Here is a 121,896-nt window from a genome sequence, read left to right as displayed (position 1 = left end):
TTTGTGTAGCTATAACCAGTGGGAGGTTGAAGGCCTAATAAGTAGTGGCTTGGAATCCAACCCTTGACCAAACCGGGGCTCGCAGTGCCTTTGCCACCCGCTGGGCTCTCGATCAGGGGATGGGGCCAGGAGAGCCGGCACCCGCCAGGCCGCACCCACTGCGGCCCCACGCAGCCTTAGCCTCGAGGAGCCTGCCAGGCGAGGCCTCTTCCGCCGCCACTAGGGCACGGCCCCCTCCTTGGCCTCCGCCGCCACACTTCCCTATCGGATGGCCTCCGGGGCCGGGGCCTCGCAGGTCCTCAGGAGAAGCTGAGCCAGCTAGCCGAAGCTCTGGTGAGGAAGGTTGGGCACCGTCTCTAAGCAACGCGCTGGGGCGGGGGGAGGGGGCACGCCCTGTACGTCACTGAGGTGCGACCGGGAGGCGGTTAGAGCCGCCGCCGCCGCCGCCGCCGCCTGCGGGTCTGAGAGGCTGGCTGAGGCGGCGCCGCTGCTGCCGGAAGCGCGATGCCTTGAACCTGGGGTGAGCTCCGTAGCGCTGGTCTGTCGCCGCTTCCCCTGCCCGCTGCTCCACAGCCCTCGGACAGGGAGGAGAAACGCCGGCCAGGCCTCGACTGCCGCGCCGGGCTTCCGTGGGGAGACAAGCCCCGACCCGCCGCCGCCGTTTCTAGGCCTCGGCTTAGGGTGTGGAGCTGGCTTGGGAGGCCCTTCCGTGGTCGCACTGTCTCTAAGCCAGTGGTTTCCAGTGACAGAGCGTGGAAGTGGCTTGTCCCGTTTTGCGGGGGGGAGTGGTTCTGGGGGATCAGGAGACAGCTTTTCCTCCTCGAGCGCGGATCCGCTTTTGAATGTTGCCGCCGGCGCAGTCAGTCGGCCAGCGGACGTAGCTGTTGGTTCCAAGTGCAGGTGCGCTTGAGGCGGGGCGGTGGCGGAAGGGTGGTGGGTGTGTTGAGTTAACGCGCGAGTGAGGCTAGAAACCTGTGCGCGCCCGCCGCCCGGGACACCCCAGTTAGAAACCCTTACCTGGGTGATGGCTCAGAAATGGCCAAGTCCGTCTACTTAACCCGTCCTCCCGTTCTAAATTAGCTTAGGCTGCTCCCCTTGCCAAAGGCCTGGCCTTGTCGAACCAGCCACCGTGAGACCCGGCAGAGACCAGAAGTTTTCTGGCTACTAATTGTAGTATTCATTCTTGGAAAGGAAACTTTCTGTGTCGCTTTTGAAATGATTTCTTTGTTATTTTTATCGTGTTACAGAATGTGAGTTTACTATTATTGTTCAAATTTATCCCCAGCCCCTTTAAAATTGCAGTGTACGTCCGTGTTCTGACCCTGTCCTATTTCACCGTGCCAGGTGATGCAGTTCTCATCTCTGGCGTATTTCTAAAGCGGCCGTGACACTTCCTATGGCTTACAACTCTTAGATCTTATGCATGAAGTGATTCTTTTCCACCTCCCCCCACCCCGCGCGCCCATTCTTCCTGCTATAATATGAGCTCCATCCGTTCTGAATTTCATCTGGAACGTGAGGTGCCCCGGACCAACGATCCTAAATTAGTCGCCTCTATATTGGAAAGCCCTCTAAGAAGTGATGCTTTCTGAATTCAGAACTCAAAAATAGTATGAATATTTCTCCTTTCCTCTGATGCTGCCTGGCTGCAGTTTCTAAATATTTCCCTCCAGGATATGGTTGTGTGTTTCCAAAATGTGTTCTTTGTCATTTGATAAAAGTGAGTTTTATATTTGGTGTGTGTTGTCTGATCCTTCCTAGTTCACATTTAAGCACTTGGCACACTTCCTTTCCCTTTCTCTTCCCCAAAAGGCAGAGACTGTCCAGAGAGAATTCTTACAAATCTAGTTAGTGCATTTTTCCAGATATGAAATGTATCTAGTAAACACCCTGGTGATATCAGAAACCCATGTTTTCAGTCTCCAAGTACTATCCTTTTGTAGTTTTTCTTTGCATAAAATTTTTGTCTGATTAAGGTCTTTGAGCCCAGAACAGGCATTCTAGACTCTATAGTGGCTCTGACTAGTCTGATAGTTTCAATATGGTCTGTAATAACTGCTGTTACTTTCTTGTCTTGCAGGACAGCTGATAATCTGTTTACAGATCTAGAGTTTGAGTAAACAATGAGTAATAAAATAGGGACCTAGTTTTTAGTACTTAGTTTTTTTACTGATGCTAAAACGGACTTAACAGTGAAAATAGTTGATGATTATTTCAACTATAAATATCTCTTCTGTAAGTAAAGAAGTTGATACAAAATTTCATGGAGGTCTCAGAGAAGTTTTCTAAATACTACAGTATTTGTGAGCTAGTCATCTTGTATTTCCAGGCTTTTCATCTTTGCTTTAATCCTTTTATGAATGGATATGGTTTAAATTTTCCTGAAGGTTTTTTTTTTCCAGTTACCCATGATGTGATTTTTATAGCTTTACAAAGCATATTTGAACTACAGCAATTCATTTTGTTAGAAAAAGCAGTGATCAAGTGTATGTTACCACCCACTAGGGAATGTGGCATTTTTGGAATCCTTGATATTCTTATGAGTTTCAAAATAACAATTATTCTTTATTTAGAAAATCCTTCAAATGTTTTTTTGAAAGCACATTGTTATCCTGCTTGAAAGGACTAAATTATAGGGGCACAATAGTATGAGAGCTGCCAGTTCTTTGAGAAGTCTTGACCAGAGATTTATCTTTTGCTGAATTCTATGCCAGTGGTTTGCAAATTAAGTTCCTGTTCAATACTGCTGTTTCATAATCTAGAGGGAAGTATTTTGCTCATACCAAATAATGAAAATTTCTCAATTTACATAAGCATTAATGATACATTTTTACAATTTTATATTTTTTCTTCCATGTATTTTTTTTAACTTCAGCTTCTCTGCAACTAGTAGATGACTGAACAAGTTAACAAAACTCAAAAGAATACTAAGTTAATAATAAAAAACCAGAAACTGTCAGCAATATTTACTGTATCCATTCATAAACATTTATTGTGTGCTTATGTATCTGCCAGAAGAGAGAACACAGCTACTACCCTCACGAAGCTCACAGAGGGGGATGGTCAAGTGACCTAACTGATGATATGTGCTGTGATAGAAGAATGTGCCGAGTCACCAAAGAGGAACATTGAAAAACCTGTGGCGGGTGACTAGAGGGTGGCCTCAGCAGATTGTTTCATGAACATGCATGCACCCTTGACTGTGGTTTTATTGCATCTAGATCACAGAGTCATATTTTTATGCCCATGATGGATGTTGACATTTATCATTTTATGGTATTCAAAATGAACTGTAAATCCCGGGCTCTCTCCACTGAACCAGGTTGAGAACCACTTTTCCATGCTCTTTCAGTAGTGTCTAGATAGTGTTCCCTTTTAATCTGAGGAGTTAATAATTAGGTTTCCCAGATACCTGATACCAAGTGGAATTACAAGATAACAAGTTAATATGCTGCCTCAAATTATAGATTTTATTCAAAGTTAGGACACCAGTTCAAAACAATGCAGAAACAAAAGGGACCATTTTCTTTTTTTCTGGGGGGGGTACTTTTCATTGAGGTATAATTGATGTACAATATTATATAAGTTTCAGGTGTACAACATAGTGAATTATAATTTTTAAAGGTTATACTCCATTTATAGTTACTATAAAATATTGGCTATATTCCCTTTGTTGTGCAATATATCCTCGTAGCTTACCTATTTTATACACAATAGTTTGTATATCTTAATCCCCTATCCCTATCTTTCCCCTCCCCTTTTCCCCCTCCCCACTGGTAACCACCAGTTTGTTCTCTGTTATATCTGTGAGTCTGTTTCTTTTTTGTTATATTCACTAGTTTATTTTTTTAGATTCCATATATTAGTGATGCATATGGTGTTTGTTTTTCTCTGTCTGACTTACTTCATTACTTCAATTTCAGGTGTACAGCAAAGTGAATCAGTTATACATATACATATATCCACTCTTTTTTAGATTATTTTCCCATATAGGCCATTACAGTGTACTGAGTAGTGTTCCCTGTGCTATACAGTAGGTCAATATTAGTTAACTATTTTATATATAGTAGTGTGTATATGTCAATCCCAATCTCCCAATTTATCCCTCTCCCCCTTTCCCCCTTGGTAACCATAAGTTTGTTTCCTACATCTGTGACTCTATTTCTATTTTGTAAATAAGTTCATTTGTACCATTTTTTTAGATTTCACATATAAGCAATATCATATGATATTTGTCTTTCTCTGACTTAATTCAGTCAGTATGACAAACTCTAGGTCCATCCATGTTGCTGCAAATGGCATTATATTTTGTTCTTTTTTATGGCTGAGCAATATTCCATTGTATATATATGTACCACATTTTGTTTATCCATTCATCCATTGATGGAGATTTAGGTTGCTTCCATGTCCTGGCTATTGTAAATAGCACTGCAATGGATATTGGGGTGCATGTATGTTTTCAGATTATGGTTTTCTCTGCATATATGCCCAGGAGTGGGATTGTTGGATCATATGGTAGCTCTATTTTTAGTTTTTTAAGGAACCTTCATTTTGTTCTCCATAGTGGCTATACCAATTTACATTCCCGCCAAGAGTGTAGGAGGGTTCCCTTTTCTCCACACCCTCTCCTGCATTTATTGTTGTAGATTTTTTGATGATGGCCATTCTGACCGGTGTGAGGTGGAGGTTTGATTTGCATTTCTCTAATAATTAGTGACGTTGAGCATCTTTTCTTGTGCTTGTTTGGCCATCTGTATGTCTTCTTTGGAGAAATGTCTGTTTAGGTCTGCACATTTTTTGATGGGGTTGTTTGTTTTTTTGAAATAGAGCTGCATGAACTGTTTGTATATTTTGGAGATTAATCCCTTGTCAGTTGCTTCCTTTGCAAATATTTTATCCCATTCTGTGGGTTGTCTTTTTGTGTTTATGGTTTCCTTTGCTGTGCAAAACCTTTTAAGTTTAATTAGGTCCCATTTGTTTATTTTTGTTTTTCTTTTCATTACTCTAGGAGGTGGATCAAAAAAGATCTTGCTGCAATTTACATCAAAGAGTGTTTTGCCTGTGTTTTCCTCTAAGAGTTTTATAGTGTCTGACCTTACATTTAGGTCTTTAATCCATTTTGAGTTTATTTTTGTGCATGGTGTTAGAGAATGTTCTAATTTCATTCTTTTACATGTAGCTGTCCAGTTTTCCCAGCACCATTTATTGAAGAGACTGTCTTTTCTCCATTATATATTCTTGTCTCCTTTGTCATAGATTAATTGACCATAGGTGCATGGGTTTATCTCTGGGTTTTCTATCCTGTTCCATTGATCTATATTTCTGTTTTTGCACCAATACCATACTGTGTTGATTACTGTAGCTTTGTAGTTTAGTCTGAAGTCAGGGAGCCTGATTCCTCCAACTCCGTTTTTCTTTCTCAAGATTGTTTTCAGTATTCGGGGTCTTTGTGTTTCCATACAAATTTAAAAATTGTTTTGTTCTAGTTTTGTGAAAAATGCCATTGATAATTTGATAGGAATTTCATTGACTCTATAGATTGCCTTTGGTAGTATAGTCATTTTGGCGATATTGATTCTTCCAATCCAAGAACATGGTATATCTTTCCATCTGTGTCATCTTCAGTTTCTTTCATCAGCATTTTATAGTTTTCAGAGTACAGGTCTTTTGCCTCCTTAGGTAGGTTTATTTCTACGTATTTTATTCTTTTTGATGCAGTGGTAAATGGAATTGTTCCCTTAATTTCTCTTTCTGATCTTCTGTTGTTAGTGTATAGGAATGCAAGAGATTTCTGTGTATTGATTTTTTATCCTGAAACTTTACCAAATTCATTGATGAGCTCTAGTAGTTTTCTAGTAGCATCTGTAGGATTTTCTATGTATAGTATCTTGTCATCTTCAGTGACAGTTTTACTTCTTCTTTTCCAGTTTGGATTCCTTTTATTTCTTTTTCTTCTCTGATTGCCATGGCTAGGACTTCCAAAACTACGTTGAATGAAAGTGGTGACAGTGGACATCCTTGTCTCGTTCCTGATCTTAGAGGGAATGCTTTAAGCCTTTCACCATTGAGAAAGATGTTAGCTGTGGGTTTGTCATATATGGCCTTTATTATGTTGAGGTAAGTTCCCTCTATGCCCACTTGTTGGAGAGTTTTTATCATAAATGGGTGTTGAATTTTGTCAAAAGTTTTTTCTGCATCTATTGAGATGATCATATGGGTTTTATTCTTCAGTTTGTTAGTGTGGTGTATCACACTGACTGATTTGTGGATATTGAAGAATCCTTGCATCCCTGGGATAAATCCCACTTGATCATGGTGTATTATACTTTTAATGTATTGTTGGATTCGAATTGCTAGTATTTTGTTGAGGATTTTTGTGTCTATGTTCATCAATAATATTGGCCTGTAATTTTCTTTTTTTGTGGCATCCTTGTCTGATTTTGGTATCAGGATGATTGTGGCCTCATAGAATGGGCTTGGGAGTGTTCCTGCCTCTGCAATTTTTAGGAGGAGTTTCAGAAGGATAGGTGTTAACTCTTCTCTAAATGTTTAATAGAATTTGCCTGTGAAGCCATCTGGTCCTGGACTTTTCTTTGTTGGAAGTTTTTAAATTACTGTTTCATTTTCAGTACTTGTGATTGGTTTGTTCATATTTTCTGTTTCTTTCTGGTTCAGTCTTAGAAGGTTGTACCTTTCTAAGAATTTGTCCATTTCTTCTAGGTTGTCCATTTTATTGGCATGTAGTTGTTTGTAATAGTCCCTTATGATCCTTTGTATTTCTGTTGTGTCAGTTGTAACTTCTATTTCATTTCTAATTTTATTGTTTTGAACCCTCTCCCTTTTTTTCTTGATGAGTCTGGCTAAAGGTTTATCAATTTTGTTTATCCTTTCAAAGAAGCAGCTTTTAGGCTCATTGATTTTTTTCTATTTTCTTCATCTATTTCATTTATTTCTGCTCTGATTTTTATGATTTCTTTCCGTCTACTAACTTTGGGTTTTGTTTGTTCTTCTTTCTCTGGTTGCTTTAGGTGTGAGGTTAGGTTGTTTATTTGAGATTTTTCTTGTTTACTGAGGTAAGATTATATTGCTATAAACGTCCCTCTTAGAACTGCTTTTGCTGTGTCCCATAGGTTTTGGATCTTTGTCTTTCATTGCAGTTGTCTCTAGGTATTTTTTTGATTTCCTCTTCGATTTCTTCAGTGATCCATTGGTTGTTTAGGAACATATTGTTTAGCCTCCATATATTTGTGTTTTTTACAGTTTTTTCCTGTAATTGCCTTCTAGTCTCATAACGTTGTGGTCAGAAAAGATGCTTGATATGATTTCAATTTTCTTAAATTTGCTGAGGCTTGATGTGTGGCCCAAGAGGTGATCTATCCTGGAGAATGTTTCATGGGCACTTGAGAAGAAACTGTATTCTGCTGCTTTCAGAGGGAATGTTCTATAAGTATAAATTAAGTCCATCTGATCTAATACGTCATTTAAGGCCTGTGTTTCCTTATTGATTTTCTGTCTGGATCACCTCTCCATCGATGAAAGTGGGTTGTTAAAGTCCCCCACTATTACTGTGTTACTGTCAGTTTCTCCTTTTATGGTTCTTAGCATTTGCCTTATATAGTGAGGTGCTCCTGTGCTGGGTGCATATATATTTACGATTGTTATATCTTCTTCTTGGATTGATCCCTTGATCATTATGTAATGTCCTTCTTTGTCTCTTGTAACAGTCTTTATTTTAAAGTCTATTTTGTCTGATATGAGTATTGCTACTCCAGCTTTCTTTTGATTTCCATTTGCATAGGATACCTTTTTCCATCCCCTCACTTTCAGTCTGTATGTGTCCCTAGATCTGAAGTGGGTCTCTCGTAGACAGCATACATACGGGTCTTGGTTTTGTATCCATGCAGCTAGTCTATGTCTTTTGGTTGGAGTATTTAATCCATTTACATTTAAGGTAATTATTGATATGTATGTTCTTAATGCCATTTTGTTAATTGTTTTGGATTTGTTTTTGTAGGTCTTTTTTCTTCCTTCTCTTTTGTTCTCTTGTCTTGTGATTTGGTAACTATCTTTAGTGTTGTGTCTGGATAGCTTTCTCTTTTTTGTGTATGTATATACTGTAGATTATTTGTTTGCAGTTCCCATGAGGTTTTGATACAGCAGTCTATATATATATGATTGTTTAAGTTTCTGGTCTCTTAATTTCTAATGCATTTCCAATATCCTGCATTTGTACTCTCCTCACAGTTGCTGGCTTTGATATCATATTTGTGTGTGGATGATTTCCTACCTTTACTTTATATTTGCCTTTACCAGTGAGCTTTCCCATTTGTAATTTTCTTGTTTCTAGTTGTGGCCATTTCTTTTCTGCCTAGAGAAGTTCCTTTAGGATTGTTGTAAAGCTGGTTTGGTGGTGCTGAATTCTTTTAGGTTTTGCTTGTCTGTAAAGCTTTTGATTTATCCGTCAAATCTGAATGAGGCGCTTGCTGGGTAGAGTATTCTTGGTTGTAGGTTTTTTCTTTTCATCATTTTAAATATATCATGCCACTCCCTTCTGGCCTCAGAGTTTCTGCTGAAATTCTGAGTTTCTGGGATTCCCTTGTATGTTATTTGTTGCTTTTCCCTTGTTGCTTTTAATATTTCTTCTTTGTCTTTAATTTTTGTCAGTTTGATTAATATAAGTCTTGGTGTGTTCCTCCTCGAGTTTATCCTATATGGGACTTTCTGCACTTCCTGGACTTGAGTGAGTGTTTCCCTTCTCATGTTAGGGAAGTTTCCGGCTATAATCTCTTCAAATATTTTCTCAGGCCCTTTCTGTCTCTCTTCTTCTTCTGGGACCCCTATAATGCAAATGTTGGTGCGTTTAATGTTGTCCCAGAGGTCTCTGAGACTGTCCTCATTTCTTTTCATTGTTTTTTCTTTATTCTGTTCTGCAGCAGTGATCTCCACCACTCTGTCTTCCAGCTTACTTATTTGTTCTTCTGCCTCATTTATTCTGCTGTTGATTCCTTCTAGTGTATTTTTCACTTCAGTTATTGTATTGTTCATCTTTGTTTGTTTGTTCTTTAAATCTTTAAATCTTTGTTAAACATTTCTTGTATCTTCTCGATCAGTGCCTCCATTCTTTTTCTCAGATCTTGGATCATCTTTACTATCATTACTCTAAATTATTTTTCAGGTAGATTGCCTATCTCCACTTCACTTAGTTATTCTTTTGGGTTTTCATCTTGTTCCTTCATCTGGAGCATATTTCTCTGTCGTCTCATTTTATGAAACTTTCTGTGTGGATGGTCTCCTTTCCACAGGCTGCAGGATCATAGCTCCTCTTGCTTCTGGTGTCTGGCCCCTGGTGTGTGAGGTTGGTCCTGAGACTTGTTCAGGCTTCCTGGTGGGAGGGACTGGTGCCTGCCCACTGGTGGGTGGAGCTGGGTTTTGTCCCTCTGGTGGGCAGGGCCGTGTCAAGGGGTGTGTTTAGGGGTGGCTGTGAGCTCAGTACAGCTTTAGGCAGCCTGTCTGCTGATGGGTGGCGCTGTGTTCCTGTCTTGCTGGTTGTTTAGCCTGAGGCGTCCAGCACTGGAGCCTGTAGGCTGTTGTGTAGGGCCAGGTCTTTGTGCCAAAATGGGGGCCTCCAGGAGAGCTCATGATGATCAGTATTCCCTGGGGCCTCTGCCACCAGTGACCTTGCCCCCACAGTGAGCCACAGACAACCCCTGCCTCCATAGGAGACCCTCCAAACCCACAGGTAGGTCTAGCCCAGGCTCCTATGAAGTCACTTCTTTGTGCTGGGTCCCAGTACACATGAAATCTTGTGTATGCCCTCAAGAGTGGAGTCTCTGTTTCCCTCAGTCCTGTGGAGCTCCTGCACTCAAGGCCCACTGGCTTTCTAAGCCAAATGCTCGGGGGGCTCCAATTCCAGCTCAGGCTGGGGAGCCTGACATGGGGCCCAGAACTCTCACTCTTGTGGGAGAATCTCTGTAATACAATTATTTTCCAGTTTGTGGGTCACCCATCCTACTGGTACGGATTTGATTATATTGCAAAAGCGCCCCTCCTACCATCTAGTTGTGGCTTTTCTTTGTCTTTGGATGTAAAATATCTTTTTTTGTAGGTTCCAGTCTTTCTTGTCCATGGTTGTTCAGCAGTTAGTTGTGATTTTGGTGTTTTCATGTGAGGAGGTGAGCTCTAGTCCTTTTACTCTGCCGTCTTGTCGGGAATCGAGAGGTTGCTTTTGGTTTGGATGCTTGCTGCCTCTTTCCTCAGTGTGTGTTGGCTGTTATTCCTTTGATATGAGTGTGTAGGTGCAGCAGGCCATGCGCACACCTGATACAGCAGGGACGGTAATTGGCTCCTCCTCCCGTGGATCCCAGTGGCAACCACAGCCCACACACTCCCTGGACAGCAGGGGCAGTGCTTGACACCTGCTCGCTGCCTGTGCACACTCCCCAGATGGTGGGGGCAGCGATTGCCGCCTGCTCACAGGTTTTCCAACAGTAGCGGTGGCCCACGCCCCCCTGGGACAGTGGGGGCAACACTTGGTGCCCATTCACAGGTCTTGCAGCGGTGGCCCTCGCACTCCCAGGACAGCAGGGGCAGCAACTGGATCCTGCTTGCAGGTCTCTTAGTGGTGGCGGCTACCTGTGCCCACCTCTGGAGCCCATAATGACAGTGGTGGTGGCCTGTGCCTGTCTCTGGAGCCCACAGTGGCAGTGGCAGCTCACACCTGCCCCCAGAGCTTGTGTAGGTGGTGTCCTGTTGCCTGAGACCATGCGTGCAGGGAAAGAAGCTCCTATAGCAGTCCCACCCCTCTCCTTGCAGGCCCCCCAGCAGTGGCGCCTTGCCTCTCTGGTTGGCCCAGGCTTCTTCTGAGCACACCCTCAGTTGCCACACTCTAGCCTCTTCAGGCTGTCTCCACACAGCCAACCCTGGTCCTCTCCCTGGGTCTGACCTCCGAAACCTGAGCTTCAGCACCCAGCCTCCGCCCACACCGGTGGACAAGCATCTCAGCCTGGGGAGTACAAGGTGATGGTACCAACATCTGTGCAGGTCACCCTCCATTTTGCCTTCTGCAATCCGGTTTCTGCACTCTGCTCAAGGCTTCAAGGCTCCCCTTCCATCCAGGCTGATCTCCCCGCCAGTGAGGGGACTTCCCAGGGTACGGGAACCTTACCTCCTTCACAGCTCCCTCCCTAGGGTGTAGGTCCCATCCCAATTCTTTTCTCTTTCTCTTTTCTTTTTTTCTTTTTCTTTTGTCCTTCCTGGTTACATGGAGGTTTTCTTGCCCTTTAGGAAGTCTGAGGTCTTCTGCCAGTGTTCGGTAGATGTTTTGTGCAAATCGTTCCACTTGTAGATGTGTTTTTGACGTATTTGTAGGAAGAGGTGAGCTCCATGTCTTACTCATCCGCCATCTTGATTCCTCTCCCTCATTGTAGTTTTGATTTGCGTTTCTCTAATAATTAGTGATGTTGAGCATTTTTTCATGTGCCTATTGGCCATTTGTATGCCTTCTTTGGGGAAGTGTCTATTTAGGTCTTCTGACCATTTTTTTATTGGGTTTTTTTTTTTATTATTATTGAGTTGTATGAGTTGTTTGTATATTTTGGAAATTAAGCCCTTGTCAGTTGCATCATTTGCAAATATTTTCTCCCAGTCCATAGGTTGTCTTTTTGTTTTGTTTATGGTTTCCTTTGCCTTGCAAAAGCTTATAATTTTGATTAGGTCCCATTTGTTTATTTTTGCTTTTATTTATATTGCCTTGGGAGACTGACCTAAGAAAACATTACTACAGTTTCTGTCAGAGAATGTTTTGCCTATGCTCTCTTCTAGGAGTTTTATGTTGTCATATCTTATATTTAAGTCTTTAAGCCATCTTGAGTTTTTTGTTTTCTTTTTAAATTTTATTTATTTATTTATTTATTTATTTATTTATGGCTGTGTTGGGTCTTCGTTTCTGTGCGAGGGCTTTCTCTAGTTGCGGCAAGTGGGGGCCACTCTTCATCGCGGTGTGCAGGCCTCTCACTATCGTGGCCTCTCTTGTTGCGGAGCACAGGCTCCAGACACACAGGCTCAGCAATTGTGGCTCACGGGCCTAGTCGCTCCACGGATGTGGGATCTTCCCAGACCAGGGCTCAAACCCGTGTCCCCTGCATTGGCAGGCAAATTCTCAACCACTGCACCACCAGGGAAGCCCCCTTGAGTTTATTTTTGTATATGGTGTGAAGGAGTGTTCTAACTTCATTGATTTACATGTGGCTGTCCTGCTTTCCCACCACCACTTGCTGAAGAGACTGTCTTTTCTCCGTTGTATGTTCTTGCCTCTTTTTTCAAAGGTTAATTTACTGTAGGTGTGTGGATTTATTTCTAGGCTCTCTATTCTGTTCCATTGATCCATATGTCTGTTTTTGTGCCAATACCACACTGTTTTGATTACTGTAGCTTTGTAGTATTGTCTGAGTCCGGGAGGGTTATGCCTCCATCTTTGTTCTTTCTCCTCAGAATTGCTTTGGCAATTCTGGGTCTTTTATGGTTCCATATAAATTTTAGGATTATTTGTTCTAGTTTTGTGAAAAATGTCATGGGTAATTTGATAGGGATTGCATTAAATCTGTAGATTGCTTTGGGTAGTATGGTCATTTTAACAATATTAATTCTTCCAATCCAAGAGCATAGAATATTTTAACATTTCTTTGAATCATCTTCAGTTTCCTTTATCAATGCTTTATAGTTCTCAGCATATAAGTTTTTCACCTCCTTGGTCGGGTTTATTCCTAAGTATTTTTTCGGGGTGGGGGGGGTGTGCAATTTTAAAAGGGATTTTTTTTTTACTTTCCCTTTCTGGTATTTCATTTTTAGTGTAAAGAAATGCAACAGATTTCTGTATGTTAATCTTGTATCCTGATACCTTGCTGAATTTATTTACCAGTACTAGTAGTTTTTGTGTGGAGTCGTTAGGGTTTTCTATATATATTATCATGTCATCTGCATATAACTACAATTTTACCTCTTAAAAGGGACCATTTTGTAACTCAATAAACAAACAACTAAATCTCTTTAATATCTGTTTGGTGGGCATATTGATTAAGTTATCATTAATATTTTACATGAAATCTTAAAACCATATATTTCAAAAGTTTAATTTTTTCTTTGTTAAGAATTGTAGGTATAATTTAAAGTTTTCAGTCTGGTTGATTAGAATATTTTATTGCATTTTTATTAAATCAGTACAGGAATGCTAGAGGGAATTTAAGTTTCACTTTGGGAGTGAAATATTAGGTTAGAGGTCACCTTCTCCACTTCTCATTCAAGCAAAAATTTTCTCTAAAACACTAATTAGATGAACTTCTTATTTTTGCTTAAACACCTCCACCTTTCCAATGAATGCAAGCTCACATGCTTTGCAAGACAGCCCTTAACCCTTCTGGATAATTATGGATGATAGGAAATTCTTATATTGACCTGAAATCAGCCTAATTTATACTGACCATTCTGGTCTCTGTAATTGTATAAAGTAAATATTACTTCCTCTTCCACATGAAAGCTCTTCAGGTGTTTGAACAAACCTATCATCATGCTGCATGTTGTTACGGAACTATGATTATCTAGAATAAATTGCTTTGCTTCCTCTTCTAGATCCATAACATCTTGTGTGCTTTCCCAAATATATTCAAATGATTAGTGCCCTTTAAAAGTGTCACTGCTTAGAGCTGATTAGAGAACTTTGGTGTGTTGGAACCATTATAGAGCACAGTGGAACTAGGCTCTTGCTCTGGACATCTGCTTCTAGCAAGAGTTTAGGATTATTTTAGCATCTTTCTTATCGCTATTTACTGTTTACTTATTTTGACTGGAACCCTCAGACCTTTTATATTTTATTTGCTTTTAAACATAACTTACCTATGTGCTTTATGTGCCTTTCAAAACATATTCAGGATTTAACTTTTAGTCATATTTGACATAATTTATTCGATTTCAGAAAATAAGTATCCATTTTCAGTCTTGATTCTGGTATTCTGTGGACATTATTTGTTCATTCCAGTTTCAGTCATCCACAGATTGGGCAGGCATGCAGTCTTGTCTTTGTGTCATAAACAAAAGTGGTAAACATCCCATCTCTTGGTGCTAATCTCCCTCTCCTTCTGCCTAGGCTTTAGTCACTCTGGCTTTTTTTTTTTTTTAACCTCAAAGTCACCATACTCCTTCCTATGTTAGGCACTTTCTATAACCTCTGCCTGGAATGTCCTCCCCTTGCCATGCCTCTATCCCTCTCTTCAGTGGCTAACTCTGACTGATAGCAAATCAAATGTTTGCCCAAGGACGTCTTCCCTGTCACAAGACTAGGTCAAGTCCCCCTTTTATAGGCTTTCAGTACCCTATACTTGTTTGGCTTAGCACTTATTATTTTGAAATTATGTATTTATTGGTGTGATTGTTGTCTCTTCCCCACTGAATCAGATGCTCCATGGTGGCAAGAACCCTGTTTCTTACACTCACTATTGTATCCCCAGAACACAGCACAGTGCCGGGCATATGGTGCTTGTTGAATTTAATTTTTTAAAAGGCCATGTAACGGTGGCTCCCTAACACCAGTGTACAGCCTTTGGCTCCTGATGATGTTTTCACACATCTGGATTAGAACAAGAAAAATAAGGACCATAGTGTTACTGTATGTAGTATACGTCAGTGTGAAATTACTGCCTTCTTGGGAAGGACTTTTTATTCTAGTATTATATCCTTCTGTTTCCTAGGTTATAAGTTATTCTTTAAATTCTTGTTACGCTTTAGGGATTTTTTCATTTATTTTTGGAAACTATCCTTACTTAGAATAGAAATAAATGTGCAACACCATGGTGCTTTGAGACTTTACTAGACTATGAAATCCAGAAATTACTAATGTTGAGTACTCTAGAGACCTCCTCTAAGCTAAAAGCTTTGTTTCTCTTTGAATACGATTGCTATGAATCCACTTGGCTATATTTAAAGTACATAATTTTGCCTTCAGAGATGGTTTTTTAGTGGCCTGGATCTTCCTCAACAACTTCCTTTCATTTATCTCTGTAATACATATTTATCATTGCCAAGTAGGCTCAGATTCAAAACAGTAATTGTTGAGTTTTTCTCTTTAGAACAGTTGTACTTTTCCTATATTTAATGTGACTAAAAGAATAAACCTCAAATATAACACATTAAATTTGAATACAAAGCAAAATTTGCATATTTATGGTTACTGAGAAATCTTATTGTAAATGATTTTATATTTTAAAGTTATATATTTTATATTTTAGAGTTATAACTTTTAATTTTTTTGATTAAATGATAAAGCAGGTTTCCTGACAAAATTTTTACTATAAATTGTTACTATTTCACCTGCTTTATATGATATGAGTGTTAATTCAGGTGAGGTAAAATGATAGTCTTTGACGTGTAAATAAAATGGAATTTCTTGGAGGGGGGGGATCAGATTCTTTTTAATTTTTTCTTTTTTAACTTTGGGTTTATTTATTTATTTATTTATTTATTTATTTATCTATTTATTTATTTATGGCTGTGTTGGGTCTTCGTTTCTGTGCAAGGGCTTTCTCTAGTTGCGGCAAGTGGGGGCCACTCTTCATCGCGGTGCGCAGGCCTCTCACTGTCGCGGCCTCTCTTGTTGCGGAGCACAGGCTGCAGACGCGCAGGCTCAGTAATTGTGGCTCACGGGCCTAGTCGCTCCGCGGCATGTGGGATCTTCCCAGGCCAGGGCTCGAACCCGTGTCCCCTGCATTGGCAGGCAGATTCTCAACCACTGCGCCACCAGGGAAGCCCCGATTCTTTTTAATTTTAATGCTTTTCTCTTTTTCTAACTTTATTTTTCTTTAAAAAACTCTAATATTAGCTTTGTGGCTTTGTTAATTTAACCTCTCTGTGCTTGTTTCCTTAACTATCTTGTTTCTTCATCTGTGAAATGGTTATCATGAGGATTTAAATGACTAAATTCATGAATACATATAAAGTACTTAGAAGATTGTGTTACACAGTAGAAGTGGTGAACGAATATTAGTTGATTTTACTATTATTAGTAGTGGTATTCGTATTGAAATGGGATTTCCTTATTCAGCTGTAGAATATATCAGGATAGATAAATACTAAAAATTTATCTTGTTTTCTATTTTAACCATATCTCAGTGCTTAATATTTTGATAAATCATTATTTACCAAAGGAGAAAAAACTGTCTAGAATAAACACATCCAACTCTTCTCTAGCCACAATACATAGAATTATATCCTTCAAGACTTTAGAGTGATTATTAAATAAATGTTTTGTGATTAAATTTTAAGTCAATTCAGTAACTTATTGATCTACATTGATAGTAGATTATTAAAGTAGTGATCCAGCCTTTTAACTAAAATATCACCTTCATATTTAGAAAACGAGTTACATAAATTCTAAATTAAAAATACCTAGAGGAGGGACTTCCCTGGTGGCGCAGTGGTTAAGAATCCGCCTGCCAGTGCAGGGGACATGGGTTCAAGCCCTCACCCGGGAAGATCCCACATGCCCTGGAGCACCTAAGCCCGTGTGCCACAGCTCTTGAACCTGCGCTCTAGAGCCCATGAGCCACAATTACTGAGCCTGTGTGCCACAACTACTGAAGCCCGCGTGCCTAGAGCCTGTGCTCCACAACAAGAGAAGCCACCGCAATGAGAAATCCATGCACTGCAATGAAGAGTAGCCCCCGCTCGCCACAACTAGAGAAAGCCCGCATGCAGCAACAAAGACCCAATGCAGCCAAAAATAATTAATTAATTAATTAATTAATTAATTAAAAAATAAATACCTAGAGGAGTTAAAAAGCAAAAGCACTTTTTTTTTCTAAGCAGAAAATGTAACATAGTTGAATTAGCTAAAAAGTCTGTTTAATTTACATGTATTTTACAATTAAAATTAAGTTGTACATTTATAAATAAAGTAATTCTGCAATAAGTTTTTTAGCTGATCTATTTATATCATGATTATACATCACAGTATATCATAGCGTTAAAGAATATAAGCACTAGAATCTAAAAAACATGAGTTCAAATTTCACTTCAACCATTTACCAACTGTTTTTTTTTCATATAAATTTATGATTTATTTTTGGCCGTGTTGGGTCTTCATTGCTGTGCATGGGCTTTCCTTCTAGTTGCGGTGAGCGGGGGCTACTCTTTGTTGCGGTGCACAGGCTTCTCACTGAGGTGGCTTCTCTTGTTGCGGAGCACGGGCTCTAGGTGCACGGACTTCAGTAGTTGTGGCACGCAGGTCTCAGTAGTTGTGGCTCGCAGGCTCTAGAGCACAGGCTCAGTAGTTGTGGCACACAGGCTTAGTTGCTCCACAGCACATGGGATCTTCCCAGACCAGGGCTCCCTGCATTGGCAAGTGGATTCTTAACCACTGTGCCACCAGGGAAGTGCTACCAACTGTTTAACTTTTTTTGGGGGGCTGCGTTGGGTCTTCGTTGCTGCGCGTGGGCTTTCTCTAGTTGTGGCGAGCAGAGGTTACTCTTTGTTGCAATGCGCGGGCTTCTCATCGCAGTGGCTTCTCTTGTTGCACAGTATGGGCTCTAGGCGTGCAGACTTCAGTAGTTGCAGCACATGGGCCCCTAGAGTGCGCAAGCTTCAGTAGTTGCGGTGCATGGGCCCAGTAGTTCTGGCGTGCAGGCTCAGTAGTTGTGGCGCACAGGCTTAGTTGCTCCTTGGCATGTGGGATCTTCCTGGACCAGGGATCGAACCCGTGTCCCCTGCATTGGCAGGCGGATTCTTAACCACTGCACCACCAGGGAAGTCCCCAGCTGTTTAACTTTAGATAAGTCACTCAACTCTATTTCCTTATCTGTCAACTAGGAATATAATAATGCCTACCTCTTAGGGTTATTGGAAGAAATAAATGAGATAATATATGAAAGCCCTTAGTTTGGAGCCTGACATGGTAAGCAGTCAGGAAATGTTCTTAGGAAAATTATATGAGGTAAACAAACTTCCTATTAAATACAGTCACTTAAATGCCTCTGTGTGTGTGTGTGTGTGTGTGTGTGTGTGTGTGTGTGTGTGTGTAATGGTTTTTAACTTGGCAAAATTATAGGAATTCACCCTCCCAATAAGATAAATGAATCCTGTATTCTCATTTACCTGTATGAGCTTTAAAAAATCGAACTGTAAATCTTCACTTTCAAATATAGTTTTTTAAATAAATTCCACCTTAGGCTCACGTTAAGTCTGTTGAGATCTCACTTAAAAGTATTCCTGTTTTTCTTTATTTTCTTGAAGGGATGAGTATGTTGCCATTTTTATATTACATGTAAAAGTAACTTCTATGTATATTTGACAGAAACGATGTGAAGCAACACTCTTTTTGGATTTCATAAGACATCATTTCATCATGGGACAGCAAATTTCGGATCAGACGCAGCTGGTTCTTAACAAGTTACCAGAAAAAGTAGCAAAACATGTCACATTGGTTCGAGAAAGTGGCTCCTTAACTTATGAAGAATTTCTTGGAAGAGTAGCAGAACTTAATGATGTGTAAGACTTGCTCTTTTTCATTTTATTTTCTCCCCCTGACATATGCCACAGTGTTGTGACTGTCTGAGAGATAAGCACACGTATTGGTTGGTAAGAGAATGTTTTCAGCAGCAGTTAGCAAATATTTATTGAGTACTATAAGACTTTCTATGTAGCTATCTAAAAATATGTCATAGGACTAAAAGAATAGAAGGAACTTAAAACTGAATTTTGAACACAGGCATATAAATTGACCCTTGTTTGAAAGCACTAAAAGAGGTGCATAACAGAAGAGAATATACCAGTTAGTCATCTAGAGAAAGGCGCCTAGGATAGTCAAAGGGGACTTCAGGTTTCTGAATATGAACCAGTTCATCTAGTTAATAAATAAATCTTCTGTGTTTGTTCATTGAACCATTATTTTGCCAGAGAAATATATATATGGTAATAATTCATTTGTCATCACTGAAGAATAAGATATTTTGTATATAAATATTTTCTAATTAGCTATCATGTTTACATCTTTACTTAACTCTTGAATAGATTTCTAAGACGGAGTATAAACTTCTCTGCCTACTTAGCACATCCAATGGAACAGCCTTCTCTTTGTGAATTATTCTTTATTAAATCAATTTTTATACTGATCTGTATAGAAGCTATTAAAATATACCGAGCTTTTTGTACCTGAATGACCCCAGATTGTTATACTTTTAAAATATTCCATTTTTGTTTCTGTGTTCTCCCTTAGTGACAGGAGAGCAGATGTCACTTCTTTCTATTAAGTCTTCCTCTAGCGGCACCCATATCCGACTCTCTTTGTATATATATCTTCTGTCTCCCTGGGGGTATAGTTATAACTTATTGGCATTGCCTTTTAAATGAGATCTTAAAGGTTCTTTCTTTAGTCTATTCAACTTAGCTAACGTTCACTGAACACATAGTATGTGCAAGGCACTCTGCTGACAGTCAAACATTTTAACTGAGGCCTAAAGTGATTACCCAAGTATCGATGGCAGATCCAGCTTTCGCCAAGTCTGAAGACCTTTCCACTATCCCATATTACCTCTCCTTAAACCCCCAAAAGGCCAAACAAAATCACCAAGCAGTTTGGAACCACTTAGTATATATAAATTTATATTATAGTCACTATTAATAGTTTAGGGTAAAATACATGAATGTACTCCTTAAGCTTTGCAATAACTACATTGGATAAGAGACATATTATACTTGGCCATTTAGAACACATTAGATAAAGAGAAGGAAATGCAGTCTTTTTATGGACATGGCTGGAGTGTCCTGTTATTAGCCAGTCATGAAGAATAAAGCGTTCTTAACTCTTAAAAGTTATTTTAGAAGATCATTTCTTTTAAGAACACTGGATTTCACTCATTAAAAACAGACCAAAAAAAAAAAAAAAAAAAAAGCCCTGTATGGATATATGGATGGATCCTGTGTAGATATATATATAAATGCATAGAAAATGAACTGGAAGGATATACACTGGGTCTCTGGGGAGCTGATGGAAAAGGGGAGCAGAGAAGGGAGATTTTACATTTTACTGTGTATATTTGTGTATTGTCTGATCTTTTATAATAAAAATGTAGTCATGGGTTTTTAAAACTCTAGCATTTTACTTTGTTCTTTTTTTTTTTTTTTTAAAGATCATCCAAATGGTAGCATTTGAGGCATTACTTCTGAGACCATATTCTTAAGGAATAAAATTGGATTGAGAATTTAATAGTATCATAAGAGTGGAATTTTTATGTTTATTGTGTCAATTTTTTTGAAGAGTAATCAATGACATTTGCCATCCCTTTAGAGTCTTAGAACTTATATACAAAAAACCCTAGTCTATTATATGAAATTTTGATTTTTGGCCTAAAGATACTGGATAAAATGTGTCCTATGAAAACATCCTCAAGCTAAGCTTACTGTGTAATATAGAGGTGATGGTAAAAGAGTATCTCCCTTTTATTTATTAGCACAGAATGTTTCTGACTGGATTTGCTTCTTAAAACCAATTCCCCTGGGTCAGAGTTGGGCATTTCACAAGTTCGGTGCTGTCTGAGAACTATAAAGTTAAACCTACGCAAAAGACACATGGCTTGATAGCTAGAAAAAAGAACTGGGAACTGGCAGTACTACTTTCACTGGCAGACTTCGTTACCTAGGGCTAGTTACTTAATTTTCAATGGCCTCAATTTATTTAGCTGTAAGTTTCTTAGTTCTGAGTGTGATATCCCCACTGGTGCTCAGAGAGAAATGTGAGTAATGATTAAAGGGAGCTGCAATACTTATGTCTTTGAACTGATTTAAATTGGCATTGACGCACAATATTGAGTTATCTTAAAAAGTGTTATATTTTTATGTTAGTATCCTGTTGCTTTCTGAATCAGAATTACTCTGCTAGGGGAGGACAGTAAAGTTACATAAGCGTCTCAAAATCATTTGCTTCATCCAGTTTCAAATTATCTGTAAAAATTGTCTTCAAAGAGGTATATAAGTGTTGTTGCTTAAGGAAGGACTCAACCAAGATCAAGATTTTTTCACACTTTATATACATCTGAGGTACTAGTCAAAATATGGATAAATGAAACCAGCTAAATTTTTTCTTTAAGTACCTGATTCCTTGCACATGTTTTTCCTAGCTGTCTTTGTTAGAAATTTAAAAATCATTGAGATATAGATATGAAAAAAATAGATTTATAAATATCATTCCACTATGCTTTCCACCTTGAAAATTAAATTGTCTGTTTATAGTCAAAGCATTCTCTATCACTATATTTTAAAAATCTAATTATTACAATCACCATTATTGTTATTTGTCTTTGTGTGTTTTCTTCACATTTCCTCCTCTGTCTTAAACTTTCTTGAATCTGGTTTCGTAGCTCCATTATTTTACATGACTTTTCATAAAATTAACGAATGTGTTTACCTCTCTTCAGAACTGCTAAAGTGGCTTCTGGCCAGGAAAAACATCTTCTCTTTGAGGTACAACCTGGGTCTGATTCCTCTGCCTTTTGGAAAGTGGTTGTACGAGTAGTCTGTACCAAGGTGAGAGTGATAGAGATTTCCAACTCTTGAGCTTAAACTATTTTGGTGGTTAGAACCACATTTAATAGTATAATATAATATAGTGGAAATAAATGTTTATAATTTGGTTGTGATTAACATTTATTTGTAAAACCATATAGAACAGTTTTGATACTATTTTTGCCTTCCAGGTTAACTGTTTGAATTTCGTTGGTTGTATAATTGCCATAGAGCAGAGGTTTATTTTTTAATTTAATTTATTTATTTTTGGCTGTGTTGGGTCTTCGTTGCTGCGTGCGGGCTTTCTCTAGTTGTGGCGAGCAGGGGCCACTCTTTGTTGCAGTGCAAGGGCTTCTAACTGCGGTGGCCTCTCCTGTTGTGGAGCACCGACTCTAGGCACTCGGGCTTCAGCAGTTGCAGCATGCGGGCTCAGTAGTTGTGGCACACAGGCTCAGTTGCTTCGCGGCATGTGGGATCTTCCTGGACCAGGTATTGAACCCGTGTCCCCTGCATTGGCAGGCGTATTCTTGACCATTGCGCCACCAGGGAAGTCCCAGCAGAGGTTTTTATAATCAAGGAAAGTGGTAGTAAACGCTCATCCTTATCTTGTACCTCTCTTTTTGGATTTTAACTGACTGTGGAATCCTAAAGTAACACCCTACTTAGCTCTAAGATGACTTCTTAAAAATTAAGTGTCTCTTAGTTCATCTTTAAATTTTAGATGATAGGGTATATCAGCTGTGCTAAAAAATATGATGGCAGCTGTCATAGAGTATTAGGAAGCCTCATCCACTAATGGGTGGATTAGAATATGTGGTTCTTAACCTTTTTGAGGCCATAGAACTTTTGGTGAAATTGAAGGCATGAATTGTATTAAGCTTCCTCCTATCCCAACCCCTGCTCTAAAACACAATAAAATCATCCATATGCATATAAACAATAAGTTGGGCATTCATGAATGCCTTTATTTCAACTCCTGATCAATCCATGAAGAACTCCTGGGTAAGGAGATTTTTTTCTTTTGTATCATGGACCCTGGATGTTACCCAAATAATATGCCACATTTCCCCAGTGGGTTGATTGCCACTACTATGCTATAAGTGGAGTAGGATTGATTGTGTTTAGTTGATCGAATTTGAAGGCCTAATTATTTAAGTAATAAAAGAACTTTAAAAAGGATTCGAGGAACAAAGACAGAGAGATCTTAATTCCAGACTTAGCTAAGTGCCTGAAGTTGAATGGCGCCTGTTAAAGTTTACAGTTGATTTAGAGAAAATATATAGTATAGTTTAATACCACTCAGCTGGCTCTAGCAACATTGAACATTTGCTTATTGATTTTTTTTAAGTCCAGATGTTAAAAAGCACTTAATAGCTGCCAGAGAACCATCATTCAAAAATTTTTTGCATTATTCATCACAGAGGTAGTTAATGTGATACTAGTGTGGTGTGGGTAGCAGTGTAACTTTATATAGTGTATAATATGTCACAAATCATAGTAACAGAATACACACTTGTATTCAGCTTGATCCAAGATCACATTTTGTTATTTATACTTAGATTACTGGGCTCAAAAACTGTATACCAGGGCTTCCCTGGTGGCGCAGTGGTTAAGAACCCACCTGCCAGTGCAGGGGACATGGGTTCGAGCCCTGGTCCAGGAAGATCCCACATGCCACGGAGCAACTAAGCCTGTGCACCACAACTACTGAGCCTGTGCTCTACAGCCCGTACACCACAACTGCTGAAGCCCGCACACCTAGAGCCTGTGCTCCACAACAAGAGAAGCCACAACAAAGAGAAGCGCACGCACCACAATGAAGAGTAGCCCCTGCTCACCGCAACTAGAGAAAGCCCGCATGCAGCAACGAAGACCCAACACAGTCAAAAATAAAAAACAAACAAATAAATAAATAAATTTATTTTTTTTAAAAACTGTATACCAAACACATATTTTCCAGTTTCTGTTTGGGGGTTTATATTGTATTTATATTAAGTTCATTAGCATTTTTTTACAGTGTTATAAATATGCATACTCCCGAAAGAACTTTGGGAATCTGCAACTTTTGAATTTGCAAAGGAATAAGGTAAAGAAGAAATGAAGAACTGTGCTTAAAACATGTAAAACCATTCAAATAGACTAAGTAAATCCCATACAGTACTCCCATCATCTTCGAGTTTACACTGCACATAATCTTTCAGGACTATTTGAAAGTCAGCTTCAGAGGACACATGGGTGAATTTATAAGAACTCTAGTGACAAAGGTCATTTCTGAAAACTGTGCATTCTTTCTCCTTTTCTTGCTCTCTCTTCCACAGTAACCATCCAGCTGATCTTTTCAGTTTTACCTCTACCAAGTTTCACTTGAGTTTATTTGTAACACAAAGTTCACACTCTCAAGGAGACTGTAACTAATGCTCAGGGCCCTCTTTCTTCTCATCTAGATTACTTTAGATTCTGTGATTGATCTCCACGCCTTCAGACTCTTCTCCTATTTCCAATTTATTTATTTATTATTATTTTTTAAATAGATCTTTATTGGAGTATAATTGCTTCACAACACTGTGTTAGTTGCTGTTGCACAACAAAGCGAATCAGCCATATGCATACACATGTCCCCATATCCCCTCCCTCTTGAGCCTCCCTCCCATCCTCCCTATCCCCCCTCTAGGTCATCGCAAAGCACCAAACCTATTTCCCTATGCTATGCTGCTGCTTCCCACCAGCCAACTATTTTACATCCGGTAGTGTATATGTCGATGCTACTCTCACTTCGCCCCAGCTTCCCCCTCCCACTCCAAGTCCTCAAGTCCATTTTCTATGTCTATCTCTTTATTCCTGCCCTGCAACTAGGTTCATCAGTACCACTTTTTTTTTTTAGATTCCATATATATGTGTTAGCATACGGCATTTGTTTTTCTCTTTCTGACTTACTTCACTCTGTATGATAGACTCTAGGTCCATCCACCTCACTACAAATAACTCAATTTCGTTTCTTTTTATGGCTGGGTAATACTCCATTGTATATATATGCCACATCTTCTTTATCCATTCATCTATCAATGGACATTTAGGTTGATTCCATGTCCTGGCTATTGTAAATAGAGCTGCAATGAACATTATGGTACATGTCTCTTTTTGAATTATGGTTTCCTCAGGGTACATGCTCAGTAGTGCTATTGCTGGGTCATATGGTAGTTCTATTTTTAGCTTTTTAAGGAACCTCCATACCATTTTCCATAGTGGTTGTATCAATTTACATTCCCACCAACAGTGCAGGAAGGTTCCCTTTTCACCACACCCTTTCCAGCATTTATTGTTTCTAGATTTTTTGATAATGGCCATTCTGACCGGTGTGAGGTGATACCTCATTGTAGTTTTGATTTGCATTTCTCTAATAATTAGTGATGTTGAGCATCTTTTCATGTGCCTCTTGGCTATCTGTATGTCTACCTTGGTGAAATGTCTATTTAGGTCTTCCACCCATTTTTTAACTGGATTGTTTGTTTTTTTGATATTGAGCTCCATGAGCTATTTGTATATTTTGGAGATTAATCCTTTGTCTGTTGTTTCATTGGCAAATATTTTCTCCCATTCTGAGGGTTGTCTTTTTGTCTTGTTTATGGTTTCCTTTGCTGTGCAAAAGCTTTAAAGTTAATTAAGTCCCATTTGTTTATTTTTGTTTTTATTTCCATTACTCTAGGAGGTGGGTCAAAAAAGATCTTGCTGTGGCTTATGTCAAAGAGTGTTTTTCCTATGTTTTCCTCTAAGAGATTTATAGTGTCTGGTCTTACATTTAAGGCTTTAATCCATTTGGAGTTTATTTTTGTGTATGGTGTTAGGTAGTGTTCTAATTTCATTCTTTCACGTGTAGCTGTCCAGTTTTCCCAGCACCACTTATTGAAGAGGCTGTCTTTTCTCCACTGTATGTTCTTGCTTCCTTGTTGTAAATTAGGTGCCCATATGTGTGTGGGTTTATCTCTGGGCATTCTATCTTGTACCATTGATCTATATTTCTGTTTTTGTGCCACTACCGTACTGTCTTGGTTACCGTAGCTTTGTGGTATAGTTTGAAATCGGGAAGCCTGATTCCTCCAACTCCGTTTTTCTTTCTCAAGATTGCTTTGGCTATTTGGGGTCTTTTGTGTTTCCATACGAATTGTAAAATTTTTTGTTCTAATTCTGTGAAGAATGCCATTGGTAGTTTGTTAGGGATTGCATTGAATCTGTAGATTGCTTTGGGTAGTATAGCCATTTTCACAATATTGATTCTTCCAATCCAAAACATGGTGTATTCCTCCATCTGTTTATGTCATCTTTGATGTCTTTCATCAGTGTTTTATAGTTTTCTAAGTACAAGTCTTTCACCTCCTTAGGCAGGTTTATTCCTAGGTATTTTATTTTTGTTGCAATGGTAAATGGGAGTGTCTCCTTAATTTCTCTGTCTGATTTTTCATTGTCAGTGTATAAGAATGCCAGAGATTTCTGTGCATTAATTTTGTATCCTGCAACCTTACCAAATTCATTGATTAATTCTAGTAGTTTTCTGGTGGCATCTTTAGGATTTTCTATGTATAGTATCATGTCATCTGCAAACAGTGACAGTTTTACTTCTTCTTTTCCAATTTGTATTCCTTTTATTTCTTTCTCTTCTCTGATTGCTGTGGCTAGGACTTCCAAAATTATGTTGAATAGTAGCAGTGAGAGTGGGCAACCTTGTCTTGTTCCTGATCTTCGAGGAAATGGTTTCAGTTTTTCACTGTTGGGAACGATGTTGGCTGTGGGTTTGTCATATATGGCCTTTATTATGTTGAGGTAAGTTCCCTCTATGCTCATTTTCTGGAGAGTTTTTATCATAAATGGGTGTTGAATTTTGTTGAAAGCTTTTCCTGCATCTATTGAGATTATCATATGGTTTTTGTTACTTAATTTGTTAATGTGGTGTATCACATTGATTGATTTGCATATATTGAAGAATCCTTGCATCCCTGGGATAAATCCCACTTTATCATGGCGTAGGATCCTTTTAATGTGTTGTTGGATTCTGTTTCCTAGTATTTTGTTGAGGATTTTTGCATCTATGTTCATCAGTGATATTGGCCTGTAGTTTTCTTTTTTTGTGACATCTTTGTCTAGTTTTGGTATTAGGGTGATTGTGGCCTCATAGAATGAGTTTGGGAGTGTTCCTCCCTCTGCTGTATTTTGGAAGAGTTTGAGAAGGATAGGTGTTAGCTCTTCTCTAAGTGTCTGATAGAATTCACCTGTGAATCCATCTGGTCCTGGGCTTTTGTTTATTGGAAGATTTTTAATCACAGTTTCAATTTCAGTGCTTGTGATTGGTCTGTTTATATTTTCTATTTCTTCCTGCTTCAGTCTTGGAAAATTGTACCTTTCCAAGAATTTGTCCATTTCTTCATGGTTGTCCATTTTATTGGCACATAGTTGTTTGTAGTAGTCTCTTATAATCCTTTGTATTTCCGCAGTGTCAGTTGTGATTTCTCCTTTTTCATTTCTAATTTTATTGATTTTCGTCCTCTCCCTTTTTTTCTTGATGAGTCTGGCTAAGGGTTTATCAATTTTGTTTATCTTCTCAAAGAACCAGCTTTTAGTTTTATTGATCTTTGCTATTGTTTTCTTCGTTTTTATTTCATTTATTTCTGCTTTGATCTTTATGATTTCTTTCCTTCTACTGACTTTGGGTTTTCTTTGTTCTTTTTTCTCTAGTTGTTTGAAGTGTAGGGTTAGATCGTTTATTTGAGATTTTTCTTGTTTCTTGAGGTGAGATTGAATTGCTATAAACTTAGCAATTTCTTAGACCTGCTTTTGCTGCATCCCATAGGTTTTGGGTCGTAGTGTTTTCATTGTCATTTGTTTCTATGTATTTTTTTATTTCTTCTTGGATTTCTTCAGTAATCTCTTGGTTATTTAGTATCTCACTGTTTAGCCTCCATGTATTTGTGTTTTTTACAGTTTTTTTTCCTGTAATTGATTTCCAGCCTCATAGTGTTGTGGTCAGAAAAGATGCTTGATATGATTTCAGTTTTCTTAAATTTTCTGAGGCTTGATTTGTGGCCCAAGATGTGATCTACCCTGGAGAATGTTCCATGTGCACTTGAGTAGAAAGTGTATTCTGCCACTTGCAGGTGGAATGTCCTATAAATATCAATTAAATCTATCTGGTCTATTGTGTCATTTAAAGCTTGTGTTTCCTTATTTATTTTCTGTTTAGATGATCTGTCCATTGGTGTAAGTGGGGTGTTAAAGTCCCCTACTGTTATTGTGTTACTGTCGATTTCCCCTTTTATGGTTGTTTTAGCATTTGCCTTATGTATTGAGGTACTCCTGTGTTGAGTGCATAAATATTTATAATTGTTATATATTTTCCTTGGATTGATCCCTTGATCATTATGTAGTGTCCTTATCTCTTGTAACAGTCTTTATTTTAAAGTCTCTTTTACCTGATACGAGTATTGCTACTCCAGCTTTCTTTTGATTTCCATTTGTATGGAATATCTTTTTCTATCCCTTCACTTTCAGTCTGTATGTATCCCTAGGTCTAAAGTGGGTCTCTTGTAGACAGCATATATATGGGTCTTGTTTTTGTATCCATTCAGCCAGTCTGTGTCTTTTGGTTGGGGCATTTAATCCATTTACATTAAAGATTATTATCAATACGCATGTTCCTATTACCATTTTCTTAATTGTTTTGGGTTTGTTTCTGTGAGTCTTTTTCTTCTCTTGTGTTTCCCTCCAGGAGAAGTTTCTTTAGCATTTGTTGTAAAGCTGGTTTGGTGATGCTGAATTCTCTTTAGCTCTTGCTTGTCTGAAAAAGCTTTTGATTTCTCCATCGAATCTGAATCAGATCCTTCTGGGTAGAGTAATCTTAGTTGTAGGTGTTTCTCTTTCATCACTTTAAGTATATCCTTCCACTCCCTTCTGGCCTGCTGAGTTTCTGCTGAAAAATCAGCTGATAACCTTATGGGGACTCCTTTGTATGTTATTTTTTGTTTTTCCCTCACTGCTCTTAATATTTTTTCTTTGAATTTAATTTTTGTTAGTTTGATTAATATGTGTCTTGGTGTGTTTTTCCTAGGGTTTATCCTGTATGGGACTCTTTGTGCTTCCTGGACTTGGATGACTATTTCCTTTCCCATGTTAGGGAAGTTTTCAACTATAATCTCTTCAAATATTTTCTCAGACCCTTTCTTTTTCTATTCTTCTTCCGGGACCCCTATAATTCGAATGTTGGTGCATTTAGTGTTGTCCCAGAGGTCTCTGAGATTGCCTTCAATTCTTTTCATTCTTTTTTCTTTATTTTGCTCCTTGGTAGTTATTTCCACCATTTTGTCTTCCAGCTCACTTATTCGTTCTTCTCCCTCAGTTATTCTGTTATTGATTCCTTCTAGTGTATTTTTCATTTCAGTTATTGTGTTGTTCATCTGTGTTTGTTTGTTCTTTAATTCTTCTAGATGTTTGTTAAACATTTCTTGTATTTTCTCAATCGTGCCTCCATTCTATATCTGAGATTCTGGATCATCTTTACTATCATTACTCTGAATTCTTTTTCAGGTAAATTACCTATTTCCTGTTCATTTATTTGGTCTTGTAGCTTTTTACCTTGCTCCTTCATCTGTGACATACTTTTTTTTTAACATCTTTATTGGAGTATAATTGCTTTACAATGGTGTGTTAGTTTCTGCTTTATAACAACGTGAATCAGCTATACATATACATATATAAAAATATGGAATGCTTTACGAATTTGCATGTCATCCTTGCGCAGGGGCCATGCTAATCTTCTCTGTATCATTCCAATTTTAGTATACGTGCTGCCGAAGTGAGCACTGTGACATATTTTTTTGCCATCTCTTTTTTTTTTTTTTTTTAATGGGATTGTGTTCCTGTCTTACTGGTTGTTTGGCCTGAGTCTTTCAACACAGGGGTTTGTAGGCTATTGGGTAGAGCTGGGTCTCGGTGCTGAGATGAGGAACTCCATGAGACCTTGCTCCGATGAATATTCCCTGGGGTCTGAGCTTCTCTGTTAGCCAGTGGTTCGGACTCGGAGTTCCCACCACAGGAGCTTCGGCCTGACCCCAGGCTCGTGAACCAAGATCCCACAAGCCACCTAGGGTGGCAAAATAAAAAAAGAACAATAACAAAGTAAAAAATAAAATTAGACTAGGAAACTAACAGATATGTTAGGAAGAATATAAAAATGAAAATATAGATGAATCAGCAACCAGAAGGTACATCAGTACCACAATAGTAAAAAAGAGGAGGAAGGAAAAGAAAAAAAAAGGGTGGGGGGAAGGCCTTGGCTGTGGAGGGTGGGGCCTAAGCATTGGTGAGGTTTGGTTGGTGGGCAGGGACAATGCTCAGGACCCACAGGGCTGGAAAAGGCCCTGTGGGCTGTGGGGGGGTGGAGCTTAGGCTCAAGGAACAGAAGGGGCCCAGGCGTGCCCCCCACCCCTGGTCTCAGAGGGCCGCAGACCTCACCTGGGAGCCCAGCAGGCTTCCTGGGCTCAAATGGGTGGGGCAAACGCCCTCCTCTCCTCTCCTCCGGTCTGGGAGGGCCCCTCCCACCTGCCTCTCCTGATCTCCTCGGCCTCCCTCCTATACCTCCAAGGACCCACGTGGCCTGGAGGGGATTTTGAGGGCAGGGCATTGGCCTGGGAACTCATCAGTCTCCCCAGGTCCGAATGGGCAGGGCAGTTGCCCTCCACTCCTCTCCCACTCTTCCCAGAGAGTCCCTCCTGCCTGCCTCTCCTGATCTCCCTGGCCTCAGGGGCACCGATCCTGTCTGGCCTCCACTTCTCCTCCCGCCTCAGTCCCCACTACATCCTACCAATTCACTCTGGGGTTCCTCCCGTCTCCTTGGGTGTCAGAGTCTCCCACCAGTGGCCGGCAGTCACCCTAGTTGTGGGGAGATGCTAACCCCACGTCTTCCCACACTGGCATCTTGACTCCACCTCAGTTCTAATTTATGATGCTGTGAGAATAACTTTTCTAAAGCACAGCTCTCATCAGATCACTTTTCTGTTTAAAATTCCTCAACAGTTCTTCCTTGGCTTCAAAATAGTCCCAACTCTTTAACCTGGCATTTGAGGCTCTCTACAATATGGCTCCAAGCTATCTTTTCTGTTTTACCACTATCCCCTTTTGCAATCTACAGTCTCACCAGGCTTAACTAATTTAAGGCTGTATAGCTGTTACTTTCCCATCTTGATGCCTCTGCTCATTGAGTTCCCTCATCTAGAATGTCCATTCCTCTGTCATTTAAATTGCCATCAGATACAAGTCACAAAAAAACCCTATTCCACCAGTTTAAACAAAAACAGTATTTATTTTCTCACTTATCAAGAAACCCTAATATAAAGTAGCTCCTGGATTGGTTAATTCAAAGACCTAGCAGATCCCTCTTTCAAACTCATTGGGTCAATATTAGCTCACATTCCCCTTCTTACACCTACACTGGCAGAGGGGATGTGATTACTGTGATTGGTTTAGATGAGACTAACCAGGATTGACTCCTGAGTCATTTCAGGGAGTGGTAGCCACCAAAACAAAATTAGGGCACTACTGGCATAGTAAAAAGTAGGAATAGCATTTGGATAATCAGCCAGTAGTTTCTGCCACATCTTTTATTTCTGCATGTCTAAATTTGAGGTCCCCTTAAAGGTCCACCTCAAATACCATCTCATCCATAAAGTTAACCTAAAGAAATTCTTTTGGCTCTTCTAAACTCCAAAAGCACTTTATTTATACTTCATGATTAAGTTTTACATTATGAATAAAATTATTTATTTAGGTTCTCAGTTTCCCTAGTAGATAGTAAGCTCCTGAGAGCAGGAACTCTGTCTAGATTCATCCTTGTATCTCTTATAGCCTGTAATGCTTAGTACCTGGTAAGAACTCAATATATGTTGAGTGAACAAAAATTTGTTGAAGAAATATTCTCATTTTAAATGACTGGGATAGGTTGAAGCTTTCCTTGTGTATTGATATAGTATAGTACCTAAACTACATTCTCCATCTTTGTTTTATAAATTACTCAGTTCACATCGAAGGGACCAGCAGAAATTGTAGAAAACTGTAGGAATATGAATGTAGCAGATTTCTGATCCCTTAGTTTTCTGTTGCTCTTCTTTGGCAAACACAGAATTAATGTTTGATTTTACTATTAGTCAAAAAAATTTTTTTTGCCTCAGTATCTCTAACCATTATATCTTTATGGTGATTAAACATCATCCTTAAAATAAGATTCTAAGTTAGAAAAACAAAAGTATTAAAAACATAGGCAATCAGACCTTTCATTTGTATAATTTTTCTTGATTTTAGATCTAAAGAAATGTTTTATTTGCATTTCTTAGTTTCTTTTTGAAAGACTATGAGAAGTTAGTGTTAACATTAGAAAAAAAGAATTAAAGTCCAGTATAAAAAGCTGATAGTAGACTGAAATTTTATATTTCTTAATCTTAAGCAACTAAAAGCCAATTTACAGTAAGACCTTATCTTGAGTATCTGCTATCTGCTGTGGCAGTTATACTCAAACATTATAAAAAATAATCTAAATAATGTTTAAATCATGAGCTTTGCTCTTTTTTTTTTAATAGCATTTTTATTTATTTATTTATTTGGCTGTGTTGGGTCTTCGTTTCTGTGCGAGGGCTTTCTCTAGTTGTGGCAAGCGGGGGCCACTCTTCATTGCGGTGTGCGGGCCTCTCACTATCGCGGCCTCTCTTGTTGCGGAGCACAGGCTCCAGATGCGCAGGCTCAGTAGTTGTGGCTCATGGGCCTAGTTGCTCCGCGGCATGTGGGATCTTCCCAGACCAGGGCTTGAACCCGTGTCCCCTGCATTAGCAGGCAGATTCTCAACCACTGTGCCACCAGGGAAGTCCCTAAATAATGTTTAAATGGAATATTTTGTGAGAATAATATTAGAAAAATTAATGGGTTAATTAAAATTATGGACTAAGGTGGCTGTTAAGAAGCTTCATGAATTATATTATTTTCATCCATCTTTTTACTTAGACCAACACCTTGGAGTCATCATTGACTTCTCTTTTTCTCTTATACCCACCCCACAGTCAGTATATGAGTGAATCCTGTCAGGTTTCTCTTCAAAATATATTCAGAATGTGACCAGCTCTTACCATTGTCACTACTATCACTTTATTCCTAGCAACCGTCATCTCTCACTGGGATTATTCCAATAGCCTTCTAACTTGTCTCCCTGCTTCTGCCCTTGTCCCCATTCTGTCTAGTCTCAGCACAATAACCAGTCTATTCCACTCATAATCTGAAATGAAGTTAGATCTTATTACTCCTTGGCTCAAAACCCTCCAGTGACTTGCCATGCCTTTGGAGTAAAAACCAAAGTCATTACTATGAACAGCAAAGTTCTATACATTCTGTCCCCACCTCACTCCCTAACCCTATCTTCAACCACTCCTCTCTCTCTCATTCTGTTCCAGCCACCCTTGGCTCCTTGCCAGGTTCACTTCTGCCTTTGCACTTGACTGTCATCCTGGAATGCTCTTTCCCCCAGATATCCATAAGACTGATTCGTGCACCTCTTTAGTTCCTAAATGTCACCTACTCTGTGAGGCCTTCCCTGTAGCCTTTCAGCATTTTCTCTCCTCTGTTTAATATTCTCCATAGCACTTATTTCCATCTTATTAATCTGTATTTTATTTGTCTGTCTCTCCTACCTATAGTGTAACCTCCATGAAGACAGGGATTTTTGTCTGGTTTTTACACACTATGTCACCAGTGCCTAGAGCAATGCACATAGTACCTGTAACACCCACATAATGGGTACTCGATAAATATTTGTTGTGTGAATCGTATGATTATAATAATTACAGTTTGTAGCGAATATAACAAAAAAGAAGACTCACGGATATAGAGAACAAACTAGTGGTTACCAGTGGCAGAGGTGGGTGGGTAGGGGCAATATAAGGGGAGGGGATTAAGAGGTACAAACTATGAGGTATAAAATAAGCTACAAGAATATATTGTACAACACAGGGAATATAGCTAATATAATAACTATAAATGGAGTATAACCTTTAAAAATTGTGAATCACTATATTGTATACCTGTAACTTATATTGTACTTAAACTATACTTCAATTTTAAAAATTGCAGTTTGATAAGCTTTGTTATTAAATACTAAGTTTATATGAATTATTCCCTAATTTCTTCTGAACTGTGCAGTTCCAAAGGAAGACTGGCCCAGTTTCCTCAGCCCTGAAAGTCTTATTTTGTAAGCCTGTATAAATTCCTGTCACCTTTAATTCTATTTATTTGTTCTCTACCCCATGTATAGTCTTTTATTACAAAGAATCTTACATATTTGCGTCTCCATAGAGACCTTACCTTCCCCAAATTTAATCAATTTTCTGATTATTAGAGATGGTTCTACCATTTTCACAGTATGGAATCTGATTCATACTTGATTCTGTTTTTTCTCTTACTGCCTTCTCAAGTAATAATAAATGCTAGGGCTTCCCTGGTGGCACAGTGGTTGAGAATCTGCCTGCCAATGCAGGGGACGTGGGTTCGAGCCCTGGTCTGGGAGGATCCCACATGCCGCAGAGCAACTCAGCCCGTGAGCCACAATTGCTGAGCCTGCGCGTCTGGAGCCTGTGCTCCGCAACGAGAGGCCGCGATAGTGAGAGGCCCGTGCACCGCGATGAAGAGTGGCCCCCGCTTGCCGCAACTAGAGAAAGCCCTCACACAGAAACGAAGACCCAACACAGCCATACATACATACATACATACATACATAAAATAAAAAGAATGTAAGCAGACAAGAATCTCATTTAAAAAAAAAAAAAAGAAAGCTTCATTGTTGCATTTTAAAAAATTAAAAAATTAAAAAAAATAAATGCTAGTTACAAATATTATTATTTTATTCAAAATATTGAAATGTTGCTATAATCATGTTTTTTTAATATAACCTAACTATTGTACTTCACTTTCTCATGTCTCCAGATTGTAAGTTTTGGTATATAATACAACTTAAGATATTCAAGGAAATCTGTTGTTTCAGTTATAGTAGAATGGCATGTGGTTGTTGGATTCAAATAAATCTTTAAATAAAAAATTCTTGAGGGGCTTCCCTGGTGGTCCAGTGGGTAAGACTCCACACTCCCAATGCAGGGGGCCTGGGTTCGATCCCTGGTCGGGGAACTAGATCCCACATGCATGCTGCAACTAAAGATCCCATGTGCCACAACGAAGATCCTGCATACCGCAACTAAGACCCGGCACAGCCAAAATAAATGATAAATGAATAAATAAATATTTTTTAAAACTGAACCTTAATTTAAAAGAAAAGAAATTCTTTAAATAAATTAAAATGAAAAGGATTGTCAATACTGATCTCTAAAATTAATTTCTTAATTCTGGGAAAGTTGCCTGACCTCAACAACTAAACAGGATGATGGCTAATCAACCCTACAGGTTATTTTGAGTATCACATGAGATAATATTGTGTATTTTGAACCCCACAGATGTAGGGGACATGATATTATTCATTTGCTCAGACTCTTGCTCTCTTGTTAGGTAATTTGCAAACTTTGAAAACTTCTGTTTCCTAGGATGTTTGACTAAATATTTGTTCCCCTTTTTTGGGAAAAATCGATCAGAAAAACTTTCAACTTTGTTTTTCATTTTCTTTGTATTTTTAGATTAACAAAAGCAGTGGCATTGTGGAAGCATCACGGATCATGAATTTGTACCAGTTTATTCAGCTTTATAAAGACATTACAAGTCAAGCAGCAGGAGTATTGGCACAGAGCTCCACCTCTGAAGACCCTGATGAAAACTCATCGTCTGTAACATCTTGTCAGGCTAGTCTTTGGATGGGAAGGTATACAGTGCATAAATACCATGTTTCTCTTATTTTCCAACATGCAAACTACTGAAATCGCATTAATGTTTTTGCTGGTGTTCTCCGTGACATCTTAAATCACATTACCTTTTGTCTCAGTTGATATTATATCCCAGATCTGCTTTTGGATTATTCTGTGTTTCAGGACATTGTTAGAGTGCCAAATTAAAGAAAAACTAAAGTGGCTCACCCGAGGTAATGTTTCTGTCGATCTAGTTTCCATGAATCCACTCTCTGCTCTACCTGCTTGCATTTAATGACAAAGGATATAGTTAATACCCCTCTTATAATAGGCATTTAGGTTCTTAGACAATCAAAGCTCTTCAGGGAATTAGGTCCAAGAATCTGGCAAAACCATTCCAGTTTTTCTTAAAGGTATCTGACTAATTGGAGCATTAACATTGTAAATACTGTCTCCAGGACTTGGCAGTCCATTCAGGAATGAACAAGTAGTTGGTGCACATATTGCATGTACTGAGTTACCAGAAGGAAATGAAGTCAGACAGCGTTTTCTGTAATGGTGCTTGTTTACTCAGGCCTAATATATTATTGTTCTATCTAAACTTTCTTTTCCTTCTCTATAATGCTTTTGGCATGTGAAAGCTCCCACCTGTTGCCATTTGACAACCATGACCATAATTTAACTTTATAAATCCCTCATTGGATAAAGGCTTATGTGGGTCCAGACATGTTGACATCCTGTCTTATTGTCATACAGGGCAGACAGCACAAATCTGAATTGACAGTGTCTTTTAACTTGAAGTTAAGAATATGGTTAACAGGAACTTCTTTTTTATTGCTCCATTTACAGTTGCATTTTCCGATCCATTCTTAACCAACTGGTGTCCAAATACTATGTTGTAGTAAGATTGTATTTTAACTTATCATTTCGTTTTTATCTTTAATAGGATTGCTTGGTTTTCTACGTTTGGGCTATACAAGTGTTGCTGATGAAATGCCAAATGAGTTTTAGAGTATTATAGGCAGGATTCTGGCTTATCTTTCCTGTATTTTGTAAAGTTAATCTTTCAAAGACAGGCATCTGATTTTCTGCTTTTTTCCCTCTCCCTCTTCAGAATGGTGATTTTTTTTTTTTTTGAGTATTTTGAAAGTTGAGAATAGTATTTACTAGTAAATAGTATTTACTAAGCTTGATGGTAGCAAATTAATTGAAAGTAATACTTTTTTCTTATTGCCGTCATTGTAATGAAGGAGGTAAGAGTGTTATTCCTTTTCATGTGCCCTTGAGACTGGGAAACTCAATGCCTGATTGGTAGGTTAGGGCTGCTTCTTGCCTTTGTATGTTTTGGGGTTTTTTTTGTTACACCTTGATATACTTAGTTCATAGAAAAACAGACTTTTCAAGTTGAGAGGGATCTTAAGAGGTATTTATTTGGTCAGGCTTACATCTGGTGCCTATTTCTATTAGTGGTTTATATTTATTAAATACTTGTAGGGTATTAGGCTATTAGGCATCGTGATGAGTGCTTTACATGTATAAACTCATTAAATCACAACAACCCCATAGGAATACAATTATTGGTTCATTACAGATGCAGAAACTGAGGTTTACACAAATAAATGACACGGCTAGAAATTGGCCTAGCTGAGATTCACATTCTGACCTGTCTGGCAATACAGCCATGCTTGCAACCTCTGCATTAGTACTCTCTGGTGCAGGAAGATCCTGTACTAGAGTGCTTCTTAAACTTTAATATTCACTGGTTTTGAGAAGGAGCTTGAGATTCTATCAGGTTCCCAGGTGTTGTCACTACTGCTCATCCATGGATAGCACTTTGCATAGTGAGACTTACCACATTTAGCCAAGTGGTGGTCCAGCTTGTACATGAACACCTGCAGCTGTAAGGGACTCACTGCCTCAGAAAGGCAAGCCTTTTGATTCACAAATAGCTTTAATCACTATATAATTTTCCCTTTTGCATTATTTTCCTCAGAGCCAAAATCTGGCTCTCCTGAGGCAGCACAGCACAGATTCTAGAACCAAATTGCCTGTGTTCAAATCCTGGCTCTACTCCTTACTATGTCACTCTGGACAAGTTATTAAACTCTCTTTCCTCAGTTTCCTCATCTTTTAAAAGAGGATGACAATGATAAGATCTACTTCATAGGACTCTTGGGAGAGTTAAGTGAGTTAATATATGTAAAATGCTTGGGGGCTTCCCTGGTGGCACGGTGGTTAAGATTCCACCTGCCAATGCAGGGGACACGGGTTGGAGCCCTGGTCCGGGAAGATCCCACATGCCACAGAGCAACTAAGCCCATGTGCCACAACTACTGAGCCTGCGCTCTAGAGCCCATGAGCCACAACTGAAGCCCGCGCGCCTTGAGCCCGTGCTCCACAATAAGGGAAGCCACTGCAATGAGAAGCCCGCGCACCACAACTAAGAGTAGCCCCCGCTCGCCTCAACTAGAGAAAGCCCGCGCACAGCAATGAAGACCCAACGCAGCCAAAAATAAATAAGTAAAATAAATAAAATGCTTGGAACAGTGCCTGGCCCGTAAAAAAAAAAGTCTGTAAAAGTTAACTATCATTATTCTTAAATTATTACTGTATTCTACTTATTTCAGTGGCAGTGCCCTCTGGAAATCCACCAAACAAGTCTGTTCTCTCTTTCAGCCCTTCAAACACTTGAAAACAGTAATCAAATTCTCACTAGGCCTCTGTTCTCCAGGATAAGCCTCCCCAGTTCCCTCGGCCTTTGTTTGTATAGGCCTCTTCTATATCCCAGAGGCTTTCCTGGATGATCTTTTATTTGTCAATTTGTCTTTCAGGGTAGGGGGCAGGGAACTGAATTCTCCACTTTACAAGTGGTCTAATAAGGACAAACAGAGCAAGACTCTTCCTCCTTCCTTCTTCTGGTCACTGTATTGCTAGGAAGGTAGCAAGAAAATCAAGTGAACATAGTACAGCTTCCACTGGCTGCTTCTGTGTCTCCTGTTCTTTCTTTTACCTACATCCAGAATGCTGTTCTTTGTAACCCTCTACTCCTCAGTTTTAAACTCTAACCTTCAGGACTCTGTCACTCTTTATGGAGTCAATTACATTCTCTGTTACTGACACCCAAGTCCATATCCTTAGACATAAATTGTAAACTCCTCAAGAGCAGAGACCCTAGTTCTTCTGGGTCTGGCACAATACGTGGCATCTAAAAGGCACTTAAACATTTAAATGAATAGATACAGAAAAATTCAAATACATTAGATCCACATCCATCTAGGGTTTCATTCAGTTTCCCCATTTCAATTCAGGGGCTGCCCTCTTTTATGCATTACTAAAGCATAGCATTTAATCTATTACCACATCCTGATGATTTGTCTTTTTTAATGCCACTTAGACCCTAATTATCTCCCAGGTGAATTGCTGAAATAAGGATCTGATTGGTGTTCCTCCCTCTAGACTGTCCTTCATACTGCTCTCCCAATTAATCTCCTACAGCATTATTTCCAATGGGGGTTCACTTTCCCCTTGATTAAACTCTGTGAGAACAAGTTTAAACTTATTATTTTGACATACGAGGATCAGATTATCTCTGCTATACTTAAGCAATCTTTTCTCTTATTTTTCTCCCCGGAGCATGATGCTAGCCTCCTTGTTACACACATATACAGAGTTTTGAGGGTTTTTTTTTCCTACCTCTATAGCTTTGTTTATTCACATAGAATGTCCTCTGTCTGTCGAAATCCTATCATTTTTTCTACCTCATCTTTCCAACAAGTTTGAAATATACTCATTTCTTCATTCTTTACTTAGCACTTACTACATGTAATGCACATTTGACATTTGCTTATCTTCTGTATACAAATTGACAGATATTAAAGTACTATATAATGTCTTATATACAGTGGTATAAGCACAGAAGGGAATAAAAACATGTTAGAGATAGTTCCTACCCTCAAGAAGCTTATAGTCTAGTGGCTATACTTTGAAACATTTAATTTTTGTATAATTATAAAAGTAGTACATGCTTGATGAAGTAAACCTAAAAATTACAGAATAGCACAAAGATTAAAAGCAAATTAAAATCATTTCAAGAAACATGTATTGAGAACCTAAGACAAACTCCTTGTATTCAAAGAGCTTACAGTTTATGGATAGACCAACCAATAAATAACCAATTAAAATACAGTATTTAAGTCCTTTAATTGAGGAAAATGTTGGTTTTGAGAGCATAGAGAAGATGATATCTTGAGCTGAGTAACTGAGGTTAGACTAGAGTTTACCAAACTCACAAGGGTATGCCAGGAAAGGAAAACACCACATACAAAGGTCCTTGGCTCATTCAGGGGCATTCTAAATTGTGGCTGGAGTAGAAGGTTCAACATCTCTTTTCTTCCCAAGATGAAAGAGCTCTTTGAGGACAAATAACTTTGCTTTCTAACTCTTTTGTATTTCATATAGCAAGCACCTGATCCTTAAGACTAAGCTATTCTTTCACTTATATGCCCATTATCAGCAGTAGCATAACAAGACCCTGATGGCAGGGTCCCTATTTTAGAAAGCTTTGTATCCTGCATGGTGAATAAATCATATATTGGTTGAATTCATTTATAAAATTTCAATATGATTAAAATGGGCTAAGTTATTTTCCAGTTTTGGTCCATATTTTCCTTTTAACCATCTCAGGATTTATCTTTTATCCAGTCGTTTCTTTATGGAATTTGCCCCTCTAGTACTTCTTCCCTAATACATTTGCTATCCCTAAAAGATAAGTTAATTTACTCTGATACTGCATGAGTCATATTGTGCTTTATGTTGAGGGCACATAGATGCTTGATAATGCTTTTTAAGGCAATGGAAACAAAGTTTACTGCACAGTGACAATAGAGAATATCATTGCTCCAGCTCAGTTTTCACATTGCAGGGTAAAGCAGCTGACTGACGAGGAGGAGTGCTGTATCTGTATGGATGGTCGAGCTGACCTCATCCTGCCTTGTGCTCACAGCTTTTGTCAGAAGTGCATTGACAAATGGTAAGTAATCTGCTGCCTTCATGGGTTAGGCCAAGATCACGAGGGAGAGTGTATATGAGTAAACTTCAAAAAATGCAAAAATATTATAGTTAAGAGATTTTGTTCTTTAGTACTTTGGATTTTATGACATGCTTCCTACTGGTTAAAGTATTTTTATACCTAAAGTTTATAAAATGTGGGGATGTATCTTAGTTTTGACAATTTACTTTTGCTGTAAGGAGATTTGTGCCTGACTGGAGTCTAGAATCAAACATTCCCCCTTTTCTTCTATTTTCCTCCTCATTTCTACTTTTTTCCTCCATATATGATTAGAAAGAATAATATGAATCCTTGAATATTGAATATTGGACCTGGAGAGAACTTTAGAGAACAACTAGTCAAGCTCATTATTTTACAAAATAAGAATCAAGCGTTTAGGAGAATTTATAATTGACATACAATATATCAATTATAACTACATATATTTAAAGTACAATTTGATATATTTTGATATATGTATATACCCATAAAATACATCATCACAATCTAGGTAATGAACAAATCTGTCACTCCCAGAAGTTACCTCAGGCCCACTGTAAGGTCTTCTTCCCCCCACCCCTTCTCCTAGTCCCCAGACAACCACTAATATGCTTTCAATCACTATAAAATCATTTGGGTTTTCTATAATTTTTATAAATGGAATCATACAGTATGTACTCTTTTTTTGTCTGGCTTTTTTCATTCATTATAATTATTTCAAGATTTACTTATGTTGTATTATGTATCAGTAGCTCCTTCCTTTTTATTACTGAGTAGTATTCATTGTATGGATATACCACAGCTTATTTATTATCCATTCACCCGTTGATGGACATTAGGTTCTTTTCAATTTTTGGCTATTACAAATAAAGCTGCCTTTCTATATACTTTAAATATACATTTGTGGACAACTGCTTTTATGGACATACATTTTGGTTTTTTCTTGGAAAAATAACTAGAAGTGGAATGGCTAGATCATATGGTAGGTATATGTTTAACTTTTTAAGAAACTGCCCACTGTTTTCAGAAGTGGCTGTGCCATTTTACACTCCCACCAGCAGTGCATGAGAGCTCCACTTGCCACACAACCTTGCCAGTACTTGGTATTTGTCAGTCCTTTTAATTGTAGCCATTCTAATAGATGTGTAGTGGTATCTCACTGTGGTTTTAGTTTGCCTTTCCCTCCTGACTGATGATGCTGTGCATCTTTTCTTATGCTAATTTTCCATCGTATGTATTTCATCTTTGGTGAAGTATTCATTCAGATCTTTTGCCCATTTCTTTATTGGGTTGTTTTGTATTAAGTTTTGAGTGTTCTTTATGTATTATGGATACATGTCCTTTATCAGATATATGATTTTTAAATATTTTCTCCCACTCTGTGATTTATCTTTTCATTCTCTTAAGAATGTCTTTCAAAGAGTAGATGTTTTTAATTTTGTTGAAGTCCAATTTCTCAGTTTGTGATTAATGGATAATGATTTTTTACTGTCATATCTAAGAAATCTTTGTGTAACCCAAGGTCACAAAGGTTTTCTTCCATTTTTTCTTCCAAAAGATTTATAGTTTTTAGGTTTTACATTTTGGTCTATGATCTATTTTGAGTTAATTTTTGTATACGCTGTGACGTGTGGATCAAAAAAATTTTATTTTACGCTTACATGGCTTTCCAGTTGCTCCAGCACAATTGGTTGAAAAGACTGCCTTTTCTTCACTAAATTGCCTCTTCACCTTTGTTAAAAATCAGTTGTTAAAGCACAGGTGAGTCTATTTCTGGACTCTATTCTGTTCCATTGACCTATTGTCTATTTCACACCAGTACCACACTACATAGGTTAGTGTAGCTTTGTAAGTCTTAAAATCAGGGAGTGTTAATCCTCCAACTTTGTTCTTTTTCAAAGTTGTTTTGGCTTTTCTAGATCTTTTGCATTTCAGTGTGAATTTTATAATCAACTTGTCAATTTCTACAAAAACACTAAGAATTTTGATTGGGATTGCATTAAATAATTCTGAGAGTGTTAACTTCTAAACAATATTGTCTTCCAACCCACATCACAGTATATTTCTCCATTTATTTAGGTCTTCTTTAATTTCTGTCATCAATATTTGTAGTTTCCAGTGTTGCATATCCTTGACAGATTGATCCCTAAGTATTTTATAATTTTTATGCTACTTTAAATGGTATTTTTAAATTTCAGTTTCTGATTATTGTATTTCTATGTACTAGCAATAAACAGATTTTGTGTATCAATCTATCCTGCAACCTTACTGATTTATTTATTAGCTCTGATAGCTTTTTTGTAGATTCCATAGGATTTTATCAAGTGTCTGAAAAACACTTTTGAAAGATATTTTTTCTGGATATAGAATTCTAGACTGATAATATTTTTTCTCTCAGTACTTTAATGACGTTGCTTCCCCCTTTCTTGCTTACATCATTTCCTATGAGAAATCTGCTCTCATCCTCATCTTTTTTCCTCTGTAGGTAATGTGCCTTTTTTTCTCTGGCTGCTTTTAAGGTTTTCTCCCTTTATCAGTGATTTTGAGCAATTTGATTGATGTGCGTTAGTTTTCTTCATGTTCCTTGCACTTAGGGTTCATTGAGCTCCTTGGATTTGTAGGTTTATAGTATCATCAGTTTTGGAAATTTTTCAGCCAGTATTTTCTCAAATATTTTTTTCTGTTTTCTTTTGTCCCCTCTCCTTTTGAGACTCCAGTTACTCATGTACACTAGACCACTTTAGGTTGTCCCACAGTTCACTGATGCTGTTTTCTTTCTTTTTTGAGTCATTTTCTCTGTATTTCATTTTGGATAGTTAATATTGCTATATCTTTTCAAATTCACTAATCTTTTTTTCCTGCAATGTCTAACTTGCCATTAATCCCACCCAGTGTATTTTTTTCTTCAGATATCTTAGTTTTCATCCAGAAGTTTAAATTTTTAATATCTTCCAATCTCTGCTTAATATGTTTGTCTTTCCTCTACTTTTTTAATATATGGAATATAGTTATCATAACCTTTCATTTTCTTGCTGCTAATTCTAATATCTGTTGTGAGTTCTGGATTACTTTTGATGGATTTTTCCTCTTCATTTTCGGTTGTATTTTTATACTTCTTTGTATGACTGGTAGTTCTTAACTGGGTGCCAGACGTGATTTTTTTACCTTTTGGGGTACTGGATATTTTTGTATACGTATAAATATTCTTGAGCTTTGTTCTGGAATATAGTTACTTGGAAACAGTTTGATCCTTTTGAGTCTTGCTTTTATGGTTTGTTAGGCAGGACCAGAACGACGTTTAGTTTAGAAGCTAATTATGCCCCGCTAATGAGGCAAGACTTCAGAGTACTCTACCCAATGCTCCATGAATTATGAGGTTTTCCACTCTGGCTGGTGGGAACAGGCAATGTCCCAGGCCCTGTGTGAGCTTTGGTTACTGTTCCTTCAAATCCTTTTGGGTGATTCCTCAGCCTCGAGTAGTTTCCTCACATGCACACACTGATCATTACTCTACTGGATATATCTACAGGGACCTTCAGTAGACTCTGGGATTCTCCCTTTGTGTAGTTTTCTCCTTTGCAATACTCCACCCTATGAACTCTAGCTGCCTTGGCTTCCCGAGGTCCTCAGCTCTGACTTGTCAACTCAGGGAGTCTACCGGGCTCCATCTCAGTCTCCCCTGCTTGCTCTGTAGCCTGGAAACTCTCAAGGGCAGTAAGCTGGGCAATTATAGGGCTCACCTTCTGTTGCTTCCTATCTCTCCAGGGTTATAATCTTTTGTCATCTTATGCTTAGTGTTGAAAACCATTATTTCATGTATTTTGTCCAGTGTTTTAGTTGTTTCAAGTGGGAAGATAAATCTGGTCCCTATTGGCCAGAAACAGAAATTGACTGTTTTAAAATTGTGACTTTTGTGCACAGAAAAGCACACAATTATCTTGAAAAATACCTCTGAGGAACCAGAAATGAATCTGAATTATATATGCCAGCTCTACTTTCACATTGAGTTTTTGGAACAGATTTCTAAATTTTTGCACAAAAGCCAAGGAGCAATTGATATAATTTAATTAACTTTGGTCTCAGACTTCACTTAGAGATGAAGTGAAAAATATTTTCCCTCTATGACATGTTTCTGGCTCAAATATGTTATTTTTGAAATTTCCAAAATAATGTTTGACAAGACAAAGAAATCCCTTTGGAAAACATAATCTTATTTAAGTGATTATATATAAACTCTTTCCTCCCCCCAAAATTATTCTGCATGTAAAGTTCATTTATTATTTTAAACCTTGAATGCTTCCATTCCATTGTTTATAGCAGCAAAAGATAGGAAAAAACCTAAATGTCCTTCTATGGGAGATAAGTTAAATGAAGTATGGCCTATCCAAACAGTGTATGTTTATTTTGAATAGACAGCTCTAACATGTGCTGATACTTGTAAAAAGAGCAGTGATGTATAGATACACACAAGCCTGGTCATGCCTGGTCTATCTCTAGAAGAATGTATAAGAAACTGGTAACAGTGGTTGCCTCTGGGGATAATAATTAAAGACTGGGATAGGAGGAAGAGATGTATTTTTCACTATATACTTTTATGCTGTTTACTTTTAAAACAACATGTACATGTATTGTTTCAGATCCATTTTTTAAACAGAAAAAGAAAAACTGTTCTTTATTTGACTTCTCTAATAGGAGTGATCGACACAGGAATTGCCCAATTTGCCGCCTACAGATGACTGGAGCAAATGAATCTTGGGTGGTGTCAGATGCACCCACTGAAGATGATATGGCTAACTATATCCTTAACATGGCTGATGAGGCAGGCCAGCCCCATAGGCCATGACCTTGGGGTGAAGTGTTCTGTTGCTAATGTGGGCTACAAACACTTTGGTCATGGCGGAAGAATGTGGGGATGTTGTAGGACAGACACAGAGAAATCAATTTTCCCCACCCTCTTATTTTCGCTATTCTGACAATTTGTCCATTTCTTTTGATAAACTTTCCATGTCTTCCATTTATGGTAAACTAAAATTTGCTACTGTTTTAGACCATATTTTCCTATTGTTTATCTGTTCTAATATATATTAGGACTAATTGCTCTTGAATCCTTTGCTGAGGTAACAGCAACATTTCCAGGGGCTTCTGAAATACTATTATTTTTCAGGGCAAGAGTATTCTGGAATCTATTTAGTTAGGTTTAAAATAAACCTTGAATGTTAAAAAGCTGTAGCCATCTGAGAGAAAATCTTAAATGACTGAAAATGTAGAATACATCAAAGTGCATGTTACTACTTAAATTAGTCTTACTGCTGGAATCTAAGGAGTATGTATGCCCCCTTGTGGTTAACTATTGCTCCTTTTATAGTTTTTACTTGAAATAATCCACAATTATTTCGTAACTTTAAGTGTTTTGGAACTACATGTTTTTCACTTAAAAGTCTTCTCCCCCCCACCGCATGCTGTATAATTTGGATGAGGACTATAAATTTGGGCAGGACTTTGCCTTGTAATGGATTTCTGCTGGAGAATCTTCTTGGCTATTCTGGAAATGCTTTCCCACAGCTGGGAAACAGTTCTAAATAGCTTTTGATAATACGTATGCATCTTGCCGTTTCAGATGGAAATATTTCTTCATCACAGACCCTAAATTTTATGTTCAAATTATGATAACTCATTCAGTATTGGTTTATGGTGCTTTTATTTTCTTAATTTGAAGGCATCTTTCTGAGGTCCCAAAGTCTTCAAATTTCTTAGATTAAGAGAGAAGAAAATAGGGCGTAGCCTTTTAACCAAATGTACCTAAAACACCTCTGAAAGTTAGGAGATTAATTTGACTTTCTTACTGTTTCACTGCATTTTATTTGAAATACCCTGAAAGAGTATAGTTATGTTCAGTGGCATTTGAACCATTTTTTAAAAATTTTGCTTATAAAGTAAAATTTTTTATTTTATGCAAACACTAACATTTCAGCATATAATAAACTAGGGCCTGATGTCTTTAAAAAGTATTTTAACATTCCATGTAACTTTTCTGATTTATTATTGGTAAATTGCAAATGTTACTATTTTCTGAAGTACCAAAGTATACAATTTAAGTTGCTGCTTATTGACAGGAGAGTTTTTGGATACTAGGGACTTTAATAGGCATGCAAATTAAGTAATTCATTTTTAGGAAAAATGTCTGACAAAAGGTAGCTTGATTTTACCCCAAAAATACGGATAACTAATTGGTTGACATTCATGATGGGGGCAGCTCAGTACCAAATAGCTAAACACTTGCTATGGATGCTTATGCAAGTAGAGTACTGGGGGCTGTAGCCTATCAACCTGGCAGTGCACCTCATGGCTGTGTGACCTAGAGAAAGCCCCTTCCTCTGGTTTGTAGGTTCTTACTTTAGAAACAGACTTTATCTGTGGTTTTCACACTTTATTTCAGCAATAGAACTTTTTTTTTCAAGTAAAAATCTTACTCAGAACCCTTACACACACGTGCTGCACATGCATGAACACACACACCCTACCCCACTAAATGTCATTTTATCATTATAAATTTCCTTATATAAACTTTATATACCATAATAACTAAATATTTATGAAGTCAACCAATGAAAACATGTATTAATGCACTGGTGATTACCAGTATATTGGAATTTGATGAGTAATACAGTTGTATGATGGGACTTGTTTCTAAAATTTTTTTTCAAAAGAATTAAATTCAAGTCAAAATCCAGAGCTCTGAATCCCCTCCATGGATTCTTAGTACTCCATGGAACCTATTGTGAAAACCTTGAGACAGAGAATCCTCTGAGGTGTTTTCCAGCTCTAAGATTTTAAATTGTCTTTATGGATTAGATCTTCTGAGTCTCATTCAGATTGCCCAATTTAAGAATGTTTCTGAAAATGAACAAAGTGGCTTTACTGATTTTTGGATCTTTCCAGGTATAGCCAATGTTTTTATCCCCCAGAATCCTTCACCTTTCAAGGAATTACTTAACAGTGAGCCCAGTGACTTGATATTGCCCAAACCTTTTATTTTCCAATATGAGCTCCAAGACACTAACTGATCTACTGTGAAATTAAATGTTTTTACTAGCCTTATCAAATAAATGAGCACAGTTTTTTGCTCACTCCATTAAACTGGGTGATAATTCTTCAGATGTGAATGTTAGGTAGGTTCTACTGTAATAGCTAATCGTAGAAGTTATAAATTTGTTTAATGGATGAAATGTATACTTTTTGTATTCTGTACAGCTTGTCTTTTTTAAATATGAAGTACTTAAATGCACTTACTATGATAGGAAATATGTGTGCCTTCTAGGATTTATGAAGTGGTTTCATGAACTCTTAAGAAATTTGTTTTATAAGTTATAAAGTTTCCCTATCTTAACCCAATAACAAAGGGTTTACTCATAATACTCTAGAACTTTAGTTTGAGAAAGTGGATTTGACTATGTACTGAATTTAGAAGTTGAAAATAATAGTATCTGTTTTATTCTTAGGGCAAACTGACATACTGTGCAATAAATAATCTTTAGCAAGTAAATTTTAGCTAATTGAAGAGATTTTTTTTTTTCTTATCATGTAGTTTCACATTCTTATATACTGTGTTTATATTCCTTAGAGGACTATTTTGTATTGTGCTCTGGGGGATTGTAATGTTTTTGTGCTATGTTTTAAAACTCATTTCAAATTAGACTCAATTTCCTTATACCTAATATACATATGGGTAATAAGGCTGCTTGAAAATATATTTTGGTTCAGTGATTTTTATCACTGGAAAGTTGGATTCATTAAAAGGTAGTCCAAAGAATTTTTGCACTTTTCACTGGTTTTTTTCTTCACTAAGTCCAGCTTGCTTTGTCTGTCTAGGAATAAGAAAACTACTTGGAGATTAGGGAAATCAGCTATTCACCCACCCACATTTAAAATGGGCAACACAATGACAATATAATATAAACAGCAACAGACTTTCATTTGTTTTCATGGTCTTTTGTTACCCTACTGAATAGTAAAAATAATTGATAAAATACCATATGGTGGTTTTGATGTTTACCTTATAAGATCATTTCTAAGATAAAAGAATGTAATTAGAGAAGCAGGCTAGAATCTTAGTGCTGAGAAGTGGAAAGCCATTTATAAGAAGGAGTAGCAGTTAATAATTAATGTATATTGTCATGGAGAAGTACACATTTTGGTATCAAGGACATAAAAGCCCCCTCAGAGATATATTTTGATAATCTTGCAGCTGTTTATAGTCTAACTCTGGCATCCTCTATCTTTCTAATAAGATATTCCTTTAGAGGTTGAAGGTATAAAAATTTTCAAGGAACTATGTGTTCCTTTTATTGCAGTTATACTTTTTTTTTGAGATTTTTTTTAAAATTCTTTTTAATTTTTTTTATTGGAGCAAAATTGCTTTACAATGTTGTGTTAGTTTCTGCTCTACAGTGAAGTGAATCAGCAATATTTAAACCTATATCCTCTCCCTCTTGGACCTCCCTCCCCACTTTGCCCTCCCTGGGTCTAGGTCATCACAGAGTACCAAGCTGAGCTCCCTGTGCTATACAGCAGGTTCCCACTATCTATTTTACACACAGTGGTGTACTTATATCAAACCTAATCTCCCTATTCGTCCCACCCTCCCTGTCCCCACTGTGTCCACAGGTCTGTTCTCTACATCTATATCTCTATTCCTGTCCTACAAATAAGTAAGTTCATCTGTACCATTTTTCTAGATTCCACATATATGCGTTAATATACGATATTTTTCTCTTTTTAGCTTACTTCACTCTGTATGACAGACTCTAGGTCCATCCACATCTCTACAAATGACCCAGTTTCATTTCTTTTTATGACTAATATTCCATTGTATATATGTACCACATCTTCTTTATCCATTCATCTATCGTTGGACATTTAGGTTGTTTCCATGTCCTGGCTATTGTAAAGAGAGCTGCAGTGAACATTGGGATACGTGTGTCCTTTTGAATTACGGTTTTCTCTGGGTATATGCCCAGGAGTGGGATTGCTGGGTCATATGGTAACTCTATTTTTAGTTTTTTAAGGAACCTCCATACTGTTCTCCATAGTGGCTGTATCAATTTACATTCCCACCAACAGTGCAAATGGGTTCCCTTTTCTCTACACCCTCTCCAGCATTTATTGTTTGTAGAATTTTTGATGATGGCCATTCTGACTGGTGTGAGGTGATACCTCCTTGTAGTTTTGATTTGCATTTCTCCAATAATTAGTGATGTTGAGCATCTTTTCACGTGCCTCTTGGCCATCTGTATGTCTTCTTTGGTGAAATGTCTATTTAGGTCTTCTGCCCATTTTTTAATTGGGTTGTTTGTTTTTTGATATTGAGCTCCATGAGCTGTTTGTACATTTTGGAGATTAATCCTTTGTCCATTGCTTCATTGGCAAATATTTTCTCCCATTCTGAGGGTTGTCTTTTGTCTTGTTTATGGTTTCCTTTGCTGTGCAAAAGCTTTTAAGTTTCACTAGGTCCCATTTGTTTATTTTTGTTTTTATTTTCATTACTACTCTAGGAGGTGGGTCAAAAAAGATCTTGCTGTGGTTTATGTCAAAGAGTGATTTTCCTGTTTTCCTCTAAGAATTTTATAGTGTCCAGTCTTACATTTAGGTCTTTAATCCATTTTGAGTTTATTTTTGGCTATGGTGTTAGGGAGTGTTCTAATTTCATTCTTTTACATGTAGCTGTCCAGTTTTCCCAGCACCACTTATTGAAGAGGCTGTCTTTTCTCCATTGTATGTTCTTGCCTCCTTTGTCATAGATTAGGTGACCATTATGTGCATGGGTTTATCTCTGGGCTTTCTATCCTGAACCATTGATCTATATTTCTGTTTTTGTGCCAGTACCACACTGCCTTCATTACTGTAGCTTTGTAGTATAGTTTGAAGTCAGGTACCTGATTCATCCAGCTCTGTTTTTCTTTCGGAAGGGTGCTTTGGCTATTCGGGGTCTTTTGTGTTTCCACACAAATTGTAAAATTTTTTGTTCTAATTCTGTGAAGAATGCCATTGGTAGTTTGATAGGAATTGCATCAAATCGGTAGATTGCTTTGGTAGTATAGTCATTTTCACAATATTGATTCTTCCAATCCAAGAACATGGTATATTTCTCCATCTATTTATGTCATCTTTGATTTCTTTCATCAGTGTTTTATAGTTTTCTGAGTACAAGTCTTTCGCCTCCTTAGGCAGGTTTATTCCTAGGTATTTTATTCTTTTTGTTGCAATGGTAAACGGGATTGTTTCCTTCATTTCTCTTTCTGATTTTTCGTTGTTACTGTATAGGAATGCCAGAGATTTCTGTGCATTAATTTCGTATCCTGCAACCTTACCAAATTCAGTGATTATTTCAAGTAGTTTTCTGGTGGCATCTTTAGCATTTTCTATGTATAGTATCATGTCATCTGCAAACAGTGACAGTTTTACTTCTTCTTTTCCAATTTGTATTCCTTTTATTTCCTTTTCTTCTCTGATTGCCATGGCTAGGACTTCCAAAACTATGTTGAATAAGAGTGGCAAGAGTGGACATCCTTGTCTTATTCCTGATCTTAGTGGAAATGCTTTGTTTTTCACCATTGAGTATGATGCTTGCTGTGGGTTTGTCATATATGGCCTTTATTATGTTGAGGTAGGTTCCCTCTATGCCCATTTTCTGGAGAGTTTTTATCATAAATGTGTGTTGAATTTTGTCAAAAGCTTTTTCTGTACCTATTGAGATGATCATATGGTTTTTATTACTTAATTTGTTAATGTGGTGTATCACATTGATTGATTTGCATATATTGAAGAATCCTTGCATCCCTGGAATGAATCCCAGTTGATCAGGGTGTATGATCCTTTTAATGTGTTGTTGGATTCTGTTTCCTAGTATTTTGTTGAAGATTTTTGCACCTATATTCATCAGTGATATTGGTCTGTAATTTTCTTTTTTTGTTGTATCTTTGTCTGGTTTTGGTATCAGGGTGATGGTGGCTTCATAGAACGAATTTGGGAATGTTCCTCCCTCTGCAATTTTTTGGAAGAGTTTGAGAAGGGTTGGTGTTAGCTCTTCTCTAAATGTTTGGTAGAATTCGCCTGTGAAGCCATCTGATCCTAGACTTTTGTTTGTTGGAAGATTTTTAATTACAGTTTCAATTTCATTACTTGTGATAGGTCTGTTTATATTTTCTAATTCTTCCTGGTTCAGTCTTGGAAAATTGTACCTTTCCATGAATTTGTCCATTTCTTTGAGGTTGTCCATTTTATTGGCACATAGTTGTTTGTAGTAGTCTCTTATAATCCTTTGTATTTCTGTTGTGTCAGTTGTGGTTTCTCCTTTTTCATTTCTGATTTTACTGATTTGCATCCTCTCTTTTTCTTGATGAGTCTGGCTAAAGGTTTATCCGTTTTGTTTATCTTCTCAAAGAAACAACTTTTAGTTTTATTGGTCTTTGCTATTGTTTTATTTCTATTTCATTTATTTCTGCTCTGATCTTTATGATTTCTTTCCTTCTACTGACTTTGGGTTTTCTTTGTTCTTCTTTCTCTAGTTGTTTTAAGTGTAGGGTTAGATTGTTTGAGATTTTTCTTGTTTCTTGAGGTGAGATTGAATTGCTATAAACTTCCCTCTTAGAACTGCTTTTGCTGCATCCCATAGGTTTTGGGTCCTAGTGTTTTCATTGTCATCTGTTTCTATGTAGTTTTTAATTTCTTCTTTGATTTCTTCAGTGATCTCTTCGTTATTTAGTAGTGCACTGTTTAGCATCCATGTATTTGTGTTTTTTACAGTTTTTTTCCTGTAATTGATTTCCAGTCTGTCTCATAGCACTGTGGTCAGAAAAGATGCTGGATACGATTTCAATTTTCTTAAATTTTCCGAGGCTTGATTTGTGGCCCAAGGTGTGATCTACCCTGGAGAATGTTCCATGTGCACTTGAGTAGAAAGTGTATTCTGCCACTTGCAGGTGGAATATCCTATAAATATCACTTAAATCTATCTGGTCTATTGTGTCATTTAAAGCTTGTGTTTCCTTATTTATTTTCTGTTTGGACAATCTGTCCATTGGTATAAGTGGGGTGTTAAAGTCCCCTACTGTTATTGTGTTACTGTCGATTTCCCCTTTTATGGTTGTTTTAGCATTTGCCTTATGTATTGAGGTACTCCTGTGTTGGGTGCATAAATATTTATAATTGTTATATATTTTCCTTGGATTGATCCCTTGATCATTATGTAGTGTCCTTATCTCTTGTAACAGTCTTTATTTTAAAGTCTATTTTACCTGATACAAGTATTGCTACTCCAGCTTTCTTTTGATTTCCACTTGCATGGAATATCTTTTTCCATCCCTTCACTTTCAGTCTGTATGTATCCCTAGGTCTGAAGTGGGTCTCTTGTAGACAGCATATATATGGGTCTTGTTTTTGTATCCATTCAGCCAGTCTGTCTTTTGGTTGGGGCATTTAATCCATTTGCATTCAAGGTTATTATCGAGATGTATATTCCTATTACCATTTTAATTGTTTTGGGTTTGTTTTTGTGGGTTTTTTTCTTCTCTTGAGTTTCCCGCCAGGAGAAGTTCCTTTAGCATTTGTTGTAAAGCTGGTTTGGTGGTGCTGAATTCTCTTAGCTTTTGCTTGTCTGAAAAAGCTTTTGATTTCTCCATCGAATCTGAATGAGATCCTTGCTGGGTAGATTAATCTTGGTTGTAGGTGTTTCTCTTTCATCACTTTAAGTATATCCTTCCACTCCCTTTTGGCCTGCAGTGTTTCTGCTGAAAAAACAGCTGATAACCTTATGGGGATTCCTTTGTATGTTATTTTTTGTTTTTCCCTTGCTGCTCTTAATATTTTTTCATGAATTTAATTTTTTTTCAAATTTTTTATTTCATGAATTTAATTTTTGAAAGTTTGATTAATATGTGTCTTGGTGTGTTTCTCCTAGGGTTTATCCTGTATGGGACTCTCTGCACTTCCTGGACTTGGATGACTATTTCCTTTCCCATGTTAGGGAAGTTTTCCACTATAATCTCTTCAAATATTTTCTCAGACCCTTCTCTTCTTCTGGGACCCCCTATACTTCAAATGTTTGTGCATTTAGTGTTGTCCGAGAGGTCTCTGAGATTGCCTTCAATTCTTTTCATTCTTTTTTCTTTATTCTGCTCCTTGGCAGTTATTTCCACCATTCTGTCTTCCAGCTCACTTATTCGTTCTTCTCCCTCAGTTATTCTGTTATTGATTCCTTCTAGTCTATTTTTCATTTCAGTTATTTTGTTGTTCATCGCTGTTCATTTGTTCTTTGGTTCTTGTAGATCTTTGTTAAACATTTCTTATATTTTCTCAACCCATGCCTCCATTCTGTTTCTGAGATTCTGGATCATCTTTACTATCATATCTCTGAATTTTTTTTCAGGTAGATTGCCTATTTCCTCTTCATTTATTTGGTCTTGTAGGTTTTCACCTTGCTCCTTCATCTGTAATATATTTTTTTGTTGTCTCATTTTCTTTCTTTTTTTTTTTTTGGATGGCTGGGATTGTGTTCCTGTTTTACTGGTTGTTTTGCCTGCGGCTTCCAGCACTGGAGTTTGTAGGCTGTTGGGTAGAGCTGGGTCTTGGTGCCGAAATGAGGACCTCACTCCGATGAATATTCCCTGGGGTCTGGGAATATTCTGTCAGTCCAGTGGTTTGGACTCGGAGCTCCCACCACAGGAGCTCTGGCCCAGCCTCTTGATCCTCCAAGCCCCGAGGGTCCCTCCAGGCGTGGAAACCCCTCCCCTCTCCCAACTACCCCTCAGGTGCATTGGTCCTGTCCAGCCTCCGCTTCTCCTTCCCCCTCACTGCCCCCTCGTCCTACCCGGTCGCTTGGGGGTTCTTCCCGTCTCCTTAGGCGTCGAGGTCCCCTACCAGTGTCCGGCGGGCACCCTAGTTGTGGGGAGACATGAGCTCCGCGTCCTCCCCTGCCACCATCTTGACTCCACCCCCTCTATACTTGTTCTTTGTAACAGTCGTAGTTCAGGTAGAGAATACCTAGGTATATTACCAACATATCACCTTCAGTTGTATCTGCAAACCCAGAGAAAGGTCAATATTGTTTCACCAACACAGCACCCAAACAAGTAAAGAGAAAGCCACAGGGATATGCTTTCAACTCAGCTTTATCCAAGGTAAGAGAAAGTAAAGGCCCAGGACAGGCCTTGGTAAATACCAGCCCAGGAGCTTGATTGGTTTTTATGAGGCAAAGAACAATAATATTGATCATTTCAACAATGCAGTTTGAAGTAACATATAACGTGAACTTGAGCCTTTTAGAGTAAGCAAGGGATAACATGCCTCAGAAACCATTCTTTTAGAAATGTGGGCTAGTATACAATTGGTTTTGAGTCCAACTGTGATCACAAAAGAAAGTAGAGATCCACCCAAAAAGGCCAATTAGGTACAATGATGTAATAACAGTGCACAGTGCTATAGAAAAAGGTATCTGAAAAGTTTGCAGGACAGGTAAAATCCAACAGGTGTTGGCTGAACAGACTGAAGTTATATCCAAGGAAAAGGAAATGACCATGTGAGACTTTGGCATGAACTGTTAACAGCAGAAGTTAGAGAAAAAAAGCAAAGTTTTACCTTCTGGGTTTTGCTTTGTAAAGCTTACTTTGCAAGCTTCAGTTCAAAATTTCTGAGTTTTCCTAGTGAATGTCATCCATATCTGAACCTTAGTAAAAAGATAAATTAGTAGTTATTATTGATAGCTTTTCATGATGCCCATCTTTCTTAAAAACTTAAAGATATGCCTTAAATAGTTTAAAACTATTGAGCCACAGTCCTAACAGACTTTATTTAATAATAAAAACAAATACTTGATACAGATAAAATGACAATGAAAAACTGTACAATACTTGCTATGTTAGGGCAAAAGTGTACAAATGACTTTTCAAAAAATAGTGAATGCCTAACACAAATACTCGGTTTTCATTCAATTTCATGATTAGCTGTAAGATAGCACATGTCTGCCTAGTAAAAAGACTACATTTATTGTCGTGTACTAAGTTGACCAGTGGAGGTGATAAGCATTATAAAGTAACAGGACAAGACAATCTAAAGTCAGGTAAGCATTTTCACAGGCAAAAATAGGTTTCTTCTAACTGTAATAATTCAGAAGGGCTTCCTGTAGTCTGCATTTGCCCACAGAGATAGACAGGAAGGTCCTTGAGCAGCTTGGTGAGTACCAGAAGCACACATCCTAAAAAGTTGCCAAAAGAGGAAATTCATTCATTTATTTAATATACATTTATTGAGCACCTACTATGTACCAGGCACTAGTAACACATGAAGAATACATTGGTAAAGCTTAAATTCAGACTAGTCTTTAAAAATGCTTCCTACTTGGCCCCAGGGACCACTTACATCTTCTGAAGAAGTCTGCATATTAGGTAAAGGTGTTCTTTCACCTTGGGGGAAAAAAAAAATGCACCAGGTTACAGTGACAAAAAAAATCTAAATTTGTGAGGTCTGATGGAATAGTGGGGAAAGGACTGGATTAGGATTAGGGAAACCTAGTTCTAGTCCTATTACTTATTAGAGCTGTGTGACCTTAAGCAAACTTTGCTTCTGTGGCCCTAACTCTTCATAAGTAAAATGATAATTGGGCTACAATCATAGAATATTAAAGCCAAAAGGAACAGAGGTCATCTAGTCCTGTGCTTTTCAAAGTCCTTAGTTCAAATGTAAATACACAGAAGTCCCAATGTAAAACTGATGAAAGCAGAGTCACCTTGAAGAAGTAAAAGCAGCACCCCAGAACCTCACTCCCCCCTGCCCACCCCTGCCTTGAAGTGGTCCAGGAGGAGAACTCACAGAACACCACTTGAAAACCACTCATCTAGTGCAAACTCTCACCTTTCAGATGAGGAAACCAAGACCCAAAATAGGAGTGATGGTTGTGATGTGAATATTTGGTTTCCTAAATAGAAAGGGAGGAAGGCTAAATAAAAGTTTTTAAAACTCATTAAAAAAAAAAAAAGCAACAAAGGAAGTTTTCTAATTCTCTCAAAGTAGCTCCTTTATGAAAGGGAGCTTTGAAATAGATTTTAAGGCAGCCAGCCCATCAGAGGCTGAAATAAACAAATACCAACTAGTCTGCAGGGCCTACAGAGAGGACCGTGGCAGAAAACCACACAGCCCTCATATATGCACAGTGGGCATTGGACCATGTAAGATCCTGGCCCCAACAATGCAAGCATTAGCACTTTCAAGAGAAACATTTGGAAAATTAGGAATGAGTACAGACAAGTGTCCAGCTCCCAGATCCCCAAGGAGGATTCACCATCTATTACTCAAAACTATTAACAGAAGTGGGCATGTTAGACCTTAAAGTGAACAGTGCAACCAAAAATCACTAGTTTGAAAGTTCTTCACAGGTATCCTCTCCTTGGAGGATAGTTTGGTATCTTGAACACTGTTAATCACAGCAGATTTGAAATTAAACCAGAAAGTTAAAATGCATGTCCAGTACTCGACTACTTGGTCAGGGCTGTGATCTCTTCTGATTTCATGGCGTCAGACAGGAAGCTGAGCTCATTGCATAAGGTCTCATATCGGAACGCCATCCGGATCTGAGCAACATTTGTCTTCCGAATATCATTTCCTTCAGGTCCCTCTTTATAATAATTTTGTCCCAGAAATTTTTGCTTTTCCTGTGGACCAAGAGAAATACAAATGAAACAATATACCTTAGAATCACTTTCTATATCCACATGGCAGCTCTGACATTAACCACACCAAATCAGGCTAGTCCTCCAAAGCAGGTCCTCCATCAAGACATCTTTCCCCACAGAGCTCTTACAAAATTCCTCCTGGCCTCCCTCTCCTCGAGGTTGTCACCCTGACAACCACATTCATTCCCTTCATTTCCAGCTGTGCTTTCCTTGATCAGAAAGGCAAGAACTACAAGAGCTGCTGGCAATGAAGAAGGCAAGGTGAAGGCGTGAAGACTCTAGCAAGGTGAAGGCGTGAAGACTAGCAAGGCTCTCCCGAGAGCTGACAAGAGCACACAGGTGTGTCTGGGGACAGCCAGTCCAAGGAATCAAGTCCCCACAAAATGAATCTTAAGCCTTAACTCTTGTCTGCATCAGCATCCAACAAGAGCAGCAAGATGCAGCCCTCTCCCTGTACCAGTGACACCACCCAGCGGAGGTACCCAGGGACCTAAGACACCATCTAGAGCAATGGTTCTCAACCCTGGCTCCACGTCAGAATCACCTAGGGAGCTATAAAAAAATTTTTTTTAATTACTGATGTCTGGGTCCCATCCCTAGAGTTTTCTATTCAATCTAGGTACTATTCATCTATTCAAGAAGTATTGAGTGCCCACTATGTGCCAGGGTCTATTCTAGGCCCCAGGGATATAATGCTGAATTTACATTCTAGAAGGCAAGACAGAAAAACACATGACTACATATGGCAATGTCATATAGTAATTTTATGATGGAGAATGAGGACAAGTGTGTGGCTATTGTAGAATGGGTAATCAGGGAAGGCCTCTCTGAGGAGGTGACATTTGAGCAGAGGTCTGAAAAAGGTGACAGAGCAGCCATGAAAATTCAGGAGTCTCCACAGTGTTCTCCCCTAGAATATGAGTTTTCAGTGTGACAGAGACCCTGTTTGTTCTGTTCATCCCCAGTCCCAGGGCCAAGAAAGTGCCTGGCACACAGCAGGCATCCGATGTACATGTGTGTTGAAAGGACAGGAGGGACGGGGTGGTGCCGTCACACGGCGTACCTGATGCGAGAGGCCGCTCTGCAGCACGCTGTTCCTGGCGATCTCACACAGGTCACACGTGCTCAGCTTCCACACTTGAGCCGCAATTGCGTATTCTTCCATAAGTGCTTCCTAGATTCCCCCAAAGTAAATGGTTAGATGGGAGACTATCCATTTCAATGCTTCACATATTTCCCAAGCTAGAAACATCAGACTGACATTGCAGATTTCATTTTTCTTTAAGGACTGGCACCTGAATAATCAAACAACATCCCCCCCCCCCACCCTTAAATTACAAACTCCGGAGATCTTTTTTGTGTGAAAGCTCAGGTTACCAAAGACAGATATATCAAAGAACACCTACAGATTTATCTGTTGACCAACACATGTTCCAAGCCCTGTGCCCATGACTGGGGATGCCAGCCTGCTCTCCTGTGCCTGTCTCCCTGTTGTGCACACTTTTAGTACCCACTCTATAGTCTTGCTTTGTATTTAACACATTTTCTTAAAATCGTCCAAAATAAAAGTTAATCTGAGTAAAGAACAGAGATGGAACATTAAATAGGAATGAGAAGTGATCAAGGATCAGTAGTGAGATAGTGTTAGCCCAGAAGCATTTGGGTTTGAGCTGTGCTTATGCTTTGTCCTCTGGGATGTGAAATGTCTGACATTTATCACAAGCCCTTCCATCACCTCTTTGCCACATCATTGCCTCTGAATTGTAGAGCAGTGGTTCTGAAAACATGGTCCCAGCATTACTGAGGGTCCCCAAGGCCTCTGGAAGGTCCTCCCTTTTCCAACTATGCATTTTGTGAGGCAAGATTTTCTTCATACACTTTGATAAAAGTAATTTATCACAGCAGATTGACTGCAGAAGCAGAGATGAGAATCCAGCTGTCCTCTATTAAACTAGACATTAAAGAGATTTTCAAAATGCCATCCTCGCCATTCTCAGTATTTTGTTATTGTAGTTTGCAGAAATATGGTTATTTCTCATAAAAGTTGCTAATTTTGTTAACATTTAATGATTTATTAGTGTTATTTTACATGAGTTAGTATTTTTCAATTTCACACAGTTAAGTATCACTAGATACAAGGCATGTCAAGCACAGCTCTCTGAGGGCCTCAGTTCTTCAGAATATAAAGGGGTCCTGAGACCAGAAGCTTGGAGCTTGGAGCCTGTCCCAGAAGACCCAGGCACCTCTATTTTTACTAATCCGTGGCTGGTCTTATCAGTACCACCCAAACGTGCTGGTACACCAGTGACTGGTCCCCATGCATGGCATTGCCTTTCCCTTCCTCTTCAGTTTCCCAGAGATCCACAGTGTGCTAGTAATAATAGTGGTAACAAAAACAGTAGCTAACATCTTTAATACATGCTGTACACGCAGACACTATATTAGACACTGATTCATTATCTTAATGAATCCTTACAATAAGGTAGAGGTGGACATAGGGACAATTTTATCCCTATTTTACACATGAAGAGGGATAAAATACAGAGAGGTCAAGTAAGTAGTTCTACCAACATCACAGAACTAGTGAATATCAAAGGCGGAAAATGAAAGGCAAAGAAAAATCCTCAAAGATTCAAGAAGCCCAAGGGCTCCTGGAAGGAGCACTTCCCTCACCAGAAAGTCACCTCTTGTCTTCAGTGGGCCACCAATGCCACCCCAAAGGCAGAGCTGAGCCGTGTGCTCAGGTGCCGGCAGTGGGAGGACCTACAGTCCTCATCTTCCCCTAAAGTCCTCACCTTTGTGTAGTGGAACTGCATGGGGTCATCGGTGGAGAGAGAAATATGCAGTCCCTTATGCAGGAATTCCCTCAGAGGGTTTTTGGAATATTCGAGGAACAGACTGTTGTTGCTAAGAGGAGACATGGCAATGGGGATCTGAGCAAGGTAGTAGAGATACTGCAACACCGGACTCTGCAAAAGAACCACCAAACTCAGGAAACGAGCCAGCGAGGGGAGGGAGGGATGGGGGAAGCATTCACCAGGGGAAACCAGGGGTCTGGGCAGTGTCTGTGGGAGCCCCCAGTCACCCCGAGCTCCACAACGCCAGGACCCCCAGGCCCACCCTCCACGTTTACCTCACTACTGCATCAGGGCCCATCCCTCCCTGGGACTGCTCTCCTGCCCACTAAGCGCTCCCTCTTGGCTCCAGACTGGAGGCACAGCTCACTGCAGGAAGGGCACCTGCAAGGCCCCGGGCTGACCCCAAGCTACGTCCTCAGCTGCCCTCCCCCAGGAGCTGACCCCAATAGGTCAGTCCTGGAGATGCCCCACTTTTGTTGCTTTGCGCTCTGACCACAAACATTCAGGTTGAGACTGTAAACACTGCAGCTCCTCGGAGGTGGGAAGGGGCGGACCTGACCAGGCTAGAGTGGTTCTCTGATGTAGCACCCGCCCCACACAGAAACGTGAAACACGGTTCGACCTCCCCAGGACCAGGGAAGGAGAGGAGTTTGACCAAATATCCTTCCTATGGAAGTGAGTCAAAATACGGAGAAGACAATGCATAGAGTTCATGGTAGCATGATTTACACGAGCAAAAAGTTGGGTGGATTCTGTGCAACAGCTGGAGCCTGGCTGAATCAGTCACAGCCCAACCGAGTGGCGGCTGTCCTTTCAGCAGCCTTTAGAATGAGCAGCGCAGAAAAACGCTTGTGATGAAAAGTTAAGGGACTCTGTGTTCTTTATGATAATAAGCATATTAGAAATATGTTCTGGAAAAAGATGGGAATTGGAAATACTAAAAAGCTAATAATGCTGTTTCTATTAAAGTAATAGCAATAAGGATATTTTTCCATTTCTCCATTTTTTTGAAAATCTAAATTGTGATGTATTTGGCTATATTTTTTCATAATTAAATATGAAGCCAAGAGACTACAGACGGCACAGCCCAGAAAAAGGCCCGGCCTTCCTGCATCGCTGGCCAGAGTCTCCCAGGGCGCAGGCAGGAGCCCAGGTGGTCCCACTCCTCCCCAGGGCAGCCCCGGGCGGGACTGTCACTGCAGGGCAGCCATCTGTCAGGGGCCCGGTTACCTTCTTGAGGAGCAGCCCATGGGAAATGTTGTCGGCAGTCAGGAAAGCAGATACCAGGTGAGTGATGGAGCCAGCCTCCCCGCAGTGAGGCCGGAACAGGAACGTGCTCAGGCCCCGTTCCCTGCAGACATGAGGCTTGTGGTGAGAAAGAACCCCTGGTCCACCTGCCCCGGGCCCCATGGGCCTGCACTGCTAGCTCAGGGCCCACTCCAGGGGAGACAGTCCCCCATGGCAGGGTCCGCACAGCTGAGGCAGGGCACCCTGGAAACCTCTCCCCAGGTGCTGAGGCCCAGGCCCAGAGCTCCTCAGAACCAAGAGACATCATCTCTGGGAACAGAGAGGGCCTAGCCCTCCATCCTCTCCTCCCCTACCCCAGGGCCTGGTAGCCCAGATTCATAGACCTTCAGAGCAGGAAAGTCCATGAGAAACTGGAGTCCAGCCTCTTTGTTATAAAAAGGGGGTAAACCCAGACGGCGTCAGATGTCAGAAGCCACTGAGCAGGGCAACAGCAGAGCTAGAACTAGAGCCCCTGCCTCGGAGAGCTCAGCCCAGGACCCCAACCCTGGCTGTCTCCTTTCAATCATGGTCCCACTCAAAACTTCCACACCCACAAACTAGCGCTGGCTGAGGCTGAGCTCTGAGGCCCCGTGGCTCAGCAGGGGTGGGAGGACGCTAGACGTGTGGGCAGGGACCGGCTCAGTGTCCTGCCTCGTGGGCCTCACCTCCGTGTGTGCGCTGTGGGGAGCCTGGGCGTGAGACCACCGGATGGAAGCTCCGTGAGCGCGTGGATGCAATCTGTTTTGTTCCCTATTATGTGTCCCGTGCCCAGGACGGTGCCTTCACATGGCAGGTACTGTGATTCGCTGAATGGATAGACGCACGTGTGAACACCATTGGTGTGGAGGTTAGTGAACGTGTGTCAGCAGGTCCTGTGTCTCTATCATATCAGGGACAGACGTGCACACATGTAGGTGTTGGTGAGTGTGTGTATGGACGTGTGTCCAGGCATGGGGTCTGGCTGCCTTGTATGTGTGATCGTGTCTGTTGCAGCAGGCATGCCGGCATGTGTGTGTAGCCCTGTGGGTACGTGCCCTGTGAGGCGAGCTCAGGAGCACGCCCTGGTTTGAGGTGTGCACAGGGGCCAGCTCACCCACCTGCGGAGGTTGTTGAGCACCATGATGTTGGCATACATGTAGTACAGGTAGTAGCTGTAGGGCGGGTTCTGCTCGCTGGTCCAGACGTCCGGGCTGGGGCTCTTGTCTGAGAACATGTGATCGCTGTGCTTGGACTCATCATCCACGCTGTCAAACCCCGTCACCTGGGCAGGAGGAGGGGTCCTGCATCAAGCCAGGGCAGACGAGCTGCCAAAGGCCTTGGTATATGTGCAGCTGAAGTGAGCCTGCTAAAGGCGTTGGAGCCCAGGCCTCTCAGGTGTGAAACCTCAGCTGGGGACCCCGTGGCCTGCCTGAGCCACATTCTTCCCAGGGATAGGGAGTGGGCGCAGTGCCCCAGTCTGTCCCTCCGGGGCTTCCAGAGGTACCCCGGAAGTCAGTCTGGAGAGCGCCAAGCCCCTGTGTGGTGGCAACAGTGAAGGGAAACTCAGGCCAGGCCAGGCCAGGTGAACGGTGAGGCAGCTATACTCACCTCCCATCCTTCGGCTGTGCCATCAGCAGCAGTGACAACAGCTGTGAGGGGGAAGGGGACAGGCATTTCCCCTGCACCTACTGTATGTCAGGCCCTGCTTGAAGCACCTACCACACACCAGCTAACTTAATACTCAAGTGCCCCTGTGAGGGAGGGCTTGGCTGACAGCAAAGCAGGGCCAGTTACGGAGCTTTCCCACGTGAGACGACCAGCTCTGAGCCTACACGGGCTCAGGGTCTGCACCGTTTGGGGCTGTAGGTGGAGGATGCCCTAGAGTGGCCACGATGTCCCAGGTGTGGCCAGCTGGGAAGCCTCTCAAACAGGCCAAGGCGTGCGCCATCCAAGAGGGCCCGTTGGCAGGCTGAGCCATGGCTCTTGGGGACTGCCCCCCGAGCAGGGTCAGAGCAGCTCAGGAGATGCCCATCCTCCCACTGCGCTTACACCTCAGCTGGGGCCCACACTACGCCTCCAGGGCCCACCCAAGTCACGGGCTTCCCGTCACCTGCTCCCAGAGGTCAGGCCCTGACGGAGGATGTACCTGCGAGGGCCCAGCTCTCAGCCAGCATGCAGGGCAGTTTTGCTCCTGTCACTCAGCCACAGCTGTGCTTTGGGAAGGGGCCCCCGAAGGACCGGCTGAGTCTGCCTGTTCCGAAATGGCAGTAGGGGCCCAGAGGAGCAAGGGACCACCAGGGTCTTGGCAGAATCTTCCCTGTCACAGTCATTACGTGTCAAAGGAGATGACAGGGTCCCACTGCAGCTCTCAGCACGGCCTGGACAGGTCTGGGTGCCGGGGCGGACCTCGAGTTCCGCTCTGCTCTGCGCTCACTAGCTCCATGCTGCACCTGAACTCTGGGGGCCCAGCACGGGGGCAATGTCAGCCCCTCTCCTGGGCTCTGCTAACGCAGGGCCCCAAACTGGGCCTCCCATAGCCTCAAGCACAAAACATGTCCAAACCCCAACTCCTTCTCCCCGAGCCTGCTGTGCCCCCATAGTTGGCAGTGTCCTCTGAAAGGCACACCGTCTGCTCCCCAGCAAAGCCAGGCTCCGGGAGGCCCCCCTTGACTCTTTCCCCTTGCTCACCTTCAGGGTGTGCCCAGGCCCCATCCGTTCTCCACCCGTGCCCACCACGCCGCCCAGGGGCCCCGCCCACCGTCTGTATACGCCTCACTTTCCTTAATGTGGGGATGACCACACCCGGGCCAGGGCCCTGGGTACGAATTCCACTTCTGCCCCTTTTTAGCTGTGATCTCTCAGTTTTCATTTCCTCATGTGTAAATCGGAGCTAGTAGCTTCACAGGACTGTTGTGAGGATTAAGTGAGATAATCCGCAGTGTCTAACACACAGCAACACATAATCATGCTACTTACTATTAACTCCTACAAAATGAGGTAAAGTGGGGCAATCGTGAGGCTGAAGCAAGATCACGTCATGGCGTGGATCACCGGAGCAGGGAGCGAATAATCAGTGTGAGCTGTGACTGCTGGTTCAAGCCCCCCGCACATCTCCACTGCTGGAGCAGGCCCCCTGACTCTCACCTTGCCCCCTGCCCCCCACCTCCAGCTCCTTCTGTTCCAGGCCTTTCTTCACACAACAGCCTGCATGGTGTTTGTCTAAGACATAAATTCAGTGCCGTCCCTCAGCCCCTTCAAACTTTCCTGGCAACCCCCCAACTCTCCCAAACCCTACTACACACACACACACACACACTCACACATACACACACACTCACACTCACTCAGTCACCCCTCCCTCCCCCACCCCCAGCCCTCTGGTATCTTCCCCACCTCCCTCACTGTCGGAAACCATCCCCATAAACTCTACCAGGCACTGAACTTGCTTCTCGCCGTCTGCAGCCAACTCTATTCTGGGCACCCAGGGGGCGGGACCAGCTCCTGCCCCACTGATGCCCTTTCTGGTTAAGTCTCTCTTCCACCCTTCTCACCCTCTCCCACAACTAACCAGATAAATATATTTTGTGGGGCTTGTGTACTTAACCAAACAAGGTGGGAGGACCATTGGTTTCTAAGCAAAAGCAGGAGCCTGAAATGTCTGCATTTGTAACGACCTGAGGCTACAGCTGGCTTCCCAGCACCCCACCCATGCCCGCAGGGCCGCCCCAGAGGAGCAAGCTCATTATTCTAGAAATTCAGCTTCTTGGGCTGGCCACCTCATGCCTGGGGCACACCACTGACAGGATCCTAGAAGGGAAGGCTGACCCAACCCCCCGGAATCCTCTCCTCCCTCCCTCACTGGGCACATTGCCTGGGTGCCACCCACACTTACATATCTGAGGAAGAGGTGAAGCTCTCGGTGATCCTGAGGATTAATGGTGGCCTCAAAGAGGGGCAGGAAGATGTTCTCCAGCATCTTCCCAAAGCTTGGCAGCAGATTCTTTGACCTAAATATGTCACTGGGGGAAAGCGGAGACTTGCTGATTAAGGTGGACCCAACAGCCCCCTTGGCCCATCAGAGACCAGCCCCCCACCGCCAGTCCCTTCCCTCAGGCAGCGCAGGTCCCCATTTAAACACCCAGGGTAGAGTCAGAGGTAGGGCTCCAATACAGATCCTCCCCTCCTCGCCAAGTTCTGCAACACTAGGCATTGGTGGCACACTCAACACCTACCCATACCCATCAGAGAGCTTTCTCCAGCTAGAGGCCAAGCTGGGAGTGGGGCGCTGGGATTCAGGCTGATCCAACTCTCTCCCCTCAGCTCAGTTCCCCTAAACCACGTGTCTCAGGCCCATCCAGGGGCCACATTGGCCAGACTGGAGAGGACAGTGGTGGTCTGAGTCATATCCACGGAGAGGGCCAGCAGTGTAGGCCCCCATCAGGTCATTCAGACCCTGGACCTCACCCAAAAGGATAGCCCATCCTCAAACCGCAGTGACAAGAAGATGGGCAGTAGTTCCCACCAGGCCTTTGCACATGTATGTTCTTCAAAGAACAGAGTTGAAGTGTCACAAGGACGTCTTTGCCAACCACCCCACCCTGTAGGAAAATCCCTGGGGCAGAGAGCCTAGGCTGGCACTGGAACAGGCCCTATCCCTCAGTAGCACAGACTCAGCAGCTCCTGAGGGACAGGTTGGCGACCCCAGAGGACACAGGTAGACAGCAGCCGCCTCACTTACTAGATCCGGGGCACCTGGATGATCCAGCGCATGTTGGGTGAGTAGACCTTGTGCTGGATGAACCAGCGGGCCAGGTTGGGCCACTCCTTAGGACTGCAGCCGTAGATGGAGAGCCGTGGCTCTGAGTACTGGTACTTGCTCTCCTCCAGCTCCTGGGCCACCTCCTGGCAACAAGAAGAGCTCAGGTCAGCCCAGAGCACCCCAGCTGCTAGATCCTGCAGCTCCCTCAGCCACCTGCTCCTGGGCTCAGAAGGCCTGATCTACATCCCCTTGCTGCCACGTCAGCACTCACTCCACCTTCCTAGGGAAGAAGGCCTTGGACCTGCACAGTCACACACATGACCAGGCCAGACAGCAGAAGCATCTCCAAATGGGGCTAACCTCTACCCAGTGCAGGCTGCAAACACACAGAGCAGCAAGCCTGGATGCCGAGAGCTGGGCCAGCGGCGGACACCCTCCCCCTCCTCTTGCCTGCAGTCAGCACAGTCCACACACAGCACAGCCTGCGCACTCGGGAGTCAGCGGCCAGGGCCATAGCACTTGGCACCCAGGCACCTGCACCTCGCCTGAGCTGGATGGTGGATGGACGGGGATTCACGAAGGGGAAGAGGACAGGAGGCCCTGCGGGGCCCCCACCCCATGAATGCAGATGCTGTCAGGAATCCGAGGAGGGCTTGGAGAGGTCCAGGGCTCACTCACCTTGACCATCCGAGCAAAGTACTCTCCTCCCAGGTAGTTTTCAGTTTTCAAATACAGGTCTCGGAGCTCACTGGCCCCCACAGGGTTGTATTTGGAGTTGAAGTTGTCAAAGCGGTGGAACGTCTGCCGGCCCTGGAGAGAAGAGACACCAGCCAGATCACCACGCTGTTCTGCAGCCACCACACACATGACCCCTCCAGGCCATTACAAGGTGGCCTCTGTGAGCCACACTGAAAGATACCTTCTGTGTCAGTTCTTGCATGAAAGCTTGGAAAGTCCCAGGGCCAGGATCATGCATCCTCACTCAGCCAGCACTGGGGTGCTTTCGCGAGGCCTTCTGTAAAGGAGGATCAAGGGCCTCATGCCTCCAGGAGCAGGGCTGGCTGAGTGAGCCGAAAATACTGAACCATCAGTAATAACGTGTGTCCTTTTACTGTTTAGACTTCATGAGGCACTTTCTCCACATTGCCTCATTCAGTGTCTGGTTTAAGATTTTTTTATTGTGGTGAAATGTACATAACACAAAATTTACCTTAACCGTTTTTAAGCATACAGTTCAGTGGTATAAAATACATTCACGTTGCCATGCAACTATCACCACCATCCATCCCCATAACTCTTTTCATCTTGTAAAACTGAAACTCGGTACCCACTAAACAATAGCTCCCCCAGACCCTGGTAACCACCATTCTCCTTTCTGTCTCTATGAGTTTGCCTATTCTAGATGCCTCATACAAGTGGAATCATACAGTATTTGTCCTTTTGTGTCTGGCTTCTTTGACTTATCATAATGTTTTCAAGGTTCATCCATGGATGTTGCAGATATCAGTACTTTATTCCTTTTTAGGACTGAATAATATTCCAGTGTGTGTGTGTGCATTTTATTTATCCATTCATCTGATGATGGACACTTGGTTTGCTTCCACTTTTTGACCACTGTGAATAATGCTGCTATAAGCATTAATGTGCAAGTAACAGTTTTAGTCCCTGCTTTCAATTCTTTTGGGTACATACCTAGGAGTGGAATTGCTGGAATATATGGTAATTCTATATTTAACTTTCTGAGGAACTGCCATACTGTTTTCTATAGAAGCTGCAACATCAGTTAGTATTTTAATAACTTTGTAATGTCAGTAAGGCACGTGGCAGTCACCATTTTATAAGCAAGGAAATAAAAGCTTAAATGAGTTGCTTAAGGGCACACAACTCCTAAGTGGAATTAGAACAGGGACCTATCTGACCAAGTCACACACTCTTTTCCCCTGTCCCAGGGCTGCTCCCAGCCCTGTTACTCTCTGAGGACAAACTACCTCTCACAGTCCCCATGAGACAGGCTGGGATCTGGGACTCTTTGCTGCAGTGCTACAGTACTTGCACCTGGACAAACGTCTCCTCAAGCAGCAAAATGCAAAGAAACTATATGGGACTAAAAATAACTGTGTGCATGCACAGTTGGGGCAAATTATGGACAAAAGATACAAAGAGACCAAAAAACCCAACTGCCCCTTCTGAAGAGCCTGGAGCAAGAACAGGGTGTTGGAAGCAAAAGCAGAGTACTGAGCATGCCCCTGCACTCAACACCACCAGACGGGTGGGCAAAACACCCAAGCCAAGCCACCCCTCCCGCCCGACCCCGGAACACATCTCTACCCTCACCCCATATAAGGTACAAGCTTACCCCCCGCTCAGGGAGCGAGCAAGCAAGGGAACCTGTTTGTTCTCGCTCCCCCCTGCTGCAGCAGGGTCCCCAATAAAGCCTTGCCTAAATTTCTTGTCTAGCCTCTAGTCAATTTCTATTGATCGGAAAGGCCACCCACGGCTAGAAGAGAAAGAGATGCCTACACAGCCAGCCTCTCTCCAAGCCCAATCCTGGCTCCTTTCCAGGGGGCTGAGTCCCCCCACCAGGACTGCACGAGGCCCTGCGGCCGAGCTCACTCACCGCATGGACATCCAGCGAGTCCACAGTGAGGTCGTACGGGTCCATGTGCAGGCTGTCGAACACCTGCCGCAGGGTGATCTTCCGGCCCCACTTCTCGGCAACCGTCCTGTCGGGTTCCGTCTGGTACGTATGCTTGATGAAGCGCAGCAGGTGCTTCTGGTTCATGCAGGCAGCCGCGTGGATGTGTGTGTCCACCTGCAACACAGTGGCCCCCAGCATGTGAGCTGGGCCACCTCCCCCGGCAACAAGAGCCAGGACATCCAGGCTTCGGTGTGGAGCGCAGAGCCTCAGCACCTGCACTGACGCCAGATCCCCCGCCCCATTTCTCCTGTAGGCTTTGGAACTGGTCTTCCTCCGTCTAGCCTTGCTGCCCAGTCCCCCTCCTTACAGCATCAAGAGATCTTTTTTAAATGTAGGTCAGATCCAGCCACTATCCCTGTTAACCAATCATCAGTGCCCCCCAAGTGTTCAAGATAAAGCCCAAGCTCCTTAGCCTGGGATTCAAGGCTTACTTCAAGCCTTAAGTCTCACCTTGCCACTGCCCTGCTCTCTGCTCCAGCCAGGACACCCCACTTACAGGTGCCCGAGGTGCCATGCTATTCCACACCGCGTGTCCTCAGCCTGGCATGCCTTGCCTCCTTCCCACCGATCCATCCACCTGGAAATTTCCCACGACTTCCTCCACGTGGCAGCCTGTCCTGATCCCCCAAGCACAACGGATCATTTTTTTCCCTTGCCCAACCTGGGACTCTAGCACAGACACTCCCGTCACTGTTTATGTCCTGCAATCTGATCTAATAATTTTCTGTCTACTTCATCACTAGACTGGGAGCTCCGTCCTCAAGGACCATGTCTGATGCATCTAAGCCTCCAGCGCCTACCCCAGAGCCTGGTGTGATGTTGAATCTCAATGGATGGATGAATGGACCAATGAACAGGTGTGGGAGGTTCCAATAGTTTCGATGATACCCGCAACCTCACAGAAACCTGAGGACCCACCTAATGCCCCACAGAATCCCACACTGGCCATTGACCTCGCTGGAGCCCTCACAGCGTTCCCCCCAGCCTTAAAGAAACAGAGCCCTGGCTAAGCTGAGGGATGGCCTGAAGTCACAGTGAACATCCGGACCCCCTTCCATGAGCCCAGGGGGCCTGAGGGAGGTTCCCCCAGGAGGGTGGCAGCAGCCTCACTGACCAGCGTGCTGCCAGCTGCCAGCCCACACTCTGCAGTCCCTGCTGCAGCCGACCGGGCACTCTGCCAGGGCTGGGGTGAGGAGGCGGCTGACCTCAGGCCAAAGAATGCTGTCCACAGCTGGCCAGGCATCTCCAAGTCATGCCAAACCAGACATCCGATCCATTGAACCTCTGTGAGCTTTTTAATCAGCCAGCCCGTATCACTGACCAACATCACTCACTCATCAGGGCCCTTCCTGCCCTTAATCCTGCCACTCCTACCAGGAAGACAGACCACTAGGCATCAGAGAAAGGAAGCACCAAAAGTTAAAACGTCATCCAAAGCGCAGTACACAGGCTCAGGCACAACACGGATGGGCTGGGCTCATGCGGGACACACAAGCGAAGGTCAGCCGGAGTTATCTCATCTGGACACAGCTGGGCTCAACTACCTCAGCATGACTTAGCACATTCTGGGCTTTCTTGCTGTCCTCTAGCATACCAATGACACACTGCAGGGGGTGCAGCCTGTCCTCATGCCCAGGAGTCACTAGATGAGGGAGGAAAACAACTGGGTAATCCAGGAAGCATCTGATCGAAACTTCAAAATTACCAAGGTGATTCTTTTAGGAACAAGTAAAAGAGCCTGTCATTGGAGGTCAGCATTTTCAATTCCCCAGAAGATCCAAGAGCATTCCTTGCTTTCATCTAAGATCTGGGTCTAAACAAACAGTAGAGTTTCTAAACAGGGCTGGCCAATACCTGGCCCCTAAGCCAACGCTGACTATTTCCGCACCCGTGGCAAACATCAGTAATCAATTACAGCACTCTTCACTAAGCTTCGGGAGTAGCCTCAGGTAGCCGCTCCCAGTTGGTCAAGTTTGGCACAGAAGATGAAACCTATCTGCTATCCCTGCTATGACACTTAGACCGAAGTGGTTAAGGCCTAATCTTACCCAACTCCCAAGCAGCAAACACACTCAGTCCCTCATTATCAGCTCTGAGCAGAAACCAGTCATCTCAGTTACACAGTCCTGCTGGTTTGGCCTCATGGTGCCATAACCCATGATCTGATGTGATGCTGCAGGTAATTTCACAAGTACCGCCCACAATGACCCACAGCCAGGCACAGTTCCTGCCTCAGAGCAGGACCCTGGCCTGCCCCCATGACACTGACAGCCACTTGGAAGTATGGAGGCCACCTCCCAGCCCATCCTGAACTTCAGAAAGTCAGCTCTCCTCCCCTAGCACAGGCTTCCAGGGTAAGATGAAGCAGCCAGCACTCAGGAGGCAGGGAAGGGCAGGCACAGCCTGACCTGGACCTGTGTTTATGGATAGCTGTGGTGCCAGAGAACAGCCCACTGCGTCACAGCACGGGGCTCAAGGCCATCTCTGTCCAGAGAGCACATGAACCCCCAGACTGACAGGGAACGCGAGGACGGGCTCTGGTATGTAACCACAGCCCCTTCGCCCCCTGCCCCCTAGGACCCTCGCCCTCATGGTGGCCAGACAGCACAAACACCCACTGGGGCCCCGCCTTAGAAGCAGACAGTGTCGGAGCCAGTGCAGTCGGGCGCAGGCAGCAGGAAGCAGTCAGGCCCAGAGCGTGCACGTGGGCAGAGGGCAGGGCTGCGCAGGGCTGGGCAAGGAGTTTTCTTGGACACCCATCTGGGCGTTGCAGGGTTCCTTCGGGCAGGGCAGAGAGGAGCTGACCTAATGACTGAGGCACCCAGCTGTCTGAGCACCTGAGGGTCACAGGGAAGAAACAGATGGTGCTTGAAGGTGAATATGCCACGGAGGTGGTGTCTAACACACATCCTTCCAGCTCCGCCTGGAAATCCCCGAGACTCTTCCACGAGCCTCAGAGCCCAGGAGCAGAAGCCTAACCTGCACTCTGAAGGCTCTTGATCGCATCCAAGTGGGATGCGGCTTAGCAGAGGTGATCTCGGGGCTTCGCTGGAGAAGGCCTTCCATGTAGTACTGCTGAGTGCTCCCAGGCAGGGGGTCAGGGAGGCCTGCGCTGGGCTCCCCAGAGGAGACACAACCTCCTCTGGCCTACCCTCCCTTATCAAAGCTGACCCCAGGGAGGGGGTGGGCACTGGGACAGAGGCCCCTGTGGCGAAGACAACCCCGCTGTGACTCAGTTCAGATGTGGCCACCCCTCCTCCAGGCATAGCCTTACCCCACCCTTCTGTCCCAGAGCACTGCCACGTCCCCGCCCGCCTCCCTGCTGCCCCTGACAAACCCGTGGGCCCTTGCGTGATCCAGAACCTCACCCACACCTGCAGGCTTACTCCCCACAGCCCGCCACGAGCCTCTGCCCCCACCCCTGAGCTCCAGCCACACTGCACCCCTTGCAGTTGTGCCAGCACCCTCGCACTCCCTCCCGTCTCAGGCCGCTCTCCCCCTCCTGCTGCTTGTAGCCACAGCTCCCTCTACCTGCTGTGCCATCACTTCCACCCCCTGCCCTGCCCTCTGCCTGGCAAACTCCTACTCAAAGTCAGCTCGGTCCTGGCCTCTCCCTGAAAGACACCCCGGTCACACACCTATCACACTAACAGTAACAGGCTGGGAACTGCTTGTGGACAGGAAGTGACTCTCATTAGGCATCAAAGGCCCCACGCTTGGCACTGATCCCATGCTCGCTGTATATTAGTCACACGGAATAAAATGACAAAGCGGAAGGCCGTGATCACTTAACCTGCACGTCGGCCCCGACTGCGGCCCCTGCAGGCTTCGGGCCCTGAGCTCCCCACTCTAGGGCAAGGCCAGAGAGGGGAGCACGTCGGATGCTCTTCCTTCAATACGCCCCATCCAGAAGGAAGCAGAGCCACAAACTCCCAAGTCCAAAGAGGTCTTAATAGCTTTTTTCAATCCATGATAAATTTAATACATTCTCTACTGTAAAAGTAGGCTGGTCTCCACTCTTATAACCAATTAATAGGCCATGCCCTATTTCTCAAGGAGGAGGGCACGTTCCAACAGATACACAACATGGACAAAGGTTTCCACCATGTCATACCAAGTACCACCTGAGGTGTGGCCTGCCGCACGGAAGGCAACTGGCCAGTCTTCCCTCTGTACATAGGAGGGCTACACTGGGGGCCGAGCCCGGACGGGCTAGGGCACCGGCTCTGAACACCGGCCCGCTAACGCACCTTTCTCACGTTATAGAAGTCCCGGTGAGGGTTGCTCTTCAACTCTTTGAACTCGGCCATTTCATTTAGCATCTCGTGAAGGCTGAACTTGGATTCCAGAAAGTTCAGTCGCCGGTGACAATACGTTTTCCTGCAGATTGGGAAGGGGGAGAAACCACAGTTGAGGAGAAGGCACAGCAAGCTCTCCAGTTTGGAGACCTCCAGTGTCTGCGGGCACCGACCCCCGGGGGGAAAGTCAGGACGGAGCAGGGAGGGATAGGGAGGGGCCCGCTTTCTGCAGACCCAGCTGAAAAGTGTGGAACCACAGCCATGTGAGTTGATGGGGGCAGTAGAGAGCTGACTCTGCAACCTCACACGGGTTCCTTAACGTCTAGCCTTACGGGCTTAGGCAACTCATCCCAAGCTGCTGTCTCTCATGAACAGATATGGAGGCAGCAATGCCCAAGACTGAAGTGAGGGTTAAACTGGCTTATGTGTATGAAGGGTCCAACTCAGCAGAGTGGACACTCAAGGAAAATCTCCCTCCTTTAGCCCTTCCGTCTTTCCTTCCTCCCATCTATCCTCAGCCACCTTTCACTCCTTGAAAAGAGTTTCACCTCTGCCCAAAAGATTGATAATACAGTCAAACCCTAAGGCGTGACCTGCCCACCTTGGCTGCAGAGAACCACCCTGTGACCAAATGACATCCCCCAAACCCTGAGACCTGAAGACTTCTCAACTCTGAGGCTTCAGGATGAGGGAAGGATGCTCTGCATCGTGGGCAGACTAGAAATGTAGGGGTGTTGTTACCGGGACAGAAATCTCTGCAAGGGCTGATGTCCCCACCGGCTGGCAAAGGCCACTGCGGGTGGAAGCACTCACTATTTTCAGCCAACTGCCAGGTGCCTGTGTCCACAGCCACGTGGAACCTTCAACCACAAGCCAGGCCACCCTGCTTCCCTGTGGCCCCCAAACACACACAGCTCCTTTGGCACCCAGTCACTGAGACGTTCATAAAGAGCAACTGCCAGCCCCGCACCAGCACCATCACCTGTCAGCTGGATGAGCCCCAGAGCCAAGCACGGGAGAGTCCGGGTCAGATGGGATTCCCAAGGCCACCTCACCCAGTCCCTTCCCCAGCGGGACTCGGCCTGGCAGCCTCCCGGACAGGACAGCCACTGCTCACACACATGGGGAGCAGTCCCATCCCCAAGGCTTCCCCTCGAAGCTCCTGCTCACATTGGCTGAGGCAAGCTCCCGGGAACTACCCTTTCCCCTCCCAGCTCTTTCGTCTGCCCTCAGAGATCACCGAGGACCAAGACCCACTCTGTCCATCCCTTCGGGGCCCACCCTCCCGCCTTGGACACTGGCATCACCCCATTCCCAGCGAACCCCAAAAGGCAGGGCAAGAGATAAGTCCCTCAGCTGTGACCAGCTTCCTCACTCTCCCCCGGACCCCCAGTCCTGGCTGGGTATTCACAGCACAGCCGCTCTCAGAGGCGCTCAGGGCCCGGGCAGGCTGAGCCTCCGCTGCCGATTCGCTTAAGTGCTCACCAAGAAGCGAGGGCCCAAATTCAGGAAGACAGCTCCCTGCCAGGTTAGCTCGAGCCAAGCCTACAAGCATCATGGGGGTCGTGGCTCTAAGTTCCCAGGCTCCCTGTACCCTCCCCTCCAGAAACACAGAAAAATCAACACAGGAAGCAACAGTCTTCATCACTCCCCCATCTACAGTGACGCCCTAGGCTGGTAACTCTCTGCAAGGCTGCCGTCCCGCCTGTGGGGAGGAGTGACCGCCATTTTAAGGCGCACAGGTGGCCACCGGCAAGCAGACGCCCCACACCTGCGCGTGCAGAAGCGACAGGTAGTAGCAACTTTAAGAATACGCCAAGGGCTTCCCTGGTGGCGCAGTGGTTGAGAATCTGCCTGCCAATGCAGGGGACACGGGTTCGAGCCCTGGTCCGGGAAGATCCCACATGCCGCGGAGCAACTGGGCCCGTGAGCCACAACTACTGAGCCCGCGCGTCTGGAGCCTGTGCTCCGCGATAGGAGAGACTGCGATAGTGAGGGGCCCGCGCACCGCGATGAAGAGTGGCCCCCGCTCGCCGCAACTAGAGAAAGCCCTCGCGCAGAAACGAAGACCCAACACAGCCAAAAATAAATTAAAAAAAAAAAAGACTATGCCAGCCTGTGAAGGAAGATTGTGGCAGAAACCCACAGAGCACTGGGGAAAGGGGAAACCACTGTCTTTCTGGGGTGGTTTCGCTGAGGGGAAGCCCAGAGCAAGAGGCCTCTCCCGGTCCCTCCCTACAGGAGAGCAGCCTTGCAAAGAGAGGCAGACTCGGGGGGCTTACGTGGGGCCGTGGGTGATGAGAGCCAGGATGTGGCTCATGTCCACCGTGTAGGTCTCCAGGTCCGGGTAGGGCAGGCTGTGGGGCTCCCGGCGCTCCAGCATCTTCGTGTTGTCGTACACGTAGAGGACGCCCCCCTGCATGCGGACCAGGAAGCCCAGGTTGCGGGGAGCGTCATCCAGGCAGTACGGGTCCTCCTGGGGCGGCGGGGGAGGGTGGAAGTCTGCAAAACAGGACTGAGTGACGGCCAAGTGCCCTTCATGTCAGGGGCTCACAGGGGCCCAGAAGTCACGTTCCCACCGAGGCCTGCCCTGGTTGTCTGATCTAAAACCTAACCACTCCCGCCGCCCCCAACATCTCAGATCCCCCCCCCCACTTCCCTGCTTTATTTTGTCTCCTCCGCACTTGCCACTATGTAAAATAATTTCTCTTCTTTATCTTGGGTAGCATATGTTCATTTTGTTCACTGCTGTATCTCCATTCCCTAGAACGGGCCCTGACACACGGCTGGCCCTTTACTGTTTTAACTGAAATGAGCTTCAGTCTCCTGGGTACTTCAGGGACACGAGGCTTATGAAAAAGGGCAGCTGTGTCTTCTCCTAATAAGAGAACAGACAGAACCTGGCACTGCCCGGTGGGAATAACTGTCCCTGCCCTTCCACATCTTCCTGAGCCCGGGGAGGCTACGGGGCTAGATGGAGAAGCCATCCCCTCCGCAAATAAGCACAGAATAGGGAACGCATCTCCCCCAGAGACAGAGCTGTCTGTCCCCACGGCTGTGGGCTGTTAGCCCACAGGAGCCAGAAAATGCCTCTTGGCTATTTCCCAGCTACGACTTGGAGCAAACGACTTTACCTCCTGACCCTGTCTGCTCACCTGAGGATGACACCCTGCCTTAATGGGCTGTTGTGAGGGCTGCGGTAGCAGGTAGAGGAAAATGCTTTGTAAACAGTAATACACCGTAGGGCATTATTCTCATTACTCTCATAGTGGGTTTTCCTGGCTCTCGATAAGCTCTGTTCTGGCCAAGGAACAGGTTATGCTGAGCAGCAGTAGAACAGGGGCTTCAGCTCTGCGCGTCAGCCAACCCCGCACAGCGTCCAGCCGCCTGGCCGCCACCCCAGGCAGGAGGAGACCCTGGAAGCTTCATCCATGGAAGGAACGAAGGCGGAGTAGCTGCCTGGGCGTCCCCCATCAGGGCCCGGAACAGACTGCCCTAGAGCAGATGTGAGGCATCACAGGGGCTGAAGCAGCCCGGGGGCGGGGAACTGATGCCCCCCACACACACATCAGGCACGGCCACAGGCCAGCCCAGGAGTCCCCGATGTGTGCCAGTGCCTGTGAGACGCACGCAGTCCAAAGGCCTGGGGGGACCACTGCCTCCGCGTCACCACTCTCCCACTCGGGCCCCCGGGGACTCTGTTCTGTGTAAAACACACCTTGGACAGTCACTCCTGCCTGCCCGTTCCAGCACTGGAGCGGGTGGGGTCAACTTCCCTCAGACAGACAGGGAAATGGGTTCGGGAGGGCTGAGACTGACCCAGGGCCCCAGGGAGTAACAGATGCCCAAAGTCGAGGTCTCAGAGCTTCAAGGAAAGCAAGAGACAGGAGACATCTTGGCACCAACTCCACCCGGGGGGGCAGCCAGGGTCCTGGGTGCTGGCCCAGACCACCAGGCCCTCATCCGATCCCCCACCACCAACTTTCAAGATCGAGGTTTCCTGTTGTCTTCATTCATGTTGGTTAACTTATAGCCTCTACTGCTCCTGGGTCTTTCACAGGCCAAACAGACTCCACCAGAACCCATCCTGCCTTCTCTGATCCCTCCTTCCCCAAACTCCACTGCATCAACGTAACTGCTATTTACCAATCACTCCCCAGATGCCAGAACTGCACTAACGACTTCACGTTCATTCTCTCGTTTCATCCTCACAACTGGCCCGACAGATAGATATTATTAGTATTCCCATTTTACAGACTGAGAAACTGAGGTTTGGAGAAATACCTTCCTTGCCCAAGAAAGGGGTGGAGCTTAGATCGGAATGCAGGTGTGTTGGACTCCAGAGCCAACTTCCCTGCCCTGGGAACACACCCTCTCTACTTACCCACATGCCACCCACCTCACCACCAATTTGGCATTTACTGTCTGATTGTGTTTAAATATCCAGCATGAGACTGCCTGTCTCCCTAGAGGACTCCCAAGACCAGGGACTGTCTTTCACCCCCTCCCCTGCCTTGTCTCTCTCAACTTGTACAGCTCAACCAAGGGCAAAGTACACGGTGCACATGGAATCAATCCTTGGGGAAACCAGCAAAAAAATCAGTGTAGGAGAAGCCAATACCAGGGCTTCTGCCCTTAAAACACCACCTGGGGGAAATACGTCCAACCAGTAAAACATCCTGACCAACCCTCGGGCCATGCCCTGCTTGGAAGCCCACCTGCAGCCACAGCGCCGTACCTGGGAGGCCCTCTTCCAGAGGGGCAGCGTCTGCCCGCCAGTGACCCAGGTACTGGGCCGTGGTGTGCGGGAAGCGGTGATAGGCGAGCCGGGCATACTTCTCCCGAATTATCAGGGCCTTGGCCAGGCTCTTGGCAGCCTGTTCGTAGTCCTCCACGGTGATCTGCAGAAAAGGGTGCACACAGCAGGCCTGAGACCGCTGACCTAGCAAGACCTGCCGCAAGGTTGGCCCTCAACTGGCAGCAGGGAACTTGCGTTTGGGGAGCATTCCCACCACTGTGGGCCCAGTGGCTCCCTGTGCTTGAACAGTTTGTACAAACACCATGGTTTATGCTGGACACCCAATTTCCTTCTGGGAGCCTGGAATTGAGGGATGTGCTCTGCAGACGTGCGGTCAGCCCTAGTGAAAACCTTGGCTGCTGAGTCTCTAATGAGCTTCCATGGTAGAAGATACTTCACCCATGCTGTCACAATTCAATGCTGAATGGATTAAGTGCGTTCTGGTGACTCCACTGGGCGGGGTTGCTGGGAAGCTTGCTGCTGGCCTCTTCCAGACTCTGCCCCATGTACCTCTTCCCTTTGCTGACTTTGCTCTGCAGCCTTTCCCTGTAACAAATCCTAGTCCTGAGTACAGCTCTGCGCTGAGTCCTAGGAGTTCTCCTGGCAAATCACTGAACCCGGCAGGGGTCTTGGGGACCCCCAAACACAGGAGGAGATTTGGGGCTGTTGGAGAGAGGCAGGTACCCCAGAGAGGATAAATCACAGGAAGTCACAAAGTCAAACTTCAGACCCTGATCTGATTGCGTCCCAAAGCCCAAGTATGCTCTGCTTTCCCAGAGCTGCCTCACACTCAGAGATAAATGAGATAAATTCCCACCTTCCAGTGGGCTCGTTAATCTTTGTCTGTTGGGAAGGACAGGTGTGGAAGAAATCTGAACGTGCTGGGGGAGACAGTCATTCATAAGAGGGGATATGAGATGCAGCAGAGGGAGGTACAAGAGGGACCACAGAGCCGGAAGGCTGGGGCCTGGACCGTGGCCCCTCTGCTTTAGTAAAAAAAAATCATTTTTAGTTTTGAAATGTTGTAAACATACAGACAAGCACTGAAGATAATATGACAGACACCCATGTATCTACCTTCCAGAGCTAACAATTTTAATATTTTGTATTGTTGTTTCAGATGTCTTATATGTTTACATAAATAAATCATCTCAGATAACAGCTAAAACTCTGCCCTCCTCCACCCACTCCATCCTCAGAGGAAGCAAGTTGGTATATATCTTTCCCATGCACGTTTTTATACTTTTACTTTTTTTTTTTTTCCTTGCCTCTTGTTAAGGAAGGAGCTTCTCCTTTCCTGACTCCAGGTGTCCCCATGAGGGGGTGTTAATTCCATTTTACACTTTCTGATGGCTTAGGAGAGCAGCAGGAATAGGTGAGCGGACAACACCGTAGACACAAATGTGTCCCTGCCAACAATAAAGCCAAATACTCTGTCTGCAGGACCGATGGACTCAGCGGGGCAAGGGGCTCAGGCCACAGCTGGAGGTATCAGAGACGTGCTCAGCGTCCCAGCGGACCAGCCAACCTGTAAGCACTGCAGACCTCATGCCTGGCAGCTGACCCACTGGGGGCCAAGGCGACCTGCAAGGTCAGCCTGCCTCTCATGCACTGGTGGCTCTCTGGGGACCACTCACCAGTTCAGGGGCTCTATGCCCTACAATGTGCCAAGCAGGAGACCGATTGAAAGGAGCTAGTTAATGCACCAGGCCAATGTCCTCCCCCGCTTCAGCTGGCTGTCAGCCCACCTCTAGTCTCCCCTTCCACTGTTCTGCCCACATGCCAGAGGCTGGGTGGACACCACGGACTCCTGGTCAGGATGCTGTATCTCCAGACAAGGCCTGTGTTGTTTCCAATCCAACCAAAATTCCCATCCATAGAAAGGAATTTAAATAAAGTATGGTTCGTCCACACAGTGGAATACTATGCACTTGTCAAAAAGAAATAACAAGGAAGTTCTTGATCTATTGATATGGCATTATCTCCAAGATGTACTGTTACATGAAAAACCTAGGCTCAGTATAATGTATAGTAACTACCATTTGTGTAAAAATAAATAAATCAACTACATGGGCATAGTAAACTGTAGGTACACAGGCCCTCTATGTGAGAACACACCAGAAACCAAAACCAAGGACTGCCTCTGAGGAGGGGAATTGGGTGGCTAGAGGACTGATATAATTTTTGTACCTTTTAAATTTTAAGTCATATGCAAGGATTTTCTATTGCTCAAAAAATAAATTTTTTTAAGCTAGAAGAAAATGTATACAAGAGTAATAAGTCACTTTGCTTTCTCAGATACACTATATACTCTAAAGCTACTGTTAAAAAAGAGGAGAGACAGAATAACAAGGCCAGTTGAGGCACGGGTAGTAGGTTGAGGGCCAGGGAGATGGAACCAAACCTGGCACTAAGTGATATTTCTCTTCAAAAAACAAGCAATAAAAATGCATCATCCAACCAGGTGAAAGTAGCACATTTTCAGTGACTGAGTTAACCGACTTGGTGCAAACCAAGCTTGTTCACTTTCTTGTCGAGACCTGCTCGTCCTGCTTGGCTGGTCTAGCCTGTATTTAAGGACATGAGTCCAAGCACAGAGGAGGAGCTGAATCAGCAATAACTGATTTCGCACAAACCAATCAACACCAGGACTTAATCCATTTAACATCTGGGAACACTAAAGAGCCCAAGCTGGAATCGTCCCCCATAGGCTACAGGGACACAGAGCAGTGTTTCTGGGCCCAGAGCACATATGGAACCTACGGGCCACACGGTGTACCAACCTGCAGCCCTAGGCCCTCCTCACAGGGAGAGCAGCGCCCTAGACACACACCCGCTACCTCGCCTAGAACCCTCCTTCTCCCCAGATCCTGTGCCTCCTGCCTGCTACCTCCCAGACACCCACAGACCAGGCCAGGCTTCAGGGCTGGGCGTGACCCCACGGGACCCCAGCTTTGGCACAAGGCACATACAACACTCACACAGCCCCCGCAGAGACGCCTTACCCCAGCACAGTAGTCTCCGCTGATGGTGACCCGCTGGAACTCGGGCATGGCATAGGGCGCGGGTGCGGGCTGGGGAGGGGCTCCGGGGAGCACAGGAGCTGTGGGAGACATGGCTGGGCTGGCTGTCGGGGGGCCCTTCCAATCTTGCTGCGTCGGCATTTGCAGAGACAGGGACTGGGACCGAATCATCTTAAAACTTTTCTTTCTAAAAGTCGAGGACAAGGAAAAGTGAAAGAAAGCAGCAGCGAATTGGGGCGAGTGATGAAGAGTCTCTGTTACGGACATGGCAGGAGAATTTGCCTCTGATTAATCAGCGGTGCTGGTCCTACCGTTAAGGAGTTTCTAATCATTCGTGCCTTCCCCTCTCACACGCGTCTCTCTGCATGCAATATCCCAGACACCCCTCCCTGCGGCCACCAAGAACTGCTGTGGCCCGCATTTGCAGGGCGCGTGGAGCATGCAAGTAGGCAAGTGTCTCAGGAGACAGAGAGCAGACCACCCTGCAGGGGTCTAACACCAAGGGCAGGTGAGGTGAGCACGATGTCGAATCAACCACCATGCTGTCTCCAGACAAGCCAAACTCTGAGTCCCAGCACATGAACAGTCTCGATCACAGTGCACGTCACAAAGTTAATAATTTGGGGCACTGGAGCCAGAAGAGACTGTGACAATCAACCAGTCCCACCTCCTGTTTTCATAAAGGAAGAGTCAGGGGACCAGAGATGGGAAATGGCTTATACAAAGTCACGGCAAGGTGCCCCTAGCCCTTAGCTTCCCACCTCCCTGGTACCCTGTCACACCGGTTGCTCCTTCCTCTAGCCTGGCATGTGCCCTCCTGGCCGCTGCTGGGGCAGGCACAGATCTGTAGCTTTGTTATGGGAAAGGGACTGATCAGCATCAGTTTCAGGTCTCTCTGGACCTGTCACCTTGGCACCAAAAGATGATTTCGCAAACTCTTGGGGAAGTAAGCACAAGGTTGGTTTAAAATGCCACAAGCTCGTGCTTATTTGCAATGCTGATTAGTTAATGAGAAAGGTGAGGGTTCACAAATTAGTAATGTTTCAAATGACACCGCCCCAAGTCCTAGGATCCCCAGGCATAGAGTTAAGCAGCAGGGAGGTGAGGCCATCAGCACTCCCCTGTCCCATGTCTCTCCCCAGCACTGCCACCCAGTGATGTCCAATGCCAGCAACCAGCTGACTACTTGCCCTCCTGTGCCACAGGGCCCAGCAGCCTCCTGGGTACTATCCCAGCACAACCAGGGCCTACAGCCACCAGCGAAGGACTCAGTGACAACCGTGACCCATCAGAGCCCCTAGAACCCCTCCTTTTCTCCAGGCACCGGTGACACCTACAGGGTGTGGGGAAATCAGCTGATCTCCAGACGGACCTTATGACTCACCCGGAGGCAGCTGTCGTCCTCCTGGCTCTTGGCCAGGTCTCTTCTCACAGACCCACGGCTGATTTTTCAGGAACCACCAATTTTTCCCTGCTCTGTCTATACACCCACTGCTTGCCTATGGCCCTCTGGTCCTTATCTGCCCACATGTGTTATCACCTCTTTGGGGACAAGACTGTTTAGACCTGGAAAATGGAGGCGGCCCTTTTTCAGAAGTTTGTCTTTGCCCTGACCCTGACCCTACATAACAGATGCACTGAGTTGTTCAGGAAACCCAGGCTGGACTCCAGGAACCTCCAGCCTAGGCTTTCCCCAGCCCACCATCCATCCATCACATGGAGCTGAGTCAAGCATCCTGTTCCAAGGAAGATACCAACTCATGTCTGTCAATCATTCCTCAGAGGCAGACTCACCTTGAGCAATGAGGTTCCCACTTTGGCATCTTTTGGATGTTCACACCTAGAGGAAGAGCCGTTACTTTGGGCTCCCTCTCATGTTCTGACAGGGTCAGCCAGACCCTGTGAGACTCTGGCTTCTGTGTCACCCACACATCTGCCAGGTCACTGTTTTTATCTCTATGCCAACTATACCCCCGCAAGCCTCAGCCAATGCTGCCTGATGACCAGTCCTGCTAAGGAAAAGCAAGGTGACATCTAAGGTGAGAAACAGGTAAGAAAGTTTAAAAACAAAACAACCCACAATTAGAAAGCTGGAAGGCTGCCTAAGCCAAAGCCCACCAGACTTGTCCAAGGAATGTCCATATTCCTCTGCCCCAATGAGGAAGCCAGAACCCACCAGCTGGTGCCCTCAAGTTCTCCTTCTTGAAGACATCCATTATGGCTCCAGCCTTGGTCTTCAGGTGAGCCCCAGACTATCACATGTGAACATGGGCTGGGAGCTTGGACTTTGCAGGGATATGGGACAGGTTTAACAACAGATGGGGCAACTCCTTAGGGCCCACACACCATGGGCAAGGGCTTGGAATAACCAGAGCTAACTACTAAAGCTCGCCTCTAAGAAAACTGGAAAAGCTAAACGGAGCCCAATGAGAGGGCCCTGTGTTCATCTTCTATAGCTGCACTACAAATTGCCACAAGCCTGGTGGCTTCAAGCAATCCCCACTTGCTGGCTCGCAGTTCTGTAGGTGAAACGTCGGCGTGGGCTCAGCTGGGCTCTATGTCCAGGGTATCGAAAGGCCAAAACCAGGCTGGCCACACTGGGCTCTTAGCTGGAGACCCTGGGAAAGAATCCACTTCCAAGCTCATGCAGGTGGTTGGCAGAATTCATCTCCATGTGGGCCTAGACTGAGGCCCATGTTCCTCGCTGGCTATTGGGCAGGGGTCACCCTCTGATTCTTGTATGTAGCGCCCTCCATCTTCAAAGCCCAGCACAGCGCCTGGCTCTGGCGGGAAGGCTCCATATTACCATTTATATTCCAGAATGTCAGGGAGCAGCCAGAGACAAAGAGGAAGCTGCAGAGAGGGTTCCTCCTGCAAACGGTTCGCATCTGAATATTTGCATAACGGTGCCTCTACTGAACAGCGAGGCTGAAAGATAAAGCTGGGGGTGCACAGCTCCAGATGATACTGGGACATCTGACAGGCAGTCTAGGGACCAAGCTGTCCTCTGGCAGAAAAGAACCCAGTGGGCAGCAGGGAGCCATGGTCCAGCTTTTCCCTCCATTTCATTCAGAAGCCGGCAATTATACCCTGGGGAGCAGCCCCCAGTGTCATTCCAGTGTCTTCACGTGCAACCAAGGACCCCAGCCCTGACTGGAGATGGGATAGCCTCGTGGTTAAAGTGTGGGGTTCTACCTTCGAAAGACGTGGATTTTAGTTTCTGCCCTGTCACTTACTGGCTATGTGTCCTAATCAGCAAAATCGAGATAAGAATATCCACTTGATAAGCTTCATGTGGGGCTTGAAGAATGAAAGTAAACTGCACAGACCAGCACTTAGCCCACAGTAAGCAGTAGCTGCTGTTGCTGCCCATCTCTGCCGCAGGAAGCTAGACAAATAGTTAACATCTCCATGGGGCTTACTGTGATCCAGGCACTGCCCTAAACCTTTTGCATATGTTAAGTCCCTCATTCCTCACAACACCCCAAGGAAGTAGCTCTTTATCATATCTACTTTTTACAGATGATGAAAAACTGGGGCACAGAAAGGTTTCCTAATGGGCCCAAGGTCACAGAGTATACCAGGGAGTGGTAGAACACAGTGGCCCAGAGAGCCGTGGCCACCCTTAGGTAGTATCTGTGGTGGCAGTGGAGAAACAGGATGTCTTTCTTCTGCCACACATCCACTGCTCACCAACACAGGCTAAGTCCTGGGCTGGATCCTGGGGATCCAGTGGGAGCCAGATAAAGTCCTCAAGGAGCTTCCAGTCAAAAGGGGCAGGCAGATGCAAACCAAGACCATCACAACCTAACAAGTAGGGAAGGAGCAAAATTTCTGGAGATGAGCTTGCAGAGGAATTTCTGAAAACCACGGAGCATCGTTTGGACTTAGAGTAAGAAGGCTTCTATTTTGCCATTAGCCTGGGCATTGATAAGAAGAGAAGACTCTCTTCTGCAGACGTCAGGCCCAGTGTCGCTCTGTAATGGAAACTGGCCTCAGAAACCTATTCCTAGTAATACGAAATGCCAGGACTCCTTCTCACTGTTAAGGGTCCAAAATGCTCAATTCTTAAGACACAGAACGCCCTGCAGACCATTCAGTTCATAAAGTCAGCCCTCTGTTCAGTCAGTGCAGTGTGGACCAGGGTCTCCACCATCAGGCTCTTCTTTACCCTCCAGGGAAGACCTGTCCCCACCTCACTCAGCACAAGGCTGGCGCTCAGAGCTGGCCGATGGCACCAACGACCCCTTCACTTCACAGCCCCTCAGAGGAAGGAAAGCACTTATTTTTTGGATGATGAACCTCTGTTCTTGCCTTCATACAAGTACTGGACTTTTTACTACTTTCCAAAAAAAGTTAAGGAAATACTGAAATTCTGTCCTACCAAGAAAGGAAAGGACTTGCCTTTTAAAATAAGGCAGTACCTTAGGCAGGACCTGATGATGCACTAGGTTGCAGAGAAGGCTCAAGTTCTACTACGTTAGCTATTGGGGTCTGCAGTATGCCAGCCAGCCAGGCACCCAGCTACAGCCCTGCCAGACACGTTCTCTAAGCTTTTTATTCTTTAATTCTGCTCTCCCAGGTGAGATAAGCTAAAAGGGTGAGGGCTTCCCAATGCACTTGGACAAAGATCCAAACTATTGGGTTGGATAAAAAGTTTATTCAGGTTTTTCCATAACATCTCACAGAAAAACCCGAACAAACTTTTTAACCAACCCAATACTTATCAGGGAAGCACAGACCAATCTGATCTGGGCCCTGCCTACCCCTCCAGCCGGAGGTCATGGCGCTTCCCCCTTAACCACACCTCTGCCCAACATGGGCCTCCTTGAAGATCCCTGAGGGCCTTTGTCCTGGCTGCTCTACCTATAAGACTCTCACCCAGCTCTACCCAGAGCTAGCTCCTTTACGCCCTTGCATCAGCTACAATGTCACCTCCTAGGAAAGACCTTCCCTAAGTACCCAGTCTGAAAAAGGACTCTCCCTTCTCCATGCGTCAGCTGGCTGCTGGCTAGGTTTGGCCAGTGGCAACCAGTGGGGGAAACCGGAACATGCCAGAAGGATTAAAGCCAGGTATCCCTGCCTCTATCTCTGCCTTGGGAGGCATCTCTGCAGCTGTTGCCTCTCCCCCTAGGCTCCATTTTCCACTGACAAGGCCACCGCAGTTCCAACTTCTCTACCCCAGGCTCCCGCAACACCACCTCTCTCCACTGTCTCTCTGCCTGGGGTGGTAGCTGCTTCCTACTGTGTCTAACCTCTGGGCTGCCTCTCTCCCCACTGCTTGCCTCCTTGGTTCTCTACCCCCTGTAACCAATGCCCTGCATGAAAATCCTATTTCCATTACTCAAGTAGTTTCTGCTTTTCTGGTTAGACACTGACTAACACAGCACTTATCATAACTTGTCATTTTTTCAATTAAGTAGTCCAGTCACTTAATTACTGCCTAGACCGACTGTAAGCTCTACAGAGCAGGAACTATATCTATCTTGTTCACTAATGCATCCCCAGTGCCCAGCACAACACCTGGCAAATAGTGAGCTGAGTTAATTAACAATGCAAAGTACATATACATTGTTAATTAACAATGCAAAGTGATGAAAAGAAGTAAAACTGATGTTTCCCAAGAAATCCTCAAATTTTCAGAAAGAAAGTGGAAATGTCATTTGGAAACGGTGTGTATTTGTGCACATGATTTGTTATTAAATCATCAGTAGAGAAAGTGGGTTTTGATCTTTTCAACCAAACAAAGGCACCAAGACACACTTCAGTGAATAAGCGGTGAGTGAAGTAGTCTTTGTTCAGAAATAAACTCAGTTCCCAGGGCAGCCAAGTTCACACGAAGCGTCTCATCCAGGACACACGCCCACAGCCTGCCTGGGTCTGAACAACCCCACACACAAGTCAGGGGGACAAACCTTTTCGCCGTCTCCACAGACTTCTGCTCCGCCAGCTCCTTCTGCAGCTCCCTCTCCTTGGCCTCCTTCTGCCCGATGGGGCAGTCCTCGGGGACGGTGAAGAGGGACAGGGCATCTTTGCTGTCCTCTTCTCGGAGCACTTTAGCGAACACCTTCTCGGCCAGGAGCCGGACTTGCTCGTCCACCTCGGAGATGTTCAGCTTGGGGAACTGGCGCGGCATCTCGACTGGCAGAAAAAGAACCAGCGTGAGCCTTCAAGAATTACTGGACCACCTGAGTCACTGGTGCATGGCAGGAGAAGATACCGAAAAAAGGGCCAGATGCCCCAGTCCTTGTGGTCAGCTGTCTACTTAGGGACTCCCCAGACCAAACTCAGCAGGCCAATTTTTAAAACTAGCTCCATAAGTGATTGGATGTGAAGGGTGTAGGTCCAGTTACATCTCACGAGAAAGCCAACGTTCAGAAGTGAAAGAATGAACTGTCCCACCAAGTCTACTTCTGTTTTCCTGAACCCAGGGAATCCTTAGCGCGTGGGCAGCCCCGCCCCTCCCGCCTTGGTTTCCACGACGGAGCAGGAAGCGGAGAGTTCAGAAGCCCCCTCCTGCAGGCTATGAGGAGGCCGTGCCAGGTACTACGACGTCCAGACTTGCTCCCCACTGCACAGAGGGGAAGACCAAAGACCAAAGGGCTTAATGATTAGCATAAGGTCCCAGGAGATCCACAGCTACATTCCTCACCACATAAAATGAGGCCTTTTGCTGAAATGAAATCATAATTCCACCATCTCCCAAACCCTCTGGAACTTCTAACAAGACAGCAAATAAAATAAAGGTTTGGGGACAGGGAGACTCTTTACCTCTCACAACCCAACTGAAAACTCACTTCCTCAAAGAAGCTCGCCCTTACCCTCCTCTGCACGCTGGTTCCTCACTGTCAGTAGCTGGTCTAAATCACCTGGTTGGCTCCTTTCTTTCCTGTCTTTCTGCCTGTCTGTCTTTCAACACTTACATAGCCCATAGTAAGTACACTCTGCCAAGCCCTATAAATTTACTAGCTCAGTTAATTCCCATTTTACAGATGAGAGAATGAAGGCACAGAGAGCTAACTTGCCCAGGGTCACACCTCTAATAAGTGGGCAGAGACCTGAGCTGTTCTCAGTCTCCGGCTCCCCTGTCCCTTTCCTCTCTAAGCCTCTGCTGAGGGATTTGAACGCAGGCACCTGGTTCCTGCATCTGTCCTCTAAACCACTACTCTGTGCTGCTTCTCTCTGCCTATTTGGGGGTCAGGGCAAGTGTCCTCACTGTCCCTCACACTTATGGAACAGACCAATACTGCATCCTCTCCACAAGCCACCTTCACCAGGAGCGGCTCTGGAAGAGGCGTTTCCTATCCATCCAGTTTCTTTAAGGAGGGTTTAAAGAGAGACGTGGCTTTGTCAGCCCGACAGAGGAGGATGAAGGCGAGACAGTGCCCGGTTGCTGCCTGGCAGGGAGAGGAAGCAATTACAAGGGAGGAGGGACTCACTGAACAACCTTGGGGCAGTCATTCTCTCGGCCTCACAGTGTTCTCACCTGTGAGATAAGGGGATTAGACTACATGATCTCCAAGGCCCTCTCAGTTCTAGGTACCAGGGAGGTTTCTGGTGCCTGGGGAGCCTTGCTGCTCTGGTCTTCTCTGCGGCACGTGGGTCTAATTCTTGACACAGACAGGAATGAAGCAAGCAGGCTGGTAACGGGCAGGCACAGTACCCCTGTGGGCCCCTAGACTGTGAAACCAATTTCCTCCTTCCCCCCCCACCCCGCCCCCAGGGCCAGGCCTTTCCTGGGCCTCCTTCACCCTCAGGGGCCTGAGTGGGAGGGAGCTGGGAGGAGAGAGGCAGCCCAGCATGCAACTGCTGGTCTGTGGCAGCAGAGACCAGGACTGCAAAGGCTTATCCTGCAAAGATGAAGAGGAACAGCTGACTGTGGAGATTTCCACATCCTGATAGCAGAGAGAAGGGGAAGCTGGAAACTATCAGAGCAGAGGCCAGAGAAGAAGGTGACAGAAGAAAGAAATGGAGAGAAAGACAAACAGCTAGACCCAGGAGGAGCTATTAGGGCAGAACAAAGCTGGGCCCCCAGCCCTCAACTCCAAGGCCCTGGGCAAGTGCAGCATTCCAAAACCTCACATGCATATCAGAAGCAGACCTCCAAAGGGCCCCAGGCAAGAGGCAGCAAATGCCATAAACCATTCAAGCACCTGACAGAGTAAACCCACTTCTAGAAATTGTTTCTAAGAAAAGAATCTGAAGGAAGGAAAAAGCACAAACATGTTTACCTGCACTCTTTATATAAATAGCTTTAAAATGTCCAAATGAGAGCATACTCACTTGAAAAAAAACATTAAGCAACCAAAATTATAACTATGAGGACAGTGCAATCACATAAAAAATACCTTGTGAGGACTTCCCTGGTGGCGCAGTGGTTAAGAATCCGCCTGCCAATGCAGGGGACACGGGTTTGAGCCCTGGTCCGGGAAGATCCCACATGCCGCAGAGCAACTAAGCCCGTGCACTACAACTACTGAGCCTGTGCTCTAGAGCCCCCGAGCCACAACTACTGAAGGCCACGCGCCTAGAGCCCATGCTCCACAACAAGAGAAGCCACAGCAATGAGAAGCCCGCACACCACAACGAAGAGTAGCCTCTGCTCGCTGCAACTAGAGGAAGCCCGCGTGCAGCAACGAAGACCCAACGCAGCCAAAAATAAATAAATAAATGAATTTATTTTTTAAAAAAATTACCATGGGAGATAACAGCAAATGAAAAAATTAATACATGAAACTGTACCGGTGCTTTGATTACAATGATAGGAAAACGCATTCCCTCATGAGCGAGGGCTGCAAGAGACACTCACTCAAATGACCAGACGGTAGGGTCACCTGTGTGAGAGGCAATATCTGATTTTGATCATTAATGCTATTGTAATGTCATTTGCACAAAACAAACAAGATAGAAAGAAAATGAATAGACTTAAAAATTATAAAAAGAGAAAAATAGGAAAACTAATCAGACCTTTACATCCCAGATTTTGGCAATCAGGGTCCTCTCCCACCTAACCCACACCAGAGAGAGGCTGGTCCAAAGGGAATTCCACCACTGAGACCCATCTCTGCATTAGTTCTTGCCTCAGATGGAAGCTGCCCACCACCACCTTCCTACGCCCCCCACAAACACACACAGGCCTGACCCAGCCACACCCCACTAGGTACCCTCAGAAATGGGCACCGGGGGGGGGTCCTTTGGGTCTGAGGGCTCTTACGCCAGATCCTGCCATGCTTTTCCATGAAGCATTTTTAGTTTGCTCAAGTCAACTAAACACACTTTTCAGGATGCATCTTTCTACAAAAGATCTTCCTTTTTCTTTAGCTCAAATAGCTTTAATCAGTCTTCTCCAAACTTGGTCCCACCAGAAGTCAATACCTGTTGCTATGAAACAGGTCCTATGGTCAATTATTAGGGGGACACCGCATTCCACAGCCTCTTCACCCCAGATTCACAGGGCACACCAAAGACTTGAGGATCACAGAGTACCATCTCCCCATAGACCCCTTTTTGTCAGAATCCATACGAATCTCCTACAGAACTACTACCAATGTCTTAAATAACGGGTGAAGACTCCATTCCCTGCCTTAGTATTGACCAAGTAACCCAGCTGGGGTGCTAGGCTAAGTCAGTGGGCCTTAGGAGCCTTCTGGACATTTGCTGTCTCTTGCACATCCTTGGCAGACAGCTCCCACCTGCCAACCCCTCCCCTCCAGAGCTTGCCTCTCTTCTCAGACCCAGAGACCCCTGCCAGGCCAGGCATGCAGAAGAAAGGCCACCATACACATGCCCGGCAGAGCTTCAGCTCCAGCTGCCAGTTCAAGCCTGGCTTTCAACCACTTGTCAGCTGAAGCCAGCAGGCTTAGGAGGCTCAACTGTGAATTCCCCCGCATTGCCTGGTGATACAGCTTATGTCGCTGTTACATATGATACAGTACCCTCCAATGAGCTTGGAGGCAAAGTGTCCCGAAGTCAGAAAGCTGTAAAATACCACCAATTTCAACAAACAGGAACATTTTCATAGCATCATGACCCCTCCAGAAAGGCAGCACAGTGCCTCTTAAATCCCCTCCTTATACAAATGATGCTGTTCCTTGCTCTTGCCAGACTTCCACAGTTAGAACCCATGACACAGACCTGAACCTGGCACTGGAGTCTCCATGGCTGATCCTGAGGATGCCACCCAGGTGACTCACTTCGGCCAAGGGCTGCGTGCTGCCCGGGAGGCTGAGCTGAGTCAGTGTAAGTGCAGCTAGCTGGGTTCTGCCTGCTGCTGGGGTGGGAGGTCTCTGCTTTGCATATCTGTGAGCAGCCCTCAGCAAGAGCAGGAAAAGTCTGGGCTGGAAATTCTTCCGTGAATATGAAATGGAAGTGGAAAATTTCCAAGAGTCCTACAGGGCCCAGGTAATGCTAGTTATCATGGCTGCTGTGTCCAGAATGCAGCGTCCTGGCCCCGTTCACAGCCCTCTTCAGAGCAGGAAACTAAAGCAACTGCTGCCCAATGCAATAGTGCATTCAGCCTTCCTGACAAACCACAGACGATAAGCCACAGCCTCCCTCGAACGTCCAGACCCCTCCTGAAAGCTGAGCGCTAACTGCCAATACCATCACCTGTGCTGCTTCCGTTTTAAACCCCACCTCGGGCTTGGCCTGATGACCATCTTACCAAGGGAAGTCGTCTATACACACAGAGCCTGCCCTGGTCCCCTCAGAGGGCCCCCCAAACCGTCCTGAGGGCACCCCAGGACTGGCGGGGGGGAGCTCTGGGCCAGTTGCCAATATGAGCCTCTCTCCACCCCCTCTAAAAGAGGGAAGGGCCAGGAACTGGAAAGGACAGAGACTCAGGGGGAGGGGACCTCTCAGCGCAGGAGCAGACAAGGATGAAAAGACGGGCGTGCCCTGTCTCATTCCTTCCCTTTTTCCCTGAAAAGAGCTGCACATCACAGGTGACAGGGCGGCCTGACCAGCTCTGCCAGAGCACATGTGCCTGCCCACCCATCCACACCCGGGGAAGCAGTGCCTCCCGCCTGACCCACCCAAGCCCTCCTACCCCAGCCTCCCCTTCTTACTGCCGCTCTCGGCTCCCACGTGGGCCTCCAGCTCGCAGGAGCCTCCTGAGCGCCGGCTGGACGCGGCCACCCAGCCACCACAGCTGCCGCTCTCCCTGCCTCAAGTGACCCGCGGAGCAGTCAGGGTGGATCACAACAGCATCACGGGTCGCAAAGCTCCACTCTTCATCTGCCGTTTAGGAGAAGGACGGTCCTCTGTGGGGAAGCTCACAGCAGACACACAGCTTCCCCGGGACTTAGACCAACAGCGTGGGTCTGGGAAATAACCATGAGCAAAAGGGTTATTTCTGTGGTGCTGTCGAAATCCTGAGGAGAAGCGCCCAGAAAGGATGGGGCCAGTTGTTTACCGGGAGGCTGGCTCCAGCCCTGACCTGGGCCTGAGTCACCTCCTCACATCCAATCATGAGGTTGTACCTTCCTGAGCCCACATAATAATTCTTGTGCGTACAGAGCAGGATTACAGGGCTGACACACGATCCCCAGGCCGCTGCTGGGGTTTAGCTACCCAGAGATTATGACCCCCCTGTCCTCACAGCTGTTTCATAAACAGTGCAACCGGCAGGCTACAAGCAACCTAGAGGGAGAGTAATGTGTATTCATTAAATAATTAAATGACCTTAAAACGGAAAAAAAAATTTAAAAAAAATCAGAGCCCTTAGTACTATCCTGCCAGAGGGAGGGGAGGCAAATGATTCCTTCTGCTAGTGTGTTTGGGGGGCGGGGTTGGGGGCGGGTAGGATGGGGCTGCCATGGGAGCATCCTAGCCCATGCATCTGAGAACCGACTCGGACCCAGCACATCCAAGGAATCTTATCCTGCACCTTTAACCAGACCGTGGATACCCTTGGTCTAAACGAGCATTTTCCAAAGTGTAGTCTGTACAACACAAAAATGTCAGAAGGCTTGGACAGTACTGCATACTACAGTCCTTTATGGGGATTCACACACAATTCCTACTAGCAGGTCCTAAACATCTGAGAAGTCCTCCAGTCAAGAAAGCTGCTTAACTTTGTTCAACCCAACACACTTATTTGACCCTCCCACCATTGCCACCATAGGGAAAAATACCCATTAATATCCTGGGCATAGGCTTCGGAAAATGCCTTGCACTTCGAGCCTTCCAGCCTAGAGAAAGCTGCCTTCCTGGGCCCCAGTGACCAGTGTGAGATCTACTCCATCATGTCCAGACAGAGATGGGCAGCAGACCCACTAAGATGACACAGGCTGGGACAATGGCCAAGGGTCCCGCTGTAGGGATACAAGACCCTCCAGAACAGTTTAGGAGGAAACTGTGGCTCTGTTTTGGGAGGGCAACCTTTGCTCAGGACCTAACAAATCCACCTTGAGCCTAACCTGTCTCTGCTCCTCGTGGCCCAGAAGTCCCCCTGGATGGAGGAGCACTGGTCCCAAACGCAAAGCCTTTTCCCTTTTGAAGGAACGTTAAGACAATCTATGATACTACTGAATGGAAGAAAATATTGTTAATGATATAACTGATAAGGGATTACTATCCAAAATATCAATATAAACAGCTCATAAACTCAACATCAAAAACACAAACAACCTGATTAAAAAACGGGCAGAAGACCTGAAGAGACATTTTTACAAAGAAGACATACAGATGGCCAACAGGCACATGAAAAGATGCTCAATATCATTAATCAGAGAAATGCAGATTAAAATCACAATGAGATATCACCTCCCACCTGTTAGAACAGCTGTCATCAAAAAGACCACCACAAATAACAAATGCTGGCGAGGATGTGGAGAAAAGGGAACCCTCGTACACTGTTGGTGGGAATGTAAATTTGTGCAGCCACTGTGGAAAATGGTATGGCAGTTTCTCAAAAAGCTAAACACAGAACTACCATATGACCCAGCAATTCCACTCCTGGGTATATATCTGAAAAAATGAAAACACTAATTCGAAAAGATAGATGCACCCCAACGTTCACAGCAGCATTATTTACAATTGCCAAGATATGGAAGCAACCCAAGTGTCCATCAACAGATGAATGGATAGAGAAGATGTGGCACATATATACAATGGAATACTACTCAGCCATAAGAAAAAATGAAATTTTGCCATTTGCAACAACATGGATGGACTTGGAGGGTATTATGCTAAATGAAATAAGTCAGACAGAAAAAGACAAATACTGTATAATATTATTTATATGTGGAATCTAAAAAATACAAATGAATATAACAAAAAGGAAACAGACTCACAGATATATAGGACAAACTAGTGGATACCAATAGGGAGAGGGAAGTGGGAGGGGCAAGATAGGGGTAGGGGATTTAGAGGTACAAACTATTATGTATAAAATAAATAAGCTACAAGGACATATGGTACAACACAGGGAATACAGCCAATAACTTATAATAACTATAAATGGAGTATAACCTTTAAAAATTATGAATCACTATATTGCATACCTGTAACTTATATAATATTGTACATCAACTATATCTCAATTTTTAAAAATAGACTTTAAAAAAAAAGACAATCTATGATAACCAGACCCAGGCCTGCACCTCCCGCCCAGGAGACCAGACTGCATTCACTTTTTTTTTTTCGTTGCCATGAGATAAAGACCTACAATATTTATTAGGTTCAAGGACATAAAGTTATTGTGCCAAATCAGACTGCATTCACTGTTATCACTTAAGTGTCCCTTACAAAACCCCAACAAACTGGAAAGGCTGGAATCAAATTATGACTCATCCAAAAAGATACGACTCTCCCCTCCCCAAAAGGATGCTATGGGGTTGCCTATAGGGGCCCATTTTCCTTCTCATTTCTGAGGTGTGCATGACTCAAAGAGGGGTTGGGCAAAGGGGCTTTGCCCACTATATATCACCTCCATGACTGACCTTGCCCACCTCATTCACTATTGTATCCCCATGCCTGGAATATAGCAGGTATCAAGAAATACTTGTTGAATGAATGAACGCATAACATAATGAATGAGTCAATGAGCTAAGTGGTGAATCTATCTATGCCAGTGTCAAGAGTCAGTTCGGTGTGTGGTTAAGAATATGGATTCAAGCCAGACTACCCAGGTTGGACTCCTGCCCCACCACTAAGTTGCATGACCTTGGGCAAGTTACTAATTTCTCTGGCTCAGTTTTATTCCCTCTGAAATGGGGATAATAACAGTGCCAGTCTCATAGGTTGCCATGACAATTAAATTAGTTAGCATGTGTAAAGTGCATAGAATAGTACCTGGCACATAATATGTGCTTTATAAGTATTATCTCTTGACTCATTATCATCCTGATACCAGATGCGAGAAAGTCCAGCTGGGAAAATGAACATGACCTTTCATGTAGACACCGAATCCTTTCACTCAACGTTATTTACCGAACACTATTATGTGACAAGTACTCTCTCAACTCCTATTTGGGTGCAAGGAGAAGGCAACCATGTTCAAATGTGAAACCAGATCAGGAAAAAGATCCTTCTCCTCTATGAGTAATACTTCTTGCTGCCTTTGCATGGCCAGCACCCCAGCCTTGAGCCCATCCTCTTGGGCCCTAGCCCCTCCTAGATCAGAGTCCAAAGCCATGATCTCCTGTCCTAGATATGCAGCAGCACACAGAAGAAATAAAGGATTAATATTTGGGGGGAAGAACCAGGGAGGCCAATGAGTAGCTTTCAGGGAGAGAAGATCTTCTCCCTGCTTAACCCTAAGGCTACATTTTATCTGCCCATTATATTTTCAAAACCAGGGATTAATTTCAAAGCCATCTGAAGAGTGATTCACCTAGTGTGAGGACAAGGAAAACAGGCCTCATCTCTCCAAGAGCTTCCTGACCTTGCCGAGAGCCGCTCACTCCTTACTGAGGATCTCCAAAGAGCCAAGGTTGGGCTGAGGGTGGGGCTCAGAGGTCCCAGAGTCTCCCAGCAAACCACCCATGTAAGTCCCATGATTCTTAGACAGCGCAGCCCCGAACCCGGCATCTTCAGAGTAAGCCGGCCCCTCAGAGTTGCCACCAGAGTTGCAGCCAGGTCAGGCTAACTACTCCAAACCTGCTGTTAACACTCCAGAAGGTGAGTGCTGACAGGGGCTCTGTGTGCCTGGCCCTATGGCTTGACTACCACTCAACACTGATGCTTCACAGCCAGGGGAGGAATTTCTCCCATGAGGGTTCCAGCTGCAGCCAACTCCCCCCTAAAGATGGCCAAATGTTGGTCACCACATCCAGGGGGATAGCCAACAAGGGCTCAGGACCATGCTGGAATTCCTACTAGTGCTTCCAGCTTTCTTCACTCAGCTCCTTTGCTAATTTGTCATCACCAAGCTTCCAGCCACATACAAGGACCTAACAGTTAGTGTAAGTGACACTCTAGTTAGCAAGCCTCTCCTACTCCAGGGCCTCTCAGAACTCACCCCAGAGGCCTCTGCCAGCCAAGTCAAGCAGTTCCACTGGCAAAGCAGCTACCAGGAAGTTCAAGGGCACAAAGCAGACTGCCAGATGCAGTACACCTACCTCCCTTGCCAGGAAAGAGCCAAAGAGGTAAGGATGAAGGCCTCCAATGACCCCATCACTCTGCCATCCTGTCCATCCCCCTGCCTCCAGGTGGAAGTCCTCAGCCCTTGGTATCTGGCCAGTCCTCAAGCACTAGAAAGTGGTCCGGGCGCTTAAGTGGCGGCAAGTCCCGGGTCCCGTAATTTATCTAAACCTTTCGAATCCAGTGTCGGTCGCCAGGGAGCCGAGATGTGGCGGGCTCACCTGAGGCCTCTGGAGTCCAGGCCACCGCAGGGACTGGGACAGGAGCACAGGCCAGGGCCCAGGCAGGGGACGAGCCCGGGATCGGAGCCGCCGCCTTAGCGGGCAGGGAAGCCCAGGGCCGAGATTCCGACCCCGGGGCGCTCGACTCCCACTGTGGGCCGCCGGGGGCCGCGAGCCGTGGGCCCAAGGTCAGCAGCGCAGCGTCGCGCGCACTCACCGGCTTCAGGGGACAGGGCCATGCAGTGGGTCGAAGGGGGCGGCCCGCAGTCTGGAGCGCAGGTGGCGGCGCGGGGCAGGGCGCACAGCAAGCGCCGCAGAAGGGCTGCCCCGCCCTGCCGCCGGCCCGCGGAGCCCGGGCCAGGCCTCACCCCACGGCGGGCGCTGGGCGGGAGCCGGCGGTGCGCCCCGCGCCAGGGGCGGGGGCCGGCGGTCCCAGGGCGCGGTGCTGTGGCGCGCCATCCCGGAGCTCCCGGGCCGCCGGGCGGGAGGAAAAGGGCCGCTTCCGCAGGGGAGAATCCCGGGGGTCTCGCACCGCCCCAGCCGGTGACCTACCTGGGCGCGGAGCAGAGGAGGGGCGAGGAGCCAGCGGCAGAGGGGCGCGGGCCGAGCCGCCGCCGCGGAGGTCTGCCCTGTCCGCCGCCCACCCACCCGGCCGGGCCGCCGCTACCTGAAGCGCAGGGCCGCGCGGCCAACAGGAAAGGAAACTTGAGAGCGCCCGGGGCGCAGCTGCCGCCGCCCTGTCCCTCGGCCGGAAGCGCGCCCGCCGCAGCCGGGGGTCAGGTCCAGCGCGGCTCCTCGGACCTCGCCTCCGCGGTCACCCCCGGGCCCCAAAGCGCTCCTCACGATGTTCGGATCTTCCCAAACCTCCCCCCCTGCCGGGACTTGTCCCAAGGAGAGATTCTGGGGTCAGCGCCCCCAAACAGGTGACTTACTCCCTGGAGCTGAACTGACACTCTCTCTTCTCCAACCCTGTGCTCTGGCTTACACACCCGCCCCTCCAAGTCCGGACTGACCTCTTAGTTGCCGAAGCCAGTGGGTGCTGTGTAGCCTCCCGTAGTCGCTTCTCCCCAGCCTTTGAACCTGCTGAGCACACCTTCCTTCCTGCAATCCGTGGAGTACAGTTTCCAGAGTCAGCGCCTGCAACCACCACCCCTTTCTCTCTCCAGATTTTCTAAACACCTTAATGACTGCAGCTTCTCAGCCTCCAGGGCCTGGCTTTTCATTGTGGTGGTGTTCTCTGGGGTTCCACCGCTGGGCTGCCTGCCCCTTCTGGGGATCTCACCCACTCCCATGTTAAAACCTCCTGCCTGCTAATGACTCTGGAATCTCCTCGCCAGCCCAGAATGCTCCAGAGCTGCAGATGGCGTATCCAACCAACTGGACACATCTCCACTAGAGGTTCCTAGGCCCGAGGAAATGTGTCCAAACTCAAACTCCTAATTTCCTTCCAGGAACGTGCCAGAACCTACTCCTGTTGCTGTGTTTCTGTAACCAAGCAGGACCCTATAAGGCCTTCTAGGGCCAGCCTCCTCCCACCCTCCCTGTCCTCCACCTGCCTCTTGTTTGTAGAAAAACTTGAGCATCCTAGGCCTTTCCTGAGTTCCAAATTTAATCAGAGAAGTGAGAAAATGCAGAAGCAAAGGAAAACAGTCAAGTAAGACAAAAATAATAATAGTTTAGCTATAAAACAAAGTCAAGGACCTTTAGTTCCTCTTCGAGGGCTATAGATAATATTCTGAGCCAAATGCTTGAGCTGTTTTGCAGATACTGAAACCTCCATCAGGTGCAAGGCATTAACTGCATGCTGGTCAACAAGCACATAGGCCCCAGACAATTGGAACCAGAAGGTTGATGATGTTGACTCCCAATTATCTCACCACCCATCAGAAGAATGTCCAGGAACTGATCACCCACCCTGTTACCCTCTCCCTGTCTTTAAAAACCCTTCCCTGAAATCCATCGAGGAGTTCCGGGTCTTTCGAGATTTAGCCACCAGTACTCCTTGCTTGGCCTTGCAACAAATGCTGCACTTTCCTTCACCACAACCTGGTGTCAGTAGTTTGTCAAGTGGACCCAAATTTCATTAGGTAACATTTCCAGCCTTCTGGGTGACAGCACCACCACCCACTCCCCCAAGCCACACTTGAGAGCTATCCTCGACTCCTTCTCCCTTTCATATCTCACACCAGTTAGTCACCAAGGGGGAAACGAAACTATTCATTAGTGTCCTGATGGTGCCAACTGCTTTCACATTGTCTCATTCGTGCACTGTTTTATTCCTTCTATGTCCTAGCCTGATATTTATAATTTATTTGTAAGTTATATGCACATGTAACTATATAAATACATTATGTATTATAAGGCATGCTAAAAGTCTTTACAGGATTTGGTAAAGATGAAACAATAATCTTAAATTATTTCAATTTTAATGAATGGTACATTATACCTTTTTCCCTTCACTTTAAAGTTATTAGCAAAAATCTGTTTGAGAGCAACATGATTAAAAATGATTTCAATCTTAGTTTAATATTTTATGACTAGAAAGTACGCTTTTAAGTTCAGTTAATGTCAATACTTAGTCCTAATGGCTGTTAATTGCAAAACAAAACCAAAAACCTCACCAAGATAAATACACCCAAATAAAAAAGTTCTGGGTCTTCCCTGGCGGCCCAGTGGTGAAGACTTCGCCTTCCAATGCAGGGGGTGTGGGTTCCATCCCAGGTGTGGGAGCTAAGATCCCACATGCCTCCAGGCCAAAAAACCAAAACATAAAACAGAAGCAATATTGTAACAAATTCATAAAGACTTTAAAAATGGTCCACATTAAAAAAAAAAAAAGTTCTTTCACTACACTTATTAAATCACAATTCTCACTGCTTAAATCCCATCTACCAAGTTTGCAAATGTGAAATTCCCCCAGAAAACTCTTCTTTGTCCATGAAGCCCACATTCCCAATGATGGTTTTGTTATCAAGCAAAGGTTCACTGCCTGATGTGCATAGGAGCCAATAATATGGCACTGATTTTGAGGGAGAAAAAGCTTTATTGCGAGGTTGACCAGCAAGGAGACAGGAAGCAAAGCTCTTCAAATCTGTCTCCTTGATCCAGGGTTGGGGTGAAATTTAAGAGGTTAGGGGAATTTCAAACTTGGAAGCTGACTGGCTAGCTTTGAATCAGAACATATAAACTACTCATGCTACTGGAAGCCAGATTTTCCTTATTGAAGGACTTCTCCCTTTGCTTTGTTAAGAGTTCCAGTGGCAACCTTTTGATTCTGTGAGTTCTGTAGACTGAAGATTCTCAGTTGGGGGTCATCCTGAAGAGATGGCTCCCACCTTGCACTGCTGTTTCTGTAAAATAACTCAAGGTTTGATTAATCAACCTATTTAGGGAGGCAAAACCAGTTTAAGCTGGGGCTGTTTCAACAACCTATTTAAGGAAGCAAAACCAGTTTAAGCTGCTCAGTGTTTTATGAGCAGTTTCATTTTAATCAGTTGTTCCTGCAGATATTTTTAACAATGGGATTTTTTTTTAACTACAGAAACTCTTTATTTGGAAGAATGTAATATAGGTTTAAAAAGTGTACTTCTTAATTTTGAAGACAGTGGCTATGACAGTCTATATAGTTGAAACTGACACACTTCATTTTGGCATTAAAATCACATGATAATGGAAACAGTTACAGCATCAATTTTCAAAGTGATTTCCCCATAACATGATTATTTTAAAGCACAGTTACATTCATTGCTAAAATATCACCTATCCCTGAAGGGATACCTTGTGTGACTCATATGGAGTCCCTCCCTGCCCCCAACCCCAGTTTTGTATTCCAGTCTGGGTAGCCACTGCATTGGTATTTACTCTTACACATAAAAACCACAGCGTGGGGCTTCCCTGGTGACGCAGTGGTTGAGAATCTGCCTGCCAATGCAGGGGACACGGGTTCGAGCCCTGGTCTGGGAAGATCCCACATGCCGCGGAACAGCTGGGCCCATGAGCCACAATTACTGAGCTTGCGCGTCTGGAGCCTGTGCTCCGCAACAAGAGAGGCTGCGATAGTGAGAGGCCCGCGCACCGCGATGAAGAGTGGCCCCCGCTTGCCACAACTAGAGAAAGCCCTTGCACAGAAACGAAGACCCAACACAGCCATTAATTAATTAATGAATTAATTAAAAAAAAAAACTAGCTGTTTATCCTCAAGCAACCACTCTCTTTAAAAAAGAAAAAAGAAAAAACCACAGCATGTTATACTAGATATATCATTCACATTATAAACACATCTTTTCTTTAGTAGATCACAAGAAGTATTTCTTTATGAATGCCATCACTGAAAAGACTTAAAGTAAAACATATTAGCAACTAGCATCCAACCATAAGCCAACTTCCACAACACATAATATGTTCTAAACCGTTTTTCCAAATCTTCGACGTTTTCTGTGTGTCTTTCAACAGAATGCATTTTTATGTGTTGCCATCTTCTCTCTGTACCAATTCAGTCACTTTAATCATGGCAAATAGAACAGTGGGTTTTTTCCAATATATTGACTGACATTTTGCCTTTTACTATTAAATAAAAGAGATTTTACTCAAAAGAGATTTCTAAACATGTTTATTACATTTAATAATAGTTCACAAAAATACACAACTAAGTATCGCATGACTTGGAAAAAAATCATAGAGATTTGTCTTCATGCTCTGGGTGTATAGAATGTACGTATCTTGCTGATCATGATGGCATATTTATATAATTATTAGCTAATACCTCAAAGTGCAATATCCCCCTAGGCTGGTTGTTAACTATAGTGATGTAAATCCGTATTTTGAGTGGTTTTTTTATACATTTGAACTTTTTTCTGGTAGACTTCCGTATCAGAGATATCATCATAATGGATCTCATATGAATAGCAGGAAATTGTTAGCTCTGCCATTTTTCTGAGTTTGCTTTTGCTTGCACTATCCATATTACAGTGTCCCTTCCAAGACCCCCGCAGATACTAAAATCCATGGATACTCAAGTCCCTTATATAAAATGGCATAGTATCTGCATATAACCTATGTACATCCTCCTGTATACTTTAAATCATCTCTAGATTACTTATAATACCTAATACAATATATAAATAAATACTATGTAAATAGTTGCCAGGCACACTGCAAATTCAAGTTCTGCTTTTTTGGAACGTTCTGGAATTTAAAAAAATATATATTTTCCATCCTCAGTTGGTTGAATCTGCAGATGCAGAACCCATGGATACAGAGGGCCAACTGTGTTTTCAATCTATGGATTTCTTTGCAGGAATCTTTTCAAGCTACTTGTCCCTTTTGTGAGAATTAGTTAAATGCTAGTTAGATGATATAATCTGTCTACCACCTGGGCTACAGGTAATTCGTAATACCTTGTGATCCACTTGAAGGTAACTGGAACTGTGAGGGTGCCACTGTCACCCCTCCCCTATGTAGTAGAATCCCCTCTCTTCCCTGAGGACATTTCTTCTATGACACATGACATGGACACCTGACAAAAATGTCGAGTAAGGATGACTTAATCCGTACAGTAAATATTGGTAAATTTATTTTTACGCTAAAACATAAATACAAACATATCTCATTTTATTGCGCTCCGCTTTATTGCACTTAGCAAATATTGTGCTTTTGACAAATGGAAGGTTTGTGGCAACCTTGCATCGAGCGAGTCGGTGAGAACACCAACTAGTAGCGCCAACACAACCGCCGCCGCCCCTCCCCCATCCCCCAGCAGCAGCACCGGTCTCTTCTCCATGCTTCTGCCACCAGGGGCGGACATCCTGAGTCCTTTCTCCTCCTCTCCTCCAATCTGCCCTTCCCTCCAATCATTCAGACCTGAACGCTTTGGAGAGCCCTGGGCCCAGAGCTGTGGGTTACCTCCACGGGTACTCTGACACTGGCGGGTGGGGATTACTTGAGCATTTTCGGAAACCCAGAGGTGTTTGGGGTCTGCGCTTCATCCCCCCAACCCCTACTAACACCCTCCTCTGGGTAATTGTTCCACAACGCACACACGCCCATCCAAGATGGGCATGGCAGCCTCCAAATAACCAATTCATCTGTCTCCTTTTACTGTCTCCTGAACTACAGAAGCCAAAAATCTCACCCAGGAGACAATAAGAAGGGGGTTCTGCTTCTGAGAGTGTTTTAGCAGAGTCTCAGCAAATACATTCAATTTTCAAACCAAAGTGCCCCCGGGCCTTCTACTAACTGAGTGAACTGAAATCATAGCATATGGTCTGGAAACGGGGCAAAAATAGGTCCAGGAGTATGTAGTGGCTGGAAAATGAGTGCTCCGGGCATGGAAGGACATTGCGGCCCCCACTGATGCTGTAGCATACAGCCTTTGCCCCACCTGCCTCCCCACTCCAGCTGGAGGTTCAATTCCCGCCCCCCCAGGAATTTTTTTTTTTTTTTGGTGCACCACACGCCGGATGTTAGTTCCCTGACCAGAGATTGAACCTGGGCCGTGGCAGTGAAAGCCCAGAATCCTAACCGCTAGGCCACCAGGGAACTCCCCCCTCCCCTACAATTTTTAACTCCTGTGTGGTCAGTCATCCCTAAGCAAGCTGGAGTCTGACAGCAGGTCCCCTTACAGCTAACAGCCGGTTCCTTCTTTCTGAAATGGGTTTCTAGAAAGGAGAGAGACAAACCCAAGCACTTTGAAAATTAGCATGAGTGCGAGCTAGCCCCTAGACCCAGAGCACGTGCACTCAGGATTGGAAATGGAGCTGTTGTGACAGGAAGTGGGGAGATGTCTTGTCCCCATGCCTGGGCCCGGAGTGGGGCTGGTGTGGAGTCTTGGGGTGCCTGGGGACCTTGGGCTTAGAGTCCCCCAGTCACTCCTCTCTGGACTGGAGTGAAGAGGGTCAATGAGTGGGGATTTGAGGCTTGGGACCCACAGCACATGACCACAGAACACCCTCTCAGTAGTCAGGGGGATGTTCCCCAGGACACACACCTGTCTGCTTGTGGGCACACGGTCTCTGTATTTAAATTGAAGTCTGGGAATTAGCAACCCCCTTCCCCATCTAAGAATGGCCTGTTGTCTCTGCCTTCCCTTCAGGACTCTGCACAAGATAATGCTTGGCTGTAGCTCCAGCTCACCCCCAGCTCATTCCCAGAACTTGAATTTGTGTGGTTTTCATACTCTCCAAACTCTACCATCAGCCTAACCATTATACCATCAGCCTAACCATTATACCATCTGGTGAGACTCTGCGGTTGGACTCCTATAGATGGGAATCACAGCCTCAAACACCTTGCACGTTTAACTCATTGTCTGAATGCCCCAAATCATCTGTGCATAACTCCCTTAATCTCTTCCTCTATACTTTGAAATTCAGGTGTCAATTTCTAGCATGACTATAGCCCTCCAGAATTACTTGGGAAGGGGGAGAAGGAGGTGGGTAGAGTAGAGCCTCACATGAGGCAGTGACCTCTGTCTCCTGGAGATGCAGTCTTCCCCCATTGCCGCCTACACACACACACACACACAAACACACACACACACACACACAGGCACACACACATTCCCCTTAGGCCATACTCATTCCCAAGATCCCTCCTGGCTGCAGCTTCTAGCACTCCCAGTCCCAGGCCATCCTCTTCCTAATCCCTGAATCCCTGATTCAGAACGGCCCACCCAACCATTTAATGAACAATAAGGTCAAAGACTGAACCAAAAGCAAGAGCCTGTAGCTGTCCTACCCACAGTGTCTGCTTCCCAGTTGAGAGTCAGACTCCAGAAGGCTGACCACCATCAGTGTGACAGTACCATCAACACCCAATCCATCCTCAGCTCTGTGGATTCTACCAGGGACATCTGGAGGAATGGGAGCAGCTTAAATTGTATCCAAGAGAAGCACAGGCATTTTTCCAGTTCCTGAATTTCTATTATTTAAGAATGAGCCTAACTATGATCTCACGGAGGATAATGACACCTCTGGGTGAGGGAGGAGGACTCTGCATAAGATTTTGATTTGGGAAATCAAAGATCAGAAAATTGTGATGCTTGCACAACATTGTGAATGTAATTGATGCCACTGAACTGTACGCGTAGGATTGTTCATGTTACAATAGCAAATTTTATGTTCTATATGTTTTACTACAATAAAAAATTGTTAAAAGAACCAAAAATATTGAATTTTTTAAAAAACTGTTATTTCACAACTCCACTGTTTCTTTGCGCCATTAACTGTGAAAAGGCCCAGGGCAAATGGCTCTTTATCAACTATCTGACTATCCCCAAACCTTCAGGCAAAGTGGTTTCAGAGGTGCCCTGAGGGAACAAAGAAGGAAGAGTCATGTTCCATGCTGGAAAGACCCAGGAAAGAAAGGAGAGTGGCTGTCAGAGGAGACGGGATCCGCACATAAAAAGGAATGAGAACCCAAAGGTCACTGTGAAGCAGAAGCTCCACCCAGAAAGCCTCAGAAATCTTGGAGAGAACACTGGATGAGCCCCAAACAGTTCAGGGTGGGCAAAAGTCCCTATGGCTCATGATTTGTCTAAAGGGTGAGTGTCTGAGAAAGAGAAACAAAGCAGTTGGAAGTCACTGATATCTATCACCTGTCAACTGTTCCCAAAAGGTAAGCCCCAGTCCTTGACCCATCTGCATAGTTCGTCTACAATCACATTCCAGACAATTCCCACTTGAGCCAGATCAACTTCCAGTGACATATGGCAAAGTTCAGATCCTTTCTAAATAAACATTGCAAAAGCTTGTGGTTTATCAATAACTGAGTATTCTCAAATGTATTATTTGGAATTAGATTCAGCTGAGGATAACAGAGACCTAAAATAACAATGAGATAAATAAGAGAAATATTTTTTTCTCTTTCTTTCTGTAAATAGTCCAGAGTTGGGAATTATGGGCACTTCATAAATCCTCTGACTCTTTCCAGCCACCACCCTACCTGCCCTCAAGTGTGGTCTCATCCTTGTGGGAATTAGCAGTCCCCCTTCCTTTGCTAAGAAAAGCCTACAGATAGATCTTCAGCCATTACTTCCATGTTTCATGAAGCAAGAGGGAGGAAGGACCATATACTGGTTCTATTTTTCATCTTTTGAGGAACCTCCATACTATTTTTACAGCAAATGCACCATTTTGCATTACCACCAACAGTGTATACAAGGGTTCTAATTTCTCCACATCCTTACAACACCCATTGTCTTTGTTTTCTTGATAATAGCTATCCTAACAGGTAGGAAGTAATATCTCACTGTGGTTTTTATTTGCATTTCCCTGATGGTTAATGATGTTGAGCATATTTTCATTTACCTGTTGGCCATCTGTCTGTCTTCTTCAAAGAAATGTTGATTCAAGTGTTTGGCCCATTTTTAAATTGGGTTATTCGTTTTTTTGCTATTGAGTTGTATTACCATATGATCCAGCAACCCCACTTCTGCGTAGTTATCCAAAAGAATTGAAATCAGGATCTCAAAGAGATATTAGCACTCCACATTCACTGCAGCACTATTCACAATAGTCAAGATGAAGATGCAACCTAAATGTCCATTGATGGATGAATGGACAAAGAGAATGTGATATGTCTATACAATAAAGAATATTCAGCCTTAAGAAAGAAAGAAATCCTGCAATATGTGACAACACTGATGAATCTTAGGACATGATGCTAAGTGAAATATGCCAGTCACTGAAAGACAATTACTGCATCGATTCCACTTATATGATTCTTTTCCATTATAGATTATTACAAGATATTGAATATAGTGCCCTGTGCTATACAATAGGTCCCAAATGTCTTTTAATGAAGCCACCATATCATATTTCCACTTATCCCGCGTTGGCCACACTGAGCAGTTCTGTAACATCCAAATACAACTCCCATAGATTTTGTGATTAACTTGATTACACCAGGCCTAAAATCTCACATCAAAGAAAGCAGGGAAAAATACAACACTGTGCAGTTTAGATATCCTCGCCACCTTAGAACTTCTCCAAGTTGGTGTCAGTGCACCCTGATATTTGCATAATCATAGCAACCACTCCGAGATCCAAGGATCTAAGTTAAGGATAAACCTTTTGGCAATTTCAGGGAAATCAAAGGAGTTGTCTTTCGTGCTGTGAGGGCAGGACTCTATCTGACTGAAGGATTCTGACTACCCTTCCTCATGAAGTCCTAATGTCAGCAGTTACCATGCTGGTATCTGGTGTTACATGCTCCCACCCTGCTACTGTGGTGTCAGAAAAAGGTCTTTTCACAGAGCAATGCAGGGAATATAGGCCCAAGATTAGCAGAACTATATACTGTGGTTCACCTGCTCTTTTTTTTTTTTTTAACATCTTTATTGGAATATAATTGCTTTACAATGGCGTGTTAGTTTCTGCTGTATAACAAAGTGAATCAGCTATACATATACATATATCCCCATATCTCCTCCCTCTTGCATCTCCCTCCCACTCTCCCTATCCCACCCCTCTAGATGGTCACAAAACACCGAGCTGATCTCCCTGTGCTATGCAGCTGCTTCCCACTAGCTATCTATTTTACTTTTGGTAATGTATATATGTCTATGCCACTCTCTCACTTCGTCCCAGCTTATCCCTCCCCCTCCCCGTGTCCTCAAGTCCATTCTCTACGTCTGCATCTTTATTGGTTCACCTGCTCTTACTTGGGAAGCCAATCTTGACATGCTCTAAAAGTCCTTTGAGCAGCCATCCATGAAATATCTATTGATTATCTAGCAGGTGTCAGGCTCTAGGTCCTAGAGCAACAACGGTCAGCAGAACACTTCTTGCCTTCATGGAGGTTACAGCTATTTAGCAAGACAGGACATTAATCAAATGACTGCCTGAACGCATAACTTCAACAGTGATAGTGCTGGAAAGAAAAGTACAAGAGCTGCAACAGAGCACAACAAGAAAAACTGACCTCCTTCCAGGTTCCACACCTGGGAAACAGCATGTGCAAAGGCCCTGGGAGAATTTAGGGGAACAATACCTGAGTCATTTTCCCGCATTTTATTTCTGTCACATATTCATGATTGGAAATTCTGTAAAGATTACACAATAAAAGCTCCATTTCCAATGTGTATAAATCTATTATTTTACTAAAGGAAGTATCACATGGCCTGGGTAAATAAAACCAGATTTAGTGCTCCAGGGTGGTGATGTTTTCAAATTAACTTTTCCAAATTCTGTCACTTTTCCAGCATTTATTAAATTTATAATAAACCTGTTTTTAAATTCCTCATGCCCACCCTCCCCAACCCCGCATGTTTTCTGGATGTTTCCAGTTCTGTCTCTCTCAAACATTCCTTCCATGTGAGTATATCCTGGAAGTCAGTGGGGAAGAATGTCCTCCCATACTGTTTTGTAAGCATCTTTGTTCCTTCTGCCAAAGCTGTACAGGGGCCCGACCCTGTGCCGGCACTCCAGGGCCAGGTCCCACCCCTCCCACCCTACTCCTGCTTCAGTGGGCTCTAGCTTTAATCACTCATTCCCCCCCAGGGTCTGGACTTCTGCTCAGCCCTTCTCCAGAGAGCAAGTGGAATAAGATCTGGGTGATATTAATGGTCCTGCTTCCTAATACCACCACCCCACCCACTGCTTCAAATCAGATCTGTCTGATCTCTACCCATCCCGATGAGTTAGGCATAAATGCGTTGCCAAATTCCATTCCTACCAGAGATCTCTGGAGTACGTCAATGAAGTTACACTCTCTGTCCTTGTCTTTTGTCCTTTCCCCTCCTGCAGGCATCTACTATTTAAAGCCCTGCCCCCATCCTCCATCTCCAGAGCTGGTCCAGAGGGCCTCCCCAGAGCCATCGACAGAATGGCTTCTATATCAGTAGGGTCCCAGAAGCAAACAGATGCTACCTTCATATTAGGATAATTGATTTAATAGATAATTTAATAGAGGGACTATTTACAAAGACGTGGCAAGTGTGTAGGGAACCATGAGGATTTGTATGATACTCAAGGGCAGGTAGCATCAGGGTGTCACCCTCCCTGGGCCTGAAGAGGGAAGGCAAAAGAGCATCTGCACTGATTCCATGGCAGGCTTCCAATAAAGCCAGATTCCAAGTCATCTTACTTGTCTCGTATTACCTGGCCCTTTGGTCCTGGTAGGTCCTTTTCCTCACAGCTCTAGCCTACATCTCCAGACCCCTCCCTAAGCCCCATGCAGAGGTTACTCTTCAGCATAGGGTTTTCCTGTCTCTAACCTGGCCCACAGGCCTTCCTATGAACCCAGTGGATGCAGGCACCTGGCTGAGTCCACCTGCCCCTCTAGCTTCTCTCTCTTCCTCAGTTGAGGATCTGAGAACAGTGCTAAGAGTCACCACCTTGGCCCTCTGACCTCTGGCCTCTTTGTTAGCTGGTGACTGGTACCCAATCAGGCTGAACATTGAAGTCACGGCCAATTTTTGTGGCAGCTTGATGTGGTGGTCTTGCAACCCTCCTTTTCCAAACCAACATAGTTTGGTCCACTCATGGCTCAGGCAGCTGTATCCAATCCTTTTCCAGGATTATCCACCATGAGAAGGAAGGATCCCTCCCACCATCCCCTCCCTGTCCTCCATGGGTCACTATTACAGAGAACACGAAGCAAGGTGGCCCAAAACTCCCACAGAAATCAGTGAAGCAACCCTGTTTTTATTCACTTTCCATTATAGCCCCTCCCTCTGAGGGTGGTCAGGGCAACACGAGCAATGTGCACAGGCTCGACCCTCTCCCAACAGGTTCCTAGATCCTTCTGAGAGCAGACTGCTGCCTCACCCCCTTCCCACAACCGCTCCAGAAACACCCAGATGCATCTAACCTGGGAGTCCTGCTTCCCAGCACACCAGGCTGTCCCACCAGGACCACGGCTCCGTTACAGTTTGATGAGGGACAGCTCTGTCCAAGCAGTCACTCACAGACTTTCCGAATATTCTTCTTTCTGTTCAACTGTCAGAAGCTGAAGTCATGCAGCCCACTGTGTAAAATGCTCTCTGTCCAGTGGATGGGATTTCAGGCGGACAAGTTAACTTCAATTAATTTGTCCTTCTTTACACCCTGGGATTAATAACTGTGTTTTTAAATAGGAAAATAATGCAAATGTAAAAAGATGCTTACCAAAATCATATAGTAATGTAGTAAATGCTTATGATAGAACACTAAGTTATAAAAGTACAACACAAAGCATGATTTCAACTAGGTGAAAAATAAAAGAAGTGAAATAAAATAAATAAAAACCCAAGCATAGAAAAAAAAAAATGGCAGGAAAATTTTTTTAAATACAACTCTAGGTTCTGAGAAAAAACCTCTTAGCTTGGAAGGCCCACCCTGATTCTCCAACAGGCTGCCCACAGCCCCATTTCTGCCCCAGACTTCTGGGTGTGCTTTGGTCAGTAGAGAAGACACTATGACTAGGAATTTGATTTTATCCTAGGTAAGGAAAAGCTATATGTAAAAACTGGAGAGTTTTGAGGTGCCTTAGAATAGGAGGGATGGGAAGAGAAGAGAATACGAACTGTGAGGGAAGAGCTTAAATAGAGAAGAGAACTCAAAAACCTGGCTATGGGGCAGGGCCAAACCAAAAAGAGAAACAAAGAAAAATTTCCTATGGGATGAAGAGGAAGGCATATTCAATGTAAAGTTGTTTCCTATTGTGTGCTGTGCTGTAATACCCCTCCATTACCCCCACATATTCAGTAAAAACCTCTTATAACAACAATCTCATAATATTGATATTTGAGTAAATAAAGGAGAAGAGGTCTTCTGCAATATGGACCAATACAGGAGCTGATGTAAGACAAGCCCTCTTACATTAGCCACGATAAGTTAGGCTATGGCAACCTATTCAAAACAAACAAAAAAACTCAGTAGTTCAACACATTAAAGTTATGTTTCTTGCTCATATCACAAGCCAATGCAGGTCAGGCAGCTCTCCTGCATGGCTTTCCTCCAAACAGTGACTCAGAAATTCACACAGTTTCCATCTTGCACTTTCACCATCTAAGAGTCTTTCACTACTTGATGAGTGGGAGAAGGGAGGTAGTGTGGTCAATAACACTACTGAAGCTGTAGCTAGAAGAAACCTATACCATTAAATGTATATATTAAGGGACTTCCCTGGTGGTGCAGTGCTTAAGAATCCGCCTGCCAATGCAGGGGACACAGGTTCAAGCCCTCATCTGGGAAGATCCCACATGCCACGGAGCAACTAGGCCCGTGTGCCACAACTACTGAGCCTGTGCTCTAGAGCCTGCAAGCCACAACTACTGAGCCCACGTGCCACAACTACTGAAGGCTGTGCACCTAGAGCCTGTGCTCCACAACAAAAGAAGCCACCACAATGAGAAGCCCACGCACCGCAACAAAGAGTAGCCCCCGCTCGCCGCAACTAGAGAAAGCCCGTGCGCAGCAACGAAGACCCCACACAGCCAAAAATAAATAAAATTATTAATTAATTTTTTTAAATGTATGTATTAAAACATAAGAAAAGTTGAACACCAGTGATCTAAGTGTCCAAATCAAAAACTTTTGGAAAAAAACCCAGCATATTAAACACCCCCCCAACAAATAGAAGGGAAAAATAAAAATAAGAGCAAAAATCAACGAAATAGAGAAAAAGACATGCAATAGAGGAAATCAGCAGTCAAAAGTGTATTCTTTGAATAGACTAATACAATTAATAAACGCCTGGCAAGGCAGATCTAGAGAGAAAAAAAAAAAATGAGAGAGAGAGAGAGAATACAAATACCAAAATCTGGCATAAAAAATGGGATATCACTACAGACCTTACATACATTTAAAGGACAATGAGAGGCTATTATAAGCAACTTGATGCCAATAAATTGGCATTCTATATGTGCATATTTATGCCAATAAATTGGAAATTTTAGGTGAAATATTCAAGTTTGTTAAAATACAATTTACTGGGCTTCCCTGGTGGTGCAGTGGTTAAGAATCCGCCTGCCAATGCAGGGGACATGAGTTCAAGCCCTGGTCCAGGAAGATCCCACATGCCGCGGAGCAACTAACTCCACGCTCCACAACTACTGAGCCTGCGGGCGCTCTAGAGCCCGCGAGCTACCACTACTGAAGCCTGCGTGCCTAGAGCCCGTGCTTTGCAACAAGAGAAGCCACCGCAGTGAGAAGTCTGTACGCCACAACAAAGAGTAGCCCCCGCTCACTGCAACTAGAGAAAGCCCATGTGCAGCAACGAAGACCCAATGCAGCCAAAAATAAATAAATAAAATAAATAAATTTATTAAAAAAAAAAATACAATTTACCAAAATTTCCACAAGAAGAAATAGAAAATACCAATAGTCTTATAGCTATCAAAGAAATTGAATCTGGCATTAAAACTCTTCCACAGGGCTTCCCTGGTGGCACAGTGGTTGAGAATCTGCGTGCTAATGCAGGGGACATGGGTTCGAGCCCTGGTCTGGGAAGATCCCACATGCTGCGGAGCAACTAGGCCCGTGAGCCACAACTACTGAGCCTGCACATCTGGAGACTGTGCTCCGCAACAAGAGAGGCCGCGATAGTCAGAGGCCCGTGCATCGCGATGAAGAGTGGCCCCCGCTTGCCACAACTAGAGAAAACCCTCGCACAGAAACGAAGACCCAACACAGCCAAAAATTAATTAATTAATTAATTAATTTTTAAAAATAAATAAATAAATAAAAACTCTTCCACAAAGAAAACTGCAAGCCCAAATGGAGTCACAAAAATTTAAGGTATAAATAATACTGATCTAAACAGATGCATCCAGAGAGTAGAAGAGGAGAAACATCCAAACTCATTTGGTAAGTCTTGCAAAACCTTGACCCCTTGATATCAGAGAGACATTACAAGAAAGAAAAATTACTGCCCAACGTCGTAGGCTGAAAAATTTAGAGGAGCACGTGGCAAGCCTATGTGGTAAACAAATAACAATCTCCACCACAGTGTCCTCTTCTGGTCATTAAATATCCCTTTGTTCCCTTCTTTCCACAAATAGAACACCTTCAACTGCTCTTCATGGAAAACAATCCAAAATCCAATCTGTCATTGCCTTTCTCAGTCCTCTCTGTCGGGAACAAATGTGACTTCTTTTAGACTGTGAACTAAAAGGGCAAGTTGTCTGTCTCACACCCATGCCAACATACAAATGTGCAGTGATGCAACAGGAAGAGGATAACTTCACTTAACACTCCCATTAGGAAAGGGGAAGACTGAGAGACCCACAGGGGTCACTGTTCCACAGCTACACTGGTATGACACTGCTGAATACACTGGTATTGCAATGCTGAAGCACCAACGGGCAGACATTAGAATGGCTGCCTAGCCAGGGGCAGGAATTCTCCCCTTCACTGTTCTTTGTGACCCTAGGCACCACCATTTGAGAGGCTTCCTCTTGGACCCTTACTCTCTTTGGCCACATTTAAAGAGGGCACTGGAGAGAATGTTTTCTTAGGGGCTGTGCAACTTCCTGCACAGTTTTAAGGCTTAACTAAAGGACTCAAACTTTTTACACAGGCTTGTGGTTTCTTTTACAATACAGTTTCCTCAAAAATAACTTTCTAACCTATTCGCATCCAGACCATTCCACGTGCCAATATTCACATTCAGTGTTCCTTTTGTAAGACACAGTTTTCAAGTTTGCTTTATTCTTTTGCCTTCTTGCCCCCGCATACTCTCTTTCAATGTGACAGTGATTTCCTTGAATCTAGCTGGAACAAAGGAACACACCTTTAATCAGGTATTTTCCATGATTCACTTTAACCAGCTGAGATATTTCCTTGGGCCTTTGTCACGAAAAGCCTTTTAAATTCCCATCTCTTACTAACTGGGAACTAGAAGCAGTCAGCTTTTCTAACTCTGCAGGCCTCAATATTCTGGACTTTGTCTATTCCATTTAATTTAATTGGCAAAACAGCCAATCCTATGCTTTTTTATTTTAAGTTGAGATATAATTGTTATACCATAATATTCACCTTTTTAAGATGTACAATTCAGTGTTTTTTCGTATACTCACAAAGCTGTGCAACCATTACCACTGTCTAATTTCAGAATATTTTCATCACCCAAAAAGAAACCTTGTAACCATTAGCAGTCACTCCCCATTTCCCATTCCCTCTATCCCCTAGATTCATCTGTTTTCCGACTCTATAGATCTGCTTATTCTAGGTATTTCAGATAAATGGAATATGTGGTCTTTTGTGTCTGGTTTCTTTCACTTAGCATAATGTTTTCAAGGTTCATCCACATTGTAATATGAATCAGTACCTCATTTCTTTTTATGGTGGAATAATATATCATTGTGTAGGTACACTATACAGTAAGTCCCCTACATATGAACCTTCAAGTTGCGAACTTTCAAAGATGTGAACATGCATCTGGTTCCAGCAAGGAACCAGAACCTGTGCCATCAACGTCAGGCATGAGTGAAATTGCAGCTTGTCCTCCATCTCCTATTGCCAGCTGTTGTACTATACTACTGTACTTTTCAAGGTACTGTACTGTAAGATTAAAAATATTTTCTTTATTTTCTGTTTGATTTTATGTATTATTTGTGTGAAAAGTATTATAAACCTATTACATTACAATACTATATAGTTGATTGTGTTAGTTGGGTACCTAGGCTAACTTTGTTGGACTCACGAACAACTTGGACTTAACGAATGTGCTCTCAGAATGGAAATTGTTCGTATGTAGGGGACTTACTGTATTTTGTTTATTCATCTGTTTATGAACATGTGGACTGTTTCCACTTTGGAGCTATTATGAATAACACTGCCAAGAACATTTGTGTACAAGTATTTGTGTGGATGTATGTTTTCATTTCTCTCGGATAGATATCTAGGGGTGGAATTTGTGGGTCATATAGGAACTCTACGTTTAAGATTTTGAGGAACTGTCAAACTCTTTTCCAGAAAGGCCATCCCATATGACATTCTCACCAGCAACGCATGAGGGTTTCAATTTCTCCATATTCTCACCATCACTTGTCAGTGTCTCTATTTGACTATAGCCAGCTTAGTGGGTGGGCAGTTGTATCTCATAGTTTACTTTGCATTTCCCTAATGACTAATGATGTTGAACATCTTTTCATGTGTTTATTGGCCATTTGTATATCTTATGTGGAGAAATGTTGATCATATTCTTTGCCCAGTTTTTTCTTTCTTTCTTTCTTTCTTTTTTTTTTTTTGGCCATGCGGTGTGGCATGTGGGATCTTAGTTCCCCAACCAGGGATCGAACGCTTGCCCCTGCAGTGGAAGTGCAGAGTCTTAACCACTGGACCACCAGGGAAGTCTCTATTTTTTTCATTTTCATTCATCTCAAAGTATTTTCTAATTTCCCTTGGGATTTCTTCTTTGATCCATTGATTATTCAGAAGAAATATGTTTAATTTCAACATGTTTGTGAATTTCCTTCTGTTATGGCTTTCAAATTTTGTTCTGCTGTGGTTGGGGAACATACATTATTACAAACTTTTAAAATTTATTGAGATTTGTTTTATGGCTTGACATATGGTCCACCCTAGAGAATGTTCCATGTGTACTTGAGAAGAATGTATATTCTGCTGTTGTTGAGTGCAGAGTTCTATTTCTCTGTTAGGTCTAGTCTGTTCAAGTCTCTGCTTCCTTGTTGATTATCTGTCTATCCTTTATCATCTGTCTGTTCTATCCATTATTGAAAGTAGGGTACTGAAGTCTCCAACTATTATTGTAAAACTCTATTTCTCTCTTCAATTCTCATTTTTCACTTCATGTATTTTGGGGCTCTTTTGTTAGATGCATAGATTTATCATTTTATATCTGCTTGTTGGATTGACTCTTTTATAACAATAAAGGAATTGAAATGTTCTTCTTTGTTTCTAGTACCAATTTTTGTCTTAAAGAGTACTTTGTCTGATATTAATATAGCCATTCCAGCTTTCTTTTGGTTACTATTTGCATGGTATATCTTTTTCCATCCTTTTACTTTCAATCTATTTCTGTCTTTGAATCTAACATGTGTCTCTTGTAGACAGCATATAGTTGGGTCATGGATGTTTGTTAGTTTGTCTGTTTGTTTGATTTTTATTCATTCTGCCAGTCTCTGGCCAATTCTATTCTGAGCTCATCTTTTTTCTTGTAATACCTTGACAACTGCAGCCAACAGTAGTCAACATACATTACTAATGTTCTGTTTTTCAATCTCTTCTCCTAGAAATGTCATATAAATAAACATGGATTCTGCCTCCCAAGTTAGATCGATTTTTTTTTTAAGATTTCCTTCAATTATTTTTATTTATTTATTTATTTTAGTTTTTGGCCACACCCCACGGCATGTGGGATCTTAGCTCCTTGACCAGGGATCGAACCTGCAACTGCCTCATTGGAAGGCAGAGTCTTAACCACTGGACTGTCGGGGAAATCCCTAGATCAATTATTGATGTTTCAGCATTAAAGCAGTGAGAGGGACTTCCCTGGTTGTCCAGTGGCTAAGACTCTGCGCTCCCAATGCAGGGGGCCAGGGTTCGATCCCTGGTCAGGGAACTAGATCCCACATGCCGCACCTAAGAGTTCACATGCTGCAACTAAAGATCCCGCATGCTGCAACTAAAGATCCCACATGCTGCAACTAAAGATCTCACATGCTGCAACCAGAAAAAAGATCCCACATGCCACAACTAAAGATCTCACATGCCGCAACGAAGGTCCTGCACGTGGCAACAAAGATCCCGCCTGCCACAACTAAGACCTGGTGCAGCCAGATGTATAGATAGCTAGATAGACAGATAGATAGATACACAGATATTAAAAATAAATAAATAAAGCAGTGAGATATTTCCAGTCTCCAACATTAGTTTTCCGCTCAGCATACCAACAGACCATTAAGCTGTTAGAGCAGTGCCCTACTTAGAGGTACCAATATCTCTATGAGTAAGAAATTTATATTAGAGTACAATAAGCTGTACTCTGGTAATAAATAAACCCAAAATTCTAAGCGGTCTAACCCAACAAAGGTTTATTTCTCACTTATGTCACTATTCAATGCAGGTCAGGCAACTGTTCTGCATTGCCCTCTCCACGCAGTAACAAGTTCCTTACAAATGGCAATTTAGTCATCTCAGAGTTCTTAACTTCTAGAACCACAGACAGGAAAGGGAGAGTGGCTGATAGCACAGGGGGGTTATTGCCAGGCTTGAAAATGGTATATATCACTCCTGCCTACATCTAATGGGCCAGACTTAGTCACATGTCTCTAACTCAGCTGCAATAGAGATGGAAACTTTACATGAATACATTGATCAATAACAGTCTGCACCATACTCCTATTCCCTATATATATTAAAGTTTCACCTGTGAAGTGGAGGAAGATGGTTAAAGTTCACTATTTTATGAATACAGGGCATCCAGAACAGGAGGAGTCATCATGGCTAAGTGCTGTGGGCTCTGGAGCCAGGCTGTCTGGGTTCAAATCTTGGATCCACTACTTAATAATAATTCTATCGCCTTACAGCTCCATACTTCACCCCTATAAATTTCAGTTCCTCATCTTAAAGTGGGGATTAAATAGTACCTAGCTAGCTCCTAGGCTTATTGTCAATATGAAATGAGACAATTCATGTAAAAACAGCATAGTACCTAGCACACAGCAAGTATATCAGAGATGTTACCTATTATTAAATAGGTTAAAGAGCTATAAAATAATGGGAAAGGAAACCATACAGTGAATATTATTGCCATTAATGATATTTTCCTCTGCATGCCTGATTAGAAATGTGTTTGTCTGGGGAGCTCCAAGCAGTGGCAGGAAAGTGTAAGGCCAGACAGACAAGGTGCTAATGGGACTATTTATGTGAGAGGAATGGGCATCTGATAATGGTATTAGCTCTCACAAGTACATGGTCCAAGCCTGAGAATGATCCCCTGAGTACTTAGAGAGGAGGAGAGGCTTAATTGGAGTGCAATTTAAATTTTGATCACACTCCTACCCACAGGAGAGTGGAGCTGCTTGCATGGTGTCAAGAGGCTTGGACTCTACTTTGACTGCCTCTGATATTCCAAAGCATACAGCCCTGCAAAGCCCAGGAGGACGGGCTTTCCTGCTTGAAGGAAACCAGCAAGTGTACGTCTATCAGCACCACTGAGGGGGCGAGGGGGCTGGACTATGAGCTCTTGTTGCTGCTGCAGCTAAGAGGTGATGTTGCAAGGGGACCAGAGAGATAAAGTCCTCACCTGAGCTGTGTGTGGTGTGTCCAGTGTTTGAATCCAGAGTCTTCATCTGAGAGCACAGTGGTTAAAAGCACAGGTTCTGGAGTCAGACTGACTGAGTTCAAACCCTAACTCTGACCCTGAATTAACTGTGTGAATCTAAACCTGTCACTAACTCCTCAAACCTGAGAGTCTTCATCCATGGGCTGAAATTTATATTATTGTGTTGGCTGTCTTCTACTTGCCCCTCCATATCCACTCTCCACTCTTCTCTACACAGAAGAGCAGAGGAGTCTTGGGAGGCTGGACTGTAAGAACCGTATCAAGGGAGACTTCCCTGCTGGCACAGTGGTTAAGAATCCGTCTGCCAGTGCAAGGGACACGGGTTCAAGCCCTGGTCTGGGAAGATCCTACATGCCACAGAGCAACTAAGCCCGCGAGCCACAACTACTGAGCCCGTGAGCCACAACTACTGAAGCCCGTATGCCCAGAGCCCGTGCTCCACAACAAAAGAAGCCACTGCAATGAGAAGCCTGTGCACTGCACTGAAGAGTAGCCCCCGCTTGCCGCAACTAGAGAAAGCCCACACACAACAATGAAGACCCAACGCAGCCAAAAATAAATAAATAAATAAAATTTTAAAAAAGAACTGTATCAAGGGACTCCTTTGCTCTCTGGCTCTGGTTGTGCCCAAGAAATGGGCAGGTGGGAGGAGAGTGAAGTCTTGATATTTATTTCCCTAGATCCCACACTGCTGGGTTGCTGAGAGTTGGTTGTGACCTTCTCCCCAAAACCACAGCTACTTTTCAGGCAGTTTTCTCCCTACAGCTTTCTCCACAGGTTTCAAAACCACTACTTCCTCCTTCCTCTTCAGGTCTGGCACGGAACAGCTCCCCACTGTCACGAGCCCCAGGATACTCTAACATACTTTGCTGCTTTCCTTAAACTCTTCCCTCTTAATCCCCTTATTAATGCACTTCAATGACCCACTTTTGAGTGCCAGGACCTTGACTGATACAACTATTTGCTTGCAGTAGATACCCTTTGGGTGGCTAACTGGTTCACAGTGATTCCCTTTCTCTGAGAACAGCCCTGATACAAAGGCAAGGGGCCCCAGTGGCCGTGCCTGTAATGCAAGTCCCTTCAACCTGATTGGCCCAAGGATAGATACCTGACCCAATCAGATTCTCCCTCAAAGGAATGTGGTATTTGGAACAAAGAGATAGCAGGGGCTAGCAGCCAATAGGACTGCCCAGATTTATCCCCCAAACCCACGTTCTAAGAAGCCTACAAAAGTAGGCAAACGTGGGTTTCTACCCTTCCAAATTTTGACTGTTCAACTCTGTTTCCTATCACATGAGATACCCTATTATCCCTTCAGTACATTTCTTCTTTACTTAGCTAGCCAGAGTTGGTTTCTGCTACTTACAGTTTAGAGAACCTCAATAAACACGGCATCTCATTGGACTTTTATGAGATAATATATGTAGGGTATTTAGCACAGTGCTTGTGTATGGTAAGTTCTCAATAATTTGTAGCATTTATTATCTACAAAAGTGGAGCTAATAAGAGAATGGTAAACAAGCCGCAGACTAGGAAAAAATATTTGGAAAAGATACATCTGATAAAGGACTGTCATCCAAACTACACAAAGAACTCTTAAAACTCAACAATAAGAAAATGAACCAATTAAAAAATGAGCAAAAGACCCTAACAGACACCTAACCAGAGAAGATATACAGATGGCAAATAAGCATATGAAAAGATGTTCAACATCATATGTCATTAGGGAAATACAAACTAAAACGACAATGAGATACCACTACATGCCTATTAGAATGGCCAAAATTCAGAATACTGACAACACTAAATGCTGATGAGGTTGTGGAGCAACAGGAACTCTAATTCACTGCTGATGAGAATGCAAAATTGTGTAGCCACTTTGGAAGACAGTTTGCAAATTCTTACAAAATTAAACACACTCTTACCACACAAGCCAACAATTGTGCTCCTTGGTATTTTCCCACATGATCTGAAAACATGTCCACACAGAAACCTGCATACAAATGTTTATAGTGGCTTTATTCATAAATGCCAAAACTTGGAAGCAACCAAGATGTCCTTCAGTAGCCTACTGGACAAATAAACTGTGGTACATCCAGACAATAGAATATTATTCAGCTCTAAAAAGAAATGAGCTTTCAAGCCATAAAAAGAATGGAAGAAACAAAGGCACATGGACCCTGGGTGATTATGATGTGTCAGTGTAGTTTTGGCAAAAGAAAATAGAAAGAGGTATGGACATGAGACAATATATGTGACTATACTAAGGTACTCTTTTGACCATATGTCACTGAACAAATGTGAGGACTATTAATTACCAAAAGGGTGCTCTTAGGGGGTAATGTAAATGTGTAGCCCATGCATGTGGTCATGAAATGGTTAAACACCAAAACCCCAGTGGCTGCAGATGGAAGATGCTTAATGGTAGGAGACCAGAGGGTGGGAATCAATGACTGGGCAGTAAGGAGCCTTTGGCAGTCTGCATCCACCCTTATCAACAGCCCGTGCTGATGATCTGGCCCAGTGTGAGGCACAGAAGGAAGCTGACAGAGACACTAAGATGCATCTAGATCCTGCTCTTCAACTGGATGAGGCTGGCAGAAGTTCCCTGGAGGGATCTGAACCAGGGAACTTTGGAAGCAAGGCTGGAAAGAGAGCTTTTAGCCAGGTGGCAGTAACAGAGTAGAGCCAGCAGCATGGACCAAATGTCAGGTAGAAAAGGTAAAGAGAGGCCAAAGATGAAAAATGCCAGATTGAGAACAGGAGGGATCAGGAGAAAGCCAGAACACAGTATGCGGGGCTGTCAGGGAAGGTTCAGATCCAAAGTTGTAAACCAGAGGGCATTAGGAGCCTGCTTTTTCTTTTTCATTTGCGGTATAGTTGATACACAACATTTTATAAGTTTCAGGTATACAACATAGTGATTCACAATTTTTAAAGTTTATATTCCATTTACAGTTATTATAAAATATTGGCTATATTCCCTGTGGTATACAGTATATCCTTGTAGTTTATTTATTCTGTACACAGTAATTTGTACCTCTTAATCCTCTACCCCTATCCTGCTCCTCCCCCTTCTCTCTCCCCACTGGTAATCACTAGTTTGTCCTTTATACCTATGAGTTTATTTTTTTGTTCTATTCACTGGTTTGTTTTCTTTTTTAGATTCCACATATAAGTGATATCATACTGTATTTGTCTTCCTCTGTCTGACTTATTTCACTAAGCATAATACCCTCCAAGTCTATCCATGTTGTTGCAAGTGGCAAAATTTCATTCTTTGTTATGATTGAGTAATATTCCATTGTATATATACACCACATCTTCTTTATCCATTCATCTGTTGATGGGCACTTAGGTTGCTTCCATATCTTGGCTGCAGTAAATTATGCTGCTATGAACATTGGGGTGCATAGATCTTTTTGAATTAGTGTTTTCCCTTTTTTTTTTTTTTTGGATAAATATAGGGGACTGTTTTCATGTCACGTTGACTCTGTGGCCCAAAGGCTGTCACTGGAATCTTAAGAAGTCCATGCAGAGCCAAACACACTGGATGAAATTATACCTCCTCAAAAGCATAGTCACTGAAGACTTGCTTCTTTACTGTGAACTTTGAGCAACTGCTGGTGGAAAGGCTGGGAATTTTCCACTCTTGACACTAAATCCCTGTTTCAGAAAGTAAATCATTTCAGGGTAGATAACACGGTATGCAGACAGCTTGAGACAAAGATGAGGATTAAGAACTAAAACCAGGGTGTTCCCTGGTGGCACAGTGGTTAAGAACCCGCCTGCCAATGCAGGGGACACGGGTTTGAGCCCTGGTCCGGGAAGATCCCACATGCCACGGAGCAACTAAGCCTGTGTGCCACAACTACTGAGCCTGCGCTCTAGAGTCCGTGAGCCCCAACTACTGAGCCCATGTGCTACAACTACTGAAGCCCGTGCACCTAGGGCCCGTGCTCCACAACAAGAGAAGCCACCACAATGAG

The 121,896-nt window shown here is 43.8% G+C and overlaps 2 protein-coding genes and 1 long non-coding RNA gene across 13 annotated transcripts; 2 read left to right on the top strand and 1 right to left on the bottom strand.

Annotated features, from left to right (window-relative positions):
- The first annotated feature begins 242 nt into the window (after positions 1-242).
- RNF141 (ring finger protein 141) lies at positions 243-58,216 on the top strand. 5 transcript variants are annotated; one of them, XM_082478151.1, is made up of 6 exons: positions 243-342; positions 18,335-18,528; positions 21,453-21,561; positions 35,238-35,419; positions 40,324-40,431; positions 45,142-48,259. In XM_082478151.1, exons 2-6 carry the CDS (start codon positions 18,386-18,388, stop codon positions 45,290-45,292), a joined length of 693 nt encoding a protein of 230 aa, XP_082334277.1. In that variant the 5' UTR covers positions 243-342; positions 18,335-18,385; the 3' UTR covers positions 45,293-48,259. The 5 variants fall into 5 exon arrangements, with proteins under 5 accessions (XP_082334277.1, XP_082334275.1, XP_082334273.1 ...); XM_082478149.1 differs by lacking the exons at positions 243-342; positions 45,142-48,259 and adding exons at positions 389-520; positions 57,389-58,216; XM_082478147.1 differs by lacking the exon at positions 243-342 and adding an exon at positions 389-520.
- On the bottom strand, positions 55,273-97,837 carry AMPD3 (adenosine monophosphate deaminase 3). 7 transcript variants are annotated; one of them, XM_082478121.1, is made up of 15 exons: positions 97,690-97,837; positions 86,786-87,011; positions 80,853-81,057; positions 77,788-77,950; positions 75,332-75,551; positions 73,002-73,131; positions 68,671-68,865; positions 66,732-66,863; positions 66,033-66,196; positions 65,187-65,313; positions 62,413-62,576; positions 61,259-61,379; positions 59,966-60,139; positions 58,234-58,344; positions 55,273-57,149 (listed from the first exon to the last, which is right to left on the bottom strand). In XM_082478121.1, the coding sequence occupies exons 2-15, from the start codon at positions 87,004-87,006 to the stop codon at positions 56,973-56,975; spliced, it is 2,304 nt and encodes a 767-aa protein (XP_082334247.1). In that variant the 5' UTR covers positions 87,007-87,011; positions 97,690-97,837; the 3' UTR covers positions 55,273-56,972. The 7 variants fall into 7 exon arrangements, with proteins under 7 accessions (XP_082334247.1, XP_082334246.1, XP_082334245.1 ...); XM_082478120.1 differs by lacking the exon at positions 97,690-97,837 and adding an exon at positions 97,609-97,631; XM_082478119.1 differs by lacking the exon at positions 97,690-97,837 and adding an exon at positions 97,229-97,583.
- LOC309668400 lies at positions 92,363-100,961 on the top strand. The gene is made up of 2 exons (XR_014268209.1): positions 92,363-96,460; positions 97,843-100,961. It is a non-coding gene; the product is annotated as an uncharacterized lncRNA (long non-coding RNA).
- Positions 100,962-121,896: the final 20,935 nt, after the last annotated feature.

This window comes from Balaenoptera physalus, assembly GCF_965194825.1.
Source record: "Balaenoptera physalus genome assembly, chromosome: 10".
Classification (NCBI taxonomy): Eukaryota; Metazoa; Chordata; class Mammalia; order Artiodactyla; family Balaenopteridae; genus Balaenoptera; species Balaenoptera physalus.
The sequence above is the reverse complement of the archived record's forward strand: the minus strand, read 5'-3'. Positions and strand labels throughout refer to the sequence as shown.

Bases quoted from the DNA above. Each gene is read 5' to 3' on its own strand.
- RNF141 (XM_082478151.1), top strand. From the start codon at position 18,386: ATGGGACAGCAAATTTCGGATCAGACGCAGCTGGTTCTTAACAAGTTA. The intron at 35,420-40,323 runs GTATACAGTGCA...TTCACATTGCAG, and splicing joins GCTAGTCTTTGGATGGGAAG to GGTAAAGCAGCTGACTGACG. The intron at 40,432-45,141 runs GTAAGTAATCTG...CTTCTCTAATAG, and splicing joins CAGAAGTGCATTGACAAATG to GAGTGATCGACACAGGAATT.
- AMPD3 (XM_082478116.1), bottom strand. From the start codon at position 91,029: ATGGAGACTCCAGTGCCAGGTTCAG. The intron at 60,140-61,258 runs GTAACCGGGCCC...GTTCTTTTGCAG, and splicing joins ATGGGCTGCTCCTCAAGAAG to AGTCCGGTGTTGCAGTATCT. The intron at 57,150-58,233 runs GTACGCCGTGTG...CTTGGTCCACAG, and splicing joins AGAGCGGCCTCTCGCATCAG to GAAAAGCAAAAATTTCTGGG.